At 46.4% G+C, this 144,179-nt stretch overlaps 2 protein-coding genes and 1 non-coding gene across 3 annotated transcripts; 2 read left to right on the top strand and 1 right to left on the bottom strand.

The window, feature by feature from the left end:
• Nucleotides 1-13,674: 13,674 nt before the first annotated feature.
• On the top strand, nucleotides 13,675-13,756 carry TRNAS-GCU (transfer RNA serine (anticodon GCU)). Its single transcript has one exon. It is a non-coding gene; the product is annotated as a tRNA-Ser (tRNA).
• Nucleotides 13,757-42,440: 28,684 nt separating this feature from the next.
• TRAPPC1 (trafficking protein particle complex subunit 1) lies at nucleotides 42,441-64,463 on the bottom strand. Its single transcript, XM_069767408.1, has 5 exons — nucleotides 64,311-64,463; nucleotides 55,623-55,721; nucleotides 55,444-55,514; nucleotides 48,056-48,194; nucleotides 42,441-43,021 (listed from the first exon to the last, which is right to left on the bottom strand). The coding sequence occupies exons 1-5, from the start codon at nucleotides 64,404-64,406 to the stop codon at nucleotides 42,893-42,895; spliced, it is 534 nt and encodes a 177-aa protein (XP_069623509.1). The 5' UTR covers nucleotides 64,407-64,463; the 3' UTR covers nucleotides 42,441-42,892.
• A 1,812-nt stretch (nucleotides 64,464-66,275) lies between these two features.
• On the top strand, nucleotides 66,276-136,841 carry CNTROB (centrobin, centriole duplication and spindle assembly protein). The gene is made up of 18 exons (XM_069767407.1): nucleotides 66,276-66,726; nucleotides 74,232-74,319; nucleotides 74,399-74,456; nucleotides 74,653-74,797; nucleotides 76,022-76,138; nucleotides 76,625-76,741; nucleotides 77,201-77,299; nucleotides 77,385-77,591; nucleotides 78,544-78,690; nucleotides 109,036-109,169; nucleotides 109,569-109,694; nucleotides 110,636-110,777; nucleotides 110,947-112,129; nucleotides 134,066-134,199; nucleotides 134,293-134,359; nucleotides 134,520-134,574; nucleotides 135,590-135,677; nucleotides 136,177-136,841. The coding sequence occupies exons 1-18, from the start codon at nucleotides 66,337-66,339 to the stop codon at nucleotides 136,261-136,263; spliced, it is 3,384 nt and encodes a 1,127-aa protein (XP_069623508.1). The 5' UTR covers nucleotides 66,276-66,336; the 3' UTR covers nucleotides 136,264-136,841.
• The last annotated feature ends 7,338 nt before the right edge of the window (nucleotides 136,842-144,179 follow it).

Below are 144,179 nucleotides of genomic sequence, written 5' to 3'. Positions count from 1 at the left end.
CACCCTCTCCATTTTTTGAATTTGCTTGACAATCTGAGCGTGATTTTCATTATCCAAACGTTTTTCAGTAATTTATGGCTGTTCTAAATGTTGAATTTTTTTTTGTGTAGTGGTACTTACAACATTTGTCTAATTTTTTTTTTTTTTTTGCGCTGTTGAAAACTAACGAGAGAGACATTTTCAAGCTAATTGAAAGGATAGTGCAATAGTTTCCTCTGATTAAGATGCAAAAAAAAAGCACGTTTAAAATTGTCCCCAATTTATCAAGCCTTGTGCAAAGTTCACCAGCGAAAACAGAAAGACGAGACATTAAAAAAGGGTAAAAATGATTAAAAACATGCATATACCAATAGATATGAAGCGCCAACCCTGCATGCTTCTTGGACCCCAAAGTAGGTATTGCTTCAGCTTTTTGGAAGGGGACAGCCGACCCCCTTGTTGGATTTAGGGGAGATATCTGTTTCCTTGGAGGAAGTGCAAGCAGGAGTGCTAGGCTGGTTCTTCATATTTATATGTATACTAGCTGAAGAGCCCGGCGTTGCCTGGGCATAGTAAATATCTGTGGTTAGTTATAGCACCTCACTTCTCTTATTTTCCCATCACGCCTCTCATTTTCCCAATCACATCTCTCATTTTCCCCCTCACATCTCTCATTTTCTCCCTCACACCTCTCATTTTCTCCCTCACACCTCTCATTTTCTCCCTCACTCCTCTCATTCCCCCTAACACTTGTCATTTCGACCTCACATCTGTCATTTTCCGATCACTCCACTATTTTCCCTCACTCCTCATTTTGCACTCACACCTTTTCATTTTCACCTCACACCTCTCATTTTCACCTCAGTATATACATGTTTGTCATCCCCCTTATATATAGTATACACCTGTATGTCATCTCCTGTTTATAGTATATACCTGTATGTCATCTCCCCTGTATATAGTATATACCTGCTGTGTGTAATCTCCCCTGTATATAGTATATACCTGTATGTCATCTCCTCCTATATATAGTATATACCTGTATGTCATCTCCTTCTATATATAGTATATACCTGTATGTCCTCTCCTCCTGTATATAGTATATACCTGTGTGTCATCTCCCCTGTATATAGTATATATCTGTGTCATCTCCTCCTGTATATAGTATATACCTGTATGTCATCTCCTCCTGTATATAGTATGTACCTGTATGTCATCTCCTCCTCTATATAGTAATATACCTGTGTGTCATCTCTCCTGTATATAGTATATATCTGTGTGTCATCTCCCCTGTATATAGTATATACCTGTGTGTCATCTCCTCCTGTATTAGACCTCGTTCGCATGTTATTTGCTCAGTATTTTTACCTCAGTATTTATAAGCTAAATTGGCAGCCTGATAAATCCCCAGCCAACAGGAAGCCCTTCCCCTGGCAGTATATATTAGCTCACACATACACATAATAAACAGGTCATGTGACTGACAGCTGCCGTATTTCCTATATGGTACATTTGTTGCTCTTGTAGTTTGTCTGCTTATTAATCAGATTTTTCTTTTTGAAGGATAATACCAGACTTGTGTGTGTTTTAGGGCGAGTTTCGTTTGTCAAGTTGTGTGTGTTGAGTTGCGTGTGGCGACATGCATGTAGCGATTTTTGTGAGATGAGTTTTGTGTGGCAACATGCGTGTAGCAACTTTTTGTGTGTCGAGTTGCATGTGACAGGTTAGTGTAGCAAGTTGTGTGCAGCAAGTTTTGCGCATGGCGAGTTTTATGTGTGGTGCGTTTTGAATATGTGTAAGTTTTGTGTGAGGCAACTTTTGCATGTGTTGCAACTTTTGTGCATGTGGCAATTTTTCCGCGTGTGCAAGTTTTGCGTGTGGCGAGTTTTCCATGAGGTGAGTTTTGCACTTGTGGCGAGTTTTGCGTGAGCCTAGTTTTTGCATGTGGCAAGTTTTGCGCGTGGCGAGTTTTGAGCGGCGACTTTTGAGCGGCGACTTTTGTGTTTCGACTTTTATGTGGCGAGGTTGGTGTATGTGTGGTGAAATGTGTGCTGAGGGTAATATGTGTTCAAGCACGTGGTAGTGTGTGGCGCATTTTGTGTGTGTGTTCATATCCCCGTGTGTGGTGAGTATCCCATGTCGGGGCCCCACCTTATCAACTGTATGGTATATACTCTTTGGCGCCATTGCTCTCATTCTTTAAGTCCCCCTTGTTCACATCTGGCAGCTGTCAATTTGCCTCCAACACTTTTCCTTTCACTTTTCCCCCATTTTGTTTGGTGAATTGGAAAGCGCGGGGTTAAAATTTCACCTCACAACATAGCCTATGACGCTCTCGGGGTCCAGACGTGTGACTGTGCAAAATTTTGTGGCTGTAGCTGCGACGCCTCCAACATTTTTCCTTTCACTTTTTCCCCATTATGTAGATAGGGGCAAAATTGTTTGGTGAATTGGAAAGTGCGGGGTTATAATTTCACCTCACAACATAGCCTATGATGCTCTCAGGGTCCAGACGTGTGACTGTGCAACATTTTGTGGCTGTAGCTGCGACACCTCCAACACTTTTCCTTTCACTTTTTTCCCCATTATGTAGATAGGGGCAAAATTGTTTGGTGAATTGGAACGCGCGGGGTTAAAATTTCGCCTCACAACATAGCCTATAACGCTCTCGGGGTCCAGACGTGTGACTGTGCAAAATTTTGTGGCTGTAGCTGCGACGGTGTAGATGCCAATCCCGGACATACACACACACATAGACACACACATTCAGCTTTATATATTAGACTAGATGGTGGCCCGATTCTAACATATCGGGTATTCTAGAATATGTAGGTAGTATATAGCACAGGCTACGTACTATATTGCACAGTGACGTAGTATATAACACAACCGACGTAGTATATAACATAGCTACGTAGTATATAAGAGAGCTACATAGTATGTAACACGGCGTACGTAGTATATAGCAGAGCTACATAGTATATAAGACAGCCACGTAGTATATAACATAGCCATGTAGTGCATTGCACAGGTATGTAGTATATTGGTCAACCACGTAGTATATAGCAGAGCCACGTAGTACATAACATAGCCACGTTGTATATTGTAGAGCCACGTAGTATATTGCACAGGCACATAGTATACTTACTGCACAGCCACGTAGTATATAACACAGTCACATAGTGTATTGCACAGCTACATAGTGTATTGCACAGCTATGCAGTATATTGGTCAGCGACGTAGTATATAGCAGAGCCACGTAGTATATAGCATATCCACGCAGCATATTGTAGAGGCATATAGTATATAGCATAGCTACGTAGTATATTGCACAGCCATGTAGTATATAACAGAGCCACGTAGTATATTGCACAGTCGACGTAGTATATTGCAAAGCCACGTAGTATATTGGACAGTCACGTTGTATATTGCACAGTCACGTTGTATATTGCCCAGCTACATAGTCTATAGCACAGAGATGTAGTATATAACAGAGCCCACACAGTATCTAACACAGCCCATGTAGTATATAGCAATGTGGGCACTATATAAAAAATAAACATATACTCACCTTCCGAAGGCCCCTTGAAGTCCTGGCGCATGTGTGCGGTGCACGCGGCAGCTTCCGGTGCCAGGATTGGTATGAGCGCAGGACCTGTGATGACGTTGCGGTCACATGACCGTGACATCATGGCAGGTCCTTCTCGCATAGCATCCTTGGCACCGGAACCTGACGCTTGCACTGCCGAGGACAGCGCGCCACGTCGGAGGGTGAGAATAACCTTTTTTTTTAAATTATTATTATTATTTGTAATATTAGATCTTTTTACTATTGATGCTGCATACTGCGTTAATGGAGTGCGTTACACCGCGGTCTGTTAACACTGGCATAAACCCTGTGTGAGCGCTCAGTGCTGACTGCAGGGCAGTAAAGCAGCAGCCATTTAGCTGCCAGACTATGGCCTTCGCTGATTGGTCGTGGCAATGATCATGGGCGTTTTGCCAAGACCAATCAGCGACTTGCTTTTCCATGACAGACAGAGGCAGCGACCAATGAATATCCGTGACAGACAGACGAAAGTGACACTTAGACAATTATATATATAGACTAGATGGTGGCCTGATTCTAACGCATAGGGTATTCTAGAATATGTATTTATGTATGTATATAGCAGCCACATAGTATATAGCACAGGCCACGTAGTATATAGGAGCCATGCAGTATATAGCAGACAAATACTACGTGGCCTGTGCTAAATACTATGTGGCTGCTATATACATACATACATATTGTAGAATACTCGATGCGTAAATACAGGCCACGCAATATATAACAGTGGCCATGGAGTATATAACACAGCCCACGTACTATATAACACAGCCCACGCAGTATATAACACAGGCGATGTAGTATATAACACTGGCCACGCAGTATATAACACTGGCCACGTAAAATATAGCACAGCCTACGCAGTACATAACACAGCCCACGCAGTATATAACACTGCCCACGTAGTATATAGCAGCCACGTAGTATATAACACAGGCGATGTAGTATATAACACTGGCCACGCAGTATATAACACTGGCCACGTAAAATATAGCACAGCCTACGCAGTACATAACACAGCCCACGCAGTATATAACATGGCCCACATAGTATTTAGCAGCCATGTAGTATAGAACACAGCCCACATAGTATATAACACTGGTCATGTAGTATATAGCAGCCACGCGGTATCACAGCCCATGTAGTATACAGCAGTGTGTGCACCATATCCCTGTTAAAAAAAATAATTAAAACAAAAAATAGTTATATACACACCCCCTGGGATCCAGCGAAGCTCCGGCGATACGCGAGCGGCTGCCGCCATCTTCCGTTCCCATGATGCATTGCGAAATTACCCAGATGACTTAGCGGTCTTGCAAGACCGCTAAATCTTCTGGGGAATTTCGCAATGCATCTATGGGAACGGAAGCTGGCGGCAGGCGCGAGCGCATCGTTGGACTACGGAGGGTGAGAATAGCAGGCTTTTTGTTTTTTTATTATTTTTAACATTAGATCTTTTTACTATTGATGCCGCATAGGCAGCATCAATAGTAAAAAGTTGGGGACACACAGGGTTAATAGCAGCGGTAACGGAGTGCATTACCCGCGGCATAACGCGGTCCATTACCGCCGCCATTAACCCTGTGTGAGCGGTGACTGGAGGGGAGTATGTGGGCGCTGGGCACTGACTGCAGGGAGGAAGGAGCGGCCATTTTTCCGCTGGACTGTGCTCGTGGCTGATTGGTCGTGGCTGTTTTGCCGCGACCAATCAGCGACTTGGATTTCCATGACAGACAGAGGCCGCGACCAATGAATATCTGTGACAGAAAGACAGACAGAAAGACAGACAGAAAGACAGACAGACGGAAGTGACCCTTAGATAATTATATAGTAGATGGTGCACATACCTATCATATTTTTTCTGATATATTGTCAGTCTTCTGCACTATATACTTTACATTTTGCCGATGTGCAATTCATCATATGTAAAAAAGTAAACTCCTACAGCCACAATTCATGCAACAAGGCCTATAATAATACGGGCAGGAAACCCACGTTTCGCTTACACATGCTTCACCAGAGGGGAGACGTGAGTCGGTAGATCCAGGTCCCTGCATGGTATTAACCAGTTCCCTGCTATTTATTAAGCGGTCTTTTGATACTATCTAGATCTTTTTAATATTACTACACTAGGTGCACCCTGGTGTAGGCACATTATCATGCAATTTATATATACTGTACATATAGGCTTTATGTAAGCAGCGCAATATTAATATGTTTTTAGACTTTTAGGTCTCAATAAAGTGATCCTTCTTTTCATTTGGCTTGCATTATTTTGATTATTGGTGTTGATTCCTTATACTGTATATAACCAATATATTGTGACCTAGACCTATACAGTGGGAAGGCTACAACCTGATCCCCGGCTCCCAGATTCCAGTCTGTGAGTCTTTCCACACTTACATGCGTTCGTTTTTAAACAATTATTTTATGATGCTATATCTAATAAAGTTCCCATTTCATCCTAATATACAGTAAATTTTGAGATACTTTGAGTAATGTATAAAGTTATGCAAAAAGATTCATAGGACCGTGGTCCAGTGTCCTCTGGGCCAGAGTTCTGTGAGCTTCCTTGTCCATGCAGGCACCTCGCTATCCTCTTCCGATTTGTTGGCACAGCACAACGTCATGGTTGGTGTGCAACGCAAGCACGAGACTGTGCTGGGCAGACTCATCTAAAAAGGGTCCAGACAGGACAGTTGGCACAAGGAAGTTTGCAGGGCTCATATCCGGTGGCCATGGACAACCGACAAGGCTGCTGGACCAGGGTCCCGTGAATCATTTTGCTCAACTCAAATACTGCGCCACTTACTAGGAGTAGGCCTTTTCTCTTCTCTGTAGGACTATAAAAAAGTCAAAACAAGGGAATAACTTTCTTTTTTTTGGCGTCTTGAAAATTATTTTAGAGCTTGTTTCGGGATGAACCGACTTTTTCACTGGCACCATTTAAGGCAATTGTTTCAAGAACTAGTTTTATTCTCTTTACTATAAAAGCAATGCAAATTTGAATAGTTTTTTTTAATGTTTTAGTACTAAAATAAAGACATATTTGAATTTAATTAAATAGTGTTTGTGTCATCACAAATTTTTTATTTTTTTTCTTAATCTACGAGATGCTGTTTTCACTATTGACTGCAGCATCTAAGGGGGTTAAATAGCCGTAATCTGTAACTAGCAGCATATTGGTTTTTTTTCCCATCTATGTGCTCATGCTATTTTATTTTTTAACTTATCTGTTTTTGGGAATCTCTGCTTACACAATGTTGGTTCTACGAAAGCCAAAGAGAACCTGCTATCAAACTACCAGCTTCCAGCAAATCAGTCAATATGTCATTGGTGCAAACAAGCCAAGCCCTTCAGTGGAGAGACGTTGGCTTCTACTACATTTATTTGCCTTGATAATCAATAGGAAAAGGGTTCCAACATGCAGAAAACAACATATCATAGCCTTATGCAGATGATGCCACCGAACGTATCGTCAGCGTGGTTCCTTCATGCTCACATGCCTCATATGAGAACTATGGGTTGCTCTTGCTGAAGCCTTTTTTTGTTTCCTCCTTGGACTTGCCACAGTGCCTCACCTTGGACATCACAGATCAAGGAAACTTGCAACCATATAGAAAATAACCAAGGCATACAAAGGGTAAATGGCAAGGATTGGAGACTTTTCGGACCCCAGCTGTTACAGCTAAAGCCCAGCTGTTAATCACAGCCAAGCTCTAGTGGAGATCACGCGGCCACAGCGTCTTATCGCGCACGACAAAAAGGACATCCTATTAAAAGACTGCAATAAGGACACAATTGAGCGTCCACTTTTGGTAAGGGGTTAAATAAAAATAAAACGTTTGTCAAATGATGGGTTGAATAAAGTAGAAGATTGGAACCTGAGAGAGACGTGAGGCAATGACGAGAGATATGATAATCCCAGAAGCCCAAACTAGGCCAGATGGGAGGAAGAAGCTGAAAGATACAAGAAATAGGCAGAGAGCAGGTGGTTAACTGAAAAAAATAAGAATGATGGGACATGATTTGACAAAAAACATGAGCTGATTGAGAAAATAGTGAAGACATTGGGATAGAAGCTACATCTGGCAAGAACCTGTGAATTGTCTGCCTAATGTCTTATGACCTCCGATTCGGTTCTCCAGAACAAGCCAAGAAGAATTGTGAGAAGATGGAAAAACTGCTTAGGGCACACACTGATCTGACGCTAACTGCCCCTGACACCTCTTAAGACAAGTCCTCCCTCCTTGTGTGAATAACATGCATGTTCATAATAACCCCCAGCTTGTTTCCAGTTTGCGTATACCCCCCCCTCAAAAACCTTGGTCAGTAAATGCGAGGATGGAGAACATTCTGCTCTCTTCATCTGTGTTCACAAATATATTCAAAGCATTATAGGAGAACTAGGGCTCCTTTCCTTCCTCCATTATCATCACGCACCCTTTCCAGACCATAGCAAGTTGACTTTTCTGACCACTGATCTGTGTGTGGATTCTGGCAACTCTTAAGAGGACTTCCACAGACAGTCCATAAGCTAGTCACTCTTCTTAGCAGGTACCAAGGAACATTTTTGTGAACAAGGATCGTCCCTTCAATGCAAAAGTTGATATGTTGAGAAGGCCGAACTTTTAAATTTCTATTTTGCATCTGTGTTCTCTAAGAAAGCAAGTGTAACATCAACTGATCTTCACGGTCCTAGAGAAGGAATACAAGAATCCACACTATCTGGAAAACTTAGCTAGTTTACATGAATTTAAATCTCCTGTTGCAGATGAATTACATCCTAGGGTACTGGAAGAGAGGAAATTTCAGAACCACTAGACAAAATCTTTGAAAATTTCTGGAGAACAGAAGTCCCAAAGAGATGGTAAAGGGCAAATGTTGTCCCTATCTCCAAAAAAGGAAAGAAGATGCAGCCAGGAAATTACTGGCCAGTGAGCCTTACTTCCATACTAGGAAAGATCTTTGAACAAATTATTAAACAACATGTATGTAAGTACTTGGATAAGAATACAGTAATTATCCAGAGCAAGAATGGGTTTCTAGCAAACAAGTCATGCCAGACTAATCTACAGTATATACTCGAGTATAAGCCGACCAGAGTATAAGCTGACCCCCCTAATTTTGCCACAAAAAACTGGGAAAACTTAATGACTCGAGTATAAGCCTAGGGTGGAAAATGCAGCAGCTACTGGTAAATGTCAAAAATAAAAATAGATACCAATAAAAGTAAGATTGAGATATCAGTAGGTTAAGTGTTTTTGAATATCCATATTGAATCAGGAGCCCCATATAATGCTCCATACAGTTCATGATGGGCCCCATAAGATGCTCCATATTAAAATATGCCCCATATAATGCTGCACAAATGCTGATTATGGCCCCATAAGATGCTCCATAGACACATTTGCCCCGTATAATGCTCCACAAATGTGGATTATGGCCCCAAAAGATGCTCCATAGAGATACTTGCCACATATAATGCTGCACATGGCCCCATAAGATGCTCCATACAGATATTTGACCCATATAATGCTGCACATGGCCCCATAAGATGCTCCATACTGATAATAGCCCCATATAATGCTGCACATGGCCCCCTCAGGCAGAGGGCGGCACACACTAATCGCGTCATCGCGCCCTCTGACCTGAGCATCAGTGCAGAGGACGCGGAAGACGCAGCGGTGCCGATGGTGGAACGGGGAGCAGGTGAATATCGTGCACTGCCCGTCATACTCACCTGCTCCTGGCGCGGTCCCTGCAAGTCTGTTCCCTGGCGCCGGCAGCTTCTTCCTGTAGTGAGTGGTCACATGGTACCTCTCATTACAGTAATGAATATGCGGCTCCACCCCTATGGGAGTTGAGTGGGGTCCATATTAATTACTGTAATGAGCGGTACCATGTGACCGCTCACTGCAGGAAGAAGCTGCCGGCGCTGGTGAAAAGATGTGCAGGGACAGCGCCAGGAGCAGGTGAGTATTATTATACAGCTCTACTCCCCTTCCCCTGCCAACCCTTGGGTATGAATCGAGTATAAGCCGAGAGGGGCAATTTAAGCCTAAAAAACGGGCTGAAAATCTTGGCTTATACTTAAGTATACATATATTGTAATTTCCTTCTATGATGGAATCACTGACTGGATGGATCAGGGAAATACGGTAGATATAGTATATCTCAACTTAAGCAAAGCATTTGATAAAGTGTCAAATACTATCCTTATGGAAAAAATGACCAGGTGTGGTATTGACAAGGCTACGGTTAGGTGGATTCATAATTGGATCTGTGATCTTACTCAGAGTGGTAATAAATGCTTGCACAGTGTTTCAAATGGGGTACCACAAGGCTCTGTCCTGGCCCCAGTGTTGTCTGGAGAAACTGTAAATAGGTCGCCATACTCTTGCACTGGCCAACAAACATCGCTACATCAGTCATTGGCCGTTCAGCAATTATATGAATTAAAAGACTGAGCTGCAGGACAGACTTTTCATTTAGGAGAATGACAAGCTGGGGCCAGAGAGCGCGCCTTCCAGCAATGACATCAACACCCTTGCCTCTGCCATCAGGACCACTCATTAAGTCAGACTGGCAGCACCTGATAGGTAAGCCAGAAGACAGTAATGTGAAAATCTACTATATCACATACTTGCCAAATTTGTTCTTACTTATTTCCAAGAGGAATGGTTTGTAGAAAATATTTAGCCATAGCCAAAGTCCCTTTTAAGGCCATAAATGCCACGACTATTGCTTGCCCCTCACGCTCAGCTCCCACTGCTCAAAGTCCTGTTCTCTGCATTCCGTGTCTAGTTTACTCAAAGAAAAAAAAATTTCTGGAATTGCTATTTTCTTGTTTTGGGCTATTTCATTTAGGAAGAGGAGTTTTGTAGACTCTTGTGTAAATATGGGACTCACAATTTTCTAGAAGCCGCAGAGATCTTCAGGGAGATTTGGGCATATATGCTTCATCCTGGGTTCTAACAGTATGAAATGGACAATATGTCAGACCAGGCAGATTACAAGGGGTGTTAGATGCTAATATCTCATGATCATGATGCAGTATGGTGCTATGGTATCCCAAAGAAAAATGCACCAAATAAATGTTTAGGTGGTTGGCCACTTTTTTAAGTGGTCCCACTGCTGAGACCTACTGATATCAGCATGGTCCTTTGATAGAAGCCACCAATGTAACAACTCCATTTATGACCACCTCTGATACTACAGAACGCCACTGACTGTCTGTCCGCAGTCTCCAACATCATGTCCGCTCTCTATCTGAAACTCAACCTCTCCAAAACTGAACTTCTTCTGCTCCCGCCATCTACTAACCTCCCTAAATCTGACATTTCCCTCTCCGTGGGTGGCACCATAATAACACCCCGGCAGCAGGCGCGCTGTCTGGGTGTTATGTTTGACTCCGATCTCTCCTTCACCTCCCATATACAATCTCTTGCCCGCTCGTGCCGCTTACACCTAAAGAACATCTCTAGAATCCGCCCTTTTCTCACCATGGAGACAGCTAAAACCCTCACTGTCGCCCTGATCCACTCCTGCCTGGACTACTGTAATGCTCTATTAATTGGCCTCCCCTTCACTCGACTTTCCCCTCTCCAGTCCATCCTTAATGCAGCAGCCAGGGTCGTCCCTCTGGCTAATCGTTACTCGGACGCGTCCGCTCTTCGCCAGTCGTTACACTGGCTGCCCATTCATTACAGGATACAATTCAAAGTACTTGTTCTCACCCACAAAGCTCTCCACAGTGCGGCACCCCCTTACATCTCCTCCCTCATTTCTGTCTATCAGCCTAACAGACCACTGCGCTCTGCAAATGACTTTCGATTAACCTCTGCACTAATCCGTACCTCCCACTCCCGACTCCAAGACTTCTCCCGTGCTGCGCCAATCCTCTGGAATGCTCTACCCCAAGATATTAGGACCATCCATAATTTGCATAGTTTTAGGCGCTCGCTCAAAACACATTTGTTCAGAGCGGCCTATCACGTTCACTAATCAAAGTTATGTTTGTGTGTGTGTAGCCCATTCACTACTTCCATCTATCCCCCACCCCCTGAAGATGGCTGGACCATGATTGTAAATACATCATTGTAAATACACACCTGTGCTTTGTATCTCCCCCACCTCATTGTAGATTGTAAGCTCTCACGAGCAGGGTCGTCTTATTTTGCTTTAATTATTGTATTGTTAACGTTGTTACTTATGACTTTTGTGTTTGAAACTGTTAAACTGTAAAGCGCTGCTGAATATGTTGGCGCTATATAAATAAAGATTATTATTATTATTATATTAACATCAGCACAAACACTGCCCTCGTAATACCCTGCCACTGCCCTCGGAGCTTCATGACTGAGCAGGTGTATGCAGCCGTAAATCTTCAAGTGCAATGCTGAGCATTGGATGGAGTGGTGTAAAGCCACCACCACTGGACTCTGGAGGAAACATGTGCTGGGCAGTGATGGATCACATTTCTTTATCTGGCGTCTGATGGAGGAGTCTTGGTTTCATGAATGGCAGGATAATGTTACCCCTTTATTGCATTGTGCCTACTGTACAGATGGTGGAGGAGGATAATGCTATCGGCTACTATCAGGGCTCAACTTCGGCCCCTGAGGTCCAGTGGTGGGAAATCTTAATGTTTCAGCACAAGTCATTGTAGAAAATTGTTGTTTTCAGCTTTGTCAAAATAATTTAGGGAAGGTCCTTTTCTGTTCCCCATGCCTGTACCCAGAGCACAAGGTCCAGACAGACATGGTTGGGAAAGAACAAGACCGGCCATAGAGAAACTGGACCTGTCCTCCAACATCAGGGTCTGACCTCACAAATGTTCTTCTGGATGAATGGGAAAATTTCCCATAGACCACTCCAAAATCTTGTATACATCCTTCCCAGAAGAGTGGGAGCCATTACATCTGTAAAGGGACCAACTCCACATGAAGATCTATGGATGTAGAATGGGAGATCGGTAAAGCTTCAATAGGAAGGATGTGGAGGTGGGCACATATTCTTATCCATACATTGTATTTTTGGAAATGGGCCTCTTAAACCAATTATTAACCTTTAAAGTGTACTTCCATGCACATTCTTCTGTTCTTTTTATATATTAGGGTGGAAAGATGTCATTGAGAGACAATTATACGACGCTGATCGAGTTTGAAGCACTGGTCCTAATAATTAGAAAAATGACCCAAACATGATAGTTACTGAGCCTCAAAGCTTTGCCTGGAGAACTATACTACTTAGCGCGTAGTTGCTTACCTCTATGCCCAATATCAGAGCAGGTGGGACAATATACTTGGAGTTCCATAACTTATGATAATTTATTGATCGGTGGAGGTCTGACCGGCACCGATCAGCAGAACAAGGCACTTTTATCCCAGCACGTATAACCGCTTTTTTTTTTTCTTTGTCGAAAGCGGAATTCTTGTCTAAACCTGAGTGCTCTTAAAAAAGTGACTAATTGCCACAAAATAAGTGCACTAGGATGCTGGTCATCTTGAAACCCTCTGCAAAAGGAGAAGGGTCCCCCAACCATTCCCAGATCCTTCGAGTCAGAAGGTCACAGTAAGGGACAGGGACAAATAGCCTCCTCCAGCCGAAGCCAGAGGAGACCCAATCTTACCCCCCGCATCTGCCCGAGTTTTCTCCCAAGCAAGAAACTAAAAGCCTAAGCCACACGTGACCGCTGCTCCTTTCATTCCATTTTGGGCTTCCGAGTGTGCCCTTGATGTCTTTTTTTTCTAGCAGCTCCATAGAGAAAGTCATCACCCTGAATACCTGAGGGAGAGCGGTGGCATACATAATTAATATGCGTAATATGTTAATTATGTGCGTTCATTAAGCCGACCCCAAACACACTGATTACAGTAAACCATATTTTGTTATAATTTATCAGTTACTGGTCTCTGTCCCAAAATGCAATGCACTCATTAGCATAGACGCTACCATAGGCTGACTATGACTATAGAATACAAGTGATTGGATAGCAAAATGCTCATTTAAACAAGCACGCCCCCAAATATCATCATCCTCTCTGAAACACGCCCCCTAAAATGTAGTCATCAACAACAGGAGACGAGGTGGCCGAGTGGTTAAGGCGATGGACTGCTAATCCATTGTGCTCTGCACGCGTGGGTTCGAATCCCATCCTCGTCGTTGGATTTTTTTTTTACCATTAGTAAAATCTCGTTTTTATAAGTCATTAATAAGCTACAGGTATAATCTATAATGACAAAAAAAAATAACGTCCAGGTATGTCAGGACACTGTAACTCAACTGGTATTCCCAAAGTAGAGGCTCCCAGCTGAAGGCAAATCAATGCCTCTCCGCACAATAGGCGATCACTTGTTGATTGGTGGAAGCCTGACTGCTGAGACCTGCACCGATCGATAAAACGGGCACTTTGATCCCCATTACATTGGTGTAGTAATAGCTATGCTTGACCACAACTCCATTCATTCCCTCCAGGGCTGCAGAGTGAGGCTTTTTCTGACAGCACCACAGAGAAGGAATAGAGTGACTTTCTTGGCCATCTGTTCTGTCGCCCAATTTTGTAACAGAGATAAAAACTCCCTCTTCTGCTGATCTGCGCGTGACCTGTAGACAGGTGATTACCCCTTTAAGTATTTTTGGTGGTCCGATTACACCTTGTGGCTGCTCAGGTGGTCAGAAAACCAAAGTTTTCAGCATGTCCTGATTCTGTAGGACATTTTCATTAGGAATCTAATAGTGATGGGCAAATGTTCTCGGATAAGGTGTTATCTCAGCATGATCGTGTGCTAACCGAGTGTCTTAGGTGTGCTCGAATAACATTTTCAACAGCTGTAACACATGCAGAGATTGCCTAACAAACATTCTGTCGAACAGCAGCGAGACATACAGCCGCGGGGACTCGAACATGTTATTCGAGCACGCCGAAGACACTCAGCACCCGAGCATGGCAGACAACACCTTATCGGAGCACGTTCACTCATCACTAGAATCTAACACAAAAAGGGCAAAAGAGTGAACTACTAGGCTGGTGGTGGTGGAGACGTGTAAAAAGCCAAACGGTGCAAAAAATGTTACGAGACCAATTTGCAAAAACGATTTTCAGCCCTAAGCACATGCATTTAGGTAAAAAAAAAGAAAGAAATGATCTCCTTTAAAGGGAACCTATCACCCCCAAAATCGAAGATGAGCTAAGCCCGCCAGCATCAGGGGCTTATCTACTGCATTCTGTAATGCATTCTGTAATGCACCTCACCTTCCTCACCGAGCACAACGTCCTCAGCAAGAGCCAAGCAGGGTTCATGCCGAACCACCGCACAACTGACCACATCTATACTCTGCACGGCCTCATTCAGAGACACGTCTACAATACAAAGAATGGGAAGATATACGCCTGCTTTGTGGACTTTAAAAAGGCCTTTAATTCAGTGTGGCACCAGGGCTTATTCCTGAAACTGCTGGAGAGTGGAATAGGAGGAAAGACCTACGATGTCATCAAAAGCTCCTACACCGAGAACCGCTGCAGCGTGAGTGTGAACGGCAAAAGAACGGCTTATTTCCAGCAGAGCCGCGGAGTCAGACAAGGCTGCAGCCTAAGTCCAACGCTCTTCAACATCTACATCAACGAGCTGGCTACCGCCCTGGAATCCTCCTCAGCACCAGGTCTCACCCTCCACGACGCTCAGGTGAAATTCCTGCTGTATGCAGATGACCTGCTGCTGCTGTCACCAACCGAGAAAGGCCTCCAGGACAACCTGAAAATCCTAGAGAAATTCAGCTCCACCTGGGCTCTACCGGTCAACCTAAAGAAAACCAACACCATGGTGTTCCAGAGGAGAAAGAGAAGATCAGACCAACACCCATCATTCGTCCTCAACAACTGCGACCTCACAGGAACGGACAAATATACCTACCTGGGCATAGAGATTCACCGGTCAGGGAGCTTCAAACAAGCCATAGAGACCCTGAAAGACAAGGCCTGCAAAACCTTCTATGCCATCCGAAGGAAACTCTACCATCTGAAGCCACCAGTGAGGGTCTGGCTAAAAATCTTCGACTCCATCATCGCCCCAATCCTCCTGTATGGCAGCGAAGTCTAGGGTCCTCACACCTACCCAGACTGGTCAAAGTGGGATTCCAGTCCAACAGAAATATTCCACCTGGAATTCTGCAAGCACCTTCTCCAGGTCCATCGGAGCACCTCCAACAGTGCTTGTCGGGCCGAGCTGGGCAGATTCCCTCTACACCTAACAGTTCTAAAGAGGGCGCTGTCATTCCGGGCTCACCTGCATAGGAGCAATCCAAGCACCCATCATCAGAAAGCCCTGATACATGTAGGTGAAACAGAAAAACCAGAACCCTCGGAACAGCCCAGCCAAACCCAACCGGACCAGATCACCAATCACAACAACCTGACAAAAGTCAGAATCAGGAAGATGGTAGACGAACGCCAGGAGAGGTATGTCAGTGACTGGAAGAATGATATCAACAGCTCACAGAAACTGATCATGTACCGGAGCCTGCAGAGAGACTACAGACTGGCCCCATATCTGGAGAAACTCCTGGACCCCAGAGACCGCAAGATCCTGAGCCAATATAGACTCAGTGCCCACAGTCTGGCCATCGAATGTGGCCGACACAGGCAGAGCTACAAGCCCAGGGAGGAAAGACTGTGCCAACACTGTGACCAGGAGGCCATAGAGGACGAAACCCACTTCCTGCTACACTGCTCCAAATACTCAGCAGTGAGGGACACTCACTTCAGGAGACTCTCACATCTCTTCCCGGACTTCATCACCATGAAGGAGGAAGAGAAAACATATATCCTGCTGGGAGAAGAAGAGAGAGCGGTGGAGATAGCAGCGCGGTATGTGAGCGAATGCCATAGACTGCGAGAAAGAGAACTATGATGCCATGGACTATAGCCCCCACCCTGGATCTGCCCCCATCCACCTCCCCTATGCCATGGACTATAGCCCCCACAATGGATCTGCCCCATCCACCTCCCCTATGCCATGGACTATAGCCTCCACCCTGGATCTGCCTCCATCCACCTCCCCTATGCCATGGACTATAGCCCCCACAATGGATCTGCCCCCATCCACCTCCCCTATGCCATGGACTATAGCCCCCACAATGGATCTGCCCCATCCACCTCCCCTATGCCATGGACTATAGCCTCCACCCTGGATCTGCCCCATCCACCTCCCCTATGCCATGGACTATAGCCCCCACAATGGATCTGCCCCCATCCACCTTCCCTACAGCTCCTACCCAACATCCCCACAGTCCCTATCCCTATTGCCTTTATACACTTGCTTTGGCAAAACTGATGCGTATTTGGTCCTGCCAATAAAGCTTCTTTGAATCTTGAATCTTGAATGCTGTAAAAAAGCCCCCAGTGTAGCCTGAAAGATGAGAAAAAGAGGTTATATTATATTCACCCAGGAGCGGTCCTGCTGCAGTGGGCGTCGTGGTCCGGTCTGGGGCCTCCCATCTTCTTACGATGATGTCCTCTTCTTGTCTTCACATTGCGGCTCCGGCGTACTTTGTCTGTCCTGTTGAGGGCAGAGCACAGTACAGCAGTCAGGAGGTGCTGGGCCTCTCTGAACCTTTCCCAGCCCCTGTGCACTGCAGTACTTTGCTCTGCCCTCAACAGGACAGATAAATTACGCCGGAGCCGGAGCCGCAGTGTGAATACAAGAAGAGGACGTCATCGTAAGAAGATGGGAGGCCCCTGACCGGAGCGCGACGCCCATCGTACCGGGACCGCCCCTGGGTGAGTATAATCTAACCTCTTTTTCTCATCTTTCAGGATACATCGGGGGCTTATCTACAGCATTCCAGAATGCTGTAGATAAGCCCCTGATGCCGGTGGGCTTAGCTCATCGTCGATTTTGGGGTGACAGGTTCCCTTTAAGCAGTTATGAGGGGTTAAAAGCTATCAGATAGGGGATAACTTCTCGATCACTGGGGGTACCACTGCTAGGGCCCCCATAAGTCCTGAGAACTGGTGCTCTGAAGGGTACCAGCTGAATGAAGTGGAGGGCGATTATGTGCAACCACCTGAAAAAGATGTTATGGACATATGCCCTTACTTGAGGTGTCTATATAAAAAAACAATAAATGGGCTGTATTAGATTTAAAAAAAAAAGGCTGATTATTTTTCTCTAAAACAGCAGCACACCTACCCCCCAAGCTGTTTGTAGTATTGCCTCTCAGCTTCATTCACTAAGGGTGGTTTCACACTTGCGTTTTTGTCTGCAGCGTTTTTTTTCAAAAAAACGCATGCGTTTTTTTCCCTATATTTAACATTGAAAACGCATGCGTTTTTGTTTGTACGCGTTTGGTCGCGTTTTGCAACGCATGCGTTTTTTTACTGCATGCGTTCATTTTCAGAAATGCAACTTGTAGTATTTTTGAGAGGCGTTTTTTGGACCAAAAAAAACGCATGCGTTTTCATGCGTTTTTTTGGGGTCAAAAAATACATTGGAGTCAATGGGGACGCATGCGTTTTTTTGTGCATGCGTTTTTTTGCGTTAAAAACACATGCGTTTTTATATTAAAAAACCAGAAAACACACTGATATGCCACCCCCCAACATAAAGGTGATAAAGGGATCCTAACCCTACCCCTACCCCTAAGGGATCCTAACCCTAACCCTACCCCTAACCCTAAGGGATCCTAACCATAACCCTACCCCTACGGGATCCTAACCCTACCCCTACCCCTAATCCATTTAGGGTTAGGGGTAGGGTTAGGATCCCTTAGGGTTAGAGGTAGGGTTAGGATCCCTTTAGGGTTAGGGTTAGCGGTAGGGTTAGGGTTAGGATCCCTTTAGGGTTAGGGTTATGATCCCTACCCCTAACCCTACCCCTAACCCTAACTATTTCTGTTTATAGTGGGTTTTTTACTTTATTTTGATGATTGGCAGCTGTCACACATTTCTCAGCATGCGTTTAAAAAACGCAAACGCATGAAAAAATGCATGTAAACGCGTCAAAACGGCGCATTTTTTTCACCACATGCAAAAACGCATGCGTCAAAAAAACGCAGCGTTTGCACACGTTTACATGCGTTTTTTCACCATGCATTTTTGCGTTTTTTACCGCAAAAACGCACCCAAAAAAACGCACATGTGAAACCAGCCTAAGACATGACTTCTTCATGATTTCTAATCCCGTCCAACTCCTTGAATGAATGACACCATGTATAGTCAAGATTAGCTCCGATCTACCCGACTACAGAAATCGATCCAACAAGTATAAAAATCATTACTCTTTTGTGTTTGTTTTTTTTTTATTAAGAAAACTACAACCCCCCAAAGCGCAGTTTTGGAGCATAGACTGTCAAAATAAAACAAACCTCTAAAAATCAAAACCTGTAATAAATTTTATAATACAATTTCTGCGTCTCTCGAACAGCAGGATCTTTTCGGAAGGATTTTCAGATTTTCATCTCCTGTAGGAATTATTTCTTAGCATTTTCTATCCTTCTTGGTATTTTTTTTTTGTATGGGATAATCTAAAAAATGTACTGATTCATTTTCTGAGTGTTTTTATTGGACGCGGGATTATTGCAGAAAGTAGGATTCCAAAATATCGCTATCTACTGACCAGGACATCAGGAGAACATAGAGCATGACTCATGGTGCCGTCATAAGCCCTGGACATCATAATAATAATAATAATTTTTATTTATATAGCGCCAACATATTCCGCAGCGCTTTACAAATTATAGAGGGGACTTGTACAGACAATAGACATTACAGCATAACAGAAATACAGTTCAAAACAGATACCAGGAGGAGTGAGGGCCCTGCTGCTCGCAAGCTTACAAACTATGAGGAAAAGGGGAGACACGAGAGGTGGATGGTAACAATTGCTTTAGTTATTCGGACCGGCCATAGTGTAAGGCTCGGGTGTTCATGTAAGGCTGCATGAACCAGTTAACTGCCTAAGTATGTAGCAGTACAGACACAGAGGGCTATTAACTGCATAAAGTGAATGAGAACATGATGCGAGGAACCTGTTTTTTTTTTTTTTTGTATAAATAGGCCACACAGGGATCGTTAGGTTAATGCATTGAGGCGGTAGGCCAGTCTGAACAAGTGAGTTTTTAGGGTACGCTTAAAACTGTGGGGATTGGGGATTAATCGTATTAACCTAGGTAGTGCATTCCAAAGAATCGGCACAGCATGTGTAAAGTCTTGGAGACGGGAGTGGGAGGTTCTGATTATTGAGGATGCTAACCTGAGGTCATTAGCAGAGCGGAGGGCACGGGAAGGGTGGTAGACTGAGACCAGAGAGGAGATGTAGGGTGGTGCAGAGCCATGGAGTGCTTTGTGGTTAGTCCTGGTGAAGAAGTAGGATTACCTCGAAACGCGATGACAAATAAAACCTCATCCATACCGCATCTGGTCTCCTATCGTATATTGGATTCTCGGGAGCGCAGTTTTAGGCCGGTTTCACACGTCAGTGGCTCCGGTACGTGAGGTGACAGTTTCCTCATGTACCGGAGACACTGACTCACGTAGACACATTGAAATCAATGTGTCTCTGCACGTGTGAGCGTGTTTTCACGGACCGTGTGCAAAACACGGACACATGTCAGTGTTCGTGGGAGCGCATGGATTACACAGACCCATTAAAGTCAATGGGTACGTGTACCGCACACGGACGCTGTCCATGTGCAGTCCGTGTGCCGTGCAGGAGACAGCGCTACTGTAAGCGCTCTCCCTCCCTGCGTGGTGCTGAAGCCGCCATTCATATCTTCTCTCCAGCAGCGTTCGCTGGAAAGAAGATATGAAAAATACTTTTTTTTTTTTCATGTTTTAAATAAAGATCCCTGTCCCCACCCCCCTCCCACCCCCTGTGCGCCCGCCTGCTGTTAATAAAATACTCACCCGACTCCCTCGCAGCGTCCTGTCCTCGCCGCAGCTTCTCCTCATCTCCTGTATGAGCGGTCACGTGGTGCCGCCCATTACAGTCATGAATATGCGGCTCCACCTCCCATAGGGGTGGAGCCGCATATTCATGACTGTAATGAACGGCACCACGTGACCGCTCATACAGGAGAAGCTGCGGCGAGGACAGGACGCTGCAAGGGAGCCGGGTGAGTATTTTATTAACAGTGGGCGGGCGCACAGGGGGTGGGGACAGGGATCTTTATTTAAAACACGAAAAAACAACAAAAAAAAAGGATTTTTCATATCTTCTTTCCAGCGAACGCTGCTGGAGAGAAGATATAAATGGCGGCTTCAGCACCAGATGCAGGGGACGGCGCTTATCTCTAGCGCTGTCTCCTGCATGCTCTGTGTGTTACCCAGTCGGCACACGGGCGGCACACGTGTGCCACACGGATGGCCTACATGAGCACACGGACACGGATAACTCCGGTACTGATTTTTTCAGTACCGGAATTATCTGGACGTGTGAGACTGGCCTTACATCCACTTACTATCTGTTTGGTGGACCTGCAGCAGCCATCTTTGCTTACGAGCTATCAAAGGTTTTGTCACTTTCACAACGCCTCCAGGTCAGCAAATCTGTTTTACCATTTCTTTTGTTATCCTGATAAGACCCTATTGCCCTTATTGTCATTCCAGTTTTTATCCACACGTAAGCCCTGGTGTTGTGAATTCTGTGGTCAAGCTTCCTCCTGTGGTCATGAGTGGTACTTCGGCTGGTTCCGTCCATGAGCTTCATCTGGTGGATGTGAGTGGGGCTGCGGCTTCTGAGTTTCCTTCCTCAGGTGACGAGGTTAGGTCATTAGGTGCTGCTCTATTTAACTCCACCTAGTTCTTTGTTCCTTGCCTCCAGTCAATGTTCCTGTATTGGTCTTGCTCTCTCCTGGATCGTCTTGTGGCCTGTCTGCCCTGCATAAGCTAAGTTCTGCTTGTGTTACTTTTGTTTGCTATTTTTTCTGTCCAGCTTGCTATATTGGTTTTTCTTGCTTGCTGGAAGCTCTGGGATGCAGAGGGAGCACCTCCGTACCGTTAGTCGGTGCGGAGGGTCTTTTTGCGCCCTCTGCGTGGTTGTTTGTAGGTTTTTGTGCTGACCGCAAAGCTATCTTTACTATCCTCGGTCTATTCAGTAAGTCGGGCCTCACTTTGCTAATACCTATTTCATCTCTGTGTTTGTATTTTCATCTTTACTCACAGTCATTATATGTGGGGGGCTGCCTTTTCCTTTGGGGAACTTCTCTGAGGCAAGGTAGGCTTATTTTTCTATCTTCAGGGCTAGCTAGTTTCTCAGGCTGTGCCCGAGGCGCCTAGGTCTGGTCAGGAGCGCTCCACGGCTACCTCTAGTGTGGTGTGATAGGATTAGGGATTGCGGTCAGCAGAGTTCCCACGTCTCAGAGCTCGTCCTATGTTGTTAGTAACTATCAGGTCACTTTGTGTGCTCTTAACCACCAGGTCCATTGTGTTTCTGAATCACCAGTTCATAACAGTACTGGAGGCCCAAAGTACTAATGCTTCTCAATAGAGGGAAAAGAGAAGTTCTAAGACCATTTTTTTTTCTCTGCACTGTGTTTTGCCTTTCTTTTCCCCTAGACATTTGGGTGGTTCAGGACACAGGTGTAGTGATGGACATTAAAGGTCTGTCTTCTTGTGTGGATCATCTCACTGCAAGAGTACAAAATATTCAAGACTTTGTGGTTCAGAATTCTATGTTAGAACCTAGTATTCCTATTCCTGATTTGTTTTCTGGAGATAGAGCTAAGTTTCTGAGTTTTAAAAATAATTGTAAACTATTTCTGGCTTTGAAACCCCGCTCCTCTGGTGACCCAGTTCAACAAGTTAAGATCATTATTTCTTTATTACGTGGCGACCCGCAAGACTGGGCATTTTCCCTTGCGCCAGAACATCCTGCATTATGTAATATTGATGCGTTCTTTCTGGCGCTCAGATTGCTTTATGATGAACCTAATTCAGTGGATCAGGCAGAGAAAAATTTGCTGGCTCTGTGTCAGGGTCAGGATGAGGTAGAGATATATTGTCAGAAGTTTAGGAAGTGGTCTGTGCTCACTCAATGGAATGAATGTGCGCTGGCAGCAATTTTCAGAAAGGGTCTCTCTGAAGCCCTTAAGGATGTTATGGTGGGATTTCCTATGCCTGCTGGTCTGAATGAGTCTATGTCTTTGGCCATTCAGATCGATCGACGCTTACGTGAGCGTAAAACTGTGCACCATTTGGCGGTATTATCTGAACATAAACCTGAGCCTATGCAATGTGATAGGACTTTGACCAGAGCTGAACGGCAAGAACACAGACGTCGGAATGGGCTGTGTTTTTACTGTGGTGATTCCACTCATGCTATTTCCGATTGTCCTAAGCGCACTAAGCGGTTCGCTAGGTCTGCCACCATTGGTACGGTACAGTCGAAATTTCTTTTGTCCGTTACTTTGATCTGCTCTTTGTTGTCCTATTCTGTCATGGCATTTGTGGATTCAGGCGCTGCCCTGAATTTGATGGACTTGGAGTTTGCTAGGCGCTGTGGGTTTTTCTTGGAGCCCTTGCAGTATCCTATTCCGCTGAGAGGAATTGATGCTACGCCTTTGGCCAAGAATAAGCCTCAGTACTGGACCCATCTGACCATGTGCATGGCTCCTGCGCACCAGGAGGATATTCGCTTTTTGGTGTTGCATAATCTGCATGATGTGGTCGTGTTGGGGTTGCCATGGCTACAAGTTCATAACCCAGTATTGGATTGGAAATCTATGTCTGTGTCCAGCTGGGGTTGTCAGGGGGTGCATGGTGATGTTCCATTTCTGTCTATTTCGTCATCCACCCCTTCTGAGGTCCCAGAGTTCTTGTCGGATTACCGGGATGTATTTGATGAGCCCAAGTCCAGTGCCCTACCTCCGCATAGGGATTGCGATTGTGCTATCAATTTGATTCCTGGTAGTAAGTTTCCTAAAGGTCGACTGTTTAATTTGTCTGTGCCTGAGCACGCCGCTATGCGGAGTTACGTAAAGGAATCCTTGGAGAAGGGTCATATTCGCCCGTCGTCGTCACCATTGGGAGCAGGGTTCTTTTTTGTGGCCAAGAAAGATGGTTCGCTGAGACCTTGTATTGATTACCGCCTTCTAAATAAAATCACAGTCAAATTTCAGTACCCCTTGCCGCTGCTGTCTGATTTGTTTGCTCGGATTAAGGGGGCTAGTTGGTTTACCAAGATAGATCTTCGTGGTGCGTATAATCTTGTGCGTATTAAACAGGGCGATGAATGGAAAACAGCATTTAATACGCCCGAGGGCCATTTTGAGTACCTGGTTTTGCCATTCGGGCTTTCCAATGCTCCATCAGTATTTCAGTCCTTTATGCATGACATCTTCCGAGAGTACCTGGATAAATTCCTGATTGTATACTTGGATGATATTTTGGTCTTCTCGGATGATTGGGAGTCTCACGTGAAGCAGGTTAGAATGGTGTTCCAGGTCCTGCATGCTAATTCTTTGTTTGTGAAGGGGTCAAAGTGTCTCTTTGGTGGTCAGAAGGTTTCATTTTTGGGTTTCATTTTTTCCCCTTCTACTATCGAGATGGACCCTGTTAAAGTTCAGGCCATTTATGAGTGGACTCAGCCAACATCTCTGAAGAGTCTGCAAAAGTTCCTGGGCTTTGCTAATTTTTATCGTCGCTTCATCAATAATTTTTCTAGTATTGCTAGACCGTTGACTGATTTGACCAAGAAGGGTGCTGATGTGGTCAATTGGTCTTATGCTGCTGTGGAAGCTTTTCAGGAGTTGAAGCGCTGTTTTTCTTCTGCCCCTGTGTTGTGCCAGCCAGATGTTTCGCTCCCGTTCCAGGTCGAGGTTGATGCTTCTGAGATTGGAGCAGGGGCTGTTTTGTCGCAAAGAAGTTCTGATGGCTCGGTGATGAAACCATGTGCCTTCTTTTCCAGGAAGTTTTCGCCTGCTGAGCGTAATTATGATGTTGGCAATCGAGAGTTGCTGGCCATGAAGTGGGCATTCGAGGAGTGGCGTCATTGGCTTAAAGGAGCTAAGCATCGCGTGGTGGTCTTGACTGATCACAAGAACTTGACTTATCTCGAGTCTGCCAAACGGTTGAATCCTAGACAGGCTCGTTGGTCGCTGTTTTTCTCCCGTTTTGACTTTGTGGTTTCGTACCTTCCGGGCTCTAAGAATGTGAAGGCGGATGCCCTTTCTAGGAGTTTTGTGCCCGACTCTCCAGGTTCGCCTGAGGCGGCGGGTATTCTCAAAGAGGGGGTAATTTTGTCTGCCATCTCCCCTGATTTGCGGCGGGTGCTGCAAAAATTTCAGGCGAATAGACCTGACCGTTGCCCAGCGGAGAAACTGTTTGTCCCTGATAAATGGATGAGTAGAGTTATCTCTGAGGTTCATTGTTCGGTGTTGACTGGTCATCCTGGAATCTTTGGTACCAGAGATTTGGTGGCTAGATCCTTTTGGTGGCCGTCTCTGTCGCGGGATGTGCGTTCGTTTGTGCAGTCCTGTGGGATTTGTGCTCGGGCTAAGCCCTGCTGTTCTCGTGCCAGTGGGTTGCTTTTGCCCTTGCCGGTCCCGAAGAGGCCTTGGACACATATCTCTATGGATTTTATTTCGGATCTCCCCGTCTCTCAAAAGATGTCGGTCATTTGGGTGGTTTGTGATCGCTTCTCTAAGATGGTCCATTTGGTACCCTTGTATAAATTGCCTTCCTCCTCTGATTTGGTGCCATTGTTTTTCCAACATGTGGTTCGTTTACATGGCATTCCGGAGAACATCGTTTCTGACAGAGGTTCCCAGTTTGTTTCGAGGTTTTGGCGAGCCTTTTGTGCTAGGATGGGCATTGATTTGTCTTTTTCCTCGGCTTTCCATCCTCAGACAAATGATCAAACTGAACGAACCAATCAGACCTTAGAAACATATCTGAGATGTTTTGTTTCTGCTGATCAGGATGATTGGGTGCAATTCTGGTTTCCATCCTCGTTTCTCTTCAGGGCAGGTTGAGTCTTCAAACTGTCCTAGTGTGGATACTGTGGTGGATAGGTTGCAGCAGATTTGGACTCATGTAGTTGACAATTTGACATTGTCCCAGGAGAAGGCTCAACGTTTCGCTAACCGCAGGCGCTGTGTGGGTCCCCGACTTCGTGTTGGGGATTTGGTTTGGTTGTCGTCTCGTTATATTCCTATGAAAGTTTCCTCTCCTAAGTTTAAGCCTCGTTTCATTGGTCCGTATAGGATTTCTGAGGTTCTTAATCCTGTGTCTTTTCGTTTGACCCTTCCAGCTTCTTTTTCCATCCATAATGTATTCCATAGGTCATTGTTGCAGAGATACGTGGCACCTGTGGTTCCATCCATTGATCCTCCTGCTCCGGTTTTGGTTGAGGGGGAGTTGGAGTATATAGTGGAGAAGATTTTGGATTCTTGTATTTCGAGACGGAAACTCCAGTACCTGGTTAAGTGGAAGGGTTATGGTCAGGAAGATAATTCCTGGGTCTTTGCTTCTGATGTTCATGCTGCTGATCTGGTTCGTGCCTTTCATTTGGCTCATCCTGGTCGGCCTGGGGGCTCTGGTGAGGGTTCGGTGACCCCTCCTCAAGGGGGGGGGGTACTGTTGTGAATTCTGTGGTCAAGCTCCCTCCTGTGGTCATGAGTGGTACTTCGGCTGGTTCCGTCCATGAGCTTCATCTGGTGGATGTGAGTGGGGCTGCGGCTTCTGAGTTTCCTTCCTCAGGTGACGAGGTTAGGTCGTTAGGTGCTGCTCTATTTAACTCCACCTAGTTCTTTGTTCCTTGCCTCCAGTCAATGTTCCTGTATTGGTCTTGCTCTCTCCTGGATCGTCTTGTGGCCTGTCTGCCCTGCATAAGCTAAGTTCTGCTTGTGTTACTTTTGTTTGCTATTTTTTCTGTCCAGCTTGCTATATTGGTTTTTCTTGCTTGCTGGAAGCTCTGGGATGCAGAGGAAGCACCTCCGTACCGTTAGTCGGTACGGAGGGTCTTTTTGCGCCCTCTGCGTGGTTGTTTGTAGGTTTTTGTGCTGACCGCAAAGCTATCTTTACTATCCTCGGTCTATTCAGTAAGTCGGGCCTCACTTTGCTAATACCTATTTCATCTCTGTGTTTGTATTTTCATCTTTACTCACAGTCATTATATGTGGGGGGTTGCCTTTTCCTTTGGGGAATTTCTCTGAGGCAAGGTAGGCTTATTTTTCTATCTTCAGGGCTAGCTAGTTTCTCAGGCTGTGCCCGAGGCGCCTAGGTCTGGTCAGGAGCGCTCCACGGCTACCTCTAGTGTGGTGTGATAGGATTAGGGATTGCGGTGAGCAGAGTTCCCACGTCTCAGAGCTCGTCCTATGTTGTTAGTAACTATCAGGTCACTTTGTGTGCTCTTAACCACCAGGTCCATTGTGTTTCTGAATCACCAGTTCATAACACCCTGGACAGCAAAATCTTTATGAAGAAATTGGTATGTGCAAGACAATGTGAACGATAGCCAAAAATTGATGCCAGTGTTTTGACACTCAATGCCTCTGCTTTGCCCCTTCACCCAACAGAATATCACATACATCATTATTTTACAAGATATTTATAACCTTATGAGGACCTGTCACCAGATTAAAAAGTGGCCAGTTTTTTTCTCTTATTTTTTCTCCCTGTTTTTATAGTTTTTCGTATTTTTAAAATCCGCCATATGGTTCTAGAGGTATGGGTCTTTTTATATAGTGCTATTTTTTATGGTCTTCACAAAGGGGCGTGTCTCACAGAGTAATTATGCAGAAGAGCCTAGAGACACTCCCTAGAGGATCCTGAGAGCCACGCCTCCTTAGTAAAGGCCATAAAAAGAGGATTAAAAAGCCCATATCTCTGCAACAGCGTGGCGGGTTTGAAAAACACAAAAAAGAAAATAATCAGAGGAACAGCGGGAATAAAAAGAGAACAAAAACTAACCACTTTTGAGCTGGTGACAGATCTTAAACAAGTGTAAAGAGTGGGGGATAATCTGTGAGCCAAGCAACATGCCACGTTGGAATGACTTGAAGGTTATCAGTAGTGGGTCATTTTAATCCAATGTGAGACTTAAAAGTTTCCTCACGGAAGTTACACTTACATAGGTTTGAAAAACGACAAATCCATCAAGTTCAACCTTTGTCAACCACTTATGTGTTCATTTATACACGTCGTCAAGTAAAGCCGAGTGGGTTCATAATAAGGGTTTTTTGCAGAGTTTTTAGAGCAGAAACTTTCCAAAAACCATGAGAAGTTCAAAAACCACAAGCTTTGATTGGAGACAAAAAAATCAGAAAGAAAAAAATGAAAACATCCCAAGACTATCTGCATGCCGAGTTATTTTGACAAATTCAAATTCAGGAAAGGCTCCATTTTAGGCAATGTGCATACATCTCCTTGAGGCAGAGTACACAAGGAATCTGCCTAAAAAAGGGCAGCAAAGAATGAACATAACGCTCAGCAATGTGAAAACAAGATTAATGTGCACATGTTCCGGCTTATGTCACTTCTTTTAACAGACTCGGGGTTCGGAAACCCTGAAATGGTTATAAAAAGGTGACATGCTCATTCTTCGGGAGACTTCGTTGGGAAGCTGCCCGTTCTCTATAATTGAAGACATGGTAATATTAGTAATAGACACCAGCGACGAAGCCACTGGGAAAACGAGTGTAAAAGTGTTGGCGAAGTCACTTCAAGAGAAAAACCACTGACTTTTTTCCTGAAGCAGTTTTGTAAGGCTAGGTTCACACTTGCGTTGTGCAGTCCGTTCAACAAATCCGTTAAACGGACTGCACAAACGCAAGTGCCGACTTTGGCACTGCGCTAGCGCAGATGGAGCATCTGCTAGCTCCATCTGTGCTAGCAGTGCGCTAGCAGTGACGGACCCGGAAACGCTGCAGCCCGCGTCTCGGGTCCATCACTCAATGACGTCACATCGCTAGCGCACGCCCATTGTGGGCGTGCTCTAGCGATGCGTTCGCCATTGCAAGTAATGGCGGCGTTAACGGACTACATTACACTGCGTTATGCCGCGGTGTAACGTAGTCCGTTACACGGGTTCACACAACGCAGTGTGAACCCAGCCTAAAGAAAATTTTGGAAAGAATTTTTTTTTCTGAAGTGATTTTGAAAAGTTTTAGAAGATTTTTTTATCCCCAGAAACCTTTTTTGCAGCCCTTTGATTGGCCAGTACCAGGTTTAGAGCAGATTCTATCGGGATCCTTTGAAAAGAAGTGACATCTGCTTTCTTATTATTCCATGAATTTTTCAAAACCTGAAAATGAGAAAAAAAAAGGCCAAAAAACTGTATCAGTTAACGGCAAAACTCCTGATAAAGCTTGGTCTCCACACAATTCAGCTTAAGGCTAATTTCACACTAGCGTCGGTATGGGGCCGTCGCCATGCGTCGGCCCGACGCAAACTGCGAAAAAAAAGAACAACGTGGGCAGCGGATGCAGTTTTACAACGCATCCGCTGCACCATTGTAAGGTCCGGGGAGGAAGGGGCGGAGTTCCGACTCGACGCACCAAAAAACGTTACATGGAACGTTTTTTTGTGCCGACGGTCCGCCAAAACACGACGCATCCATCGCATGACGGATGCGACGTTTGGGGATACGTTGCAATGCGTCGCTAATGAAAGTCTATGGAGAAAAAACGCATCCTGCAGGCAACTTTGCAGGATGCGTTTCTACTCCAAAATGACGCATTGCGACGTACGTCAAAAAACGCTAGTGTGAAAGTAGACGTAGACACCTGACTTATTTATTGGGCTCCCACTTATAAATATTGGGGCTGACCTTTTTGTGGTAGTTTGTAAGGTTAAAGAGGTTGCCCACTAATTTAACGATGATGGCTCATCCTTAGGATAGGTCATCAATGTCTGATCGGTGAGGGAGCGACATCCAACACCCCAGCCGATCAGCTGTTCCCGGTGTCGGCCGGAACTGATCAGTTACGGAGATACAAAGTGCAGCTCCGTCAACAGAATAGTGGCTGCGGCCTGGTACTGCACATATGCTTCCTATTGATTTGAATAGAGGGGGGGATGTGCAGTACCCAGTCGTCGCCGCTATAGAGTTGACAGAGCTGCAATGTGCAGCCAATTCCAGCTGACACAAAGAACAGCTGATAAGAGGGGGTGCCGGGCGTTACACTGCCACCGATCAGACATTGACGACTTATCCTAAGGATAGGCCTTCATCGTTAAAGTGAAAAGCAAAAACTGAATCCGATTAGAAAAATAACAAATAGTAAGGTACACTGAAACCTTTCTGAAGACCACCTCTGAGAAAACCATCCGCTATGCAGATTACTGGTCAGTTTTGTGATATATTAGACGTACAGACCTTCTTCAGGAACATAGTTTGGAAAAAAGTCTCAATAGAATTTTAGGTGGTCATCTCGAAGAGACTCCAGAGTTCCTGTACATGTCAACTTAATTGTCTCCTCATTTTGAATGATAAAGTTACTTGCCTATATCTCATTCCGCTTGCCATTCCTTGGCTCTGGTGGCCTTGAGTTTGGGAGTCCCGAGAGAGCAGCTGAGATCCAGCAGTGCCATTTTCTCCTCTCTTCTTCAAATCAATTCGGGGCTTCAACTTCTTGGAGACATTAAAGCCATACAGGTCATCGACGTTGAACCTTCCAGCCCGCCTCTGACTGCCACGACGATGGGAGAACATCCCAGACAATAGAAAGACCAGGGAAATAGAGGAAACAAAGGAGATCCAAGGACAGAGACGAAGACAGAGAAGAGATAGAACCATATAGTATCACAGGTAGCAATGGATGGAGACTAAGGATATTTATACAAGTAGGGAGTGTAAAGATGAACAACAGGGAGGATTATGCAGGCAAATAGGACTGAGAACAAGGATGCTAATATAGGCAGGTAGTGGACTACAGAGATAAAAAGAGAATAATATAGGACGTAGTATAGGACAAAGAAAAAAGATAATACAGGCAGGATGGAAAAAAGAAAATATCACAAGCAGTTGGGGATGGAGAATAAGAAAATAAAATAGATAGTGGAAGAAGGAGGACGAAAATACAGGTAGGTAGTGGAGGATTGAGACAATTGAGGCCCTCCAGAGCTCACAAGTACATTGTGGAGCAGAGATGATAATACTTGTAGTAGTGAAGGATAATGCAAGTGTATAGTGGAGGGAAATACTACTGAAAAGTAGAGGATATCGTGGCTAATAGAGGATGGGTACTATAGAGAAAAAAAACATTAATGGGTATTGAAGGATAGTGCAGGTGGGGATGGAAAACCAAAATGTTTGAGTTAATTATAATGAGTAGTAGACAATGTAGAGGATCATACTGACCAGTGAAGCGTAGTAGAGAAAGATAAAAATTAGTACACTTGGTAATGGAGGAAATGAAGGATAACGGTAGTGGAGAAAATGTAGGATAATACAGGTGGTAGTGGAGGATATGGAAGATAATATTAGGTGATGGTGGAGGATATTGAGGATATACAATATATTACGGGTGGTAGTGGATAATATGAAGGATACTAGAGATGGAAGTTGAGGATAAAAAGGATAATATAGGTGGTAGTGCAGGATACGGAAGATTTTACCGGTGGTAGTGTAGGATATGGAGGATAATACGGGTGGTAGTGGAAAACAATACGGGTGGTAGATAGTGATGGATATGGAGGATAGCACAGGTGGTATCTGAGGATATGGAGGATAATACGGATGGTAATAGAGGAAATGGAGGATAATATGGGGTGACAGTGAAGGATATACAGGATAACACGTGGTATCTGAGGATATGGAGGATAATACGGGTGGCAGTGGAGGATAATACGGGTGGCAGTGGAGGATAACACCGGTAGTATTTGAGGATATGGAGGATAATACGGGTGGCAGTGGAGGATAATACGGGTGGCAGTGGAGGATAACACTGGTAGTATTTGAGGATATAATGGATAATACGGGTGGCAGTGGAGGATAATACGGGTGGCAGTGGAGGATAACACTGGTAGTATTTGAGGATATGATGGATAATACGGGTGGCAGTGGAGGATAATACGGGTGGCAGTGGAGGATAACACTGGTAGTATTTGAGGATATGGAGGATAATACGGGTGGCAGTGGAGGATAATACGGGTGGCAGTGGAGGATAATACGGGTGGCAGTGGAGGATAATACAGGTGGCAGTGGAGGATAATACGGGTGGCAGTGGAGGATAACACCGGTAGTATTTGAGGATATGGAGGATAATACGGGTGGCAGTGGAGGATAACACCGGTAGTATTTGAGGATATGGAGGATAATACGGGTGGCAGTGGAGGATAATACGGGTGGCAGTGGAGGATAACACTGGTAGTATTTGAGGATATGATGGATAATACGGGTGGCAGTGGAGGATAATACGGGTGGCAGTGGAGGATAACACTGGTAGTATTTGAGGATATGATGGATAATACGGGTGGCAGTGGAGGATAATACGGGTGGCAGTGGAGGATAACACTGGTAGTATTTGAGGATATGGAGGATAATACGGGTGGCAGTGGAGGATAACACTGGTAGAATTTGAGGATTTGGAGGATAATACGGGTGGCAGTGGAGGATAACACTGGTAGAATTTGAGGATTTGGAGGATAATACGGGTGGCAGTGGAGGATAATACGGGTGGCAGTGGAGGATAATACGGGTGGCAGTGGAGGATAACACCGGTAGTATTTGAGGATATGGAGGATAATACGGGTGGCAGTGGAGGATAACACCGGTAGTATTTGAGGATATGGAGGATAATACGGGTGGCAGTGGAGGATAACACCGGTAGTATTTGAGGATATGGAGGATAGTACGGGTGGCAGTGGAGGATAACACCGGTAGTATTTGAGGATATGGAGGATAATACGGGTGGCAGTGGAGGATAACACCGGTAGTATTTGAGGATATGGAGGATAATACGGGTGGCAGTGAAGGATAATACTGGTGGCAGTGGAGGATAACACCGGTAGTATTTGAGGATATGGAGGATAATACGGGTGGCAGTGAAGGATAATACGGGTGGCAGTGGAGGATAACACTGGTAGTATTTGAGGATATGGAGGATAATACGGGTGGCAGTGGAGGATAATACAGGTGGCAGTGGAGGATAATACGGGTGGCAGTGGAGGATAACACTGGTAGTATTTGAGGATATGGAGGATAATATGGGTGGCAGTGAAGGATAATACGGGTGGCAGTGGAGGATAATACGGGTGGCAGTGGAGGATAACACCGGTAGTATTTGAGGATATGGAGGATAATACAGGTGGTAGTTGAGGATCTGGGCTAGAATACAGGTGCAGTTAAGGATCTGGAGAATATACGTAGGTAGGAAAGGACTATACAGCTGGGTTTCTGTAGGATAATATTGGTGGGTAATTACATTACAGAAGAGCTGGAGGAGCGGTAATTGACAAGAGAAATAGCACAGCAGCAAAGTGATAAACGAAGTGTGAGCTCTATGGACGTGATGATCCTTAGATTCTTCATCTCCTTCTATATGATTTCCATGGTATTACTTCTCCCATTTCCTCTGCCTGTCTCCGCTCTGGCACGCCAATGGAGCGTCGTCTCCTCTAGATGTACACAGCATCGTCACCGCCACCTCGGAGTCCCTATGTCACACCTGTAGCTCTGCTCGCTCTCTTGTCCCTGTAAGTCACGGTTTTTGCTCCCCCTCCACTTCCTACTCCAGATTAGAGCGATTAGCAGCTCACATCCAGCCAGACAGATGGTATGCAGGGCATCGCCTTGCCTCCATCCTACCAAAGCCCTGCAGAGCATCGCTCTCTTCATCCTCTGCCAGGAACATATAGGGCATCATCTCATCCAATCCTAGCCTCTGGCAGACCACCTCTCCCAATAACAGAGCGTCTCATATCCCTCTGCGTAGCGCACATCTGTCGTTTTAAAATGCCCTCACATAGAACACTATTTAAGTAATTTAAAAAAAAACTTCTCCAAAAATTAAAAGGTTGAAGTCCCGTTCAGATAAAGATGGGCAGAGAAGACAACGTGAAACAATCCTGGTTGCCATCTTACGCAGTCTTCTGAAATTATTTACCTTTATGTCTCAGAAGAGAGCTCATCTTATGGTGTCATCTAATTCGGCTTTGTGACACATTTTTCACCAGCGAGGAGTCTAATGGTGGGTCCAGTAACATGGTTATTTTTAGGTAACATAAACCCGACGTTGTTAGGTTTCATAAAAAAAGCTGAAGTTACTCTTTACCTCTACGTACCCTGACACTGGATCTTTGGTCTAACTCAATGTGCCAAGCGAATCTTAATAAATATAGAGTCAATGTTCTAATACCTGGTAGTGTTATTTTTTTTATTAATATATTTTTGAATCTTTAAAAACATAAGAATGTGTGCTATTCATTCACTAGAGAGCGGTGACATCACGAAAATTCAAGTTATCCACTCACTAGAAAGAAGCAGTGACATAACTGAGAATGCCACCTATCATAGCGGTGACATCACGGAGAATGCAAGATTATCCACTCACTAGAGAGTAGTAGTGACAACACAGACTACAAGATATCCACTCACTAAAGAGTAGTAGTGACAACACAGACTACAAGCTATCCACTCACTAGAGAGTAGTAGTGACAACACAGACTACAAGCTATCCACTCACTAGAGAGGAGCGGTGACCTCACTGAGAATACAAGCTATCCATTCACTAGAGAGGAGTGGTGACCTCACTGAGAATACAAGCTATCCATTCACTAGAGAGGAGCGGTGACCTCACTGAGAATACAAGCTATCCATTCACTAGAGAGGAGCTGTGACATCATTGAGAATGCAAGCTATTCACTCACTAGACAGGAGCTGAGATATCACTGAGAATACAAGCTATCCACTCACTAGAGAGGAGCAGTGACCTCACTGAGAATACAAGCTATCCATTCACTAGAGAGGAGCAGTGACCTCACTGAGAATACAAGCTATCCATTCACTAGAGAGGAGAGGTGACCTCACACAGACTACAAGCTATTGACTCACTAGAGAGGAGCTGTGACCTCACTGAGAATACAAGCTATTCACTCACTAGAGAGGAGCTGTGACATCATTGAGAATGCAAGCTATTCACTCACTAGACAGGAGCGAAGATATCACTGAGAATACAAGCTATCCACTCACTAGAGAGGAGCAGTGACCTCACTGAGAATACAAGCTATCCATTCACTAGAGAGCGGTGACATCACTGAGAATGCAGCCTATCCATTCACTAGAGAGCAGTGACATCACTGAGAATGCAGCCTATCCATCACTGGCCAGCAGTGACATCACTGAGTATGCAGCCTATCCATTCACTAGAGAGCGGTGACATCACTGAGAATGCAGCCTATCCATTCACTAGAGAGCAGTGACATCACTGAGAATGCAGCCTATCCATTCACTAGAGAGCGGTGACATCACTGAGAATGCAGCCTATCCATTCACTAGAGAGCAGTGACATCACTGAGAATGCAGCCTATCCATCACTGGCCAGCAGTGACATCACTGAGTATGCAGCCTATCCATTCACTAGAGAGCGGTGACATCACTGAGAATGCAGCCTATCCATTCACTAGAGAGCAGTGACATCACTGAGAATGCAGCCTATCCATTCACTAGAGAGCGGTGACATCACTGAGAATGCAGCCTATCCATTCACTAGAGAGCGGTGACATCACTGAGAATGCAGCCTATCCATTCACTAGAGAGTGGTGACATCACTGAGAATGCAGCCTATCCATTCACTAGAGAGCAGTGACATCACTGAGAATGCAGCCTATCCATTCACTAGAGAGCAGCTACATCACTGAGAATGCAGCCTATCCATTCACTAGAGAGCAGTGACATCACTGAGAATGCAGCCTATCCCATCACTAGAGACCGGTGACATCACTGAGAATGCAGCCTATCCATTTCACTAGAGAGCAGTGACATCACTGAGAATGCAGCCTATCCATTCACAAGAGAGCAGTGACATCACTGAGAATGCAGCCTATCCATTCACCAAAAGGGCCGTGACATCACTGAGAATGCAGCCTATCCATTCACTAGAGACCGGTGACATCACTGAGAATGCAGCCTATCCATTCACTAGAGAGAGGTGACATCACTGAGAATGCAGCCTATCCATTCACTAGAGAGCAGTGACATCACTGAGAATGCAGCCTATCCATTCACTAGAGAGCAGTGACATCACTGAGAATGCAGCCTGGCCAGGGCAGTAAATCCACAATAATATGTGTGTGGAGGGGAAATGATCGATGAAGGAATAATCATTGCAACAATGTAGCTACACAATGCCCCTACTTGTTAAATGACTGAGCAAAAGACAAATAATATTTTTAGAAAAAAACAGAAACGTCACAATGGACAAGCACATGAAAATCAATGAGCGAACGGAACCAAATGTAAGATGAGCAGAAGCCCAGCTCCCCCTAGTGGCCTTATGTGAGGTGCGGTGTATGAGGAGTCCGATCATAACTCCCACCTCTGCACATGAAATGGGGTCTCACGAAGCCGCACGTTAAGCTTTGCCAACTGAAGGAGACGGTTTCAAGTACCTGATATTGGCCGGAGTGCTTGATGGTCCACAGATTCGGCAGCTCATCAAAGATGAACGTTTCATCAGGACAATGTCAGAACTCCAAATGACTGCTTGGCTATCACTCAGAGAACTTGTCAAGGACTTTCGCGAGCAAAGAATTAAACTGAAATTGTCTAGAAACTCTTGGAGAGCTACAAAATGCTTGGTTGCAGCCGGAACATCAAGGAGCATTTTGTGCATAGCCATCTCGCTTAATTCCCTGAAAACCGTGGTGCAGTCAGTGATGAGCATTTTGAACGATTCCACCAAGATGTGAAGGTCATGGCGGGACGGCGTCAGGGTAGACGGGACGTACATATGATGGCTGACTATTGTTGGAGCATCAGGCGAGACTGTCCACAGAATGGACACTCTAGGAAAAGCTGTGTGTACATTTTTACCTTAACTTCTCCCTGACTTTACTACTCGCACACATAACCATATATCCTTTGTATGAACAATACAGCTTTAACCCTTCACCCTTTTCAATCCTGCCCAGTGTCACTTTATGAGGTCATACTTCTGGAACGCTTCAGTGGATCCTACTGACTATGAGATTGTTTTTGTGAAATGGTCCATGTCATATTTGTGGTAAATTTAGGTCGACATGATTTGCGTTTATGAAAATATTGAAAATTTGCCAAAAATTTTTTGAAAATTTTGCAATTCTCAAACTTTAAAGTGTTATGTTCCTAACCCCTTCATGACCTTGGGATTTTCCGTTTTTCTGTGTTCGTTTTTCGCTCCCCTCCTTCCCTGAGCCATAACTTTTTTATTTTTCCGTCAATTTGGCCATTTGAGGCCTTATTTTTTGCGGGACGAGTTGTTCTTTTGAACGACATCATTGGTTTTACCATATCATGTACTAGAAAATGGGAAAAAAATTCCAAGAGCGGTGAAATTGCAAATAAAAAAGGGCAATCCCTTGCGTGTTTTTTGTTTGGCTTTTTTGATAGGTTCACTAAATGCTAAAACTGACCTGCCATTAGGATTCTCCAGGTCATTGTGAGTTCATAGACACCAAACATGTCTGGGTTACTTTTTATCTAAGTGGTGAAAAAAAATTCCAGACTTTGCTAAAAAAAAACAAAACATTATGCCATTTTCCAGTACCCGTAGCGTCTCCATTTTTCATGATCTGGGGTCAGGTGAAGGCTTATTTTTTGCGTGCCGAGCTGGCATTTTTAATGATACCATTTTGGTGCAGATACATTCTTTTGATCGCCCGTTATGTTGCGGCGACCAAAAAAACGTAATTCTGGCGTTTCAATTTTTTTTCTCGCTACACCATTAAGCGATCAGGTTAATGCTTTTTTTTATTGATAGATCGGGCGATTCTGAATGCGGCGATACCAAATATATGTATATTTGATTTTATTTTTGTTTTAATTTGAATGCGGCGATTTAAACTTTTATATTTTTTTTGTATTTATTTCATATTTTTTTAAACATTTTTTTTTACTTTTGCCATGCTTCAATAGCCTCCATGGGAGGCTAGAAGTTGTCATAGCCTGATCGGCTCTGCTACAGAGGCGAAGCATAGATCGCCTCTATGTAGTAGAATTACAGGCTTGCTATGAGCGCCGACCACAGGGTGGCGCTCACAGCAAGCCAGGATCAGCAACCATAGAGGTCTCAAGGAGACCTCTGGTTACTATGCCGATGCATCACTGACCCCCGATCATGTGACGGGGGTCGGCGATGTGCTCATTTCCTGCTGCGCGGCCGGAAGCGGTAGTTAAATGCGGCTGTCAGCGTTTGACAGCGGCATTTAACTAGTTAATAGCAGCGGGTGGATCGCGATTCCACTCGCCGCTATTGCGCACACATGTCAGCTGTTCAAAACAACTGACATGTCCCGGCTTTGATGTGGGCTCACCGCCGGAGCCCACATCAAAGCAGGGGATCTGACCTCAGACGTACTATTCCGTCCGAGGTCAGAAAAGGGTTAACGACCAATGATGGACATAGCACGCCATGAGCGGGTGTCAGTTCCAGCACCATGATGCGCTATGTCCGTCATGCTTTTAAACTGTCACTGGAATATAAACACGCCGTCGGTCCCCAAACTCAGGGCGGTGTGATTGGTCAGTCAATTGGACTGACCAATAATAATATAATAAAACAAAATATTAACACTAAAATACACTTTTGCTAAAAAATTAAACAAAAAAAGTACACATATTAGGTGTCGCCATGACCGGAATCAAACTACCAAACTAGTTAACCCCTTCAGTGAATGCCGTAAAAAATACTACATGGCAAACTATGCCTTTTTATAATATCACTAAAAAAAAAGGAAAGAAAATGCAATCAAAATAAAGAAAGTAAATAAAAATGATATAGCTGAAAACAACGCTTTATCATCACACCGCCAAACAAAAAGTGGAATAAAGCGCAATCAAAAAGACAACTATAAATAAACATGGTACCGCTGAAAACGCTGCCATAGAGCTCAATCAGCGAAAAAATGAAAGATATAGCTCTCAGAATAAAGTGCTGCAAAAATAATTATTTCTAGAAAAGTTTTTACATTAAAAAATTATCTAAATGAGGTATCGCTGTAATCATGCTGACCCGAAAAATAAAGCTGCCTTATCAATTTTACTACATGTGGAGCGGTATAAAAAAAACACACAAAAAAAAACAATTCCTAAATTGCTGTTTTTTGTTTATTCTGCCTCCCAAAATCAGAACAGTACCAATAAAAACATCAACTTGTCCTGCAAAAAACAAGTCCTCACATAACTCTCCAAATATGGCGATGCAAAAACTAGTCTTTTAGTGTGTGACAGCAGCCAAACATAAAAACCCGATATAAATCTGGTATTGCTGTTATCGCACCGACCCGAAGAATAAAGTCACCTAAATGCATGAAGAACGGCATCAAAATTAAATAAAACCAATCCTTCACCTGCTGTTGATTTTTTTCATTCTGCCTCCCAAAGATCGCAGTAAGGCTCGGTGCACATTTATCCTGCACTCTGCGCTGAGCGCTTACACCGGGGTTTCCATGTAAATCTCTGAAATACGTGATTCAGATGGAACCCCAGGCGGAAGATTCCCAATAATGAGGCAGATTGAGGCACTGTGGATGCCATAGGACCTGTGTCCATCTTTTCAGGTGTTCGTAAAAGTTTTTGCATCCCCATAATTTGAGAGCTGTAAGTTTTCCATATTTCGGCAGACAAGAGTCATGTGAGGGCTTGTTTTTTGGGGAAGACTTGACATTTATTGGTAGCTCTTTCGAGCACATGACTTTTTTTCACTGTTTTTTACTTTGATTTTTGGGAGGCAGAATAAACAAAAAACAGCATTTCGGGAACTGTCATTTTTTATGTCGTTCACTATGTGGTAAAAATGATACAGCAGCTTTATTCTTGGGTCAGTACGATTACAGCGATACCCCATTTATATATTTTTGTGTTTTGGCGCTTTTACACAATAAAAACTATTTTAGAGAAAAAAATAATTATTTTTGCATCACTTTATTCTGAGAGCGATAACGTTTTTATTTTTCCCGGACAGAGCTTGTTTTTCTTTTTTGCGGGACAAAATTTACTTTTCAGCTGTACCATTTTTATTTACTTTCCACATTTTTGTTTGGCGGTTTAATGAAAAAAATAATCTTTTGCAATGTTTTTAATTTAATTTTTTACGGTGTTTACTGAAGGGGTTTACTAGTAGGACAGATTTATAGTCGGGTCGTTTTGTTTTTTTAAAATAAACGTGTCTCTTTATTGGTATTTTTTTTGTTATTTAGTGATTTTGTAAAATATTTTCATTTATTTTTTTACTTTACTTTTACCTTTTATGTAACTTTTTTATTACTCTGATCGCTGGTATCGCACGACAGAAGCCTCTTAGACCATGCTCTGGGCAGGGTTAACAAGCTTGTAGTAGTTGGCTGACCCGGAGGTCGTCGTGTCTACCTCGGGTTGCCCTGACAACAATCGGCCCTTTGTTATGACGTTTCAGGGGGCGCCGATCAGAAGGAAGACTAAACCCCTTCCCTCTCACCGCCTTTAAAAAGCTGCGATTAATTTCGATCGCAGCATTTAGGGGGTTAAATGGCCCGGGTCGGTGCAGCGATCGCTCCTGGCAGTGACATCCAGGTCTTAGCTTTAATTTAAGCAGAGCGCTTAAACGCGATCACGTGGGCAAAGCTCCTGTGCCCCATACGATTGTCAAGACGTACCCATGTCAAAGGTCAGGAACCCCGATCCGACCAAGACATATGGATACGTCAAAGGTCAACAAGGGGTTGAATTAACATTACATTCAGGTTTTTTTTGCATTACTTTCCATCCATTGTATGTACATTTTGTATTGTTTTGGAGACAAATGGAGGGTATCCTGCAGCTTAAAAAGTTCTTTTGATAACAGATAAACAGGGGTCACCTTTGGATTCAGAAGCCAAAAGTTAATTAATAAAAAAAAAGTGTTGGATTTAAGTAAATGAAAATTGTGTTCTCCAGAGTTATCTGGAACGTACACTGCTCTTTATAGAAGAGGTAAGAGACAGACCCCCTAATGCAGAACAGCAGGAGCTGCGGAGCCGAGGGCACACTGGGAGCACGAGTCAGAAGAAATTGAATTCTAATAGAATTTTAGAAGAATTCGCATACATCAAAACGTGGATTTTTTTTTGTAATTCACTTCCACACATTATCTGTCAATTACATTTCCAGGGAAAACCTGCCAGAAATGGCAAATTCACATTCTGACCAACTCACTAATCTCTGCTTCTGGTGTACAGTGTAACAACGCCATACACCCAGTTTCCTGACAGAGGCCACTGCATCCCACTGCGGGGGGAGGAGACTCGTAGCTCCTCCCACCTGTATCCCCCTGCAGGAGGAGACTCGTAGCTCCTCCCACCTGTATCCCCCTGCAGGAGGAGACTCGTAGCGCCTCCTATCTTTATTCCTCCTGCAGCAGGAGACTCGTAGCGCCTCCTATCTTTATTCCTCCTGCAGGAGGAGACTCTAAGCACCTCTTGCCTGTATCCCCCTGCAGGGGGAAGAGACTCGTAGCTCCTCCCATCTGTAGGCCCCTGTGGCAGGATACCAGTAGCTCCTCCTATCATTATTGCCTTGCAGGGGGAGGAAACACGTAGCGCCTCCTATCTGAATCCCCCCAGCAGGGGGAGGAGACCCACAGCTCCTCCTATTGCCAGAATCCATCCCTTCCTCAGCCCAAAATCTACCAAAATCTTGTGCATGCCCTCATCATCTCCTGCCTCCATTACTGCAACACCCTCCTCTGTGGCCTCCCCGCTAACTCTCTTGCACCACTCCAGTCTGTCCTCAACTCTGCTGCTCGCCTAATCCACCTCTCTCCTTGCTATACCCCTCTGCAAATCCCTCCGCTGGCTCCCAATTCCCCAACAAATCCAGTTCAAACTACTAACACTGATCTACAAAGCCATCCACAACCTGTCCCCTCCCTATATCTCTGAACTTATCTCCCACTATCTTCCCTCAAGTAATCGTCAATCCTCCCAAGACCTCCTACTCTCCTCCACACTTATTCGTTCCTCACACAACCGCCTCCAAGATTTCTCCCGAATATCCCCCATCCTCTGGAATTCCATGCCTCAACACGTCCGATTATCCACCACCCTCAGATCCTTCACACGGAACCTGAAAACCCATCTCTTCAGGAAAGCTTACAGCCTGCAATAACCATTCTGCCGCCTCACCACCACCCGAGCTGCCGCCTCATCAACCACCAGAGCTGCCGCCTCACCAACCATCCGTGCTGCCGCCTCACCACCACCAGAGCTGCTGCACCCCCGACCTTCTGTATCTTTCCCATCATCCCATAGAATGTAAGTCCGCAAGAACAGGGTCCTCTCTCCTCTGTAGCAGTCTGTCACCGCAAATTTGTGTACTGTAAACGATATCTATAAACCCTGTATGTAGCCCCTTTCTCATGTACAGCACCATGGAACTAATGGTGCTATATAAATAAATAATAAGAATCTGTGAACACCCTGAAGGGGGAGGAGACTCGTAGCTCCTCACATCTGTAGCCCCCTGTGGGAGGAGACCCATAGCTCCTCCTATCTGTAAACCCCCTGCAGGGGGAGGAGACTCGTAGCTCCTCCCATCAGTAGGCCCCTGCGGGAGGAGGAGACCCGTAGCTCCTCCTATTAGTATCACCTTGCAGAGGGAGGAGACTCTCAGCTAGTGGCTTTGTCTGCAGCTTCCTAGCATGAGGGGCAGGTGAATCAGTTCTCTACTCCACACATTGCTCTTTATTCCACCTGCACTTTCACATATTATAGTACTTTAATAAACATGTAACATTACACCCGATTTTCCTCTTTTTCCCTCTCCCCATTACACAGCTGCTATAGATCACAGGTAGACATCACACATCAGAGTTCATATTGCAGGAAAGAAAACAAACCGCTGCTTCTAGGTGTTGTTTCTGAATCATTGGAGCCTCTTCTTTCTATACCTGGGCCATATCTGAAAACACTTCATCGCTCTACAAACATGAGGACCGACTGTTATCCCAAATCCTCGTGTAACGTGCGTATAATCATTCGTACGTGTAAGCGGGAAACAACAGTAATGATGGTGGGACGGTAGATTCTCAGTTATTGACGGAAAGTCTTCTGCCGTTGAGGTTGGATGCATAGGCGCTTCCAAGACAACTCGTCTACTGCGAGGCTTGGTGGCTGCTCAGGGTTGGCGCAGTATATCCGGCCGATTGGGCCTAACCTGCTCGTGCAGAGAAGTAGGGGAGGCTGCGGATAAAGCTGTCCAGTTTGCTTTTAAAAAGTTCACTTTGAATGGGTTCATTGAGGGAACAGAGGGAATTCTTCACCACATATTCCACGTAGATCTGAAGGAAAGAAAACAGTAAATATCCATCGTACATCACCAAAAGATCGCCTACAGGTTCAGTCAATATTACAGTATTAACAAGAAGGTCAACTAGAGCCCGGCCTCCTATAAAGAGGGCTCAATCTACAACCTGGACTATGAATCACATTGTGAGGTCCTCGGCTTTGGCCCACCAACAATGTCCTCTTAAATCAATGGCTACTATATATTCCGTATTGACCTACAGGAGACAGTAGACCAGCCCAAACCCACCTTGACAAATTACTGATTATCTGAGTAGACACCAAAAGGACCACCAGTATCTTAACCCCTTAGTGACAGAGCCAATTTGGTACTTAATGACCAGGCCAATTTTTGCAATTCTGACCACTGTCACTTTATGAGGTTATAACTCTGGAACGCTTCAACGGATCCCGCTGATTCTGAGATTGTTTTTTCGTGACATATTGTACTTCATGTTAGTGGTAACATTTCTTCGATATTACTTGCGATTATTTATGAAAAAAACGGAAATATGGCGAAAATTTTTAAAATTTTGCAATTTTCAAACTTTGTATTTTTATGCCCTTAAATCAGAGAGATATGTCATGAAAAATAGTTAATAAATAACATTTCCCACATGTCTACTTTACATCAGCACAATTTTGGAAACAAAATTTTTTTTTGTTAGGGAGTTATAAGGGTTAAAAGTTGACCAGCAATTTCTCATTTTTACAACACCATTTTTTTTTAGGGACCACATCTCATTTGAAGTCATTTTGAGGGGTCTATATGATAGAAAATAATGAAGTGTGACACCATTCTAAAAACTACACCCCTCAAGGTTCTCAAAACCACATTCAAGAAGTTTATTAACCCTTTACGTGCTTCACAGGAACTGAAACAATGTGGAAGGAAAAAATGAACATTTAACTTTTTTTTGCAAACATCTTAATTCAGAACCATTTTTTTTATTTTCACAAGTGTAAAAACAGAAATGTAACCATACATTTTGTTATGCAATTTCTCCTGAATACGCCAATACCCCATATGTGGGGGTAAACCACTTTTTGGGCACACAGCAGAACTTAGAAGTGAAGGAGCGCCGTTTGACTTTTTCAATGCAGAATTGGCTGGAATTGAGATCGGACGCCATGTCACGTTTAGAGAGCCCCTGATGTGCCTAAACAGTGGAAACTCCCCACAAGTGACACCATTTTGGAAACTAGACCCCTTAAGGAACTTATCTAGATGTGTGGTGAGCACTTTGAACCCCCAAGTGCTTCACAGAAGTTTATAACGTAGAGCCGTGAAAATAAAAAATCGCTTTTGTTTACACAAAAATGATCTTTTCGCCCACAAATTCTTATTTTCACAAGGGTAACAGGAGAAATTAGACCACAAAAGTTGTTGTGCGATTTCTTCTGAATACGCCAATACCCCATATGTGGGGGTAAACCACTGTTAGGGCGCACCGCAGAGCTTGGAAGAGAAGGAGTGCCGTTTTACTTTTTCAATGTAGAATTGGCTGGAATTGAGATTGGACGCCATGTCGCGTTTGGAGAGCCCCTGATGTGCCTAAACAGTGGAAACCCCCCACAAGTGACACCATTTTGGAAACTAGACCCCTTAAGGAACTTATCTAGATGTGTGGCGAGCACTTTGAACCCCCATGTGCTTCACAGAAGTTTATAACGTAGAGCCGTGAAAAAAAAAATTGCATTTTTTCTACAAAAATGATCTTTTTGCCCACAAATTTTTATTTTCACAAGGGTAACAGGAGAAATTAGACCACTAAAGTTGTTGTGCAATTTCTCCTGAGTACGTCGATACCCAATATGTGGGGGTAAACCACTGTTTGGGCGCACCGCAGAGCTTGGAAGAGAAAGAGTGCCGTTTTACTTTTTCAATGTAGAATTGGCTGGAATTGAGATCGGACGCCATGTCGCGTTTGGAGAGCCCCTGATGTGCCTAAACAGTAGAAATCCCCCACAAGTGACACCATTTTGGAAACTAGACCCCCCATGGAACTTATCTAGATGTGTGGTGAGAACCTTGAATGCCCAAGTGCTTCACAGAAGTTTATAATGCAGAGCCGTGAAAATAAAAAATATTTTTTTTTTCCACAAAAAAGATTTTTTAGCCACCAAATTTTTATTTTCACAAGGGTAACAAGAGAAATTGGACCCCAAAAGTTGTTGTCCAATTTGTCCTGAGTATGCTGGTACCCCATATGTGGGGGTAAACCACTGTTTGGGCGCACGGCAGAGCTCGGAAGGAAGGAGCGCCGTTTTGGAATGCAGACTTTGATAGAATGGTCTGCGGGCATTATGTTGCGTTTGCAGAGCCCCTGATTGTACCTAACCAGTAGAAACCCTCCACAAGTGACCCCATTTTGGAAACTAGACCCCCCAAGGAACTTATCTAGATGTGTGGTGAGAACTTTGAATGCCCAAGTGCTTCACAGAAGTTTAGAATGCAGAGTCGTGAAAATAAAAAATATTTTTTTTTCCACAAAAAAGATATTGTAGCCCCCAAGTTTTTATTTTCACAAGGGTAACAGGAGAAATTGGACTGCAATAGTTGTTGTGCAATTTATCCCGAGTACGCTGATGCGCCATATGTGGGGGTAAACCACTGTTTGGGCGCACGGCAGAGCTCGGAAGGGAAGGAGCGCCTTTTTGGAATGCAGACTTTGATAGAATGGTCTGTGGGCATTATGTTGCGATTGCAGAGCCCCTGATGTACCTAAACTGTAGTAACCCCCCACAAGTGACCCCATTTTGGAAACTAGACCCCCCAAGGAACTTATCTAGATGTGTGGTGAGAACTTTGAATGCCCAAGTGCTTCACAGAAGTTTAGAATGCAGAGTCGTGAAAATAAAAAATATTATTTTTTTCACAAAAAAGATTTTGTAGCCCCCAAGTTTTTATTTTCACAAGGGTAACAAGAGAAATTGGACCCCAGAAGTTGTTGTCCAATTTATCCCGAGTACGCTGATGCCCCATATGTGGGGGTAACCCACTGTTTGGGCGCACGGCAGAGCTCAGAAGGGAGGGAGCACCATTTGACTTTTTGAGCGCAAAATTGGCTGTCGTATTTGGAGACCCCCCTGATGTACCTAAACAGTGGAAACCCCCCAATTCTAGCTCCAACCCTAACCCCAACACACCCCTAACCCTAATCCCAACCTCATCCATAATCCTAATCACTAACCCTAACCATAATCACAACCCTTACCCCAAAACAACCCTAATGTCAACCCTAACCATAACCCTAATCAAAACCCTAAATCCAACACACCCCTAATCCTAATCTCAACCCTAATCCCAAACCTAACCCTAATCCCAAGCGTAACCCTAATGCCAACCCTAACCCTAATACGAACCCTAATCCAAACCCTAACCCTAATCCCAGCTCTAACCCTAACTTTAGCCCCAACCCTAGCCCTAACTTTAGCCCCAACCCTAACCCTAGGGCTACTTTCACACTTGCGTCGTTTGGCATTCCGTCGCAATCCGTCGTTTTGGACATGAAACGGATCCTGCAAATGTGCCCGCAGGATGCGTTTTTTGCCCATAGACTTGTATTGCCGACGGATCGTGACGGATGGCCACACGTCGCGTCCGTCGTGCACTGGATCAGTTGTGTTTTGGCGGAGCGTCGGCACAAAAAAAGTTCAATGAAACGTTTTTTTGTACGTCGCATCCGCCATTTCTGACCACGCATGCGTGGCCGTAACTCCGCCCCCTCCTCCCCAGGACATAGATTGGGCAGCGGATGTGTTGAAAAACTACAGCTGCTGCCCACGTTGTGCACAATTTTCACAACGTGCGTCGGTATGTCGGGCCGACGCATTGCGACGGCCCCGTACCGACGTAAGTGTGAAAGAAGCCTAACCCTAAGTTTAGCCCCAACCCTAAATTTAGCCCCAACCCTAACCCTAAATTTAGACCCAACCCTAGCCCTAACCCTACCCCTAACCTAACCCTACCCCTAACCTAACCCTAACCTAACCCTAACCCTACCCCTAACCTAACCCTAACCCTACCCCTAACCTAACCCTAACCTAACCCTACCCCTAACCTAACCCTACCCCTAACCCTACCCCTAACCTAACCCTACCCCTAACCTAACCCTACCCCTAACCCTAATTTTAGCCCCAACTGCTGTTCTCCTGCCGGCCGGCAGATGGAGACAGATGGCGGGCGCACTGGGCATGCGTCCGCCATGTTCTGCTGCCGGCGGCCAGGAGGAGCAGCAAGAGGGACCTAGGTGAGTATGCAAGGGTCCCCGAATCCCCCTATTTCTCTGTCCTCTGATGTGCGATCACATCAGAGGACAGAGAATTACACTTTACTTTTTTTTTTTTTTTTTTGCGGTCACCGGTAAACAGTTAATTACCGGCGATCGCAAAACAGGGGTCGGTAATACCGACCCCGATCGTGCTCTTTGGGGTCTCGGCTACCCCCGGCAGCCGAGACCCCAAAGATTCTCCCGGTGCCGGCCGGCGGGCGCACTGCGCATGCGCCCGCCATTTTGAAGATGGCGGCGCCCACCGGGAGACACGAGGAGCATCGGGGGAGCTAGGTGAGTATTGGGGGGCCACCTGGGACCCCTTCTCTCTGTCCTCCGATGTGCGATCACATCGGAGGACAGAGAAATTAAAAAGAGATCGCTTTTTTTTTTTTTTTTTTTTTTGCGATCGCCGGTAAACGGTTAATTACCGGCGATCGCAAATGCGGGGTGGGTTAAAAACCCCCCGAATCATGTTCTCTGGGGTCTCGGCTACCCTCGGCAGCCGAGACCCCGGAGAAAATCGGCCTCTGGGGGGCGCTATGGACTTTTTCCACAGCGCCGTTAATTAACGGCGCTGTGGTTTAAGTACCCTTAGCGGCCGCCGTTAAAAGGCGTATCGGCGGTCGCTAAGGGGTTAAACATCTAACCAAAAACATATGCAAAGATATTCACTTTTCATCTACAGTCACCTTATCCTAAACTGAACCTTGTGAACCGAGATTTATTTCCACTACATAGTCCATGTTTTCTCACCGTGCTGTAGATCTGATGTAAGACGTCCCGTGTGCCGCCTACACTCAGATCGGTATTCATCACCATCTTCAGACCACTCGGAGTTTCATAGTAGTGAAGCTTATACTTGCTCGTTTGGAAGCACAGGAAGCCATCTTTCCTAATGGAAGCTGGTTAAAGACCATAATACCTCAAGTCGCACAGATTCTTCTACATAGGAGCAGTATTATAGTAGTAATATTCTTGTACATAGGGGCAGTATTATAGTAATAATAATAATAATAATTTTTTATTTATATAGCGCCAACATATTCCGCAGCACTTTACAATTAAGCGGAGACATGTACAGACAAATTCAATACAAGGTAGGACAGTTAAACAGTGACATTAGGGGTGAGGTCCCTGCTCGCAAACTTACAATCTACAAGAAAATGGGGGGACACAATAGGTGAAAAGTGCTTGTTATTTCAGGTGTGGCAATTATAATGAATAGGGATTTTCATATGAAGCTGCATGATCCGGTCATCAGCCCGTGTGTTTAAGTGCAATAGTCAAGTATCAAGTGTAGTTATCGTGTGCATGGAGGGTGTGGAGACAGATGAATAGTACATAGAAGAAAAAATTGGAGCGCACTTACCCAGGTAAAATGGTCACCACTTTATTAGGACTTGATACAAAAAACAGAAAGCAGGGAGGGAGGTGGACAAAAAACGGACGACGGCCGTTTCGTGCGGCAAGGCACTTCAACTGGTCCTAAAGCCGAATGATCACAGGGAGGATTTTGTAGACTAAATGAGCCACAAGCCCCTCCCCTCAGGCAGCAAATGGGTGGGAGTAACCACCGTTAATAGAAACATGAACATCAGTGCATTAAAAACAACATACACAATTAAAAACAATCTCTGTGAACAATATCTGAAACGGAATCAAACATTACCTACTAGGAGATTATCTGACTATAAGAAAACTGACATGTCGATCTTTTCATTCAGACCGAGCGGTCCTGCTGCGTCTGTACGAAGAATCCACCTGGCCTCTCTGCGCAAAAGGAGGCGGCGCAGGTCTCCACCTCCCTCCGGCAGAGAAACCTGTTCCAATCCAGCGAACCGTAACACTTGGACATTACCTGTATGGTGGGTTCTAACATGATCTATTAGCCTGGGAGCCCCCTTGCCTGTCCTTACAGAATTGAAATGCTCTCTAACGCGTACAAACATCGGCCGGATTGTTTTGCCAATGTAGAAAAAGCCGCAAGGGCAGAAAATAACATAAACCACGTACGTAGTTCTGCAAGATATAAAATCACGCACTACGTGCTGTATATGCCCTACTTTGATTATACTGCCGATATGATGATAGGAACAGAAATTGCACCGCCCGCACTTAAAATTGCCTTTAGGGATATTCTGAATCAGCCAATTACCCCGATCGGACACAAAATGATTGCGGACCAAACAGTCCCTAATGTTTTTACTGCGGCGGCTAGCAAACAAAGGTCCCCTATCCACTATTTCTTGCAGATCACTATCCTGTCTCAAAATCTGCCAGTTTTTACGAATAGCCATTCTAATTTGATTGTCAAGTGGTCCAAATTTAAAGCTAAACACAAATCTTTTCTCCTGTTTCCTCTGCCTAGGAGATTGTAGATCCGCCGTGACTGCTCTATCATGGGCACTATTGAGGATCGAATGGGGATACCCCCGTTTTTTTGAACCTATCAAAGAGCTCGACCGATTGTTGTGCAAAGCCCCCAGGGTCACTGTTGATTCTTTTGACCCTCAGAAACTGACTATATGGTAAAGAACATTTAGTATAAAAGGGGTGGGCACTATCGTAGTGTAGTAAGGAATTTGATGCCGACGGTTTTCGGTACACCTCCGTATTAATCCTACCATCCCTCACTTGTAGTTTTACATCCAAGAATACCAGACTAGCACCTCCAAATTGCGAGGTAAACCCCAAATCTATGGTGTTGGACGTCCCCAGGTATCTTACGAATTCCGCAAAGGTATCCTGGTGCCCGTCCTACACCATGAATAGGTCATCAACATATCTAACATAAAGCTTGATATGTTTGAGGAATGGGTTATTTGAGGAATAAATATATTCCTCCTCAAACCTAGCAAGAAAGAGGTTAGCCAGGGTACATGTGACGGGGGTACCCATAGCTGTACCCACCGTCATCAAACTGGAAAGCATGAATAATAGGGTGCAGATTCAGGGCAAAGTTAGTTTACTGTAGTAGTTGATGTGGTAGGCTTGTTTGAAGAGATGGGTTTTTAAAGCGTGCTTGAATAGGTCGGGACAAGGTATCAGTCTGATCGTCTGGGGAAGTGCATTCCAGATAGCTGGTGCAGCACGAGAGAAGTCTTGGAGACGGAGGTGCGAGGTTCGGATTACGGGGGATGTTAGTCTTAGGTCATTTGTAGAACGAAGGGCACGTGTAGGGCGATAGACGGAGATGAGAGAGGAGATATAAGGCGGTGCAGAACTGTGGAGAGCTTTGTGGGTGAGAGAGATGAGTTTATACTGGACCCTGTAGCGAATGGGTAGCCAGTGTAATGACTGGCACAAGATGGAGGCATCGGTGAAGCGACTGGACAGAAATATGACTCTGGCTGCCGCATTCAAGATGGATTGGAGAAGAGAAAGTTTGGAAAGAGGGAGACCGATCAGAAGAGAGTTGCAGTAGTCCAGACAAGAATGAATAAGAGCGACAGTAAGAGTCTTAGCAGTTTCAAAGGTGAGAAAAGGTCGGATTCTGGAGATGTTTTTAAGATGCAGGTGACAAGAGCGAGTGAGTGATCGGATATAGGGAGTAAAGGAAAGTTCGGTGTCGAATATGACCCCAAGACAGCGGGCATGCTGCTTGGGAGTTATGGTTGAACCCTCCAGGGTAATTTCGATGTTGGGTAGAGTGAGGTTAGTAGAAGGGAGAAACACAAGTAGTTCAGTTTTGGAGAGATTTAGTTTCAGATAGAGGGAGGACATGATGTTAGAGACAGCAGACAGACAATCCTTGGTATTTTGTATTAGGGTAGGGGTGATGTCGGGGGAAGAAGTGTATAATTGGGTGTCGTCAGCATAGAGATGATACTGGAACCCAAATCTGCTGATTATTTGTCCAATAGGGGCAGTGTATTGAGAGAAGAGGAGGGGGCCCAGGACTGAACCCTGCAGAACCCCGATAGTAAGGGGACGAGGAGAGGAAGAGGAGCCGGCAAAAGATACAGTGAAGGATCGGTCAGAGAGGTAGGAGGAGAACCAGGAGAGGGCAGTGTCCTTGAGGCCTATGGAGCGGAGCATAGTGAGAAGGAGCTGGTGATCCACAGTATCAAATGCGGCAGATAGATCCAGGAGAATCAGCAGAGAGCAATGACCTTTGGATTTAGCTGTTATTAGATCATTAGAGAATTTAGTGAGGGCAGTTTCAGTGGAGTGTAAAGAGCGGAAACCAGATTGTAAAGGGTCGAGAAGAGAGTTATCCGAGAGATAGCGGATTAGACGGGAGTGAACCAAGCGTTCCAGTTTACAGATGAAGGAAAGGTTAGAGACAGGTCTGTAGTTAGCAGTGCAGTTCTGGTCCAGGGATGGCTTTTTAAGTAAAAGGGTTATGATGGCATGTTTAAATGAGGAGGGAAAGATACCTGAAGAAAGAGAGAGGTTAAATATTTTAGTCAGGTGAGTGGTGACCACTGGTGAGAGAGACTGCAGGAAATGTGAAGGAATGAGGTCACTGATGCAGGTTGTAGGCCAAGCAGAAGTGAGGAGCTTGGAAACTTCTTCTGAAACAGGCTCAAAGATGACTAGTGAGCCTGAGGTGCGGCAGGGAAGGGGATCCAGGCACTGAGGAGATTGGGCTGAGATATCCTGATGGATATGGTTGATTTTTTCTAGGAAATAAGTGGCCAGATCCTCACCATTGAGATTGGTGATGGGGGCCTGTACTTTAGGTTTCAGGAGGGAGTTAAAGGTTTCAAAAAGTCGTTTGGGGTTGTTGGATAGAGAGGTGATGAGGGTGGTGAAGTAGGATTGTTTGGCCATAGAAAGGGCAGAGTTATAGGTTTTGAGCATGAACATATAGTGGATGAAGTCTTCTGGTAAGAGAGATTTTCTCCACCGCTCTACACACCTTGAGCAACGCTGACAAAAGCGTGTTTGCATAGTGTGCCAGGGCTGCCGTTGTCTGTGTCGGGTCTTTCTGTGTGTAGAAGGTGCTGCTTCATCCAGGGCATTCTTCAGTGTATTATTGAAGTGTGACAATGCTAAGTCTGGACAGGAGGGGGAGGAGATGGGGGCTAAAGATGTGTGGAGATTGTCCATAAGCTGCTGGGTATTAATGGTACGTGTATTCCGATAAGTGTGGTAAGTGGGGGTGTCCTGGGTGAGGAGACAATTCTTGACAGAAGGAAAGAAGGTTGTGGTCCGAGAGCAGGAGAGGGGAGTTAGTAAAGTCGTGCAGCGAGCCGGGAAAGGAGGAAACCAGGTCCAGAGTATTCCCGTCCTCAAGCGTAGGAGAATTAGTAAACTGTGAGAGGTTGAATGAAGAAGTTAGAGAAAGAAGATGAGAGGCAGATTGGGAGAGGGGATCATTGATGGGGATGTTAAAGGCTCCCATGATGAGGGTGGTGATGTCACAGGATAGAAAGTGAGTAAGCCAGGTGGCAAATTGGTCTAGAAACAGGTGGGAGGACCTTGGAGGGCGATAAACAACCGCCAATTGCAAGGAGAAGGGCTTAAAGAGTCTGACGGCGTGGACTTCAAAGCAGGGCTGTGGAGTAGGCAAGCCACAGTTGCGACTCCTACTCCTGGATTTTATCAGGTTCTGACTCCGACTCCTTCATAAATGGCCAATACGTAACAATAAATTTACTGTTGTAAGATATTAACATCGTGCTTATTCATAATGCATAACACAGTGCGGGGCGGGGATTCAGTAACTGGGTGGCCGCACTGCCCACACAGGCGCAGTCAGGAACCCGGCATCTGAGCTGACTGCCAATTCTCAATGCGCCTGCCCCAGGCAGGCACGCACAGCGCAGGTGCCGGATTTAAGAAGAACAGCGCGCAGGGGGCGGCGACCATCGCCCCAGAAGAGATGAGTGACGGCAGTTGGGCGCTTCACAGAGGAGGCTTCAGACCCGCCTCCGTGGACAAAGATAGGTATTTTTTGAAAAGTTTCAAAGCGCTTTATTTTAGTAATACATGAACACAAAACTAAAAGAGCCACCTTGTTAGAATGCAGCATTACTGCAAGGTGGCTCTTTTAGTTTATAACGGCTGGAGGGGGGTGACAGTGGCCCTTTAACATCTAGTCTAGAGGAGGGGCTCTACTACTAAGGGTGCCGTCATACAGTGGCACTTTGGTCGCTACGACGGCACGATCCGTGACGCTCCAGCATCGCACCATTATCGCTCCAGCGTCGTAGACTGCGGTCACACTTCGCAATGCACGACACTGGAGCGATAATTTCATGACGTGTTTGCGATGTAGAAGCTGTTGGTTACTATGCGCATATCGTATACAATATTGTGCACACCCTTGTTACACCATGCGATCATGCCGCCACAGCGGGACACTTGACGACGAAAGAAAGTTTCAAACGATCTGCTACGACGTACGATTCTCAGCGGGGTCCCTGATCGCAGTAGCGTGTCAGACACAGCGAGATCGTAAGTATATCGCTGGAACGTCACGAATCGTGCCGTCGTAGCGATCAAAATGCCACTATGTGACGGTACCCTAAGAATTTGCAGCATGAGGTTAATCAAGTATAAGATTAGATAAGGGCAGTGGAGAACAGTGACACACAAGAAGTAAGAAATGTCCATCTCCAGCAGAACTGCTTATCACTGTTGTTCATAGTTTGATAGAACATATATATTTGAGTAACATTTATAAAATTCATATGAAAGTTCAATTATGAAATATTAATACATTTTTTTTTAAAGCTGGAGTCGGAGTCGGTACATTTCTACCGACTCCAACCAAAACTAACTCCGACTCGACAGCCCTGCTTCAAAGGAAGGAAATGTAAGTGAGGGAACCGGGAGGATGACCTGGAAAGCACATTGTGATGAAAGGAGCAAACCAACACCTCCACCCTGACTGTTCTCAGGTCTGGTGGTATGTGAAAATTTCAGCCCACCAAACGAGAGAGCGGCAGTGGTGTCTGAGTGCTGGATCAAGGTTTCTGTAATAGCCAGAAGGTTAAGGGAATTAGAGAGGAAAAGATCGTGAATGTAAGTTAGTTTGTTACACACAGACCGTGCATTCCAGAGCAGAGGTGTCACATTGCATTCCTCGAGGGATGCAACCAGGTCATGTTTTCTGGATTTCCTTGTGTTGCACAGGTGAAAATTTAATTACCTGCACAGCATGATTCCAGCACCTTGTGCAATGCAAGGAAATCTTGAAAACACGCATGTACAGCACGGTGGCGCAGTGGTTAGCACTGCAGCCTTGCAGCGCTGGGGTCCTGGGTTCTAATCCCACCCAGGACAACATCTGCAAAGAGTTTGTATGTTCTTTCCGTGTTTGCGTGGGTTTCCTCCGGGCACTCCGGTTTCCTCCCACATTCCAAAGACATACTGATAGGGATTCTAGATTGTGAGCCCCATCGGGGACAGTGATGATAATGTGTGCAAAACTGTAAAGCGCTGCGGAATATGTTAGCGCTATATAAAAATAAATATTATTATTATGGTTTGAGGCCCTCAAGGAATGCAGTTTGACACCCTGTTCCAGAGCACACAGTGGAAAGCGATAGGAGAAGGCATGCACTGAATGTTAATAAGATTAGCAGGGTTTCTATATGAAGCTGGAGGAGAGTAATGTATGCTGGTGGAGGGAGGCCCAGGGTTGGGGGATATGTCTTCTGCAACTAGTAGAAGGAGAAAAAACAGAAAGAGCAGGTGGTGGGATGATTTGTATGAACGTTTTGGGTGCTGCATGGCGGTAGTGGCTGGTTTGGAGTGGGTAAGAAATGTCAGTAGAGCCTCAGATTTATACATGGGAGAGGGGAGTGGTGGATATGGAGAGAGTGCCAGTTATATTCTTGTACATAGGAACAGTATTGTAGTAGTTATATTCTTGTACATAGAAGCAGTATTATAGTAGTTATATTCTTGTACATAGGAGCAGTATTATATTAGTTATATTCTTGTACATAGGGGACAGTATTATAGTAGTTATATTCTTGTTCATAGGGGACAGTATTATAGTAGTTATATTCTTGTATATAAGAGCAGTATTATAGTAGTTATATTATTGTACATAGGGGCAGTATTATAGCAGTTATTTTCTTGTACATAGGGGCAGTATTATAGTAGTTATATTCTTGTATATGAGAGCAGTATTATAGTAGTTGGCATAGGCAGCTATGCACAAGGGTAACAGGTCAGGATACATGTCCACGGGGCTCATTTTGCTGACGAAGGAGCGGATGGAGAAGAGCATTCCGTACATCAGCTTGAATTCCTGGAGAGAGAAGGAACATTGCTAGAAAGACAATGTAGACCATTGCACAATGTGAAAGGTACTGGGAGCAATAAAAGTAATGTGGGTGTCATAGTTATAGTATGTTACCTCATCTTTCGAGATTCCGGCTTGTTTCCTGCGGTTCCACTCGCTGTAGTGAAGACAGGTCCCATTGCGGTCGAATATGTACAGGTTGTGGATAGTCATCTGGAAAATGGAAATTGAAATGCCTAAATGTGATGAGGCAAGGTGCATGGGAAAAAAAAGTGTGCAAGAATGAACCGTATTTTTCGGACTATAAGACACACTTTTCCCCCAAAAAAATTGTGAGGAAAATGGGGGGTGCGTCTTATAGTTCGAACGCAGGCTTAGCGATTGGTTGCGGCAGTGGTGTGGCGGCGGCAGAGGTGAGGTAATGCTGAGGCGCGGTGGGCAGTGCAACGTGCAGCTGAGCAGGGCCCCTTCCTCAGGTGTGGCGAAGCCGCGGCCTGGTATCCAATGCGAGCAGCAGAGCTGAGTGAATCACGGGTTTCTCAGTGGCGGCGGCCATCTTCCTGAGGCCGCGCATGCGCAGATTGAGATCTCTGCTTCCCGGAGATCATGGCGGCCATTTTCCTGAAGCCGAGTTCGCATATTGAGATCTCAGCTTCAGGAAAATGGCCACCGCAATCTCCATCTGCGCACGCGCTGCTTCCCGTGGCAATTTTCCTGAAGCCTCGGGAAGCAGAGTACTCAATCTACGCACGCGTGGCCTCAAGAAGATAGCAGCCGCCACCGAGAAACCCATGATTAACCCGGCTCGGCTGCTCGCCTTGGATACCGCGACTCACCGTCACACCTGAGGAAGGGACCCTGCTCAGGTGCACGTCACACCACCCACAGAACCTCAGCCGCCACACCACTTCCGCACCCCCTCCCCCCACCGTGGACACCAGGCAGCGGCGTCACCCACTTTAGCAGGAACGGACCCTGCTCAGGTACACGCCGTACCGCCCCTCTGCCACCACCCAGTCTCCTGTGACCCCGCTGTACCACCGCCGGCCCTCAGGTAAGATACCTTAAATTCGGACAATAAGACGGAACCCCATCTTATAACAATATTTTTTTCTGCTATAGGTCACCAAAATTTGGGGTGCGTCTTATAGTCCAATGCGTCTTGTAGTCCGAAAAATAAAGTGCGAGGAACAAATGCAGCGAGTCTGGGAGCAGTAGGGAGGAAGAAGTGACTGATAAGTCTGGGATTAGCGTATGGTCAACCAGGAATCTAAGCAGGACCTACAGGTCGTAACCTTAGGCAACAAGCAATCAGTATTACTAAGGGTGGTTTCACACTTGCGTTTTTGTCTGCAGCGCTTTTTTTCAAAAAAACGCATGCGTTTTTTTCCCTATCTTTAGCAATGAAAACGCATGCGTTTTTTTGTGTACGCGTTTGGTCGCGTTTTTTGACGCATGCGTTTTTTTACTGCATGCGTTCATTTTCTGAAATGCTACTTGTAGTATTTTTAGAAGCGTTTTTTGGACCAAAAAAAACGCATGCGTTTTCATTGGGTCAAAAAATACATTGGAGTCAATGGGGACGCATGCGTTTTTTGGTGCATGCGTTTTTTGCGGTAAAAAACGCATGCGTTTTTTTATTAAAAAACCAGAAAACACACTGATATGCCACCCCCCAACATAAAGGTGATAAAGGGAACCTAACCCTACCCCTAACCCTACCCCTAAGGGATCCTAACCCTAACCCTACCCCTAACCCTACCCCTAAGCCTAAGGGATCCTAACCCTAACCCTACCCCTAAGGGATCCTAACCCTAACCCTAATCTCTTTATGGTTAGGGGTAGGGTTAGGGGTAGGGTTAGGATCCCTTAGGGTTAGGGGTAGGGTTAGGATCCCTTAGGGTTAGGTGTAGGGTTAGGGTTAGGATCCCTTAGGGTTAGGGGTAGGGTTAGGATCCCTACCCCTACCCCTAACCCTAACTGTTTCTGTTTATAGTGGGTTTTTTACTTTATTTTGATGATTGGCAGCTGTCACACATTTCTCAGCATGCATTTAAAAAACGCAAACGCATGTAAAAACGCATGTAAACGCGTCAAAACGCCGCGTTTTTTTCACCACATGCAAAAACGCATGCGTCAAAAAAACGCAGCGTTTACATGCGTTTTTTCACCATGCGTTTTTTACCGCAAAAACGCACCCCAAAAAACGCCAATGTGAAACCAGCCTAAAATAATTTACAAAAAGGAATAAACTCATTAATTTTAACCTACCAACACCCACCTGGAATTGGTGCAGACCACTCCACAGTCTGCATAGGCACAGGAAGTGGAGACTTCACTGTTCAACCAACTGCTGGACCGCTGCGGCTTGTCATTTGCAGCAGCGGTCAAGTGACTTTGAGCAGTGTGTCATCAGAAAAACATCCAATGATGCCTTACTAAAGTCACTTGACCATTGCAGCTGTCCTGAGGCTGCCAGATGTCTTAAGTCCTTCACTGTCCATGCCGACACAGATTACAGTGCCGACTGTGTTGGATCAAGATAGCTGCCGGTAGGTGAGGATTAATGGAGGGATTTTTGTTGTTGTTTTAATACAACTTGCTCTGTACAGTGAGCTCTTCCACTGTTTTGTCACCTGTCTTTCGCCTTCACAACCTTTGACTTACAGTTACATCACAGGTTGAGTCATTTACTTAGATGTGCGCTTGAACGTTGAGGCTGCTTCTTTCCCAGCAGATGATGACTGACTTAATCAGCCATCATCTGCCTCTAACAGCCACAGGTGGAGCTCCTCCCACAGCCATTAACCCCTTCACCCCCAGCCTGCTTTCACCTTCCCGACCAGGCCAATTATTTCAATTCTGACCATCACTTTAAGAAGCTATAACTCAAAACGCTTCAACAGATCCCAGTAATTTTAAGATTGTTTTTTTTTTTTCATGACACATTGTACTTTATGTTATTGGTAAATTGTGGTCGATATGATGTGTATATGTAGAAAAATATCAAATAATTACCAAAAACGTCAATGTTTTTCAATTTTCAAACTGAATTTTTAAACCGGAGAGTCATACCACACAAAATATTTAAGAACAACTTGCACGTGTCTACTTTACAGCAACAAAATTGTTGAAATCATTTTTAAGTAAGGACGTCAGAAGGGATAAAAAGTTTATCGGCAATTTCTCATTTTCCTTTTTCCCACTAAAATGTTCATCTAGCCCAAAATTTTGCATTTTCAAAAAGGGTAACTGTTAGGAATATCTGCCATGGATACAATTGTCCTCCTCCGGTTTCCCGACTGCTCCGCCGGTCTGTCCGCGCTGGCGGCGGTGCTGTCCTGCAGTTGGGTGGTGCCTCATGTATGGAAGTGGTGAGCTATGTGCGAACACAGGACGCCGTGCACCCCACTGGTTTCTAGGCCCGCGAGATATGGGACGCTGCGTCTCCCTGTTGCCAAACAACGCAGGATTCTGCTTTGCCTGGTGTTGGCCAATTCTGGGAAAGTGTGCACCATGCTGTTCCGGTGAGCAGGGAAGGGCTCCATGGACATGACTGGGAAGAATACATCTCCCCATTGTTGTCCTTAGATTTGGGCTGGCGGTATAAGGCCAGCTTCTAATCCAGTTCAGTGCAGTTTATTCAGTTCCCTTGCGTAGTGGTATGGTGTCGGTATGGTGTCGGCTTCCTAGTTGGGTTCTGGTTGCTTCTCAGGAGATGATAATACTCATTAATGGTTATTTTTTTATTAGCTATTGCCCCAGCGTTTCCCATTGTTTGTTTTTTCTAGATTTGGATTTACCCTCAGGGCTGTGGAGTCGGTGAGCCAAACCTCCTGTCACAGCTCCCAGGTATTTATGCTGTGAGGAGAGCTGCATCCAGCAGCAACGGAGCTGAGGTAAACGCCGGGTACAAACGTGATCACAAACAGGACCTTAGACATGTGACAGAGTGGGAGGTCAGGGGGCGGAGCCAGACGCCAGGGAACAGAGAAGGGATAACACTAGAGAGTTTCCAAACAAGCAAAGATCATAACCAGGAGATCACAAGGTACCAAAAAGGGGAGAGACAGGGGACAGTCAGAAGCAAAGCTACAGGTCAGGAATCCATAATAGCAAACAGAGAATCGCACGGAAAAGCAAAGTAAACACAGCGAAGACCGATCATACACTCCAGGAGTCAGACACACAAACCAAAACAGAACGTATAGCTGACAAGGAACGCTAGCTGGGAGCAAGTATAAATACCCCTCCCATCTGAAAAAGAGGCCAACCATATTAACTCTGCGAGAACAGGACATTAACCATATCCTAACCATGACATCTCCGACTCCTCAATTTCCATGACATCAACTCCACAGCCCTGTTTACCCTTGCACCTGACTCCTCATCATCCCTGCGACACTGGGTGAAGAATATCCTGGCCCTGGCAGTGGTGGCCTGAGCAAAGTGCGTCTGTGACTGTACATGTGCTGTTCAGGTGTGAATCGCTACAGAGTAGTTATTCCCGCACATAACAGTAACAGGAGAAAATGGGCCGTACAGTTTGTTGTGCGATTTCTCCTAAGTACACTGGTGCCTCACATGGGGTGGAAAACTATCGATTGGGTAGCGCTGTGACTTTTGGAGAATCTGCAGAGCCCCTGATGTGCCAAAACAGTGTGCCGAAAACTCCCACAAGTGACCCCATTTTTAAACTTTGGGCCCCACAAGGAAATTACCTAGATGTGTGGGGAGCACCTTGAACCCCCAGGTGCTTCACAAAAGTTTATACTGCTGAGCCGTGAAAATGAAAAAAAAAAAGAAAATTCCTGCAAAAATGTTGCTTCATCTGCAAATTTTTTGTTTCCACGAGGGTAGTAGGAGGAAATGGACCCTACAATGTGTTGTGCAATTTCTCCTGAGTACACAGATACCCCATATGTGAAGGAATACTACAGTTTGGGCGTACGGCAGGGCTCAGAAGGGAAGGAGTGCCATTTGTCTTTTGGTGGCTGGAAGACCCCTTTGCACTCCAGCGATAAAAAAAAAAAAAATTAAAAATACCCTTCCATTCTCAAATAATGTATAAACGTTTTAGGCAGGTGTGGAAAAAATCTAGCAAAGCTGGAACGCTTTAAAAAAAAATGTAAGGGTTAGTTTATTTTTATTAATTAAATTGCCTGTCGCCTCCATCCTCAGTATCTGGTGACCGCACGTCACCTCCATCCTCAGTATCTGGTGACCGCACGTCACCTCCATCGTCAGTATCTGGTGACTGCATGTCGCCTCCATCATCAGTATCTGGTGACTGCATGTCGCCTCCATCATCAGTATCTGGTGACCGCACGTCACCTCCATCATCAGTATCTGGTGACCACATGTCGCCTCCATCATCAGTATCTGGTGACCACATGTCGCCTCCATCATCAGTATCTGGTGACTGCATGTCGCCTCCATCATCAGTATCTGGTGACCGCACGTCGCCTCCATCATCAGTATCTGGTGACCACATGTCGCCTCCATCATCAGTATCTGGTGACCACATGTCGCCTCCATCATCAGTATCTGGTGACCGCCTGTCTCCTTCATCATCAGTATCTGGTGACCACATGTCGCCTCCATCATCAGTATCTGGTGACCGCCTGTCTCCTTCATCATCAGTATCTGGTGACCACATGTCGCCTCCATCATCAGTATCTGGTGACCGCCTGTCTCCTTCATCATCAGTATCTGGTGACCACATGTCGCCTCCATCATCAGTATCTGGTGACCACCTGTCTCCTTCATCATCAGTATCTGGTGACCACCTGTCTCCTTCATCATCAGTATCTGGTGACCACATGTCGCCTCCATTATCAGTATCTGGTGACCACATGTCGCCTCCATCATCAGTATCTGGTGACCGCCTGTCTCCATCATCAGTATCTGGTGACCACATGTCGCCTCCATCATCAGTATCTGGTGACCGCCTGTCTCCTTCATCATCAGTATCTGGTGACCACATGTCGCCTCCATCATCAGTATCTGGTGACCGCCTGTCTCCTTCATCATCAGTATCTGGTGACCACATGTCGCCTCCATCATCAGTATCTGGTGACTGCATGTCGCCTCCATCATCAGTATCTGGTGACCGCACGTCGCCTCCATCATCAGTATCTGGTGACCACATGTCGCCTCCATCATCAGTATCTGGTGACCACATGTCGCCTCCATCATCAGTATCTGGTGACCGCCTGTCTCCTTCATCATCAGTATCTGGTGACCACATGTCGCCTCCATCATCAGTATCTGGTGACCGCCTGTCTCCTTCATCATCAGTATCTGGTGACCACATGTCGCCTCCATCATCAGTATCTGGTGACCGCCTGTCTCCTTCATCATCAGTATCTGGTGACCACATGTCGCCTCCATTATCAGTATCTGGTGACCACATGTCTCCTCCATCATCAGTATCTGGTGACCACATGTCTCCTCCATCATCAGTATCTGGTGACCACCTGTCGCCTCCATCATCAGTATCTGGTGACCACATGTCTCCTCCATCATCAGTATCTGGTGACCACATGTCTCCTCCATCATCAGTATCTGGTGACTGCATGTCGCCTCCATCATCAGTATCTGGTGACCGCATGTCGCCTCCATCATCAGTACCTGGTGACCACCTGTCGCCTCCATCCTCAGTATCTGGTGACCGCACGTCGCCTCCATCATCAGTATCTGGTGACCGCACGTCTCCTCCATCATCAGTATCTGGTGACCACATGTCGCCTCCATCATCAGTATCTGGTGACCACATGTCGCCTCCATCATCAGTATCTGGTGACCACATGTCACCTCCATCATCAGTATTTGGTGACCACATGTCTCCTCCATCGTCAGTATCTGGTGACCACATGTCTCCTCCATCATCAGTATCTGGTGACCGCCTGTCTCCTTCATCATCAGTATCTGGTGACCGCACGTCGCCTCCATCATCAGTATCTGGTGACCGCACGTCTCCTCCATCATCAGTATCTGGTGACCACATGTCGCCTCCATCATCAGTATCTGGTGACCACATGTCGCCTCCATCATCAGTATCTGGTGACCACATGTCACCTCCATCATCAGTATTTGGTGACCACATGTCTCCTCCATCGTCAGTATCTGGTGACCACATGTCGCCTCCATCATCAGTATCTGGTGACCACATGTCTCCTCCATCATCAGTATCTGGTGACCGCCTGTCTCCTTCATCATCAGTATCTGGTGACCACATGTCTCCTCCATCATCAGTATTTGGTGACCACATGTCGCCTCCATCATCAGTATTTGGTGACCACATGTCTCCTCCATCATCAGTATCTGGTGACCACATGTCGCCTCCATCATCAGTATCTGGTGACCACATGTCACCTCCATCATCAGTATCTGGTGACCGCATGTCACCTCCATCATCAGTATTTGGTGACCACATGTCTCCTCCATTGTCAGTATTTGGTGACCACATGTCGCCTCCATAGTCAGTATTTGGTGACCACATGTCTCCTCCATAGTCAGTATCTGGTGACCGCATGTCTCCTCCATCATCAGTATTTGGTGACCGCCTGTCTCCTCCATCATCAGTATTTGGTGACCACATGTCTCCTCCATTGTCAGTATTTGGTGACCACATGTCTCCTCCATTGTCAGTATTTGGTGACCACATGTCTCCTCCATCATCAGTATCTGGTGACCGCATGTCTCCTCCATCATCAGTATCTGGTGACCACATGTCTCCTCCATCATCAGTATCTGGTGACCACATGTCGCCTCCATCATCAGTACCTGGTGACCGCATGTCTCCTCCATCATCAGTACCTGGTGACCACATGTCGCCTCCATCATCAGTATCTGGTGACCGCATGTCTCCTCCATCATCAGTATTTGGTGACCACATGTCTCCTCCATAGTCAGTACCTGGTGACCACATGTCTCCTCCATCGTCACTACCTGGTGACCGCCCGTCGCCTCCAGATACTGATGGGATTGACATTTCTCTTCAGTCTCTTTGCACTTTGTTCTGTGATAGCACCATTAACCCTTCTGGGTCTGGCAGTTTCTCCCTCCGCAGCATTTTCCTGCTGTTATGACTATCCGCCATCTGTAGGAGCCTGATGTGAGCGGTGACCGCTCTGTGGAGGAGAGGGTGCAGTGACTGGGTTGGTACTGACACCTCCCATGATGGGGTCTCTAGAACCTGTGCACAGAGCAGGAGACGGCAGGGGCGCCATGCACGGGGCCGATGTAACGATGGGGCTGGGCCCTACCAGGACGTCTGACAACGGCCCCCACTGACACCCGGACACGTGCCTGCGTCCCTCCCATAGTGACCGTATAAGAGTAAGTTCCCACGGTCAGGATTACGCAGCACACGCCATCTGCTGCCTTCTGAGCGCAGGCGACTCCTCTGTGATCACTGAACCCTGTGGAATCACCGCGTCCCACACAAGATAAATCGACCTGCTGCGGTCTGGAAAGACGCGCCTCATGTCCGTCTCTGCGGGGAGCACACATAGACACGAGGATTCTTGACATCCCGTCCACTATGCTGTAACGTCTGGACACTGCGGATGTACACAGCCTCCACCTCACAGCCATTACCGCCATTGGGCAGATACCCTCGCGGGCGCTGCTACGGCTGTCGTCAAGAGAAACGCCAAGTCGTGGACAAACCTCCACGTAATAATGACAATGTATGAGGACTATACATGGCCAACGTGAGAAAGGACCACAAGTACCAGCCTGGCAGAGGGTCACATGACAGCCCTGCCTACCAGCGCCAGCAGCAGGGACACCTACCTCCTCCAGACAAGGCTGCAGCCTCACTTCCGTCTCTCCAGTTACGTCACGTCTGCGCATGCGCGTACACGCCCCGCCTTCTTCGCTATACGTCATTATGTCATGCCAGCGACTATCGCGGCGCCTGCTGCGCGTTTCCCCTCAGTGTTTGGCGCTCGCAGGTAAGTGAGGCGGAGGAGACACCGGAGCCCGCCCCGAGCAGCGTTATGTGTTGTCCTCACGCTCGTCACTATCCGGGGAGTACAAAGATGGCGACTGAGGAGCGGCGGTTGCCATGGTGAGTCGGTTAGCTGGTGCGGCGCGGGAGAGTGACGTCACTCGGCGGCTCTGGGAGCGGGGTTCAAACAAACAAGACACAAGACGTTTGGAGAGTGAGGAGGCGCCGGCACTGTGCTGTGAGTGCGTCTTCTGTGCGTCATTACATTGCGGTATTATGAGGTATTCTAGGTGTTGTTATTTACTGGACCTCCCCTTGAAGAGCCGCTCACCCCAGGGGATCTCGTCATGTGCCCTCCTTAGTAGCCATGACTTGGGTTTTGGGGCCCCCTGTGACCGCTCTCCTGGTCTGTGGACCCCCTGAGGTCACCCCTATAGGGATGTGGCATCGGGGTCTTCTGCATATAGGGGGTCCCCAGGAGTGACGTATCCATGGGACGGGTCATCAGTAGGAGATCCGTGGGGGTCCGCTGGAGAACTGCACGGGGGCCACATACGGCCCCCCATGGCCAGTCACGGCCCCCCATGGCCAGTCACGGCCCCCCATGGCCAGTCACGGCCCCCCATGGCCAGTCACGGCCCCCCATGGCCAGTCACGGCCCCCCATGGCCAGTCACGGCCCCCCATGGCCAGTCACGGCCCCCCATGGCCAGTCACGGCCCCCCATGGCCAGTCACGGCCCCCCATGGCCAGTCACGGCCCCCCATGGCCAGTCACGGCCCCCCATGGCCAGTCACGGCCCCCCATGGCCAGTCACGGCCCCCCATGGCCAGTCACGGCCCCCCATGGCCAGTCACGGCCCCCCATGGCCAGTCACGGCCCCCCATGGCCAGTCACGGCCCCCCATGGCCAGTCACGGCCCCCCATGGCCAGTCACGGCCCTCCACCGCCAGTCACGGCCCCCCATCACCAGTCACGTATATCAGGCCCCTGCAGATTACAGCTGGTCGGACCCCCATAGATCTAATACTGATGGCCTATCCATAGGTGTCCACGATACACAATGGAGTGCTTTAAAGGGGTTGTCCATGACTTGGATATTTATCCCCCAGCCTTAAGTTAGCTTATTAAAGGAGTTTTCCACTTTCACAAGGAATCGCAGACGTGTAAAACAATAAACTATGATATTAATTCCCCCCTCCCCCTTGGCCATCGTCGTCCCCAGCCACTGACATTACCGCTGCAGACAATCAGTGAGCTTGGTGACATGTCGTCTACTTCTACAGAGGCAGTGATTGGCTGCAGCGGTGACATGTGCTGTAGTCATGACATCACCGATCCGGCCAGAAGAGCAGCGGGGGCCAGGGCTGGTCCCAGGACACAGAGACCACTGTCTGTTGTCTTACAAGTATCCAATCCTTTGGAATCACTCTTCTTGTAACACCCCTCTAATATGGGATGTGTGTGACATCCGAGACCCCACTGATCGACTGTAGGAACAGCGCCATGTAGTGGCCGATCTCGGAATTGCAGCTCTTATCTCATTCACTTCAATAGGCTGTGACCTGCAGTACCTGAGAACGTCCACTAGAGGCAGCACTGAGTTGTGCGCTCCACTTGTAGGAGCTGAGGACAGCGGCTCAGTGCGGGGGCAGGTGTCAGACCCCCATCAATCTGATGACCTCTCCTAACTACTTGGTCCTGGACAACCCCTGTAAATCTCCAGTCTGCATACTTTGCAGCTGCCATCATGTCCCTTGCACCCACATGACCGCTGCAGCCAATCACTGGCCCTGTTTTCAGCATCTGTGACGTGTAATGTTGTCGGGGGGGCAGATACTTAACCCTTCTGTTATAATATTAGTAATCCATGTCCTTTCTTCTGCAGCTTCTCTCTCCATTGCTGTCTCTGTCCATGGCGCTCCCTCACGCCTTCTCTCTCCAGGACGCCTCCCTCCTCAGCGGCATTGAGCCCCTTCCTCTGTCCTCTCCTCCCTCACCGCGTCACGCCATCACCGATCTGTGCTCGCCTCCTCTCCTCCCGTCTCCGTCCCTCCGACGCGCCGTCTCCTCCCAGGTCACCGCTCAGCTCTACGCTTCCCTGAGACGCAGCCAAGAAGTGGATGAAGACGAGGAGATCCACCAAGTCTCAGGAAGGGCAGAGCCGGCCCAGGGTCCGGCCATGACCTCCGAGGTGGAGGAGCTAGCCGATGAGTTGTCCAGGAGGCTCCAGGAGGGCGTGGAGACTTCCGGGAGAAGGGTATGTTGTGATGAGACCCCCGCTGCCCAATATGCACGTTATCGCCATCACCATATGAAATGTGGGGGATGGGGAGCGTCTTCCAAACACCTCTGGCTGTCATTATCCCTGTTCCAAGGGGTTGTCCAGCTCTGTGGCAAATGTGCTGTATTTTACCGATGATAAGACTCACCAGCCCGCAAGACGCATCCCAGATTTTGGGGTGCAATATAGTATTTTTTTAATATTTTTGTTAAATAAATTGGCGGTTCGTCTTATATTCTCTGTTAACAATATCTTAGCTTGGGTCATCGGCGGTAGATCAGGGTCACAGGAGGCCGGCGACAGCAGGGGCGGTGCCTGGGGTCCCAGATGGTGTCGGGGCCGAGATCTCCATCTGCGCATGCGCCCATTTTCCCAAAGCCCAACCGCAGGGATATCATAGGGAAAATGGACTCGGTGCCGACACCTGTGATCTCCGTCACCACAGCATCACCCGCTCCTGCCGCTGCCCGCCTCATGAAGCAGCAACCCTGTGACCTCGCTCCGCTGGCCCCCGATGAGCTGAAATTTGGAGGCAAAAAGTGCGTTTTATATTTTTAAAAAATACGATATTAATTTTTACCTAACCCCTTCACGACATGCGCCGTACATGTATGGCGCATGTCGTGTCTCCCCTCCGGCGCTGAGCCCACATCTTTCCCGGCACATGTCGGCTGTTTTGAACAATGGACATGTGCCTGGAATGGCGATGGACCCACGCTTGTTAACCCGTTAAATGCGGCATTTAATGCACGCGCTTCTGGCAATCTCGCCGGAAATCCACCCATCGGTGACCCCCGTCATGTGATCGCGGGTCACTGATGAGTTGGCATGTCAACCAGAGGTCTCCTGCAGACCTCTATGGTTGTCACTGCCGGATTGCTATGAGCGCCACCCGGTGGTCGGAGTTCATAGCAAGTCAGCAATTCTGCTACATACAGGCGATCTGATCGTCGCCTCTATGTAGCGGAGCCGATCGGGTTATGGCAGCTTCTAGTCTCCCATGGAGACTATTGAGGCATGCCAAAAATTAAAAAAAATGTTTTTAAAAATAAAAAATATATAAAAGTTCAAATCACCCCCATTTCACTCCATTCAAAATAAAACAATAAAAAAAAATCAAACCTACACATATTTGGTATCGCCGTGTTCAGAATCGCCCGATCTATCAATAAATAAAAGAATTAACCTGATAGCTAAGCGATGTAACAAGAAAAAGATTCAAAACACCAGAATTAGGTTCTTTTTGGTTGCTGCGACATTGCATTAAAATGCAGTAATGGGCGAACTGAAGATCCTATCTGTACCAAAATGGTATCATTAAAAACGTCAGTGATATATTTAAAAAAGGAGCGCACTCAGCTATCTTAAGTTGGTGCTGGCTGTACTTGGGGAAAACCCAACAACTATATTAAAGACGCCAGCTCGGCACGCAAAAAATAAGCCCTCACCCAACCCCAGATCATGAAAAATGGAGACGCTACAGGTATCGGAAAATGGCGCAATTTTTTTTTTCTTAATTTTAACAAACTTTGGATTTTTTTTTCACTTCAATTAAAACAACCTAGACATGTTTGGTGTCTATGAACTCGTAATGACCTAGAGAATCAGAATATCAGGTCAGTTTTAGCATTTAGTGAACCTAGCAAAAAGCCAAACAAAAAACAAGTGTGGGATTGCACTTTTTTTTGCAATTTCACCGCACTTGAAATTTTTTTTCCCATTTTCTAGTACAAGACATGGTAAAATCATTGGTGTTGTTCAAAAGTGCAACTCGTCCCACAAAAAATAAGCCCTCACATGGCCATAGTGACGGAAAAATAAAAAAAAGTTATGGCTCTGCGAAGAGAGGGAGCGAAAAACAGAAACGCAAAAATGAAAAAGGGCTCCATCGTGAAGGGGTTAAAGGCATTTATTTTGGCTGAAAAAATCATTTTTGCAATTGGGTTTTATTAAAATGTTTGCAGTGTTTGGCTCTTACATGCTCTTTATTATTTGCACCTTCTACTTTGATGTGGTCATAAATCAGGAGAGAAACTAAACAAACCCCCCCAAAAAAGGTACAAACTCTCCAATCAGACCTTTAGAATGAACTCACGGCACATACAGTCTGTCTCTATGACGGGGAACAGGTTTGTGCTTCGTGGAGGGTCTGTGGGGGGAGGGTCTGCGGGGAGGGTCTGCGGGACAGGTCTTTCCTCAGTTTTTGTGGCTTAGAGCAGGAGGATAACTCTGCCTACAGTCCCGCCCCGCAGCACAGGTACATCATTAACTGAAAACTTGTAATACTCCTACCACAAGACGGATTTCATCACCAAGTATCATTACAATCAGTATAACGGAGGCAACCTGACAATGCCTGTAGTTTAAAAAAACAATTGTGCAATTGCCCTTTTTTTACTATTTCACCTCACTTGGACTTTTTTTTCCCATTTTCCAGTACATTTTATGGCAAAACCAATGGTGTCGTTCAAAAGCACAATTCGTTTAGCAAAAAAAACAAAACATCACAAGGCCGTATTGATAGCAGAATTAAAAAGTTATGGCTCGGGGAAGAAGGGGAGCGAATAACAGAAAATCATCCTGGATGAAGGGGTTAAAGGCGCAGCCAACTTTCGTTAGTACAATATCATTATCAAACCAAAATGCGAGGACAATAGATGGTTTTGGAGGGATACATATATTACCAGTTTCATTATCTGCTCCCCTTCTACCTTCAAGATCAGCGGTGGGCAATTCATTTTCCTAAGAGGCCACATGAGAGGCCGAGACTGGTGCGGACGACGAACTCATAGGCTGAAATTAATTCTGCTTAATATTAATTATATCACTTAAAATTGAGCAGAATTTTAGAATGATGACAGCTCCCTATATACAGCATGAGCCTCCTCATAGCCTCCCATGTACAGCACGCGCCCCCTCCCCACGTAGCCTCCCATGTACAGCACAGGCTCCTCCACGTAGCCTGCATGCAGCACGCGCACCCTCCCCCACGTAGCCTCCTGCGTGTAGCACGTGCACCCTCCCCCATGTAGCCTCCTATGTACAGCACGCGCCCCCTCCCCACGTAGCCTCCCATGTACAGCACGCGCCCCCTCCCCACGTAGCCTCCCATGTACAGCACGCGTAGCCTCCCATGTACAGCACGCGCCCCCTCCCCACGTAGCCTCCCATGTACAGCACGCGCCCCCTCCCCAGGTAGCCTCCCATGTACAGCACGCGCCCCCTCCCCAGGTAGCCTCCCATGTACAGCACGCGCCCCCTCCCCAGGTAGCCTCCCATGTACAGCACGCGCCCCCTCCCCACGTAGCCTCCCATGTACAGCACGCGCCCCCTCCCCACGTAGCCTCCCATGTACAGCACGCGCCCCCTCCCCACGTAGCCTCCCATGTACAGCACGCGCCCCCTCCCCAGGTAGCCTCCCATGTACAGCACGCGCCCCCTCCCCACGTAGCCTCCCATGTACAGCACAGGCTCCCCCCTCCCCCATGTAGCCTGCATGCAGCACGCGCCCCCTCCCCACGTAGCCTCTCATGTACAGCACAGGCTCCCCCCCACGTAGCCTCCTGTGTGCAGCACTCGCCCCCTCCCCCACGTAGCCTCCCGCATGTAGCATGGGCTCCCCCCACATTAGCCTCCCATGTACAGCACAGGCTCCCCCCCCCCACGTAGCTTCCTGCATGCAGTACGATCACCCTCCCCCACGTAGCCTCCTGCGTGCAGCATGCGCACCCTCCCCCACATAGCCTCCTATGTACAGCACACGCACCCTCCCCCACGTAGCCTCCTATGTACAGCACGGACACCCTCCCCCACGTAGCCTCCTATGTACAGCACACGCACCCTCCCCCACGTAGCCTCCTATGTACAGCACGCGCACCCTCCCCCCACGTAGCCTCCCATGTACAGCACGCGCACCCTCCCCCCACGTAGCCTCCCATGTACAGCACGCGCACCCTCCCCCCACGTAGCCTCCTATGTACAGCACGCGCACCCTCCCCCCACGTAGCCTCCTATGTACAGCACGCGCACCCTCCCCCCACGTAGCCTCCTATGTACAGCACGCGCACCCTCCCCAACGTAGCCTCCTATGTACAGCACGTGCACCCTCCTCCCACGTAGCCTCCTATGTACAGCACGTGCACCCTCCTCCCACGTAGCCTCCTATGTACAGCACGTGCACCCTCCCCCACGTAGCCTCCTGCGTGCAGCATGCGCACCCTCCCCCACATAGCCTCCTATGTACAGCACACGCACCCTCCCCCACGTAGCCTCCTATGTACAGCACGGACACCCTCCCCCACGTAGCCTCCTATGTACAGCACGTGCACCCTCCCCCACGTAGCCTCCTATGTACAGCACGCGCACCCTCCCCCACGTAGCCTCCTATGTACAGCACGTGCACCCTCCCCCACGTAGCCTCCCATGTACAGCACGTGCACCCTCCCCCACGTAGCCTCCTATGTACAGCACGCGCACCCTCCCCCACGTAGCCTCCTATGTACAGCACGTGCACCCTCCCCCACGTAGCCTCCCATGTACAGCACGTGCACCCTCCCCCACGTAGCCTCCTATGTACAGCACGCGCACCCTCCCCCACGCAGCCTCCTATGTACAGCACGCGCACCCTCCCCCACGTAGCCTCCTATGTACAGCACGCGCACCCTCCCCCACGTAGCCTCCTATGTACAGCACGCGCACCCTCCCCTACGTAGCCTCCTATGTACAGCACGCGCACCCTCCCCAACGTAGCCTCCTTTGTACAGCACGCGCACCCTCCCCCACGTAGCCTCCTATGTACAGGACGCGCACCCTCCCCCACGTAGCCTCCTATGTAAAGTACGCGCACCCTCCCCCACGTAGCCTCCTATATACAGCACGTGCACCCTCCCCAACGTAGCCTCCAGCGTGCGGCATGAGCCCCCCATACAGCCTCTCCATATACTTGCAGACATCCTATGAACATGAAAGAACCAACGCCACACACCTCGCTCCCGTCATCCCGGCGCTCTGCTCCTGTCTCCGGGGCTCTGACTCTCCCCAGTGCACAGCTGACGTGATGAAATGGCCACCTCGCGTCTGCTGGCTCACACTGATTGGTGGAAGATGGAGCCGGCGGCCCTGTCCTCCACCAATATCTTCACCGGTGTCTGCATCCTGAGGATGCAGAATGATGGCGGGTGGGCCGGGGAGGACACTGCAGCCCGTGGGCCTCTGTTTCAGCCCTTCGGCTGCCTTGGTCTGCGGGCCAGACTGGAAGAGCTAGGGGGCCGGATGTGGCTCGCGGGCCGCAGTTTGGCTTGTCAGAGAGCCATAACTTCTTATTTTTCTGCCATTATTCCATTATGACGGCTTGGTTTTTGCGGGGCGAGGTGTAGTTCCTGATGACACCGTCCATTTTACCACATAATGAACTGAAAACCGGGGACAAATCCCAATTGCGGTGAAATAAAGGTGATTTTTTTTTCCTCATTGCTTTTTGGGGTTTTGTCCGTACCGCGTTCATTGTGCAGTAACTGAGGCGGTGACGTGATCCTGCAGCACAGTGTGATCACCGCAGTTCCACAGAAATCTGATGGGCTTGTTTGTGTTTTCACAATTTGGTTTGTATCTCCGACTTCTGCAGCTTGTGTCTCTGATGTTTCGGCTGAGGGTCCGGTCTGAGGACTCGTCCTTCCCGCAGGGGGGGGGCTGATGTTTTTATTGATACCACTCTGTGGTGCAGATGATAATTTGGTCTCTCTTCAATGTCAGATTTCCAGCAGATTGAGCAGATGAAATAATGTAATATAGCCTCAGGACCACCTGCCCCCACACAAGTGTAATACATCCTCTAGAGGGCGCTCCTGCTGTTCTGTGCTGCAAATAACACATTGCCCCTGGTATTGTAATGTCTTCATAATTGTCATTCCTGGGGACATCCACACCCCGACCTCACCTCATGTTTGCCAGAACACCCCCGACCAACTTGTCAGGGACAGGTGTAATGTATGGGCCTGCACAACTGGGTGATCAGGGCGCCTCTTAGCGTTGCATCCCTTTAAGTGTTCCCTAAGTTAGCCCCTCTTGCTCAGAATCGGGGGGTACCCCAGTGTTCAGACTACCACCAATCGTATCCTAGGGATGTGCCAGCAATTTTATATGAAGAGAAAACTTATAGGTTATTCCCACCTCTGCATGGGATGTGTGATAAAGTACTGATTGCTGGGGGACCCCATAATCCAGAGGATGGGACTTTGAACTTCCCCTTTTGAAGGGACTGATGGCCACTCATGCGCTCCACCACTCTGCTCGTGAACTGACGGCCACTCATGCACTCCACTGCTCCGCTCATGGACTGATGGCCACTCATGCGCTCCATAACTCTGCTCGAGGACTGACGGCCACTCATGCTCTCCACTGCTCCGCTCATAGACTGATGGCCACTCATGCTCTCCACTGCTTCGCTCATGGATTGATGGCCACTCATGCTCTCCACTGCTCCACTCATGGACGGATGGCCACTCATGCTCTCCACTGCTCCGCTCATGGACTGATGGTCACTCATGCTCTCCACTGCTCCGCTCATGGACTGATGGCCACTCATGCTCTCCACTGCTCCGCTCATGGACTGATGGCTACTCATGCGCTCCACTGCTCCGCTCATGGACTGATGGCCACTTATGCTCTCCACTGCTCCGCTCATGGACTGATGGTCACTCATGCTCTCCACTGCTCCGCTCATGGACTGATGGCCACTTATGCTCTCCACTGCTCCGCTCATGGACTGATGGCCACTTATGCTCTCCACTGCTCCGCTCATGGACTGATGGCCACTTATGCTCTCCACTGCTCCGCTCATGGACTGATGGCCACTCATGCTCTCCACTGCTCCGCTCATGGACTGATGGTCACTCATGCTCTCCACTGCTCCACTCATAGACTGATGGCCACTCATGCGCTCCACCACTCTGCTCGTGAACTGACAGCCACTCATGTGCTCCGCTCATAGACCGATGGCCACTCAGGCGCTCCGCTCATGGACTAATAGCCGCTCATGGACTGGTGGCCGCTCGTGTGCTCCCCTCATGGCCTGTGCGACTGGCTGAGGAATCTGCAGGAATAAACAATGGATACCTCGGTGGTGCTCATGCTGGCCGTGGGGTATCAAAGTCCATTCTCTCAGAGGATCACGGGTGTCTGAAGGACCGGACCCCCAGCACATAACAACTCACTAACATGGGAATAACTATTTGAAGCTAAATTTATTTAAACTGGAAAATCCCTTTAAAATGGGAAATCCACCCATCAGTGACGTGACTAGTCTTGTTGTGACATCTCTGGGGCTCCTGAGGCGAGTAGTCCACTGTGCTGACTGTTCAGTAACTGGTCTGCACCGGCCAACTCCACCCATGTGATCTTATGCTTGAAGCTGAGTGTCCACTGAATTTCCGCCTTGCTTTTGGTCCCCTCCGTCACTGTAACCGCAGTGCGTTCCTCCACAGGAGCCCTCTCCGTACATCACTCAGATGGAGTCTCTACGGTGCCACCTGAAGACGATGCTCAGCCTGGGAAGCACTGGGATGTCACACGGTGGGTGAGACCGGACGGAGGGAAACCACAGGGGGGGATGGGAAGCTTCATCTCAGTTGTCATTACTTTCTTCTTGTAGGTGAGGCCGCTGAAAAGATACTGGAGCAGCAGAGCGACACCACGAGCACCTTGCTCAGGTAAAAGTCATCCATATGTGCGCTGTATATAATCACGTTACAACAGGCTTGGACACTGCAGGGCACCACTGCTTCACTATCCCGTCATGGTTGGGCATAGTGCTATCCCCATATGAGCAGGAGGCCTCTTTGTGTACAGCAGAATGGTGCTGTGCATCTGGTACTGACCTGCGGATAATATGCCTCTGTTTCTCAGTGCCCATCCTGGCCAGGACCTCTCGCCTCCCCTGTCTCTCGCTGGCTTGGAAGGTCTCTTCCCTCGATACTCTACCCTGTACAATGCCCCCTTACCTGACCTCCAACTGAGAGACGCCCTGGAGAAAGAGACGGCACGTCGCAAGGTAAAGCCGCCCATGGACTGCTCTGTGCGCTCACTAATTTTCTCTTGCTTTTTTTTTTCTCTTTCATTCCTCGCCTCTTTTTCATTAGTGGTTTCTTATTTTTTTTCTCCTGTCCCTCTTTTTTTTTTTGCAATGCTCTCACTCCGTTCCTCTCTTTCTCTTTTTTCCTACATCACTCTTTTTTTATTGTCTTTCTCCCCTTTCTTTATTCTTTACTTTTTTTTTCCATTAGCCATTTCTATCTCTTCAATCACTCATCATCAGTTACTGTGACTCACCATCTCTTCCCCTGCCTCGCTCTCCGTGATTCCACTGTCTCTTCTCCCGTCTCGCTCTGTGATTCCTCCGTCTCTTCCCCTGCCTCGCTCTCTGTGATTCCCTCATCTCTTCCCCTGCTTCTCTCTCTGTGATTCCCTCATCTCTTCCCCTGCTTCTCTCTCTGTGATTCCCCCATCTCTTCTCCTGCCTATCTCTCTGTGATTCCCCCGTCTTTTCCCCTGCCTTTCTCTCTGTGATTTCCCCGTCTCTTCCCCTGCCTCACTCTCTGTGATTTCCCCGTCTCTTCCCCTGCCTTTCTCTCTGTGATTTCCCCATCTCTTCTCCTGCCTCGCTCTCTGTGATTCCCCTGTCTCTTCCCCTGCCTTTCTCTCTGTGATTTCCCCGTCTCTTCCCCTGCCTCACTCTCTGTGATTTCCCCGTCTTTTCCCCTGCCTATCTCTCTGTGATTTCCCCATCTCTTCTCCTGCCTCGCTCTCTGTGATTCCCCCGTCTCTTCCCCTGCCTCGCTCTCTGTGATTCCCCCGTCTTTTCCCCTGCCTTTCTCTCTGTGATTTCCCCGTCTCTTCCCCTGCCTCACTCTCTGTGATTTCCCCGTCTTTTCCCCTGCCTATCTCTCTGTGATTTCCCCGTCTCTTCTCCTGCCTATCTCTCTGTGATTTCCCCGTCTCTTCCCCTGCCTCGCTCTCTGTGATTCCCCCATCTCTTCCCCTGCCTCGCTCTCTGTGATTCCCCCGTCTTTTCCCCTGCCTCGCTCTCTGTAATTCTGCCATCTCTACTTGTCTCTCCCCCCGATCTCTTCGGTGACTCCGTCATCTGTCATGACTGTGGATCAGCGGCTAAGCCTCAGTGTGATGTAATCCTGTTAGTCAGTCATGTGGTGACTGGCTCATCTACCTCCTTGTTCCCCGACGTCCCATCCCCCAATGTCAGTGTCTCTCTCCGCAGCACCTCGAGCGTCACATCCAGAACCTGCAGAGTGAGATGCTGGAGCTCCAGCAGGGGGCGTCCGTGATGCTGGCGGCCGACCGCAGGAAGGACTGTATGATCCAGCAGCTGGACCAGGTGACCTCTGTCATACCACTGCCTACCACAGCGGGGCGTCCTCCACCCACTAACACCTGCTGGTGTGCTCTGCTCCCACATGGCGGAGAGGTGTGGCAGGTATCACGCACTTGTCCTACCTGTTGGCTGTCCGGAGGTCACTACGTTTGCGGCTTCTCTCTGCTCCTGAAGTGAAACGCACTGGACAATCCCTTTAAGATAATGAGAGGAGCTTCCCCTCTTGTCAGTCCGCTTCATTAGGAAATCTGTGCTGGCGCAACAGTGAAAGAAAATTTCTTATATGATGACACCCTCCATATTACCTCTGCAGCATGGAGGCATGTACCCCGGCACCCCATATGATCCCTGAAAGTGTTAAGCTTCAGATCTGTTAACCTTTTTGCTGTCCCGGGTTTATTTTTTGGACATGGTTCTGTCCAGTCCGACAAGTGGGGCGATGCATCCTGGCTCAGGTTTCTGAACGTGTACAAATTTTGGTGCCCTCAGACTCTGGCGCTGGTGGTTGGAGGTTGGAAGCAGCAGGAACGTCAGAGAGAAGAGACCATGCACAGACTCCGGCAGCAGAAGGAGGAGGCGGAACAGGCCCGTACCAGGGACCAGGAGGTGAGAAATCACATGACCACCGAAGCTACCAAAACGTGAGCTTCAGTCACCCAGCAGAGAAACGAGGGTTAACACAAAACCTGACTTAAAAGGCCATTTTTTTCCCCAATGTTTGGAAGCGAGTCCCCTTTTCTCCTGATCCCTAAATCACTACAAAGACAAGTGAATTTCAAATTCTGTGGCACAGAAGAAGATGGCCCAATGCCGACCTAATTGGAGCTAATTCTCCGGGTCCACACTCTTCTTTCCAGTGAAAAATTGAGGACATAAGTACCCCTTCTTATGATTAGCGGGACCCCTCACTGACCTAATGGTTTACCCCCATACAATGGATACAATTAGACTGGAATGTCCGTTTAAGGAATGGTTAAAAGAATTCTTAGCTACCCCCTTATCTGAGAGTAGTGATCAAGGTGTCTTTTTTTTCTGTTCAGTGCCACTTCTGATGTCTCCTCACAGATCCTGGCCCAAGTGGAGCAACGTCTGGCCGAGGCCATGGAGTCGTTGGGTCGGGAGCAGGTTGTCGCCAAGGAGCAGGAGACAGAACTGCAGAGACAGGTGAGCGTTGCACTGCCGTTGTGCAAGATCGATACCAGCGCTGGGCCTCTGCGCCTTTCTGATCTGATGACGTCTTCTCCTACAGGTCGAGGAGCAGACGGCTCATGTTTCGCAGCTCCAGAAAGAGCGGAAAGCGGAGGAGGAAGCGAGAGAGCAGGAAAGGCGAGAGCTGGAGACATTGCAGCAGCGAGCACAGGAGCAGCAGAGATTCTGGGAGCAGCGGGAGCTGGAGCTGCAGGAGGAGTGCAGACAAGCGCAGGACAGAGGAACGAGGGAGCTGGAGAAGGAGAAGGTAATGGCACCACAGAAAGGGCACAAATCCAGTCACCCCTCCTCTATGTCCTACAATCATTCTGTCAATATGCCCTGATCTAGGCTTTCCATCTCACAGAGGTGCTGCGCTCTGTCCCCGGCTGTTGCTTCCCCACCACAACTTGATCAAAGACTACCATTGGGTTACTGTGGGGCTACTGAATGCCTTTGTGTCTGCCACGTTTATAACGGCCCGTGGGCTTCATAAGAGAAAGCCATTTTGACTATAAAGTACAACAGAAAACTACTGCAGAGAATAGAACAAGATATTAATTGATCCATCACAGTTCTGGTGCCTCTCTGACATCTAATAAATAGAAATCAAATGTAAAAAAAAATAAATTTGTTGCTAAACTAAATTTTGTATTCCCCCCCACCCCCCGTTACTAAATTAGGAAAAGTGCAATCGATCAAAAAAAAACAAAAAACGTATTAAATGCCTTAAAGAGAAAAGGAAAAAACCTCTCAACTCCAGAAGTGCAGTTTATTTACTCGTCACATCTTTCAAAAAAATAAAATTTGACACTGAAAAGCGATCACACTCTGAATGTCCTGCATAAAACGAGCCCCCGTACGGCGGTGACGACAGAACATTTCACAAGTTTTGGCCTCCGGAAGAAAAGGAAGAAAATAAACGAATGCGGAAAAATGAGAATTGGACACATTGCAACTTGTCCCTGCGATCTCTGTAGTGGACATCAATGCCCTGCGGCCCTCACTACTCACCAGAATGAAGGGGTAAGCGAGCTGCACTGCGCCCCCTATTCTGACCAGAAGAGCTTTGAGATTCCTTGCCCTGCAGGCTTCCGGTTGTATACACATAAGAAAATGGCAAGGAATCGTGTAACTTTTCTGATTGTCGCTGGTGGAACCGAGGTTGGTTCCTCCTCGCCATATTTCCATCCATGATTCTCTCCCCTTTCTTCCTACAGGCTTTCTCTCAACATGAGACCCAAAAGTCTCAGCAGCTACAGCTGGCACTCGCCGCCCAACATGGAGACGTCTTGCGTTTGGAGCGCGAGCTGCAAACATCTCACCGAGAGAGAGATACTCTGCAGATGGAGCTCAACTTGGAGAAGGTAACGACTATCTGCAGTCTCTATCATTCTTCCCATTGGCTACGTGACGAAAGCTTAAAGGGGTTTTTTCCCATTTTCATAAATGAGTATTACTGGTAGTGCTCGTAAATACTAGCAAGTTTGTAATTGTCTGGCACGGCTAATTTTGAACACTTCTTGAGATATTGACACTTTTGTTTATCTCTCATTGCCTTGGAGACCGACCACTGCTGCTAGACAGCCGAACAGGCACAGTGCCTACAGGCTCTTTTGCATTGAGTTTGGAAGCACTGTTTGGAAGCCAGCTAGGATCGCCAGAGCATGTTTCTCTGATCGCCCATGACGGCACCACGGAGAGAGGGGATCCGCCCACCAAGGACAGGAAACCTACGGATAAAAAGGCGGTACCACTCTCCTGCATCAGTTGGTTTCCTGTCCTTGATGGGAGACCTACGGACTTACCAGTTCGTCGTTGGATCCGGGGCCAACCAGTCCGATTCAGGCAGCTGGGGTCCCTCTGCCTCGGCTAGGGTGGTGACCCGAAGCGCCACCGCTGGGAGCCAGTGGGCCGACAGGGTGTGCGGGGGAGGTGACAAGGAGTTCGCGGTCACCTCCCCAGGTAAGATGCAGCAGCGGCAACATCCAGGGGGGTCCCTCTGTGGTTGCGGGAGGTGCAGCGCGACCCTCCCTAAATCAAGCGTCAGTCTGCACACTGCATCGCCATCAGGCGTGCAGGTATTGCGCTACTGGGGCTGCATAGGACCGGGGGTGCCGGTCAGCAGCGCCATATCTGCTTCCGGGCGCTGCTTTGCGCAGGCCCGGTATCCAGCTGGTCTCGCGAGGTCTGCAGAGCGCCGGTATGCGCAGGCGCCGGCGGTGCTTCCGGCCGGGCGCTTGGTGCGCTCTGCGCAGGCGCCGGCGTGGCTCCAGCCGGGCGCTTGGTGTACACTGCGTGGGCGCCGGCGGGGCTTCTGGCCGGGGCGCGCTCTGCGCAGGCGCCGGCGTGGCTCCAGCCGGGCGCTTGGTGTGCATTGCGCAGGCGCCGGGGGTGCTTCTGAAGCCGCCGGTATGTTTCGGCGGGGCGCTTGATGCGCACTGCGCAGGCGCCGGCGGGTCTTCCGGTCGGACGGCGCGGATTACCGCTAGAGCGTGTTTTTGAGTCGGATTACTGCGCAGGCGCCGACCGCTCCTCCTATGATCAGTCGCTACTGCGCAGGTGCAGGGAAGCGGCGGGAGGGTTCAAATAGTAGAACCCTCATCCTCTTGGTGGCTCTGCAGTAATAGGCAGGAGCTTCAAGGGGAATAGGAGCGACAACTCAGCCGAGTTCAAGGCACGCAGACCAGCAGCAGTATGAGTGACCCAGCATCACCTCCGCCCGAATCACCTCCACCTGCAGTATCGCCACAGCAGCAGCAGCAGCAGCAAAAAAGGCGGCAGCAGAAAGGGCACCAGGACACCAGCAAAGAACGCCAAAGGTCTCAACACAGTAAGGAGTCCAGTACGGCGTCGGGGAAAAAGCCAGAGGCAGAGAACCCCCAATCGGTATTTATGGGTCCTGGAGGTGGTAAGTGGATCTACGTGAATGTCAGAGACAGTAAGATTGTTATTTGTCTCTTTTTAGGGGAGGAAAAGCGTAGCTAAAACTAAACACAAAAGTTGCGCCATCTGTAGAGAGGACCTTCCACCTACATGTGATAAAAGACTATGCAATACTTGCATTCAACAAACTGTGTCTGAAAACCTTCCAGGGTTTGCTTCAGATCTTAAGAGCCTAATTAAAGAACAAGTAGAGGACACTTTTAGGTCACTAAAAAGTGGAAAAAAAAGGAGAAAGACCAGGCATAGGTCTGCATCTCCAGCCTCAAAATCCGAAAGTGGTAGTGAGAGTTCAGCGTCCTCCGTCTCCTCCGACTCATCCTCATCATCTACTTCTTCCTCGGGGGGACATAACTGTTTCCCACTAGAGGATACTGATGGCCTCATAAAGGCAGTAAGAAGCACCATGGGGTTGGTAGACTCCCATCCTAAAAAAACAGTACAAGACATTATGTTTGGAGGCCTAGAACAGAAAAAGAGGAGAGCTTTTCCGCTTAACGAAGCAATTGCAGCCCTAATTAAGAAGGAATGGAAAAAGCCCATGAGGAAGACTCTCTTAACTCCAAAAAGGAAATACCCCTTCGAGGAAGAATCGTGCTCCTTTTGGGAGAAGGCCCCGAAATTAGACGTGGCAATTGCTAAAGCCTCAAAGAAATTCGCCCTCCCGTTTGAGGACATGGGGGTTCTGAAGGACCCAATGGACAAAAAGGCAGATGCATTTCTCAAGGGCTCTTGGGAGGCAGCGGGAGGAGGCCTGAAGCCGGCAGTTGCAGCTGCATGCACTTCGCGCTCCCTGATGATCTGGCTGAACCAACTAGAGGGTCAGTTAAAGGGGAAAACTTCCCGGGACTCAATTCTGGATACATTACCCGTAATGAGGGGGGCTGCGGCCTTCCTAGCTGATGCCTCGGCCGACTCCATCAGGCTATCCGCCAGAGCAGCAGTGTTTGCTAATGCGGCCAGGCGCACCCTCTGGCTTAAGAATTGGCCAGGCAACCTACAAACGAAAACGAAACTCTGTACCATCCCCTGTGAAGGGGAGTTTCTGTTTGGGTCGACTCTAGATGACATCTTAGAGAAAGCCGGGGACAAGAAAAAGTCATTCCCCTCTCTGGGTCTCCCCTCTTATCGGAAGCCATTTCGGAACAAGAGGTTTTTCCGTAAGAACCCAGGGAAAGGCCAGGGGAAGTGGGACGATAAGAAAAATAAAAATAAAGGATTTATCTTCAATAAAAACCTCAATGACAGCAAGAAACCTCCACAATGAAGGTTCACCCCAGGTGGGAGGGAGATTATCTCTCTTTCTCCCAGCCTGGAAAAGATCACCTCCAGTCATTGGATCCTAAACATCATAGAATCAGGACTGAGGTTAACATTCAAGAGGTACCCTCGTCCCTCCTTCAAGGTAACATCTACCAGATCCTCAGCAGAAGAACAGTTAACTCTAGAAAACGAGATTGTGGGGTTAGTAAAAAAAGGAGTACTCCTAGAAGTTCCCCCTCAAGAAAGAGGGCAAGGGTACTATTCCCCTCTATTCCTGAGGAAAAAAACAGATGGTTCCTTCAGGACCATTATCAATCTGAAGAATCTAAACAATTACTTAGAGGTTCAAGCATTCAAAATGGAAACGATAAAGTCATCAATCAAAATGCTGTTTCCTCAGTGTTTCATGGTGGTCCTGGACTTGAAGGACGCATATTATCACGTCCCAATACACAAGGATCACCAGAGATTCCTCAGAATGGCAATCCACATCAAGGGAGTCCTAAGACACTTCCAGTTTACAGCTCTTCAATTCGGCCTAGCAATAGCCCCGAGGGTTTTTACAAAGCTGGTCGCGGAGGTAATGGCTCACCTCAGGGAAGAAAACACCCTGATCGTTCCATATCTGGACGATTTCCTGGTGATAGGCTCCTCCCAGCAACATTGCAAGAATCAGCTAGATTTAGTGATTCAATCTCTAAAAAACCTGGGCTGGCTAATAAACCTAGAGAAATCCAAACTGGTGCCTTCTCAGGTTCAGGAGTACCTAGGTCTCACTCTAGACTCCAGAAAAATGGAATGCCGGCTCCCAGAGGGCAAATTACAAAAGATAAAAAGCTTAGCATCAAGAGTACAATCTCTCCCCTCTATAACTCTCAGACAGGGCATGTCACTGTTAGGCTCTATGACCTCTTGCATCCCGGCAGTCCAGTGGGCCCAACTACATTCGAGGGATCTCCAATGGCAGCTACTGTCCGAGCAAATCCGCCTAGGAGAGCATTTAGACGGGCGGTTAACATTGTCTCCTCGCACCAATCTCTCTCTAACTTGGTGGACATTGCAGGAAAATCTTTCCCAGGGAGTTCCATGGGTAATCCCGATATCAAAGGTCCTAACAACGGACGCAAGCCCCTCAGGGTGGGGGGCTCATCTGGGCGACCTTGTAGCTCAGGGCATTTGGTCCCCGTCCCTTGCAAACAATTCCTCCAATATGAAGGAACTCCTGGCAGTGAAATTTGCCCTTCAGGAATTCCTGGGGGTCCTTCAATCTCACCATGTAAGGGTGATGTCGGACAATCAGGTGGTAGTATCGTATATAAACCATCAGGGGGGTACCCGTTCCAAAAGTCTAATGGAAGTGGCCAACTCGATCCTTCAGATAGCCGAAAACAACCTTCTATCCCTGACAAGTCTACACATAAAAGGGATAGACAATTACAAGGCAGACTTCCTCAGTCGTTCCAGCCTAAAACAGGGAGAATGGGAACTAAATCCAGGCATATTTACCCAGATCACTCAGAAATGGGGGGTTCCCAAAATTAGATCTCTTCGCGAGCCATTTAAACAAAAAAGTAGCCGCCTTTTGCTCTCTATCTCCCATGGGGAACCCAGTAGCCCTGGATGCTTTCCTGATTTCTTGGGGTCACCATCTGGTCTATGCCTTTCCTCCTCTCATTTTGATTCTAGCAGTGCTGAGGAAGATTCGGGAGGACGGGGCGTTGGTCATCTTAATTGCCCCGTTCTGGCCGAAGAGACCTTGGTTCTCATGGATGAGAAAGATGTCGATATCCGACCCTTGGGTATTGCCAGACCTACAGGATCTGTTGTCACAGGGCCCAATCTATCATCCGCGGGTCAAGAACTTACACTTGACAGCCTGGCTCTTGAGAGGAAAATATTAGAAAGCAGAGGGTTCTCTTCAGGGTTAATTTCAACTCTGTTGAAAAGTAGGAAGCCGGTTACAACAAAACAGTACGGCAAAATATGGAAAAAGTTCCTGTCCGTTTCAGGCGCTAAAATAGGGAAAGAAATTCCTATTAATGCCATTTTAGAGTTCTTGCAAAACGGGTTGGAAATGGGGTTAGCCACCAGTACCCTAAAAGTCCATGTGGCAGCATTAGGTGCTCTATTTAATTTTGACTTGGCTTCAAATAGGTGGGTCTCTAGATTCATTAGGGCGGCAGGAAGATCTAGGCCTCTGCCAGTAAAAGTGGTTCCTCAGTGGGACTTAAATTTGGTCCTTAAAGCCCTGACTAGTCCTCCATTTGAACCATTACATGAATCTACAATAAAAACGCTATCCCTCAAGACAGCTCTTTTAGTCGCCCCTACTTCTGCCCGTAGGGTCAGCGACTTACAGGCCCTTTCAGCCAACCCTCCTCACACACAATTTCTAGAGGATAGGGTTGTTTTAAAAACAGACCCAGCATATCTCCCGAAAGTGGCTTCAAAATTTCACAGGTCTCAAGAGATATCTCTTCCCTCCTTCTGTCCCAATCCTAAAAATAAGGAGGAACAAAATCTACATACACTAGATGTAAGGAGATGTCTTTTACATTACCTAGAAGTCACTAGAGAGAGTAGGGAGGATTCCTCTCTGTTTGTGTGTTTCCAGGGTCCCCGGAAGGGGAAAAAAGCATCTAAAGCCACCATAGCAAGATGGATCACGGACGCCATCAGCCTAGCATACTCAGCAAGTGGGATGCCCGTTCCCGGGGAGGTTAAAGCTCACTCAACAAGGGCAGTAGCAACTTCCTGGGCGGAGAAGGCCGGAGCTTCCATAGACCAGATATGTAGAGCTGCTACCTGGTCCTCACCATCCACATTCTATAGGCACTATAGATTGGACCTAATCTCCTCTTCAGACCTTACTTTTGGTAAAAGGGTTCTGGAGGCAGTGGTCCCTCCCTGAATGTACTATCTATGTAATTCTCTCCGTGGTGCCGTCATGGGCGATCAGAGAAAAATATAGTTCTTACCGATAATGGTATTTCTCTGAGCCCATGACGGCACCCGTACATTCCCTCCCTTCACTTATGGGTGCACACATGGAAATAGTGCCATAGTCTATTATAATTTAAAGTCACGCGGTATCTTGTTATGCTAAACAGTTAAAATTTTTACAAATGTCTTAGTAGTCTCCCATCATTATCTATGTAAACAACTGATGCAGGAGAGTGGTACCGCCTTTTTATCCGTAGGTTTCCTGTCCTTGGTGGGCGGATCCCCTCTCTCCGTGGTGCCGTCATGGGCTCAGAGAAATACCGTTATCGGTAAGAACTATATTTTTCTTTCGTATCCCACTCAGTGCTTATAAGCTAGACAGCAGAGTTGGTCGGTCTCCTAACAAATGTGAAGTGTTTAGTATCTCAAAAACTGCTGCAAATCATAATAAACATTAAATTGTAAATGTATTTGTATTTACCAGCACGAACCAAAAATGCCCAAATGTGAAGATGGAGGGGGGGACACTTTAACCCCTTTCTGACATTAGACATTAGATCCCGTCGAGGTGGGGTGGGCCCGTATGACCACCGACAGGATAGTACGTCATATGTGATCGGCCACGCTCACGGGGGGAGCGCGGCCGATCGCGGCTGGGTGTCAGCTGACTATCGCAGCTGACATCCGGCACTGTGTGCCAGGAGCGGTCACTGACCGCCCCCGGCACATTAACCCCCGGCACACTGCGATCAAACATGATCGCAGTGTTCCGGCGGTATAGGGAAGCATCGCGCAGGGAGGGGGCTCCCTGCGGGCTTCCCGGAGACACCCGGAGCAACGCAATGTGATCGCGTTGCTGCGAGGGTCTCTTACCTCCTCCTGCCTGCAGCAGGCCCGGATCCAAAATGGCCGCGGGGCTGCATCGAGGTCCTGCAGGGAGGTGGCTTACCAGCACCTGCAGGAGGGCACGTCAGATCGCTGATCTGACACAGTGCACAGCAAAGTGTCAGATCAGCAATCTTACACTATAACATGATGCCCCCCCCGGGGCAATGTTATAGTGTAAAAAAAAAAAATATTCACATGTGTAAAAAAAAAAAAGTTAAAAAAATTCCTAAAAAAAAAATTTTTTTTATATATATATATATATATATATATATATATATATATATATATATATATATATATATATATATATATATATATATATATATATATATATATATATATATATATATATAAATTGTCTAAGGGTTTTTCCGTCTGTCTGTCTGTCTGTCCTGGAAATCCCGCCTCTCTGATTGGTCGAGGCCGCCAGGCCTCGACCAATGAGAGACCGGCACAGCATCGACGTAGAAATCCCGCGTCTCTGATTGGTCGAGGCCTAGCGGCCTCGACCAATCAGCAACGGGCACATCGACGATGATGTCATAAAGGACGTAGACATCCCGCGTCTGATTCAGCGACGGGCACAGTATCGACGTAGATGTCATAATGGTTGCCATGGCGACGATGATGTTATAAAGGTTGCCTCGACCAATCAGCGACGGGCACAGTGTGCCGCGAATTCTGGAATCATCATTGTCCATATACTACGGGGACATGCATATTCTAGAATACCCGATGCGTTAGAATCGGGCCACAATCTAGTATATATATATATAAATTGTCTAAGGGTTTTTCCGTCTGTCTGTCTGTCTGTCTGTCTGTCCTGGAAATCCCGGCTCTCTGATTGGTCGAGGCCGCCAGGCCTCGACCAATCAGCGACGAGCACAGCGACGATGATGTCATAAAGGACGTAGATATCCCGCGTCTGATTGGTCGAGGCCGCCAGGCCTCGACCAATCAGCAACGGGCACAGCGACGATGATGTCATAATGGTTGCCATGGCGATGATGATGTCATAAAGGTCGCCTCGACCAATCAGCGACGGGCACAATCTGCCGCGAATTCTGGAATCATCATTGTCCATATACTACTGGGACATGCATATTCTAGAATACCCGATGCGTTAGAATCGGGCCACAATCTAGTATATATATATATATCTATATATATAATTGTCTAAGGGTTTTTCCGTCTGTCTGTCCGTCTGTCCTGGAAATCCCGGCTCTCTGATTGGTTGAGGCCGCCAGTCTGATTGACACTTCTATATTGATCAGTCCTCCTGACACTTCTGTATTGATCAGTCCTCCTGACACTTCAATATTGATCAGTCCTCCTGACACTTCTATATTGATCAGTCCTCCTGTCACGATTCCCCTGACCGCTGTCACCAATGGGTCAGGATTCACACCGTGACCGTCACCCCTACGTCACGGATTGAGGTGACTTTAGGCCAACAGACGGCTATCACATGTGCAGGGGGCTTATCTTAGTTATCCCTCCACTCCACGATGTGATGAAAAACCACACACAGGGCTATTGCCCTCTTAGTTTACAGCAGGGGCTTATTCTAGGTATCCCACTGCTTTCTATATACCACGAACTGCAGGGATTTATGTATATCCCGCTTACAGTTCCACTTAACACTTGCAGCTCTCCGGCGCCCCCTTACTCTCAGGTCAGATTAGGTACTGCACCCTGGGTAATTAGTCGCCAGAAAGGCTGCCTGCTATGTACTGGCTATTGGGCACGCTGCAGCGACGCGATAACTACTCCCACACAGGCAGGAACAATAATTATCAAACCCGCAGTTGCTTCAGCATCATCCAACAGTCAGCACACAATCGCTGCCACCAGCTTCGATTAAATGGGTCCGAAGCTAACCCAACACAGTAGCGTAATTCTCTTCAAGAGACAGGGTACGGCTTTTAGAGCATGGAGAAGAACTAATATATAATAGTATATCCCATTAAAATTAATTAGGCAGTGCTTTATCAAAAATAGTTTATAAAGATGTTATACATGAGACAATTGCAAATATGTGAAAGGGTAATTATAACATAAAGGGAATAAATGAGAAAAGATAACACTCACATATTAAAAGCATTGCAGGCATCCAGGCTAGTGCAGTTTCCATACATCCCAGTCCATGGGAGGTACTCAGCTCTTCCAGGACAATAGGACAAAACAGTCCAGAAAGAGAAATCAGCAGAAGACCGTGCCCTGGGCAGCCTGCTACAACTTAATACCTGGAGGCTGTGACATCACAGAAGGGCTGGCTTATCCAGACCCTCCTCTCTCTACATTCTGCCTAAACTTTAAACTATTCTCTCTAATTTCTATAACTTCACTACAAAACATGACAGAGTCATACCAAACCCATAATTCATCTCGGGTTAACGTGAGCATTCTAATGAGATCAAATATGTCCTATCTGGGATACATATTTACAGAGAAATCCCTACTTCTTTACCAGATGGAGTTAGAAGCCCGAGTTTAAAGGGATGGGTACCTACACCGAGTGGGAATACGAATAAATATTTTCATGTTCCTAGCTTAAATCGTTTGCCTAATATCTAACAAAAACTAAACAAAGAATCTTTCATGGATTCTTGAAGTTTCTACTTCCCTTATAGCTGAACAAGAGCTTACACAGGAAATGCTAGTCGTAAATTCCGTTCGGCAATAAAACCTCTCTTCCCCCATACTCTCAGAGAAGGAAAGCCAGGAATTTGCAGCTCAAACTGTGCTCCAAGAAGGGGGGCTTAGCCCACTCAGGCTAGCAAGAGAACTACTTATGATATTTCATACCATATCGTGACACCTCCCCCTTTTGGTGTGCGCTAGGGAGGCAGGACCTGATGGTTCTCCTCCATGCGCACCTCAGCAGGTTCACCCTGGTGGGCCAACCCATCACCATTGCCATGATCTGGCTCCATGGTGCCTTCGCCTACCCGGTTTCCCAGGTAGTGAACCTCCCTCATGCCCATCTGACACTTTCCCGGCTTGATAGTCAGTCCTGCTTGGTGAATTCGCCTGAGCACCTCCTCGAGATGCTGCAGGTGTTCCTTCCAGGAGGGACTGAAGATGGCAATGTCATCCAAGTACGCCACGGCGTACGTCTCCAGTCCCTGAAGCAGGAGGTTGACCATCCGCTGGAAAGTGGCAGGGGCATTCTTCATGCCGAAGGGCATGACCGTGGACTCGTACAGTCCGAAGGGCGTGATAAAGGCGGACTTCTCCTGCGCCTCGGGGCTCAGGGGAATCTGCCAGTATCCTCGACTCAGATCCATTATTGTTAGGTAATCTGCGCCAGCTAACTTCTCAAGCAGCTCCTCCATGCGCGGCATTGGGTGCGCATCCGAGGCTGTGATGGCGTTGAGCCCCCTGTAGTCCACGCAGAACCGGGTGGTCCGGTCCTTCTTTGGCACGAGAACTACAGGTGATGCCCACGCGCTCTTTGACCGTCGAATCACCCCCAGCTGTAACATCTCATCGATCTCTTGGCGCATAGTCTGCTGCACCTGGTCAGAGATTCGATAGGGTGTTCGCCGTAGTGGGGCGTGATTCCCGGTGTCCACCTCGTGGACTGCTAACTCAGTCCTCCCAGGTCGGTTGGAGAACACGACCCGGAAAGGTTCCAGTGTGGTTTGCAACTGCACCCGCTGGGGTTCAGTTAACGAGGCGCTTACCTCCACATCCTCGATGGACCCATTGGCCTTGGCTTGGGCCAGCATGTCCAGGAGGGTGTCTTCCTCACCGTCTTCGGGCAAGCTGCAGACCGGTAGGACGAAAGGTTCACGTTCGTGATGAGCCTTCATCATGTTGACGTGAAAGGCCTTTCGCCTACCCCGAGCGTGGTCAAGCGTGACCACGTAAGTGACCGGGTTGAGCTGTTGGTGGACGACGTACGGGCCCTCCCAGGCGGCCTGAAGCTTATCTGTTGGTACAGGGACCAGCACCCACACCTTTTGACCCACGTGGTAGGTCCGCTCCCGGGCGTTCTGGTCGTACCAGTGCTTCTGATCAGCCTGAGCCTGCGTCATGTTGTCATGCACCAACTGCGTCAAGGTCTGCATCTTGTCACGGAAGCGCATGACATACTCCACTATGGACACTTCAGAAGGGTTCGGCTCCTCTTCCCAGGATTCTCTTACCAACCCAAGGGGTCCCCGGACTCGCCTGCCGTACAGGAGCTCGAAGGGTGAGAACCCCGTCGAGGCCTGCGGAACCTCTCGGTAAGCGAACAGCAGGTGTGGGAGGTACCGCTCCCAGTCGCGCCCTTGAGTCTCAACCAGCATGCGTAGCATCTGTTTGAGGGTACCATTGAAGCGTTCACACAAGCCATTGGTCTGTGGGTGATACGCACTCGATACCAGGTGCTTCACCTGCATTCTCTTACAGAGAGCCTCCATTAGGCGAGACATAAATTGGGTCCCTTGATCAGTAAGCATTTCCCTGGGAAATCCTACACGTGAAAAGATGGCCAACAGGGCATCCGCCACCTTATCTGCCCTAGTTGACGACAGAGCTACTGCCTCTGGGTACCGGGTAGCATAGTCTACCACAGTAAGGATGTATTGCTTTCCAGAGCTGCTGGGGACGGCCAGCGGGCCCACAATGTCCACCGCGATCCTCTGGAAAGGCTCCTCTATCACTGGCAAAGGGATCAGGGGAGCCTTAATAGCAGGCCCCGCTTTCCCCACCCTTTGACAGGTGACACAGGAGCGGCAGTAGTTTGACACATCTGTCCCCATCTTAGGCCAATAGAAGTGTTGAGACAGCCGGGCCTTAGTTTTGCTGATCCCCAAGTGTCCAGCTAGCGGGATCTCATGGGCAATCCGCAACAACTCACCCCGGAATTGCTGTGGGACGACCAGCTGTCTTTCCCTCAACCACTCCTTTTGTGATTCTCCGGGTACTGTCTCCCGGTACAACCTTCCTTGTTCCCAGAACACCTTCTCCTTATCAGCCTCGGAGAAGTGCGTCCTGGCAAGTTGTCTCAAACTCTCTAGGCTCGCATCTGTGTGCAGAGCGGCCTGAAACTCCTGGCTAGGGGAAGCCAGAAGCGATGTCAGGGTCCCTTCCCCACGGGAGCCCTCTTGGACCTGCTCTGGGTCCACCTCTGGTTCAGTCACAGTGATGACTGAGGAGGGTCCGGAAGGCTGACAGTTATCTGCGTTCCGGGCACTCTGACTGCGGGTGACAGCAGCTACGTAGGCTGTCTCCCCGGGGATTTCTACAGTCCCATCAGCCGGCGCTGCTATGGGCTCTACCTCCCCATCCACCCCCAACACTTCAGGGGCAGTGCTACTTATGGGCCAGTTACCTTCCTCGGTGGCACTGGTCACTTTCATGGCATCACCTTCCTCACGGTTCCCATGCATCTCCCCATTTCCTGTAGCACCGACACTTGCCCCTGTTAGGGGTTCCTCAGCCGTCTCACTCCGCAGAGCGACGTGGCTGGGCACGCCTGTACCTATGGACACATTAACCTTCACAGAAAAATCATTATCAGGTTCAGCTGGCACAGGTACAACATTTTCACCATCAATCCTAGGGAAAAAATGGTTAATAAATGCATCATTACAAGATAAAGCATGATCAGGTAACACATGCGATCTCCCATCATCATCATCATCATCATCATCAGGGTTAACTTTACCCTCATTAGTAGATTGGGGAGGGGTATCAGTGACGTAGTGGGCAACCAACCTCCCCAAATCAGTCCCCAACAAAACATCAGTGGGCAAATTATCAGACAGCCCCACTTCCTTCACCCCGCTCCCAGCACCCCAATCAATAAAAACCCGGGCCATCGGTAAGGGACAGCTGATGCCCCCAATCCCAGTGACAGTTAGGGTTTTCCCCGGAATGATTTCTTCAGGGGCCGCCAGTTCGGGTCGGATGAGGGTTCGTTCAGCCCCGGTGTCTTTGAGGCCTGTAGCAACATGGCCTCCCACAGTGACGGGCTGTACGTTGTCACACACCCTCCCAACCACACCACCCACTAAAAGAACTGCTGCATTAGGCCCTGGGGCCTTGGCTTGGGTGTTCTTCTGCTTGGTTGGGCAGGAGAGACTGATATGACCAGTCTGACGGCAGGTGTAACACGTGCGAGGTTCGGTGGTCGGTCTGGTGCTGTTGGCCACGGGGCCAGGACCTCTGGTGTGTTGGCTGGCAGGGGTACTGGCGTTGGTTGCAGGCTTACCCCCTCTCCAGCTGGTGGTGACTGGCTTCCGCCCTTCCGATCTACGGTTGGCCTCATAGGCATCGGCAATCTGTGCTGCTTTCGTCACGTCTTTGGGTTCTCTGTCCATCACGAACTGTCGCACCTCAGCTGGGCAAAGATGAAAGAACTGGTCTTTGATCATCAGGTCTCGCAGCTGTGCAAAGGTGGTCACTGACAGTCCTTGGGTCCACTGGTCAAAGTGGGTCCCCAGTCCATGCACCACATCACTGTAACTGTCGTGTGGGCCACGTTGGAGGGTCCGGAACTTTCTACGGTACACCTCGGGTGTAAGCTGGTACTTGGCTATCAGAGCCTTTTTGATGGCCTCATAGTCACCATCTTGTTCTTGAGGGAGGGCAGCAAACGCCTCCAGAGCTTTACCTCTCAGCCCTGGTGTCAGGTATCGGGCCCATTCATCTGTAGGCAGCTGGTACTGCCTGCAGGCTTTCTCAAAGGCCCGCAGAAAAGTGTCCAAGTCCCCGTCCTTCTCCATAACAGGAAAGTGATCGGGCCGGGGCTTAGGTATCTGAGCGCTGCTGGGCTCACGTCTCTGGGCGGTGGAGGGCATCCCCCCCTGCCGGAGCATCTCCAGTTCATGTGCTCGCTGGGCTTGGCGCTCGGCTCTCTCAGCCTCCCGCTCGGCTCGCTCCTGGTATTGCTGGATCAGCTGCAGACGCCTCTCTAGGTCATCTGCGGAGCATTGTTGCAGAGCCAGCTGCAGGAGGAGGTCTGCACCCCCCTGGTTGCCAGTAGGGCCCGTATTCAGTGGTTGGACCTCTGCTGCAGCACCATGTTCGCTCGTGCTGGCTTCTGCGGCCTCTGGGCTCTGTGGCCTGGCTTGGTCTGCTTCAAATTGCACCAGTTCAGCGACCATTTGAGCCTTGGTCTTGCCCTGGGGGTTCAGGCCATGGCACGTGCATATCCCAGCAAGAAAGTCCTTCTTCTGCTGGTTGTACCAGGCTTCCCCTTTCGCAGCCATGGTTGCCAAATAAAAGATAGGATAGAAAAACAAAGAGAAAGGGAAGGGATAATTACCAGTACGCAATTGTCTCACAACTAAAAAGCACTGAGTTCGTTCTCCAAACTTATTTGCGCAGAGTCCTCGCAAGAACTTTCTGCAAGTTTTTAGTGAGAGGAATGATTACTCAAACCAAATCACTAATGCTCTAAGATATCCCACCGCCTTGCCACCAATTGTCACGATTCCCCTGACCGCTGTCACCAATGGGTCAGGATTCACACCGTGACCGTCACCCCTACGTCACGGATTGAGGTGACTTTAGGCCAACAGACGGCTATCACATGTGCAGGGGGCTTATCTTAGTTATCCCTCCACTCCACGATGTGATGAAAAACCACACACAGGGCTATTGCCCTCTTAGTTTACAGCAGGGGCTTATTCTAGGTATCCCACTGCTTTCTATATACCACGAACTGCAGGGATTTATGTATATCCCGCTTACAGTTCCACTTAACACTTGCAGCTCTCCGGCGCCCCCCTTACTCTCAGGTCAGATTAGGTACTGCACCCTGGGTAATTAGTCGCCAGAAAGGCTGCCTGCTATGTACTGGCTATTGGGCACGCTGCAGCGACGCGATAACTACTCCCACACAGGCAGGAACAATAATTATCAAACCCGCAGTTGCTTCAGCATCATCCAACAGTCAGCACACTATCGCTGCCACCAGCTTCGATTAAACGGGTCCGAAGCTAACCCAACACAGTAGCGTAATTCTCTTCAAGAGACAGGGTACGGCTTTTAGAGCATGGAGAAGAACTAATATATAATAGTATATCCCATTAAAATTAATTAGGCAGTGCTTTATCAAAAATAGTTTATAAAGATGTTATACATGAGACAATTGCAAATATGTACAAGGGTAATTATAACATAAAGGGAATAAATGAGAAAAGATAACACTCACATATTAAAAGCATTGCAGGCATCCAGGCTAGTGCAGTTTCCATACATCCCAGTCCATGGGAGGTACTCAGCTCTTCCAGGACAATAGGACAAAACAGTCCAGAAAGAGAAATCAGCAGAAGACCGTGCCCTGGGCAGCCTGCTACAACTTAATACCTGGAGGCTGTGACATCACAGAAGGGCTGGCTTATCCAGACCCTCCTCCCTCTACATTCTGCCTAAACTTTAAACTATTCTCTCTAATTTCTATAACTTCACTACAAAACATGACAGAGTCATACCAAACCCATAATTCATCTCGGGTTAACGTGAGCATTCTAATGAGATCAAATATGTCCTATCTGGGATACATATTTACAGAGAAATCCCTACTTCTTTACCAGATGGAGTTAGAAGCCCGAGTTTAAAGGGATGGGTACCTACACCGAGTGGGAATACGAATATATATTTTCATGTTCCTAGCTTAAATCGTTTGCCTAATATCTAACAAAAACTAAACAAAGAATCTTTCATGGATTCTTGAAGTTTCTACTTCACTGATAGCTGAACATAGTGGATGCTTTCCTGAAACGGAAAGTACTTGCAAGCAGCATAATACAAAGAATAGCAGGTTTACCCAGAATCCTTTGCAGTAGGCGGAGCTATGCAAATCATCTCTTTCCACCCCTGTCTAATCCACAGCGCTTGGAACCGCCAAGCGTGCAATGCTGCGGATTAGTTTCTAAATTTACACAGCCAACCAATTCCTACCTGTGGACACGTGTTTCGGGCTTTAGGCCCTCATCAGCACAGGGCTGGAATTGGTTGGCTGTGTAAATTTAGAAACTAATCCGCAGCATTGCACGCTTGGCGGTTCCAAGCGCTGTGGATTAGACAGGGGTGGAAAGAGATGATTTGCATAGCTCCGCCTACTGCAAAGGATTCTGGGTAAACCTGCTATTCTTTGTATTATGCTGCTTGCAAGTACTTTCCGTTTCAGGAAAGCATCCACTATGTATTTCCTTTGAGTAGAGGGCTTTTCGGTCTCTTTCGTCCCGCTACATTTAGCCCAACTTGGGTCTCTCCCTAAGGTGGCTAGCATGTATGATAGCTGAACAAGAGCTTACACAGGAAATGCTAGTCGTAAATTCCGTTCGGCAGTAAAACCTCTCTTCCCCCATACTCTCAGAGAAGGAAAGCCAGGAATTTGCAACTCAAACTGTGCTCCAAGAAGGGGGGCTTAGCCCACTCAGGCTAGCAAGAAAACTACTTATGATATTTCATACCATATCGTGACACCTCCTGATACCTCTATATTGATCAGTCCTCCTGACACTTCTATATTGATCAGTCCTCCTGACACTTCTATATTGATCAGTCCTCCTGACACTTCTATATTGATCAGTCCTCCTGACACTTCTATATTGATCAGTCCTCCTGACACTTCTATATTGATCAGTCCTCCTGATACCTCTATATTGATCAGTCCTCCTGACACCTCTATATTGATCAGTCCTCCTGACACCTCTATATTGATCAGTCCTCCTGACATTCTATATTGATCAGTCCTCCTGATACCTCTATGGCGGCCTCGATCAATCAGAGACCGGCACAGCATCGACGTAGAAATCCCACGTCTCTGATTGGTCGAGGCCGCCAGTCTGATTGACACTTCTATATTGATCAGTCCTCCTGACACTTCTATATTGATCAGTCCTCCTGACACTTCTATATTGATCAGTCCTCCTGACACTTCTATATTGATCAGTCCTCCTGACACTTCTATATTGATCAGTCCTCCTGACACTTCTATATTGATCAGTCCTCCTGACACTTCAATATTGATCAGTCCTCCTGACACTTCTATATTGATCAGTCCTCCTGACACTTCTATATTGATCAGTCCTCCTGACACTTCTATATTGATCAGTCCTCCTGACATTCTATATTGATCAGTCCTCCTGACATTCTATATTGATCAGTCCTCCTGATACCTCTATATTGATCAGTCCTCCTGACACTTCTATATTGATCAGTCCTCCTGACACTTCTATATTGATCAGTCCTCCTGATACCTCTATATTGATCAGTCCTCCTGACACTTCTATATTGATCAGTCCTCCTGACACTTTTATATTGATCAGTCCTCCTGACACTTCTATATTGATCAGTCCTCCTGACACTTCAATATTGATCAGTCCTCCTGACACTTCAATATTGATCAGTCCTCCTGACACTTCTATATTGATCAGTCCTCCTGATACCTCTATATTGATCAGTCCTCCTGACACTTCTATATTGATCAGTCCTCCTGACACTTCTATATTGATCAGTCCTCCTGACACTTCTATATTGATCAGTCCTCCTGACACTTCTATATTGATCAGTCCTCCTGACACTTCAATATTGATCAGTCCTCCTGACACTTCAATATTGATCAGTCCTCCTGACACTTCTATATTGATCAGTCCTCCTGACACTTCAATATTGATCAGTCCTCCTGACACTTCAATATTGATCAGTCCTCCTGACACTTCAATATTGATCAGTCCTCCTGATACCTCTATATTGATCAGTCCTCCTGACACTTCAATATTGATCAGTCCTCCTGACACTTCTGTATTGATCAGTCCTCCTGATACCTCTATATTGATAAATCCTCCTGACACTTCTATATTGATCAGTCCTCCTGACACTTCTATATTGATCAGTCCTCCTGACACTTCAATATTGATCAGTCCTCCTGACACTTCTATATTGATCAGTCCTCCTGACACTTCTATATTGATCAGTCCTCCTGACACTTCTATATTGATCAGTCCTCCTGACACCTCTATATTGATCAGTCCTCCTGACACTTCTATATTGATCAGTCCTCCTGACACTTCTATATTGATCAGTCCTCCTGACACTTCTATATTGATCAGTCCTCCTGACACTTCTATATTGATCAGTCCTCCTGACACTTCTATATTGATCAGTCCTCCTGACACTTCTATATTGATCAGTCCTCCTGACACTTCTATATTGATCAGTCCTCCTGACACTTCTATATTGATCAGTCCTCCTGACACTTCTATATTGATCAGTCCTCCTGACACTTCTATATTGATCAGTCCTCCTGACATTCTATATTGATCAGTCCTCCTGATACTTGACGATGATGTCATAAAGGTTGCCTCGACCAATCAGCGACGGGCACAGTCTGCCGCGAATTCTGGAATCATCATTGTCCATATACTACGGGGACATGCATATTCTAGAATACCCGATGCGTTAGAATCGGGCCACAATCTAGTGTGTGTGTATATATATATATATATATATATATATGTATATATATATATATATATATATATATATATATATATATATATATGTATATATATATATATATATCTAGCTATTGAACCCGTTCTACGCCCGGGTGGCGAGCATTTATATTGGTATATTGTCTCCATCATGGTATGTGCTGCTCCATCCTGCGTCCCCATCCTGTCATGCGCTGCTCCATCCTGCGTCCCCATCCTGTCATGCGCTGCTCCATCCTGCGTTCCCTTTCCTGTCATGCGCTGCTCCCATCCTGCGTCCCCATCCTGTCATGCGCTGCTCCCATCCTGCGTCCCCATCCTGTGATGCGCTGCTCCCATCCTGTGATGCGCTGCTCCCATCCTGCGTCCCCATCCTGTCATGCGCTGCTCCATCCTGCGTCCCCATCCTGTCATGCGCTGCTCCATCCTGCGTCCCCATCCTGTCATGCGCTGCTCCATCCTGCGTCCCCATCCTGTCATGCGCTGCTCCATCCTGCGTCCCCATCCTGTCATGCGCTGCTGCATCCTGCGTCCCCATCCTGTCATGCGCTGCTGCATCCTGCGTCCCCATCCTGTCATGCGCTGCTGCATCCTGCGTCCCCATCCTTATGTGCTGCTGCATCCTGCGTCCCCATCCTTATGTGCTGCTGCATCCTGCGTCCCCATCCTTATGTGCTGCTGCATCCTGCGTCCCCATCCTTATGTGCTGCTCCATCCTGCGTCCCCATCCTTATGTGCTGCTCCATCCTGCGTCCCCATCCTTATGTGCTGCTCCATCCTGCGTCCCCATCCTTATGTCCTGCTCCATCCTGCGTCCCCATACTGTTATGTGCTGCTCCATCCTGCGTCCCCATCCTGTCATGTGCTGCTCCATCATGCGTCCCCATCCTTATGTGCTGCTCCATCCTGCGTCCCCATCCTTATGTCCTGCTCCATCCTGCGTCCCCATACTGTTATGTGCTGCTCCATCCTGCGTCCCCATCCTTATGTGCTGCTCCATCCTGCGTCCCCATCCTTATGTGCTACTCCATCCTGCGTCCCCATCCTTATGTCCTGCTCCATCCTGCGTCCCCATACTGTTATGTGCTGCTCCATCCTGCGTCCCCATCCTTATGTGCTGCTGCATCCTGCGTCCCCATCCTTATGTGCTGCTCCATCCTGCGTCCCCATCCTTGTGCTGCTCCATCCTGCGTCCCCATACTGTTATGTGCTGCTCCATCCTGCGTCCCCATCCTTATGTGCTGCTCCATCCTGCGTCCCCATCCTTATGTGCTGCTCCATTCTGCGTCCCCATCCTTATGTCCTGCTCCATCCTGCGTCCCCATCCTTATGTCCTGCTCCATCCTGCGTCCCCATACTGTTATGTGCTGCTCCATCCTATGTCCCCATCCTTATGTCCTGCTCCATCCTGCGTCCCCATCCTTATGTCCTGCTCCATCCTGCGTCCCCATCCTTATGTCCTGCTCCATCCTGCGTCCCCATCCTTATGTCCTGCTCCATCCTGCGTCCCCATACTGTTGTGCTGCTCCATCCTGCGTCCCCATCCTTATGTCCTGCTCCATCCTGCGTCCCCATCCTTATGTGCTGCTCCATCCTGCGTCCCCATACTGTTATGTGCTGCTCCATCCTGCGTCCCCATCCTTATGTGCTGCTCCATCCTGCGTCCCCATCCTTCTGTCCTGCTCCATCCTGCGTCCCCATCCTTATGTGCTGCTCCATCCTGCGTCCCCATCCTTATGTGCTGCTGCATCCTGCGTCCCCATCCTTATGTGCTGCTGCATCCTGCGTCCCCATCCTTATGTGCTGCTCCATCCTGCGTCCCCATCCTTATCTGCTGCTCCATCCTGCGTCCCCATACTGCCTCTGACCCGCTCGGCGCCGAGTGCTGGGGGGCCTGAGCAGGCGGGGACACCGGCGCGCTGTGGGGGTCAGGTGCCGGTATCGCCGCCAGCTCAGGCCCCCCAGCACTTACTCTACTCACCTGTCCGGCGTTCCATCGCTGAGCGCCGCCATCTTCCCGGTCTCCTGGCTGTGACTGTTCAGTCAGAGGGCGGCGCCGGCGCGCATTAAGCGCGTCATCGCGCCCTCTGAACTGAAGGCCACAGACCGAAGACCGGGAAGATGGCGCCGCTCAGCGATGGAACGGGGACAGGTGAATATAGGCCGATACTCACCCTCCTGGCGGTCCCTTCTTCTGCGGTGGAGATCGCAGTGTGTGTTCAGTGTGAACGCACACCGCGATCTCCCGGGAGCGTCGCTCTGTGAGGCCCAGACTGCGCCGGCGCTTGCGCAGTCTATAGAGGCTTCGGACAGAGTGACGCTCCCAGCGTTATATTATAGATTATATAGCACTAACATATTCCGCAGCGCTTTAAATTTCGCACACATTATCATCACTGTCCCCGATGGGGCTTACAATCTAAATTCCCTATCAGTATGTCTTTGGAATGTGGGAGGAAACCGGAGTGCCCGGAGGAAACCCACGCAAACACGGAGAGAACATACAAACTCTTTGCAGATGTTGTCCTTGGTGGGGTTTGAACCCAGGACTCCAGCCACTGCGCCACCGTATATATATATATATATATATATATATATATATATTCGGGCCACCATCTAATATATATAACTAGATGGTGGCCCGATTCATACGCATTGGGTATTCTAGAATATGCATGTACACGTAGTATATTGCCCATTTACGTAGTATATTGCCCAGCGATGTAGTATACTGCACAGAGCCACGTAGTATATTGGCCAGCGACGTAGTATATTGCCCATTTACGTAATATATTGCCCAGCCACGTAGTATATTGCGCAGCCACGTAGTATACAGCACAGAGCCACGTAGTATATTGCAGAGCGAGGTAGTATATTGTCGAGTCACGTAGTATATTGCACAGCGACGTAGTATATTGCACAGCCTTGTAGTATACAGCACAGAGGCACGTAGGATATTGCCCAGCGACGTACTATATTACCGAGCCACGTATGTCACAGGTTAAAAAAGTAAAAAATAAACATACTCACCTAGCAAAGCATCGCTGGGAAAGGAAGATGGCAGCAGGCACAAGTGGTTCAGCGGACAATGGAGGGTGAGTATAGCAGGTTTTTTTTTATTATTATTTTAACATTACTTTCTTTTACTATTGATGCCGCATAGGCAGCATCAATAGTAAAAGGTTGGGGACACACAGGGTTAATAGCGGCGGTAACGGAATGCGTTACCGCCGGCATTAACCCTGTGTTAGTGGTGACCGGAGGGGAGTATGGAGCTTGCGGGGAGCGGAGCACCGGGGACAGTGACTGCGGGGAGCGGACGCCGGCCACTGACTGCGGGGAGTATGGAGCGGCCATTTTCTTCCGGACTGTGCCCGTCGCTGATTGGTCGTGGCTGTTTTGCAGCGACCAATCAGCGACTTGGATTTCCATGATAGACAGAGGCCAGGACCAATGAATATCCGTGACAGAAGGACAGACAGACAGACGGAAGTACCCCTTAGACAATTATGTCTAATACATATATTGTTCCTATAAATACATTTCTTAATCTAAATAAAAAAAAGCAAAACAATAAAAGTACACATATTTAGTATCGCCGCGTCCGTAACGACCCGACCTATAAAACTGTCCAACTAGTTAACCCCTTCAGTGAACACCGTGTAAAAAAAAAAAGGCAAAAAAACAGCGCTTTATTATCATACCGCCAAACAAAAAGTGGAATGACGCGCGATCAAAAAGACAGACATAAATAACCATGGTACCGCTGAAAACGTCATCTTGTCCCGCAAAAAACGAGCCGCCATACAGCATCATCAGGGAAAAAATAAAGTTATAGTCCTCAGAATAAAGCGATGCAAAACTAATTATTTTTTCTATAAAGTAGATTTTATCGTATAAAAGCGCCAAAACATAAAAAAATGATATAAATGAGGTGTCGCTGTAATCGTACTGACCCGAAGAATAAAACTGCTTTATCAATTTTACCAAACGCGGAACGGTATAAACGCCTCCCCCAAAAGAAATTCATGAATAGCTGGTTTTTGATCATTTTGCCTCACAAAAATCGGAATAAAAAGCGATCAAAAAATGTCACGTGCCCGAAAATGTTACCAATAAAAACGTCAACTCGTCCCGCAAAAAACAAGACCTCACATGACTCTGTGGACCAAAATGTGGAAAAATTATAGCTCTCAAAATGTGGTAACGCAAAAAATATTTTTTGCACTAAAAAGCGTCTTTCAGTGTGTGACGGCTGCCAATCATAAAAATCAGCTAAAAAACCCGCTATAAAAGTAAATCAAACCCCCCTTCATCACCCCCTTAGTTAGGAAAAAATAAAAAAATAAAAAAAAATGTATTTATTTCCATTTTCCTATTAGGGTTGGGTCTAGGGTTAGGGCTAGGGTTAGGGTTAGGGCTAGGGCTAGGGTTAGGGTTAGGGTTGGGGTTAGGGTTTCAGTTATAATTGAGGGGTTTCCACTGTTTAGGCACATCAGGGGCTCTCCAAACGCGACATGGCGTCCGATCTCAATTCCAGCTAATTCTGCGTTGAAAAAGTAAAACAGTGCTCCTTCCCTTCCGAGCTCTCCCGTGCGCCCAAACAGGGGTTTACCCCAACATATGGGGTATCAGCATACTCAGGACAAGTTGGACAACAACTTCTGGGGTCCAATTTCTCTTGCTACCCTTGGGAAAATAAAAAATTTTGGGGGCTAAAAAAACATTTTTGTAGGAAAAAAATATTTTTTATTTTCACTGCTCTGCGTTCTAAACTGTAGTGAAACACTTGGGGGTTCAAAGTTCTCAAAACACATCTAGATAAGTTCCATGGGGGGTCTAGTTTCCAGTATGGGGTCACTTGGGGGGGGGGTTTCTACTGTTTAGGTACATTGGGGCTCTGCAAACGCAATGTGATGCCTGCAGACCATTCCATCTAAGTCTGCATCCCAAATGGCACTCCTTCCCTTCCGAGCTCTCCCATGCGCCCAAACGGTGGTTCTCCCCCACATATGGGGTATCAGCGTACTCAGGACAAATTGGACAACAACTTTTGGGTCCAATTTCTCCTGTTACCCTTGGGAAAAATACAAAACTGGGGGCTAAAAAATAATTTTTGTGGGAAAAAAAAAAGAATTTTTATTTTCACGGCTCTGCATTCTAAACTGTAGTGAAACACTTGGGGGTTCAAAGCTCTCAGAACACATCTAGATGAGTTCCTTAGGGGGTCTAGTTTCCAAAATGGTGTCACTTGTAGGGGGTTTCAATGTTTAGGTCCATCAGTGCCTCTCCAAACGCAACATGGTGTCCCATCTCAATTTTAGTCAATTTTGCATTGAAAAGTCAAATGGTGCTCCTTTCTTTCCGAGCTCTGCCATGCGCCCAAACAGTGGTTTACCCCCCCATATGGGGTATCAGCGTACTCAGGACAAATTGTACAACAACTTTTGGGGTCCAATTTCTTCTCTTACCCTTGGGAAAATAAAAAATTGGGGGCGAACAGATCATTTTTGTGGAAAAATATGATGTTTTTATTTTTTACGGCTCTGCATTATAAACTTCTGTGAATCAGTTAATGGGTTAAAGTGCTTACCACACATCTAGATAATTTCATTAGGGGGTCTACTTTCCAAAATGGTGTCACTTATGGGTGGTTTCAATGTTTAGGCACATCAGGGGCTTTCCAAACGCAACATGGCGTTCCATCTCAATTCCAGTCAATTTTGCATTGAAAAGTCAAATGGCGCTCCTTCCCTTCCGAGCTCTGCCATGCGCCCAAACAGTGGTTTACCCACACATATGGGCTATCATCGTACTGAGGGCAAATTGTAGAACAACTTTTGGGGTCCATTTTCTCCTGTTACCCTTGTGAAAATAAAACAAATTGGAGCTGAAGTAAATTTTTTGTGAAAAAAAGTTAAATGTTCATTTTTATTTAACCCTTATCCGGCTGAATAGGTACAATTGTAACTATTCCGTTTTAAAATTGCAATAACTTTTTTTTGAAAAGACGTAGAGGGCTGAAATTTCGTGACATCTCTACATTTTTGGTCCAGAATATATTGGCCAAATTTCAATAAAATATCTCCACCCGCTTCCGAGATAAGGGGTCGAGATCTTTTTGCATCCATAACAAGCTGCATAGGTACAAATGTACCTCATATATTTTGAATGAAGATAATGCAAGGGAAAAAGCATAAATTTTTTTTTAATGATAATGCTATTTAACTATTATAAACAAGTAAAAAACTGTTCATTTACATTATAAAAGAAAATGTAAGAAACTTTTTTTTATTGATTTTCTTTGCAAGTAATGCATGTTGGCTTTGCTACAGAGTGTTCATCGCAAATGGGTTTCACACAAACCACACAAGACTTTCTAGTCTTGCGTTGTTTTCGCCTCAGGTCTCTGCAGACATAGCAACTACCAACAACAGGGGAGGGTCCACGACTACCATGAGGTATTTTGGGGCCAGCTGCTGGCTGCGATGCTACCACAATGCATCGTCCAAGCACCATTTCTACTGCACCTCGAAGAAAATGGTTTCTCATTATCATTTTGTTTGTACTACGATCTTCAATTGCAATCATACACAGCTGATTTGCGAGATCTTTCAGGAACTTTCTTCGTTGATCCTTTGCCCTGAAGCTTGGATTGTGTTCTCTGTAGATGATGTAGGATGCTAACCCACTGACATCAATCATATTGTAGAAAAATGCCAAAGTCCAACGTGATGTTCGTCGTTTCACAGTGTACTCTCCCAACATTTTATCCATAACATCAACGCCACCTTTTGTTATGTTGTAGTATTTTATTATCTCTGGCTTGGCTGCTAGTGTCTCTTCAACTTCTCCCGTCATGTGCATAGATGATAGAAGCACGACTGATTTGTTCTTCTTTGGTACATATGAACAGACTGTTGCATCATGATTGTAGGCAAAATTTGTCGAGTATACAGGCCTTTCTTTGGCAGGCTGCATGTTGTTAGGTAGGAACCTTTTGTTTTTTCTCACTGTACCAACTAGTGTCATGTTCCAGGAGTTCAATACCTTAGCTAGTTCCATGGTTGTAAAGAAGTTATCGGTGGTGACATTTCTTCCAGAGCCTTTATACGAGCTCACTAGGTCCAATACTGTTCGTTCTCCAATGTTTACTTGTCGAGGACCATCAGTTGGTTTTCCAGTGTAGAGCTGACCTTGTAAAGGGTAGGCATTTGATGAGTCACAAGCCCAGAAAATCTTTATGCCATATTTAGCTGGTTTTGAAGGTATATACTGGGTAAATTTAGTATGACCTCTAAATGGAAATAATTGCTCGTCGACGGTGATACAATGATATGGCTTGTAGGCTCTCTCCAGATTACTGTTCAGCATTGTCCAGATGTCCCGTATTGGTGCAGCTTTATCTGTTTGCACACGTTCTGCACGTGTATTTTCGTTGTCAAACCTGATAAATCTGAGTATCATCTTGAAGCGGTCACGAGACATGGCTGCACGTATAAGAGGCAGAGCAGCAACATTCCACATTTCCTCCAGATTCTCTTTGTTGGCTCTGTGCACACCAGCAGCAATCAGTATGCCCAAAAATGCATGAAGTTCAGTTTCAGTAAATTGCTTGAATGTTTTTTGTGGTGGCCGTTTGGAAGAATCAGGAAAACGTTGTACCAGTTCGTTGTTGTAAGCATCACAAACTCTCTTGGCCTTTCGATTCGTTTCCCGTAATATGATGTCACACATCTCGGGAGTCATGATGGACTTGAATAGCTCTTTTGCTGTATATAGGTTGCTGATTGCTGCAGGGCCACCTCTTTGTCGTAGGACATTACGAGATTTTGTTTGTGCATTTGGCAGTGGATTACTGCACCATTGAGTTTCATCCTTAGCAGTCCAAATGTCGCCTGCACTTTGAGGCACAGAATCATCCTCAACACTTTCGTCTGATTCGTATTCATTTTCATGCTCTATGACCATTTCTTGTTCAATGTCTGAATCTTCTTCAGTAACATCCACTTGTGGTACATAGTTTTCATCATCAGATGGAACATATGGTTCATCCTCATGCTCAGAATCAGATTCTTCTAGCATTCGCATTATTTCGTCAGACGTAAATCTGTAAATATGAATAAATGTAAAATAAATAATTTTCCGAAATACTACATTATTGGCTTTTCACAAAATTATACTAACCTGCAAACACGTTTTCTTGGATTATGGCGGAAACTAGATCCAGCATTACTATCACTCATGATGACTTGCTAGATGAATTTTGGCTTCGTATTTTGTGCTGAATATAAATAAAACATCGTAAAACAATATGTAGATACTAATTATTATCCATTTTTCGTATAAAAATTATACCTATAGTGATAAGTTTCATACAAAATATATGTAAGCCAAGTCCAGGCTGAAAGACAATTTGACTGTTCTGTCCCCACATAATGAGAATAAAGGTATAACTGGCTGTTAGATGCTGTGAGACTTTCCTACCTTCGTTTCCAAGAAATTGAAGACTTCACAAGCCTAGAAATGTGTGCTCACAGCACACGGACTATTGTAACTCTCTACTAATCGGCCTCCCTCTTACCAAACTCTCCCCGCTCCAATCTGTCCTGAATGCTGCTGCCAGGATCATATTCCTCACCAACCGTTACACCGATGCCTCTACCCTGTGCCAGTCATTACACTGGTTACCCATCCACTCAAGAATCCAGTACAAAACTACTACCCTCATCCACAAAGCACTCCATGGCTCAGCACCACCCTACATCTCCTCTCTGGTCTCAGTCTACCACCCTACCCGTGCCCTCCGCTCCGCTGATGACCTCAGGTTAGCATCCTCAATAATCAGAACCTCCCACTCCCGTCTCCAAGACTTTACACGTGCTGCGCCGATTCTTTGGAATGCACTACCTAGGATAATACGATTAATCCCCAATCCCCACAGTTTTAAGCGTGCCCTAAAAACTCATTTGTTCAGACTGGCCTACCGCCTCAATGCATTAACCTAACGATCCCTGTGTGGCCTATATTAAAAAAAAAAAAAAAAATTAATTAACTGGTTCATGCAGCTTTACATGAACACCCAAGCCTTACACTATGGCTGGTCCGAATAACTATAGCAATTGTTACCATCCACCTCTCGTGTCTCCCCTTTTCCTCATAGTCTGTAAGCTTACGAGCAGGGCCCTCACTCCTCTTGATATCTGTTTTGAACTGTATTTCTGTTATGCTGTAATGTCTATTGTATGTACAAGTCCCCTCTATAATTTGTAAAGCGCTGCGGAATGTTGGCGCTATATAAATAAAAATTATTATTATTATTATTAATGAGATGAACAGCAAAATGGCTAATGAGAGGAGGGAGGCAGGAAGACAAGTAGAAGCCACTCCCAGTTTGAATTAACTTAATTGACAGCAACATAAGTGACCAGTAACAACACTGAACAATAGATATCAGCATAACATTTGTAGCTGAATGAACTTTAGTTTCTGAAACCAAGTAAAGTCTTCCCACAGTGGAGGTATATGTGAAGGTACAATTGTACCTATGCAGCCTGTTAAGGTTGTAAAATTATGCAGCCTGACAAGGGTTAAACATTCCAAAAATTCCTGTGAAACACCTGAAGGGTTAATAAACTTCTTGAATGTGGTTTTGAGCACCTTGAGGGGTGCAGTTTTTAGAATGGTGTCACACTTGGGTATTTTATATCATATAGACCCCTCAAAATGACTTCAAATGAGATGTGGTCCCTAAAAAAAAATGGTGTTGTAAAAATGAGAAATTGCTGGTCAACTTCTAACCCTTATAACTCCCTAACAAAAAAATTTTGGTTCCAAAATTGTGCTGATGTAAAGTAGACATGTAGGAAATGTTACTTATTAAGTATTTTGTGTGACATATCTCTGTGATTTAATTGCATACAAATTCAAAGTTGGAAAATTGCGAAATTTTCCAAATTTTCGCCAAATTTCCGTTTTTTTCACAAATAAACGCAGGTAATATCAAAGAAATTTTACCGCTATGGGGAAGTACAATATGTCACGGAAAAACAATGTCAGAATCACCAGGATCCATGAAAGCGTTCCAGAGTTATAACCTCATAAAGGGACAGTGGTCAGAATTGTAAAAATTGGCTTGGTTATTAACGTGCAAACCACCCTTTGGGGTAAAGGGGTTAACCCCTCTGATGTGCCTAACCAGTGAGAACCCCCCCACAAGTGACAACATTTTGGAAACTACACCCCTCAGAGAACTAATTTAGATGTGTGGTGAGCACATTGAACCCTTAGGTGCTTCACAGATGTTTATGACGTTGAGCCAAAAAAAGTCTAATTTTCCCCACATATATTTTTAGCACAAAATATTACATTTTCATAAGAGTAACAGGAGAAAATGCACCATACAATTTGTAGTGTAATTTATTCTGAGCATGCCGATACCAAATATGAGGGAGAAAACTACTGTTTGGGCGCACGGCAGGGCTCGGAAGGGAAGCAGCATTATTTGACTTTTTGAATGTAAAATCTCCTGAAATCATTAGCAGACGCCATGTCCCATTTGGAGAGCCCCTGTTATGCCTAAACAGTGGAAAACCCCACAAGAGACACCATTTTGGAAACTAAGCCCCTCAAGGAATGTATTTTGATGCGTGGTGAGCACTTTGAACCCCAGGTGCTTCACAGACATTTATAATATTGAGCCGTGAAAATAATAAAATCACATTTTCCTCACAAAAACTTTAATTTTAGCCCCAAATTTTGCATTTTCATAAGGGTAACAGGAGAAATTGCACTATAAATTTTGTTGTGCAATTTCTCCTGAGTACGCCTATACTCCATATGTGGGGGAAAACTACACTTGAGACGCAGTGCAAAGCTCAAAAGGGAAGAGGTGAGATATTGGAGTTCAGATTTTGCTGGAATGGTTTGAGGGTGCCATCTCACATTGGCAGAGCCCCTAAGGTGCCAGAACAACAGAAATCCCCCTATATTTGAATTCATTTGACAAACTACACTCCCCAATGAAATCATCTAGTGGTTCAGTGATCATTTTGACACCACATGTGCCTCACAGAATTTTATACCACTGAGCGGTGAAGAAAGAAAGAAAAAATTAAATTTTTACCACTAAAATGTTGTTTTAGCCCCAAGTTTTTAATTTTTCAAATGGCTAATAGGATTTTTTTTTCTTTACAAAAAACAGAAGTCCATTTTTTCTTCAGTGTGGTAATATCCTACATGTAATCAAGAAATATTTTTCAGGCACAGTGGAAAGCTCCGAAGGGAAGGAGCCCCAGATTATACTGTTACGGTTTGCTGATGCCTTGACCCACTGGGAGAGCCCATGATGGGCCAGAACAGCAGAAACCCCCATAAGTGACCTCATTTTACAAACTACACCTGTCAGTGAATTTGTCTAGGGGTGCAGTGATTATATTGACACCATGGGTGTGTCATAGAATTTTATACCATTGGGCAGTGAAGACAAAAATATGTTTTTACCAACAAAATTTTGTTTTAGCCAAAGATTTTCATTTTCACACAAGAAGTGGGTAAAAATGGCACCAAAATTTGTCCCACAATTTTTACTGAATGTGGTAATACCCCATATGTGGCTGCACAGTACTACTTGGCCATACAGAGAGATTCGGGTGGAACTGAACACTATTTGCCTCCTGGAGGGCACATTTTCCTAGAACAGTTTGCGGACTCCATATACAGCGCCCCTAATTGATAGAAGAGCAGAATCCCCCTCAAGTGACCCCATTTTGGAAATTATAACCCTTTGGGAATTTATCTACCGATGTGATGATTTTGACTCCATTGGTATTTACCAGAAACAAGCAGCAGTGGATGTTGCCGAGTGAAAAATTGCAAACTACCGTTGTTGTGACCAGTATGATGTAGTGACCAGTACGCTATGCCCAGCCCGAGCTTCTGGAGGCATGTACCTGTAATTTAGGAGTGCTTTCATCGCTTCAGAAATGTCAGCCCTCTGCTGGCTCCCGGAATGCTACGATTGCATTTAGATCGCAGCATTTCGGGGGGTTAGAGTTCCGGAAGCGGTGCATGACCGTATCAGCGACACCCGGCGGCAATTGCCCGTACACCACCCATGTGCGCAGGCGATCAAAATGAGGTAATAATCAAATTGGCGCAGGGCCAGGTTATTACGTCTGATGTCAGTAGGGCTTAAGACCGACTGACTACTTTTGCCATTTCTCATTTTAGGCACGAAACGAGTCAGAGAAAGTGCGGATTGAAAGCGAGCACAAAATGAGGCTGGAAGAGATGATGACGGAGAGACTGGGTGCGATTCAGGAAGAAAGCGCCCAACACTTGTGCACAGTTCGGGACCATCACAGGTAGGGAGCTGAGGGGCTATGAGTGTACGGATGGCTACGTACACACTGGAAATGCTGCGGAGCTTCCATCCAGATTAATGGGCACAAAACCTGAGTCGTAGCGGCAGTAAATGAGGCTGTGTTCTCACTATGAGTATTGTCATGGACCAAAATTGGACCTTATTAGATAAAAATTGCTGTTTTTTTTTTTTAATGCTTGTACGTGACTTTATCAATAAAGTTTTATCAAAGCAAAGTTAAAACCTGATATGAAAAAGATAAGTGGGGGGAATAAACACTCTAAAAAAAACACAACCTAAAATGACTAGTAGGTACAGTAAAGCAGCATGAAAAACGCACCAAATATTCATAGTGGGAACTTAGCCGTAGACTTACCGAATCCTGAATGTTGTGTCCCAGGAAACAGCTGCTGGATCTGACCTCCCAGCACGAGGCAGAACTGTGCCGCCAGATGTCCCAGTTCAAGGGCGAATTACAGGAGCGAGAGCGACGCCATCGAGACATCGTCGTGGACTTGGAGCTGAAGTGAGTCCATCACCGGGCCATGTGCTGGCGTGGCTGACATGTCCTTGTGTCAGGAATCGGGGTCATCTGATCCGTCTGTGTCCCTCTCCGTTCTCCTAAACTCTTTCTCCTTAACCCTTCATGACTAGGCTACTTTTCTGCGTTTGTGGTTTTTTTTTTTGTTTGTTCTTTCTCTCCCTTCTTTCGCGCTTTTTTTTGTTTTTGTTCCCTCAATGAGTTTTGGGGTTTTATTCTTCTTCGGATTTTATTTTTACTGTGTTCACTGTGCAGTAAAAGTGACCCAGTAACGTGGTTGTCCAGGTCAGTACAATTACGCTGACACCAATCTTGTAAAGTTCTTTTTATTATTGTTATTATTTTATTTTTAAAAGTAAAAAAAATCCATTTTTTGTAAAAAAAAAAAAAAAAAAAATCAAATGTAGCTTATTTGTATGCCTTTCTTAAATGTTTCCATCAGACACCATGTGATGGCTTTTTTTTCTTTTGCGATCTAAGGTGATTTTTTTTATCGAGACCATTTTTGGGAAAGTACAACGCTGCATCAATTAATGAGATCCAAAAAAAACACTTTTCTGTCGATTATGTTTATTTTTTTAACAAGAGAAAAAGGAGGCTTTAGGATTTTTTTAAATTAGATTTATTTTTTTTTAGTCTATTGCTGGCCGCAGAATAAGTTAGCGGAGAATCCACCAGCGAGCTCGTTCTAACTGGAGAGTTTGTAGCTCCTTTTATTTGTCTTTTTTATGAGCTCCTCTCAGCTGATTTCATACCACAGAACACAGTGCAGCAAAACAACAGAGCCTGTAAAAAATGAAAGGAGCCAAAAGTATAAATGAAATCCAACTGAAAAAATAACTTTTAGCCTAAAATGGATGCAGTTAACTAAAAAAAAAATAAATATATTGTCCCCTTTTTAAGTCCTCTCCCCTTTCTCTTTGCAGACTTTCTCGCTCAGAGGAACATTGCCAAGAACTGTCTCGGTCCCTTCGGCGGTTGGAGAGCGAGAGAGCAGACATGTTGTCGCAGCTTCAGGACGTCATGAAGAGTCACTGGAGTCAGACCTTACGAGTCCTTGCTGCCAAGGTCTGAGCCAGACATGTGAACGTTTTACAATAGAACTGCTTATTATTCTGACACCTTATCTGAAGTACTCTGTGCTGCTGTTCCCTCCACTGTGATGTGGAAATATTTTATGTCCCTAACACAACACAATATTTGAAGCCATATCCTTCTATTTTCATCACCCACGTAGGTTCCTTCTGAGAGCTCCACCATTGCCGGATTCCACCAGCAGACTGAGACCTCTGACCAGAGGACCTCCCAACTACTGAGAGAAGGCGTCTACGGGGATGAAACCAGCGTCCCTGCAAGACCAGGAATAGTCACGGCTGACAACCTTACGGGGATCGCCAGTCTGCGTCTGAAAGACAGTACTGACTCAACAAAAGAGATTGATGGAGACTTTCAGAGGGGCGGAAGCCAACCTTTAGAGGATAGTCATGGAGGCAGTCGAGTTTGCGGCAGATTTCTTACAGACAGCAGCGGCACCGACTTAATCCACTTCAATCGAATTATGGATGACAAAAGCTTCATCAAGCCAAGTTCTGTACATGGATCAAGTCAGAGATTTCTGGGAGACGGAGCACATGTGGGCAACAATACCGGACTGAGCTTTACCCAGTCAGATGGCCATATTGGGCATTTAGGCAATGCTCCAGGAACACCAGGTACAACCAGTCTGTTTGGGACCAAGGACCTTCACACACTTCAGGACATTCTGGCCAGTGACACGATAGGTATATATATTGCTGGCCAGTCGGTGGAGGATAAGAGCCAACGTTTCGCCTACCCAGAGATGACCAGCTTCAGTGAGCAAAGCAAGAATACCAGTGATAATGCGGTCACAGGGAGCGTGATTCTTACACAGAGAGATAGCAGTAGCCGTCTATTAGATAACATCCAACAGTCATTGACACGAGGGAACCAACATATCCAATCTTCAGAAAAAAACATATTCAGCCAGTATAAAAGCTCTGGAGCTCATTCTTTTACTACTAATCATAACCAGCCTCAAAGTACTATACCGATCCATCACCACATGAAAGAAGGCTCTGCTTCCACCACCCCTGGGGTCAGTAACCATTTGAGGGAAGCTAGTAACCCCGGTGTTCACCCCAGCCTGGATCAGGCTCCGATAACTGTTCCTAACTTCAGTCCTATATCCAAGATGACTATGCAAGGAAACGGCCGCGAGATTAGAATCCCTTCTACGTATCGAGAACGCCAAGATAGTAGTCACCAGCCAAGTCACAGAGTCTGTGACCCAGAAGAAAGATTCTACCCAATGCAGATGGAAGACCTGAGCCACAGCTTCAGTAGCTATCATGGATTTTATCCTCTGGAGCCTCACCCGGATGGCACAATGACTACAACTGGTGAGTATGATCTCTAGGGATTGCGCCAGGCTTGTGGAGGCGGGAGGTTAGTGATGTCATTGCCCTGGCTATGGATAGGCTACATTCTTTGTGATGTCAATAGTCTTACGGGAGTGAATAGGCTACTTTGTCTGTGATATCCTCTGTCCCCCATGAAGGATTTCAAGTGACATTCAGTGGTTCTTGGAGACCTCTTGGTATGAGAAGATTTTTGTTTAGATTGTACATTGGGCTTCCCTTTTTCTCGCTATACAAGACCGAGTATTGCGTACGCTTGTCCAGTAGACTTTACATACATCCCCAGGTATCCTGCAAACAAGTTATTACATAACTTTAGATATTTTTTTCTAACTGTAATTATTTATCAAATGTAATCATATAATCGTGTTAACCACTTAATGCCACAGCGATTTGTTTTTTTTTTCCTGATCAGCTGATGTTCTTAATTGATACAATTCTGGGTTACATACAATGTTTTTATAGCTCTTTTTATTTCTGTATTGCATGTATGTGTATATACAGTACAGACCAAAAGTTTGGACACACCTTCTCATTTAAAGATTTTTCTGTATTTTCATAGTAACATAGTTATTAAGGTTGAAGGAAGACTTTAAGTCCATCTAGTTCAACCCATAGCCTAACCTAACATGCCCTAACATGCCGATCCAGAGGAAGGCAAAAAACCCATGTGGCAAATAGTAAGCTCCACTTTGGGGAAAAAAATTCCTTCCAGACTCCACATACGGCAATCAGACTAGTTCCCTGGATCAACACCCTATCAAGGAATCTAGTACATATACCCTGCAACATTATACTTTTCAAGAAAGGCATCCAATCCCCTCTTAAATTTAAGTAATGAATCACTCATTACAACATCATACGGCAGAGAGTTCCATAGTCTCACTGCTCTTACTGTAAAGAACCCGCGTCTGTTATTATGATTAAACCTTCTTTCCTCCAGACGTAGAGGATGCCCCCTTGTCCCTGTCTCAGGTCTACGAGCAAAAAGATCATCAGAAAGGTCTTTGTACTGTCTCCTCATATATTTATACATTAAAATAAGATCACCCCTTAGTCTTCGTTATCCAAACTAAATAGCCCCAAGTGTAATAACCTATCTTGGTATTGCAGACCCTGTTGTGAATTTGCTTTTTGGCTCCCTCTAGTGGTTACTAGTTTTTTGACTCTGGTTTTTCTGTCTTTCCTTTTATCCGCACCTGGGTCGTTAGTTAGGGGCGTTGCTTTATAAGCTCCCTGGACACTCAGTTCTATGCCTGGCAACGTAGTTATCAGAGCTAATCTGCTGTGCTCTTGTCTACTGATCCTGGTCCGGTTTTTCAGCTAAGTCATTTACTTTGCTTTTTGCTATTTGTTTTTGGTTTTGTATTTTTGTCCAGCTTGTTCCTAATCTGTATCCTGACTTTTGCTGGAAGCTCTAGGGCGCTGGTGTTCTCCCCCCGGACCGTTAGACGGTTCGGGGGTTCTTGAATTTTCCAGTGTGGATTTTTGATAGGGTTTTTTGTTGACCATATAAGTTACCTTTCTATATTCTGCTATTAGTTAGCGGGCCTCTCTGTGCTAAACCTGGTTCATTTCTGTGTTTGTCATTTCCTCTTACCTCACCGTTATTATTTGTGGGGGGCTTCTATCCTGCTTTGGGGTCCCTTTCTCTGGAGGCAAGAGAGGTCTTTGTTTTCCTCTACTAGGGGTATTTAGATTCTCCGGCTGGCGCGAGTCATCTAGGATCAACGTAGGTATGACCCCCGGCTACTTCTAGTGTTGGCGTTAGGAGTAGATATATGGTCAACCCAGTTACCACTGCCCTATGAGCTGGATTTTTGTATCTTGCAGACTTCCACGTTCCTCTGAGACCCTCGCCATTGGGGTCATAACAGTTTGCCAGGCCTATATTAAATGTTTAATGCATTGCAAAAGAGGGATTATAAGAAAGAAGATTCTGAGTTTTTTTTTTTCTCCTCTCTCATTTTTTTTTTTTTTTTTCTTCATCCCCTTTACCTCAGAGTGGCTTATGCTTGCTGCAGACATGAATGTCCAGACCTTGATTACAAGTGTGGACCAGCTGGCTACTCGTGTGCAGGGCTTACAAGATTATGTTATCAGAAGTCCTGGGTCAGAACCTAAGATACCGATTCCTGAACTGTTTTCCGGAGACAGGTTTAAGTTTAGGAATTTCAAGAATAATTGTAAATTGTTTTTGTCCCTGAGACCCTGTTCATCTGGAGACTCCGCTCAGCAAGTAAAAATTGTTATTTCGTTCTTACGGGGTGACCCTCAAGATTGGGCTTTTTCGCTGGCGCCAGGAGATCCGGCATTGGCTGATATTGATGCGTTTTTTCTGGCGCTCGGTTTACTTTATGAGGAACCCAATCTTGAGATTCAGGCAGAAAAGGCCCTGCTGGCTATGTCTCAGGGGCAGGACGAGGCTGAAGTGTATTGCCAAAAATTTCGGAAATGGTCCGTGCTGACACATTGGAACGACTGTGCACTGGCCGCTAATTTTAGAAATGGTCTTTCTGATGCCATTAAAGATGTTATGGTGGGTTTTCCCATTCCCACAGGTCTGAATGATGCTATGGCACTGGCTATTCAAATTGACCGGCGATTGCGGGAGCGCAAGACCGCAAATTCCCTCATGGTGTTGTCTGAACAGACACCTAATTCGGTGCAATGTGATAGAAAAACCGCAAATTCCCTCATGGTGTTGTCTGAACAGACACCTGATTTAATGCAATGTGATAGAATCCTGACCAGAAATGAGCGGAAAATTCATAGACGCCGGAATGGCTTGTGCTACTACTGTGGTGATTCTACACATGTTATCTCAGCATGCTCTAAACGTATAGCTAAGGTTGTTGGTCCGGTCACCGCTGGAAATTTGCAACCTAAATTTATTCTGTCTGTAACTTTGATTTGCTCACTGTCGTCTTATCCTGTCATGGCGTTTGTAGATTCAGGTGCTGCCCTGAGTCTTATGGATCTGTCATTTGCTAAGCGCTGTGGTTTTACTCTTGAACCATTAGAAAATCCTATTCCTCTTAGGGGTATTGATGCTACGCCATTGGCAGCAAATAAACCGCAGTATTGGACACAGGTTACCATGTGCATGACTCCTGAACACCGCGAGGTGATACGTTTTCTTGTTTTACATAAAATGCATGATTTGGTTGTTTTAGGGCTGCCATGGTTACAGACCCATAATCCCGTCCTGGACTGGAAGGCTATGTCAGTTTCTAGTTGGGGCTGTCGTGGTATTCATGGGGATATCCTGCCTGTGTCTATTGCTTCTTCTACGCCTTCGGAAGTTCCGGAGTATTTGTCTGATTATCAGGATGTCTTTAGCGAGTCCAGGTCCAGTGCATTGCCTCCTCATAGGGACTGTGACTGTGCTATAGATTTGATTCCAGGCAGTAAATTTCCTAAGGGAAGACTCTTTAATCTGTCGGTACCTGAACATACCGCTATGCGTTCGTATATCAAGGAGTCTTTGGAGAAAGGACATATTCGTCCGTCTTCTTCCCCTCTTGGTGCAGGATTCTTTTTTGTGGCTAAAAAGGACGGATCTTTGAGGCCTTGTATTGATTATCGGCTTTTAAATAAGATCACTGTCAAATTTCAGTATCCTCTGCCGCTGTTGTCTGACTTGTTTGCCCGAATTAAAGGTGCCAAGTGGTTCACCAAGATAGACCTTCGTGGTGCGTACAACCTTGTGCGCATTAAGCAAGGTGATGAATGGAAAACCGCATTCAATACGCCCGAAGGTCATTTTGAGTACTTGGTGATGCCTTTTGGGCTCTCCAATGCGCCTTCAGTTTTTCAGTCCTTTATGCATGACATTTTCCGGAAGTATCTGGATAAATTTTTGATCGTTTATCTGGATGATATTTTGGTTTTTTCTGATGATTGGGACTCGCATGTGGAGCAGGTCAGGTTGGTCTTTAAAATTTTGCGTGAAAATTCTTTGTTTGTCAAAGGCTCAAAGTGTCTCTTTGGTGTACAGAAGGTTCCCTTTTTGGGGTTTATTTTTTCCCCTTCTGCTGTGGAGATGGACCCGGTCAAGGTCCGAGCTATTCTTGATTGGACTCAGCCCTCGTCAGTTAAGAGTCTTCAGAAGTTCTTGGGTTTCGCTAACTTCTACCGTCGTTTTATCGCTAATTTTTCTAGCGTTGTGAAACCTTTGACGGATATGACCAAGAAGGGCTCCGATGTAGCTAACTGGGCTCCTGCTGCCGTGGAGGCTTTCCAGGAGTTGAAACGCCGGTTTACTTCGGCGCCTGTTTTGTGCCAGCCCGATGTCTCACTTCCCTTTCAGGTTGAGGTGGATGCTTCGGAGATTGGAGCAGGGGCCGTTTTGTCGCAGAGAGGCCCTGGTTGCTCTGTTATGAAACCTTGTGCCTTTTTCTCTAGGAAGTTTTCGCCTGCCGAGCGAAATTATGATGTGGGCAATCGGGAGTTGTTGGCCATGAAGTGGGCATTTGAGGAGTGGCGTCATTGGCTCGAGGGTGCTAAGCATCGTGTGGTGGTCTTGACTGATCACAAAAATCTGATGTATCTCGAGTCTGCTAAACGCCTTAATCCGAGACAGGCCCGCTGGTCATTGTTTTTCTCCCGCTTTGATTTTGTTGTCTCGTATTTACCAGGTTCAAAGAATGTGAAGGCCGATGCTCTTTCTAGGAGCTTTGTGCCTGATGCTCCTGGAGTCGCTGATCCTGTTGGTATTCTTAAGGATGGAGTTATCTTATCAGCTATTTCTCCGGATCTGCGACGTGTGTTGCAGAGATTTCAAGCTGATAGGCCTGAGTCTTGTCCACCTGACAGACTGTTTGTTCCGGATAAGTGGACCAGCAGAGTCATTTCCGAGGTTCATTCCTCGGTGTTGGCAGGTCACCCGGGAATTTTTGGCACCAGAGATCTGGTGGCCAGGTCCTTTTGGTGGCCTTCTTTGTCAAGGGATGTGCGGTCATTTGTGCAGTCCTGTGGGACTTGTGCTAGAGCTAAGCCTTGCTGTTCTCGTGCCAGCGGGTTGCTCTTGCCCTTGCCTGTCCCGAAGAGACCTTGGACACATATCTCCATGGATTTCATTTCTGATCTTCCGCTATCTCAGGGCATGTCTGTTATCTGGGTGATATGTGATCGCTTCTCCAAGATGGTCCATTTGGTTCCTTTGCCTAAGCTGCCTTCCTCTTCCGATCTGGTTCCTGTGTTTTTCCAGAACGTGGTTCGTTTGCACGGCATCCCTGAGAATATTGTGTCAGATAGAGGATCCCAGTTCGTTTCCAGGTTCTGGCGATCCTTTTGTAGTAGGATGGGCATTGATTTGTCGTTTTCCTCTGCTTTCCATCCTCAGACTAATGGACAGACGGAGCGAACCAATCAGACTTTGGAGGCTTATTTGAGGTGTTTTGTCTCTGCTGATCAGGACGATTGGGTGACATTCTTGCCGTTGGCTGAGTTTGCCCTTAATAATCGGGCTAGTTCCGCCACCTTGGTTTCGCCTTTTTTCTGCAACACTGGTTTCCATCCTCGCTTTTCTTCAGGTCATGTGGAGTCTTCTGACTGTCCTGGGGTGGATTCTGTGGTGGATAGGTTGCAGCGGATCTGGAATCATGTGGTGGACAACTTGAAGTTGTCACAGGAGAGGGCTCAGCGCTTTGCCAACCGCCGCCGCGGTGTGGGTCCCCGACTACGCGTTGGGGATTTGGTATGGCTTTCTTCCCGCTTTGTTCCTATGAAGGTCTCCTCTCCCAAATTTAAACCTCGTTTTATTGGTCCTTACAAGATATTGGAAATCCTTAATCCTGTATCTTTTCGTCTGGATCTTCCTGTGTCGTTTGCTATTCACAATGTATTTCATAGGTCCTTGTTGCGGCGGTACGTTGTGCCTGTAGTTCCTTCTGCTGAGCCTCCTGCTCCGGTGTTGGTTGAGGGCGAGTTGGAGTACGTGGTGGAGAAGATCTTGGATTCTCGCCTCTCCAGGCGAAGACTTCAGTACCTGGTCAAGTGGAAGGGCTATGGTCAGGAGGATAATTCCTGGGTGGTCGCCTCTGATGTTCATGCGGCCGATTTAGTTCGTGCCTTTCATGCCGCTCATCCTGATCGCCCTGGTGGTCGTGGTGAGGGTTCGGTGACCCCTCACTAAGGGGGGGGTACTGTTGTGAATTTGCTTTTTGGCTCCCTCTAGTGGTTACTAGTTTTTTGACTCTGGTTTTTCTGTCTTTCCTTTTATCCGCACCTGGGTCGTTAGTTAGGGGCGTTGCTTTATAAGCTCCCTGGACACTCAGTTCTATGCCTGGCAACGTAGTTATCAGAGCTAATCTGCTGTGCTCTTGTCTACTGATCCTGGTCCGGTTTTTCAGCTAAGTCATTTACTTTGCTTTTTGCTATTTGTTTTTGGTTTTGTATTTTTGTCCAGCTTGTTCCTAATCTGTATCCTGACTTTTGCTGGAAGCTCTAGGGCGCTGGTGTTCTCCCCCCGGACCGTTAGACGGTTCGGGGGTTCTTGAATTTCCAGTGTGGATTTTTGATAGGGTTTTTTGTTGACCATATAAGTTACCTTTCTATATTCTGCTATTAGTTAGCGGGCCTCTCTGTGCTAAACCTGGTTCATTTCTGTGTTTGTCATTTCCTCTTACCTCACCGTTATTATTTGTGGGGGGCTTCTATCCTGCTTTGGGGTCCCTTTCTCTGGAGGCAAGAGAGGTCTTTGTTTTCCTCTACTAGGGGTATTTAGATTCTCCGGCTGGCGCGAGTCATCTAGGATCAACGTAGGTATGACCCCCGGCTACTTCTAGTGTTGGCGTTAGGAGTAGATATATGGTCAACCCAGTTACCACTGCCCTATGAGCTGGATTTTTGTATCTTGCAGACTTCCACGTTCCTCTGAGACCCTCGCCATTGGGGTCATAACAAGACCCCCAGTCCTCTAATAACCTTGGTCGCTCTTCTCTGCACCCGCTCTAGTTCAGCTATGTCTTTCTTATACACTGGAGACCAGAACTGTGCACAGTATTCTAAGTGTGGTCGAACTAGTGACTTGTATAGAGGTAAAATTATGTTCTCCTCATGAGCATCTATGCCTCTTTTAATGCATCCCATTATTTTATTTGCCTTTGTAGCAGCTGCCTGACACTGGCCGCTGAATATGAGTTTGTCATCCACCCATACACCCAGGTCTTTTTCATTGACGGTTTTGCCCAGAGTTTTAGAATTAAGCACATACTGTAGTTAGAAGAAATGTTACAAGCGACTATAATCCCCCTCCCCAAGCCAGGAAAAATGCCTGACCATCCAAGTAATTTCAGGACGATATCCCTTCTAAATACTGACCTCAAGCTGTACTCCAAAATCCTAGCAAATAGACTCTCCGATGTGATCCCTTCCCTGGTGCACAGAGACCAGGTTGGATTTATCAAATCTAGACAGACATTGGACGGCACCAGATGAATGATTGACCTCATCCATGTGGCGGGGAGGGATCGGGCGCCTTCTCTGCTCCTATCCTTGGACGGCACCAGACGAGTGATTGACCTCATCCATGTGGCGGGGGATCGGGCACCGTCTTTGCTCCTATCCCTGGACGTGGAGAAGGCGTTCGATCGGGTGCATTGGGGATACCTGTTTGAAGTTCTAACCAGATTCGGATTTGCGGGTAATATTGGTAAAGCAATCACTCTGCTGTATTTTACCTCTGGTCACTGGTGTCAGCTGATGGGACTACTGTTCACATCAGCCAACGCCTGCTGCTGCTAATAACAGTGAGAGCAGGAGCGGCTGATGGAAGTATTCATCAGTTGGTGCCTGCGCTGTAAAAAAATAATTAAAATAAAAAAAAAAAAAAAAACACATGGGTTCCCCTGTATTTTTGATATCCAGACAGGCAAAACTCACAGCTGGGGGCTTCAAAGCTCAGCTGTCAGCTTCAGCAAGGCTGGTTATCAAGAATAGACAGTGTCACAGGTTCCTTCTCCGGTATCACCCAATCAACAGAGCCAGCGAAGTGTGAACAATCCCAAGACCTTTATTTAAGGCCCCTTCACATTAAGCGACGCTGCAGCGATACCGACAACGATCCGGATCGCTGCAGCGTCGCTGTTTGGTCGCTGGAGAGCTGTCACACAGACAGCGAAAACAGATAGCGAAAACAAAAGAGAACCACGGTCTTTGTGGGGCTCTTGAAACCGAGACAAACAGGACAGAGAAAGAAATGAAAAGGTGCAAACTTTTATTCAAGAAGTGTTAATCCACAACGCGTTTCAACTGCTGACTGTCATCTTCATCAGGTGGCACCTAATAAAGATGGCAGTCCGCCGTTGAAACGTGTCGTAGTTCTCTTTTGTTTCCACTATACATGAGAACTTGACATAGGGCGTTCCATTGCATCTTTAGTTCGGAACATATGATGCCATTCTGTGATTACCCTTTTAATTTTATGTTGGTGGCGCTGCAAAGGGAACTGAACATTGTTGCCTATTTAGAGCACAAATTACAGCCCATCATGTGGGTTTGCAGGAGTGACACCGTGTGAGGAGATGAACACTCTCAGCATTGCTGTCCCAGAGATACAACGCCACAATAACCTTCATACAAGGGTTTTCGTGTTGTGCTAAAGATTATAGAAGTATGTATTTACAGGGTTGCTCTTTATTTTTCTCAGGTATTGCTCATTTATTTTGTGTAGGTAAAGTTGTGATTTGTGCCTACAGGGAGTCTGAGGTTGTCTGAGACACGCCTCCTGCCTCAGGATTCGTTAAGGCTTCTGCTGTCTCCCTCCCTCCTGCAATTCTGCCTCTTTAGATTGGCTCCTGGGTATAAACATGAATCACATTTTTTTGTTTTCTATTTAACCTTTTTAAAATGGTAGGGGTAAAAAGGGTCCTCAGGAAAGCTCCTTCCACATGGACCACCCTATACATGCATCTGCTCTGCTAATTCCGTATTCTATGACATCACAGTCCTCGCCAGGAGACATGCTTCCAGGTTTCAGGACATAGAAAATCCAGGCTAAGCAGAGAAAGGATTTACTGGGGGGGGATGGAAATGCAGCCAAGAAGCCACACTTTACTTGTCCTGGAGGACTGACATTTAGGCTATCACCTTTTTGCCTTCTGGATTCTGTAGTGAAATTTTTTGTATCATTAACCACTTAAGGACTGTCTATAATTTCATCAGCGAGAAGCCTGATCAAAAGGTCACATCTCCCTTTTTTTTTCTCCCCAAGTCATACATTATATATATATATATATATATATATATATATATATATATATATATATATATATATATATATATATATATATATATATATATATATATATATATATTAGCTATTGAACCCGTTCTACGCCCGGGTGGCGAGCATTTATATTGGTATATGGTCTCCATCCCGGTATGTGCTGCTCCATCCTGCGTCCCCATCCTGTCATGTGCTGCACCCATCCTGCGCCCCCATCCTGTCATGTGCTGCACCCATCCTGCGCCCCCATCCTGTCATGTGCTGCACCCATCCTGCGTCCCCATCCTGCATCCCCATCCTGTCATGTGCTGCACCCATCCTGCGTCCCCATCCTGTCATGTGCTGCACCCATCCTGCGCCCCCATCCTGTCATGTGCTGCACCCATCCTGCGTCCCCATCCTGTCATGTGCTACACCCATCCTGCGTCCCCATCCTGGTATGTGCTGCACCCATCCTGCGTCCCCATCCTGGTATGTGCTGCACCCATCCTGCGTCCCCATCCTGTCATGTACTGCACCCATCCTGCGTCCCCATCCTGTCATGTGCTGCACCCATCCTGCGTCCCCATCCTGTCATGTGCTGCTCCATCCTGCGTCCCCATCCTGTCATGTGCTGCACCCATCCTGCGTCCCCATCCTGTCATGTGCTGCACCCATCCTGCGCCCCCATCCTGTCATGTGCTGCACCCATCCTGCGTCCCCATCCTGGTATGTGCTGCACCCATCCTGCGTCCCCATCCTGTCATGTGCTGCACCCATCCTGCGCCCCCATCCTGTCATGTGCTGCACCCATCCTGCGCCCCCATCCTGTCATGTGCTGCACCCATCCTGCATCCCCATCCTGTCATGTGCTGCACCCATCCTGCGTCCCCATCCTGTCATGTGCTGCACCCATCCTGCGTCCCCATCCTGTCATGTGCTGCACCCATCCTGCGTCCCCATCCTGTCATGTGCTGCACCCATCCTGCGTCCCCATCCTGGTATGTGCTGCACCCATCCTTCGTCCCCATCCTGTCAACCCATCCTGCGTCCCCATCCTGCGTCCCCATCCTGGTATGTGCTGCAATCATCCTGCGTCCCCATCCTGGTATGTGCTGCAACCATCCTGCGTCCCCATCCTGGTATGTGCTGCAACCATCCTGCGTCCCCATCCTGGTATGTGCTGCACCCATCCTGCGTCCCCATCCTGGTATGTGCTGCACCCATCCTGCGTCACCATCCTGGTATGTACTGCAATCATCCTGCGTCCCCATCCTGGTATGTGCTGCAACCATCCTGCGTCCCCATCCTGGTATGTGCTGCAACCATCCTGCGTCCCCATCCTGGTATGTGCTGCAACCATCCTGCGTCCCCATCCTGGTATGTGCTGCAACCATCCTGCATCCCCATCCTGGTATGTGCTGCAACCATCCTGCGTCCCCATCCTGGTATGTGCTGCAACCATCCTGCGTCCCCATCCTGGTATGTGCTGCACCCATCCTGCGTCCCCATCCTGCGTCCCCATCCTGGTATGTGCTGCAATCATCCTGCGTCCCCATCCTGCGTCCCCATCCTGGTATGTGCTGCAATCATCCTGCGTCCCCATCCTGCGTCCCCATCCTGGTATGTGCTGCAATCATCCTGCGTCCCCATCCTGTCATGTGCTGCACCCATCCGGGGGCCTGAGCAGGCGGGGACACCGGCGCGCTGTGGGGGTCAGGTGCCGGTATCGCCGCCAGCTCAGACCCCCCAGCACTTCCTATACTCACCTGTCTGTCCCGTTCCAGAGCTGCGCGCCGCCATCTTCCCGGTCTCCTGGCTGTGACTGTTCAGTCAGAGAGCGGCGCCGGCGCGCATTAAGCGCGTCATCGCGCCCTCTGAACTGAAGGTCACAGGCCGAAGACCGGGAAGATGGCGGCGCTCAGCGGTGGAACGCAGGACAGGTGAATATGGCCGATACTCACCCTCCTGGCGGTCCCTGCTTCTCTGTTGGAGATCGCGGTGTGCGTTCAGTGTGAACGCATACCGCGATCTCCCGGGAGCGTCACTCTGTGAGGCCCAGACTGCGCCGGCGCTTACGCCTGCGCAGTCTATAAAAGCTTCGGACAGAGTGACGCTCCCAGCGTTATATTATAGATATATATCAATGAGTTGTAGATTTGTATGACACCAATCATTTTACCATATGAGTAGAAATTCTAAATAAGGTGAAATATAGTGCAGAAAAAAAACAGAATACCTTTTATTTATTTTGGGGGGGGGGGAGAGGGTGGCGAGGGCGTTTATTGTGAAGTACAAATGACCTGCTTAAATGATTCTCCAGCAGGTTACTATGATTAAAGCGATAACAAACTTATAACATTTTTATTCATTTCTCAGTGGTTAAAGAAAATTCTGAAAAATTTGTGTCGTCATTTCCTAATACCCGTATTTTTTTTCTTTTTTCAAATGATACAAATTTCCATATATTAATAGTTTGCTCAATTACATATGTAGCAATACCAAATATATATTTTTTATTTCTTTCTATTTACATTTGTGGTAATAGAAGAGATAACCGTTTAAAATCTCTCCTTCTATCTTGAAATCTCCTAGATTTTAAACTTTCTTCCTGCTCTGGTCTCCGATCGGCGCCGCCGCGACGTCATCGCGAGGGGCCGATCGTTTTCATGGTGACCCGATGTGATCCGGGTAACCACAGCTAGCAAACTTGCTAGATCACCTTCATAGCATGATGTAGCAAGTTTGTCTGTCAATACCACGCTGATAGTTTGTAAAGCATAGGAATGCTCCTGCTTCTGCATTTCTATGCTTTACAAGCGATCAGACTGCAAAAAGTGAAAGTCCCATAGTGGTACAAAGTAAAAAAAAAAGTGAAAATCTAAAAAAAAAAATAATATATATATATATATATATATATATATATTCTACACATATTTGGTATTGCCTTGTGCAGAACGACCCGACCTATAAATATGCACTAGTTAACCACTTTAGTGAACATCGCAAAGCAAATAAATAAAAAACAAGGCATAAAACAAAGCTTTATCATACCGCCTAATGAAAAGTGGAATAAAACACGATCAAAAAGATAAATGTAAATAAACATGGCATAGCAGAAAACGTCATCTTGTCTCGCAAAAAAACATGCTGCCGTACAGCTCCATAAGAGGAAAAATAAAGTTATAGCTTTCAGAATAAAGCAATGCAAAAATAACAATTTTTTCTGTAAAATAGTTTTTATTGTGAAATAGCACCAAAACAAAAAAATTAACTGTGGTATCGTAGTAGTCATACTGACCTGAAGAATAAAGCTGCCTTATTAATTTTACCACACGTGGAATGACGTAAAAAAAATGCCTGAATTGCTGTTTTTTGTTCATCCTGCCTCCCAAAGATCAGAATAGGAAGTGATCAAAAAATGTCATGTGTCCGAAAATGGTACCAATAAAAAACGTCAACTTGTTCCGCAAAAAACAAGCCCACACATGACTGTCAGATGAAATATGGAAAGATTATAGCTCTCAAAATATGGCAATGCACAAGCTAGTTTTTGCAAAAAATAAAGCGTCTTTTAGTGTGTGACAGCAACCAAACATAAAAACACAATATAAATCTGGTATCGCTGTAATCGCACAGATATGAAGAATAAAGTCGCCTAATCACTTATACCACACGAGAAACGTTGTAAAAAATATATAAAACCAGTTCTTCACCTGCTGTTATTTTGTTCATTCTGCCGCCCAACGATCGCATTAAGGCTTGGCGCACATTTACACTACCGTTCAAAAGTTTAGGGTCACGCACACAATTTTGTGTTTTTCTTGAAAACTCATACTTTTATTAATCCAATGAGTTGCCAAATGAATGTAAAATCTAGTCCAGACATTGACAAGGTTTGGAAAAAAAGATCTTTATTTGAAATTTTTGCACCATACGGTCAAGCTGCTCCCATAACAGCTCAATGTGGCTGAGATCTGGTGACTGCGCTGGCCACTCCATTACAGATAGATACCAGCTGCTGCTTCTTCCCTAAATTGTTGCATAATTTGGAGTTTGCTTTAGGGTCATTGTCCTGTTGTAGGATGAAATTGGCTACAATCAAGCGCTGTCCACAGGGTATGGCATGACGTTGCAAAATGGAGTGATAGCCTTCCTTATTCAATATCCCTTTTACCTTGTACAAATCTTCCACTTTACCAGCACCAAAGCAATCCCAGACCATCACATTACCTCCACCATGCTTGACAGATGGCGTCAGATACTCTTCCCGCATCTTTTCATTTTTTATGCATCTCACAAATGTTCTTCTGTTTGACCCAAACACCTCAAACTTGGATTCATCTGTCCATAACCCTTTTTTCCAATTTTCCTCTGTCCAATGTCTGTGTTCTTTTGCCCATATTAATCTTTTCCTTTTATCAGCCAGTCTCAGATATGGCTTTTTTCCTATCGCCACGACAGCACCCACAACAAGAGAGAGGGGATCCGCCCACCTTCCGGACAGGAACCTACAGGTTAAAAAGGGGCGGTCCCCCTCGCCCTCCAGTTTGGGTTCCTGTCCGGACGGCGGGAGCCTGCAGGTCGTTTCACCTATCCGGGTCCGCCAAGCCTCTGTGCGGTGTCCAGGTGAGAACGGCAGAGTCGGGGGCCCGGAAGCAGCGTCGGGGGAAGTCCTGTGTCCAGCTTCCCCCCTCGTCTGGCAAGGAGCGGCTGAATGCCGAAGTGGCGTTCCCAGGGGAAGGCACGCCGCCCTGGGTCGTCCACACGCGCGCGACGCTGCGGGAGCAGGTCGGCGCTTATGACCCGGAAGTGATCGATCGACTTCCGGAGGAGACCGGGAGGAGGAGCGCGGGACTTTTGAAAAGGAGCAGCGCTCAGGTGAGATGTGTGTGCGGCAATATGTCTTCGGCAGGAGACGCTGAACACCGACAGGCAGGAGAGCACAGGTCTCATAGCGGCGAACGTGGGCAGCAGGATCCTGGCAAACCAGCGTCACGTCGCGCCTCACCCACTCAAAAACCGGTACTCTACATTTTTTCAGCAGTGGTGAGTGTAATATGTAAACCATTGCCTGATACAGCCGTTTTCTACACTATGCTTTATTATAGGGGAAAAAGGTCTCCAAATCCAAGCATAAGCAGTGTGCTGTATGCACAGAGCCTCTACCTGACACCTATGTTAAAAAGTTATGCCAATTATGCATATGTCGTATGTTAGAAGAAGAGGCCCCTCTCTGGGTATCGGATCTGAGGGAAGTAATTAGGGAAGAAATAAAATCATCCCTTAAAACCAGACGGCATGAAAAAAGCAGTGTGGAGTTGGTGTCCGATTCCAGTCCTTCGGTACAAGAAGGCGAGTGTTCGGAAAGTTCTTCGGCATCCTCTTCAGATGAGGAGGGAAGACCTTGCTTTTCCACGGATGGTATGGAAACCTTAATTAAGGCAGTCCGTGCAACTATGGGGGTTGCAGAGAGTAAAGAACCAAAAACAACCCAGGAGATCATGTTCGCAGGGCTGAGCCAGAGAAGTCGGAAAGCTTTCCCAGTGGTGGATTCTGTTAAAGATCTGGTCAAACGGGAGTGGGACAAGCTGGATAAAGGGTTTTTACCTTCAGCTGCAAAAAGAAGGTACCCCTTTGAAGATGACACTTTGTCACAGTGGATGAAGGTTCCTAAAATAGATGCGGCAGTAGCCTCTACTTCAAAAACAGCCTCACTTCCATTAGAAGATGTAGGGCTCCTCAAGGATCCTTCAGACAGAAAGGCTGACATGCTCCTTAAAAAACTATGGGAGTCATCATCTGGAGCCTTTAAGCCGGCTATCGCAGGCACCTGTACGGCCAGATCAATCATGGTCTGGGTGACTCAGCTGGAGGAGCAGCTTAAAGCGAAGGTACCCAGGGATAAGTTGCTGAATTCCCTGTCTCAGGTCAGAGAAGGAGCAGCTTATCTAGCAGATGCCTCAATTGATTCTCTGAAATTGGCCGCAAGATCGGCAGGTCTTTCGAATGCAGCCAGACGGGCTCTATGGCTAAAGACATGGAAGGGGGATGCCCAGGCTAAGGCCAAACTTTGCTCCATTTCATGTAGGGGTGAGTACCTATTCGGCCCGGTGCTGGATGACATCCTTGCAAAGGCAGAAGATAGGAAGAAGGGATTTCCTAAAACGTTTAATCCCACTTTTAGGAACCCCTTCCGAAGACGCATGCCCTTCAGGAGATTCCAGCCAGACCAGCAGGGATATAATCGCGACTGGGAAACATCAGATCATAAGAAGAAAGGTGGATACTATAAGAACCCTTCATCTTTCTCAAGACGTAGACGTAACTACAGATAGAACAGGTCTACCAGTAGGGGGAAGACTAAAGTTCTTCTCAGATAGATGGAAAAAGATTACTTCTAGTGCCTGGATAATGGGGGTGGTTGAGTCCGGATTAAAATTAGAATTTTTGAGAACTCCCCCAGATCATTTTGTGATAACATCACTGGACACTCCGGCCCAACAACAGGCCTTAGAATTAGAGATTCAACAATTGCTTACAAAGCGAGTTATTGAAGAAGTACCAGAACATCAGGAGAAGTCGGGTTTCTATTCTCCGCTATTCTTAATCTCTAAACCTGATGGGTCCTTTAGGACTATCATAAATTTACGTAAATTAAATAAATATCTTCAGTACCACGCTTTTAAGATGGAATCCATTAAGTCAACAACTAAGCTTTTGGTTCCTAGGTGCTACATGTCGGTCTTGGATCTAAAAGATGCGTACTACCATCTTCCAGTTCACAGAAATCACCAGCAATTCCTCAGGATGGCAGTATGGGTAAACCATCAGATTAAACATTTTCAATTTTTGGCAATGCCCTTTGGCCTGTCCATGGCACCTAGAGTTTTTACTAAGGTTGTTTCTGAAGTAATGGCCCATATTGGGGAAAGAGAAACCCTTGTGGTGCCCTATCTAGACGATTTTTTGATAGTAGGAAATTCAATTGACCAGTGTACGTCTAGGGTAAATGCCATAATATCATCCCTACAGGAACTCGGATGGATAATCAACTGGGAAAAGTCAAAACTGGAACCCGCAAGACGTCAAATGTTCCTAGGAGTTCTTCTAGACTCAGAAGATCAGTCATCCTTCCTACCAGAAGAGAAGAAGCGGAAGATCGTTCAAAGGATCACGGCTAAAGGACAGTTACAAGCTTAAGTCTGAGAGACGCAATGTCTCTACTAGGATCTTTGACTGCGTGTATATCGGCGGTAAGATGGGCTCAGGCTCATACCCGAATGCTTCAGTACGAAGTTCTTCGAGCAGAAAAAGATCTTCACGGTGCTCTGAGCAGAAAGTTCAAATTATCACCCGCCACTCTTCACGATCTGAGATGGTGGCTCAATCCAGCACATTTGTCAAAAGGAGTTCTCTGGACCATCACTCCGAACAATATAGTTACAACAGATGCCAGCCCGTTCGGTTGGGGAGCCCATATGGGAGACATTCTAACCCAAGGGCGATGGTCGATTCAGGAGTCCCAGAATTCCTCGAATCTAAGAGAGCTTACTGCAGTCTATCAGGCTCTTCTTTCCTTACTACCATCCCTGAGGAATACGCATGTACAGATACAAACAGACAATATGACTGTGGTAGCCTACATCAATCATCAGGGGGGGACAAGGTCTCGATCCCTGATGACCACTACAGCACAGATATTGTCCCTGGCCGAGAAACACTTACAATCCCTGTCGGCAGTACATATAAGAGGGGAACTCAATATAGAGGCGGACTACCTCAGTCGCCATTCCCTTCGTCAGGGAGAGTGGTCCCTAAACCAACAGATATTCGATCAGATAGTCAATCTGTGGGGGTTGCCGACAATAGATCTGTTTGCTACGAGGAAGAACAGGAAGGTCAGGAAGTTCACATCCTTACACATAACAGACCAACCATTTATAGTGGATTCCCTTCGTGTCCGTTGGGACTTCCAGCTGGCATATGCCTTTCCCCCAATGTGTCTGATTCCGATAGTTCTCAGGAAGATCCGGGAGGAAAGAGCCAGAGTGATCTTAATCGCCCCCTTCTGGCCCAGGAGGCCTTGGTTCTCTCTCCTCAGGACAATGTCTGTGACCGATCCCTGGGTGTTGCCAGTGGTTCCGGAACTCCTCTCTCAGGGTCCATTTCATCATCCAAATTTGGAGACTCTTCACTTAACGGCTTGGAACTTGAGAGGGAGCTTCTGAAGGAGAGAGGGTTCTCTAATGCTTTAATAGCTACTTTATTGAAAAGTAGGAAGGAGGTCACTACAAAGATCTACTCGAAAATTTGGAAAAAAATTCCTGTTTCATCAGCAACCATTAGGAGATAAGGCTCCGATTTCAGCTATTTTAGAATTCCTTCAGAAAGGCTGGGAATTGGGCTTAGCGGTCAACACCCTAAGAGTTCATATTTCAGCCTTGGGAGCTCTATATAACAGCGATATAGCTGGTAATAGATGGGTTGCTAGATTTATTAAGGCATGTCAGCGTTCTAACCCAATCCATATTGTAAGACTACCCCCTTGGGATTTAAATTTGGTACTTGAGGCGTTGACTGAACCTCCGTTCGAGCCATTAGACTCTATTTCAATAAAAAATGTAACCTTAAAAACAGCTTTACTCTTAGCGTTAACATCTGCCAGGAGGGTCAGTGATATACATGCGTTATCAGTAGATCCTCCCTATCTAATAATTCTCCAGGATAAGATTGTCCTAAAACCCGATCCTGCATATTTACCAAAAGTAGCAACTAAATTTCATAGAAGTCAGGAGATTTATTTACCATCTTTCTATGAAAATCCAGGTTCAAAAGAGGAGAAAAAATATCATACTCTAGATGTAAAGAGGGCGATATTAGAATACCTGGATAGGACACAGAGCTGGAGACAGAGTAGGGCTCTGTTTGTTTCTTTCCAGAATCGGAAAAAGGGTTCTGGTGTCACGAAGAACTCTATCGCTAGATGGATTAGAGAAGCGATATGTCTTGCCTATTCTGCCAGGGGAGTAACACCACCAGAAGGCATCAGGGCGCACTCCACTCGGGCCATGGCATCATCCTGGGCGGAGAAGGCAGATGTCCCCATTGAAATGATATGTAAGGCGGCAACTTGGTCATCACCTTCCACCTTTTATAAGCACTATCGCCTTGATCTATCTGCTAATTCCAGCTTACAGTTTGGCCGTTCAGTACTTAGTGCTGTGGTCCCTCCCAGTTAAATAGTCTTTGAAAGTCTCTCGTTGTGGGTGCTGTCGTGGCGATAGGAAAACCGGTTTTTACGTACCGGTAATAGGATTTTACAGAGTCCACGACAGCACCCATACATTCCCCCCCGTATTTAGTTACTTATTCCTGCACTCTGTGGGAAGGTGTGCCTTAGAGATCACTCTATAGAGGTGGTGGTATTTAGTATTGTTTAATATGATATTGTCATGTACTGATTCATTGGCGGTAACCCTTGTACTTTGGAACACAAACTGGAGGGCGAGGGGGACCGCCCCTTTTTAACCTGTAGGTTCCTGTCCGGAAGGTGGGCGGATCCCCTCTCTCTTGTTGTGGGTGCTGTCGTGGACTCTGTAAAATCCTATTACCGGTACGTAAAAACCGGTTTCTCTGCCACTCTGCCCTGAAGGCCAACATCCCGGATTCGCCTCTTCATTATAGACGTTGACACTGGCGTTTTGCGTGTACTATTTAATGAAGCTGCCAGTTGAGGACCTGTGATGCGTCGATTTCTCAAACTACAGACTCTAAAGTACTTGTGTTGTTGCTACGTTGTGCAGCGCGGCCTCCCACTTCTCTTTCTACTCTGGTTAGAGCCTATTTGTGCTCACCTCTGAAGGGAGTAGGACACACCGTTGTAGGAAATCTTCAGTTTCTTGGCAATTTCTCGCATGAAATAGCCTTCATTTCAAAGAACAAGAATAGACTGTCGAGTTTCACATGAAAGTTCTTTTTTTCTGGCCATTTTGAGAGTTTAATGGAACCAACAAATGAAATGCTCCAGATTCTCAACTATCTCAAAGGAAGGTCAGGTTTATAGGTTCTCTAATCAGCCAAACTGTTTTCAGCTGTGCTAACATACTTGCACAAGGGTATTCTAACCATCCATTCGCCTTCTTACACAGCAAACACAAAGTACCATAAGAACGCTGGAGTGATGGTTGTTGGAAATGGGCCTCTATACACCTATGAAGATATTGCATTACAAACCAGACGTTTGCAGCTAGAATAGTCATTTACCACATTAACAATTTATAGAGAGTATTTCTGAATCATTTAATGTTAGATTTATTGGAAAAAAAACTGCTTTTCTAAAATAAGGACATTTCTAAGTGACCCTAAACTTTTGAATGGTAGTGTATTTGGGGCTTCCGTGTAAAACTCTGAAATATGGGATTCAGCTGGAACCCCCAGCGGAAGATTCCCTATAATGAGGCACATGAAGGCACTGTGGACGCCGTCTGGCCTATGATCAGACTGTCTTTTAGGCATGCATGAAAATGCAGTTTGCCACAGTTTTGTGCACTTCTGAAAAAGAGGTTCCATTGGGGGTTTCATCTGAATCACGCCACTCTGAAATTTACACTGAAACCTCAAAAGTAAGTGCTCAGCACAGAATAAATGTGATCCCAAACATATAAAATGTTCCCAATAAAAGCTTACATCTCAATTCACAGTAAAAGTCCCCACCTACAGTAGGTCAGTCATTTGTCAATGGAAATATAGGAGGCTTCTATGTTAATGGTAGCTCAAGGACTCTGGAAAAGCTAAAAATGTCCTCGCCCCCCCCTAAAAAAAAAAATTCAGCAAATTCTGTGCTCCCAAATCCAAATGCCCCTCTCCCTTTGAAGCCCACACAGTGTGCCTAAACCACATTTAACGTCCACATGTTTGGCATTTCTGTAGCAATAAGACCTCACCTAATTTATGGGTTTGTGTCTCCAGAAGCATGAGCTGGGCACATTGTACTGGTCACTACAACTTAGGCATCTTTCACATTTCCGTCGGTACGCGGCCGGTGCTAAGCGTCGGCGCAACGTACCGATGTACGTTGTTAAAATTCGGCACAACGTGGGCAGCGGATGCAGTTTTTCAACGCATCCGCTGCCCATTCTGAAGTCCCGGGGAGGAGGGGGCGGAGTTCTGGCCGCGCGTGCGCAATAGGAAATGTAGGATCCGACGTATGAAAAAACGTTCCCTTGAACGTTTTTTTGTGACGACGGTCCGCCAAAACACGACGCATCCAGTGCATGACGGACGCGATGTATGGCCATACGTCACGATCTGTCGGCAATACAAGTCTATGGGAAAAAAACGCATCCTGCGGGCACATTTGCAGGATGCGTTTTTTTCCCAAAACTACGCATTGCGACGTAGGCCAAAGGATGCAAGTGTGAAAGAAGCCTTACTGGTTACTACAACATCAGTTTGCAATTTTCACTCTGCAACATCAAGTGCTGCTTGTTTCTGGAAAACGCCCATGGAGTCAAAATCGTCACTACCACATACGGGGTATCGGTGTATTGTGGAGAAATTGCTCAACAAATCTTGGGGTCCATTTTCTCCTGATACCCTTTTTTTTCACAAGGGTGAATTACCTGACCGGTTAATAAACTTCTTGAATGTGGTCTTGAGCACCTTGAGGGGTGCAGCTTTTAGAATGGCATTGTACAGGCCCCTCAAAGTCACTTCAAATGTGATGTGGTCACTAAAAAAAATGTTTTTGTAAATTTTGAAAAAATTAGAAATCGACGGTCCCCGTTTTTGAAAAAATTATGCAGCTTCAAAGTAGACATGTGGTAAATGGTATTGAATAACTATTTTGTGTGATATAATTCTAATTTAAGGGCATAAAAATAAGTTTGAAAATTGCAACATTTTCAAAAAATTTTGCCAAACTTCCATTTTTTTTTTCACGCATAAACACAAGTCTTACAGCAGAAATGTTGCCAAGAAATGTTATTACCTCATAAGATGACATTAGTCAGAATTGTAAAAATTGGCCTGGTCATTAATGTGCAAACAACCTTGAGGGTGTCAAGGGATTAAATAAGCTGACACAGGTTCATTGCCAGAAAAATAAAAAGTTACAGGTCTCCTAAAATGGCAACACGAAATAAATATTTCTTTATTTGGTCTTTATGGCCCATTTACAAAAAAAAAAAAAAAAAAATGGCAGAATTGCGTTTTGTTTTTTTTGTTTTTTTTTCTTTTTCTCGTGGCTATTGGCAAAAATATTATTGTTTTTTTGCTGTCCAAGATGGGGAAGAAAGAAACAAAAAAATTCCCAGATGGGATGGGGATCAGTGAATATTTGTACATGTAGAACACATTTGGAGAACTGGCGGGGCAGGTTTTTCTTGGCCTCTCATCTGCAGTCGTTTTCTGCAGCTTATCGGACGAGGTACAGGGCCGTCATACGTGATGTGAAGATGTATACGGTAGTCGCAGAGTCTCATTTTTGTTGCCTCTGGTGCACAATATTGTGCTGAGTATAATCTTTGTCTATGGTAAATAACAAGTTAATTCAAAGGATTGCAAGGAAATTATTTATTTACAAGGCATGGCAGGGAGTTGAGCTAATGAGCAGAGGTGTCTGCGGGGGGTTTAATGCATCAGTGGGGGATCAGATCAAGAAGGTAACTCTGCTCATTCATACCTGTGTCTCTCTTCTCCCTCAGTGTCCACAGCTCAAACTCAAAGTTCCCCGAACCAACCTGGTCACATAGATCCTGCCAACACTAGACAGATGATATCGAACTGGGGAGAAGACGAAGCCACCCCAAATCCAGTTCTGCAGTACTACATACGCATGGTGAGGGCCATTATCATTACTCCTGTGTATTTTGCCATAAGATTACAGTTTATCTGAATATTTCCCATTTTTTGCACTCTCATTTCCTGTCAGTTACTTGATCGAACTCCGGGGGACCCCCTCAATGAACTGAATAAAGGTCTACTACATGTGGACACTGGTAAGATGGAGCGGTTGGGTCTACGGGCGGTTTGAGGAGTAAATATGGTATATACTTGGATGAGGGTGTGATGTACAGAGACAGAGGGGCTCTTTGTACATCTCTGATGTACATGTTTACTGTCCTCATGTTCTCGACTAATTATCCTCTCTTCTGCCAGATACTACTCAGTTGTCCCAGTCTCTGCAGCGCAGAGGAGAGTGGCCCCTTCACAGGTAATATAAGTCTGTAGCATATATTTTATACTTTTCAGACCTTAATGTTGTATATAGTTTTTTTGTGACGTTTCTAGATTTCAACAAAAAGATTTGCTAGACCCTAGTAGTCATTGGCCGCCCGACCAGAGTCCTGCAATACTATTTCTGCCGGCATCCCCGACACCTGTTCATATTAGTAGGCCAGGTGTGGCATCATTCCTCAACAATGGCTTTGCAGCTGGTCTACTAATCAGAAGAGTTGCCTGGAAAGCCAGCAGGTAGGTGGTGGTTCTCAGGGTCACGGCCTGCTAACATGGCCACTGGACTACGCTCCTAAGAATCTTTTCCTCAGCTCTAGTCATTTAATTCTAAGGCTAGGTTCACATTGCGTTAGTGCAACCCGTTTAGCGGATACGCCAATGTCCAAAAATGGATTGCGTTTGGCAATCCCGCTAGCGCAGATGCCTGATCTGCGCTAGCGAAGAACGGACCCTGAACGCCGCAAGCAGCGTTCGAGGTCCGTCCGAAACTAATGGCACATCGCAAAAATGGCATACGTTTGCGATGCGTTAGGGATCCGTTAGCACATTGCAGTCAATGGGTGTGCTAATGGATCTGTTACATAGTGTTAATTGCTACAATTGCGCCATGTAACTGAGTCCGTTAGCAGACACCCATTAACGCAATGTGAACCTAGCCTAAAGCTCCCCCTCCACAACCCCCATAGACAATAGTTATTGGCCAAACCATCTTCCCCCAACTCTCCCATATACAAGAATGCTCGGCTTAGCAAATGCTACCTTGTACTCTGAGAGAGCAGTTACCAAACTCCTCTAATGGCGGCTCATCTTAAGGAGAACTAAAGGATGGGCAGCCGAAAATCTGACAAGCTGGATAAGTATAAATCTCTTGCCCCAACAACATGTGTCCGGGGAAAACAGGAGCCACCTGATCCAACTGAAATCGGCACTTTCAGCCGACATTAGTCTAATGTCTATGCACGCATTAAAAGCCACAATGCCCATTTCTACAGGTCAGATGAGAATGAGGAAGAGGTCTCCAAACTTTTGACTAATCCCAAGAAAAATCCTGCCAGAGTACCAGAAGCCGTAAAGAAAGAGGTATGTCTTCTACAGAATCTTAAAAGGAATGCCTGGGCTTCAGCTAAAAGTCTATAGTCCCGTCACTCTAAATGACTGCAGACGTCTGAATCCTAACAGTGTTCAGTCTGCCAAGATTCACCAGTATTGCGATTTGCATACATGTGGTCACGTGCCGCCTAGATGTGCCTGTTTTCGCTTAATTCAGTGGTATTAAGATAATTCAGGCCGGTCTTTTTGGAATGTGACTACAAGTATGCAAATCCTGTGACCGCCCGCTCTCACCGAAAGTGCTGGATAATCCTGACAGTGTGCGCATCACTCTCTTGGGATTCAGAAGTCTACAAGCACATCGAGAGGCTTCAGATATTATCAGAAGACCAAATAACCCCTATAATAAGGATCTGCTGTCTTCAATTTTATTTTAATAGATATCAGACCACCCCTGTAAATACTAAAATGTGCTTTTTTTTTTCCGTCTCTTAAATACTTTTCGCCACCTGCCCACTATACATCTCAGGTGCTGTCCAGTCAGCGTCGTTCTGGTCCACCCAAATCTCTGAAGAGGGTGGCTGCACGAGGGGGACGCCCTGGTATCTGGAAATAGGATTTGGTCGAGTTCTATGTTGTGTGTGAATGGTCAGTACCGTCCGCTGTGACAGTGTGATGTAATGGTAAGGAACGGACTAAACACTGTAAACCAACGCGTGGAGCAGTGCTGTGGTATGTCAGTGACCAGACCACTAAATGAAGGACTCCCTCTAGCCCACCGAGCAGCTCCCAATATCTCTGCTTCCTCCACCCTGTAAATGTTCTACATGAAAAATTAAATTAACAAGGAAGGTAATTAATGGCTAGAGTCCCTATCAGGAAATCGAAATCTGATCTACAAGGTCTGATCTGCAGTAGATCATAGGAGGTGCGTCATGTGGGTTGTGATGTACAACTGTCTCGTGTATGGTTTGCAGGTAGATGACAGCTGTTTGTCCTGTATGTCATTCTACCACCATAACGGTCATTCTGGGGTCATAACTTATTTCAGTGCCTTTTATGAAACGTTGTTGTGCCATCTTTTATAATGAAATGATATTTCTGATGTTTGATTTCTATATTTATTATTATTTAATGGAAAGTAACATTTTGCATAAAATATAAAAAAATAAAACCTTTTTTTGTGAAGAAAAATTATTGTGACGTGGTATTTAATTTCTATCATCTCTGTATCCCTCCAATGTACATTTTTGAGCTACACAAGGAACCATTACGATATTACATTGGGCAAGGAGTTATTTGTTGTTTTAGGCTATGTGCACATGTTGCAGATTTCCTGTAGAACTGCAACTTTTTTTTCCACGCAGAAACGTTGCAGATCTGCAAGCGATTTACAGTACAATGTAAATCAATGGCAAAAAAAATGCTGTGCAGATGGTGCGGAAAAAATTGCAGGGAAAACGCACCAGATTCAAAAAAGGACCATGTCACTTCTTTGTGCAGATCTGCTGCATTTCTGCACCCATTCCATAATCGAAATCTGCAGGGGTAAAAGAAGAAATCTGCACAAAAAAAATGCAACGTGTGCACATACCAAAAAAAGGCGCAGATTCTGACCTGTGTTTTCTGCCAAGAAACGCAGAATCTGCACAGAAAATTCCACAGTCAAATCTGCAACGTGTGCACATACCCTTACAGAGACCACTAAATCTTGACAAATCATTTGTGAATGTGTACCGTATTTTCCGGCATATAAGACGACTTTTTAACCCCTGAAAATCTTAAAAGTCGGGGGTCGTCTTGTATGCCGGGTGCAGACCAATGTGTATATGGTGGGTGGTGATGAAGAGGGGGTGTCTCACAGGAAAGTGTGAGTGGAGTATCCCCCTATTACCTCAATGTAGCAGCGTGGGGTCTCTGTGCTGGGGAGCGGCGGCGGCTGCTCCTCTTTTTGTGCCGTGTGGGTGCTGTGCTGTGGGGCGGCGGCTCCTCTTTGTGCAGCGTCAGGGCTCTGTGCTGTGGGGTGGCGTATCTTCGTGCAGAGTCGAGGCTCCAGCATTTCCCAATTCCTCAAAGCCCGGAGGCACCGGCAGCACCATTGATGCGATGCGGTGGCCTTCGGGAAAATGGCCGCTGGGGGCGGCGCATGCTCAGATTCAGATCTCGTCCCGGATTACACACGGACCAGCAGTGTGACTTGCGAGAAATACGCAGCGGTGTTCTATAGAAAAGCCGGCAATTCAATGCGGTGTACAGTAAAATCACACTGACAGGTTACAATTGAATAGCTAAGATAAATGTCTACACATAGTATAGGGGTATATATATATATATATATATATATATATATATATATATATATATATATATATGTCAGTGAGACACATATATGTATATATATATATATATATATATATATATATATATATATATATATATATATATATATATATATATATATATATTAATATATCATACAGCGCTAGATAGCTTAAAAAAACAGTAATTCAATTGCCGGCTTTTGCTATCTCCTTCCCAAACCCGACATGATATGAGACATGGTTTACATACAGTAAACCATCTCATATCCCTTTTCTTTGCATATTCCACACTACTAATGTTAGTAGTGTGTATGTGCAAAATTTGGGCGCTCTAGCTATTAATTTAAAGGGTTAAAAAGCGGAAAAAATTGGCGTGGGCTCCCGCGCAATTTTCTCCAACAGAATGGTAAAGTGACTGAGGGCAGATATTAATAGCCTGAAGAGGGTCCATGGTTATTGCCATCCCCTCCCCCGGCTAAAAACATCTGCCCCCAGCCACCCCAGAAAAGGCACATCTGGAAGATGCGTCTATTCTGGCACTTGGCCACTCTCTTCCCATTCCTGTGTAGCTGTGGGATATGGGGTAATGAAGGGTTAATGTCACCTTGCTATTGTAAGGTGACATTAAGCCAGATTAATAATGGAGAGGCGTCAATTATGACACCTATCCATTATTAATCCAATTGTCTGAATTGGTTAAAAAACACACACACACACACACACACACACACATCTGCAGGGGTTAGCTAATTTTACAAGCCGGAGCTCTGCGAATGCAGCTGTGCTCATGCCAGTATAACCCCAGCGAATGAATGGAATGTAGGTCATTGACCTGTAGTTACCTTCAGTTGCGGTGAGGCGCCCTCTGCTGGATGTCCTCATATGAACTCGAGTGTGGGAAAATATTCTGAAAAGTTTAAGCTATATACATATATGTTTTTACGATTTTTTGAGACCATGGATCCATTGTATGTCCGTATGTCGGTTTTGCAAGCCTACGAGAAAATCTCGCAGTACGGATGCCATACGGATTACATACGGACGATGCCATGCGCAAAATATTATGACACACCCTGCCTACGGATGAGATACGGAACACTATTTTGGGGACTTTTCTGCGTATTACGGCCGTAAAATACGGACCGTATTTTTATACGCTGAGTGTGACGCCGGCCTTAATCGTATCAAATGCCACATGCTAGCATTCCGTGTCAGTACATTATACACGAGTTGTAGGGACATCCTAGGCAATGCCAAGGCACTTCTTGATCTCCATGTATGTTTTCCCACACCTTTATGCTATGTTCACTTGTTGAATTTTTGCAAATTAAAAGCTGCTTTTTACCGTACCAGCAAAAGCTATGACATTTCACGAAATCTCATACACAGACTTGCTTTTATTTTTCCTGACTGAATTTGAAAATTGCAACATGTCAATTCTTTCAGCGTTTTTTCACCTATAGAAAGCAATGAGCAAGTGTAAAAAAGCTATCAGTTTTTGCAGCATTTTTGGATATGAAACGGCTTTAGCACAGTACAGTTTAATTAAATCTGTGATGTGTGAAAATGAACAATGCTTAACATCCTGAATCCCTGCCAATGTGTTAAGTAAACCTTTCCCTACCGATTCAATTCCCCCATTTTTTTCTACATTAAAATGATTTATTGTGTCACATAGGTCTTATATTGGTGGCCTAACTCCTTGTATTCTTCATGCTTAGGCTATCTGCACACGATGCGGATTTTGCTGCGGATCCGCAGCAGTTTCCCATGAGTTTACATTACAATGTAAACCTATGGGAAACCAAAAACGCTGTGCACATGCTGCTGAAAAAACCGCGCTGAAACGCAGCAGTTTACATTCCGCAGCATGTCAATTCTTTCTACGGAATCCGCAACGGTTTTATGCCTGCTCCATAATAGAAAACCACAGGTGTAAAACCGCTGTGGAATCCACAGAAAAACCGCGGTAAATCCGCTATAAATCCACATGAAAAACGCTGTTTTTGCCCTGCGGATTTATCAAATCTGCTGCGGAAAAATCCGCAGTGGACCATTCTACGTGTGCACATAGCCTTACAAGGTGGAAAGAAAGTTAAAATTTGTTATTCTAAAAAAGGCAGCAAAACCTACATTTTGGCTGCAGCAAAAAAGCAACATGTGAGCTTAGCCTTACCAAGTTTTACAGAGAACAGGTTTGTGTCCTTAACCCCTTCATGACCCAGCCTATTTTGACCTTAAAGACCTTGCCGTTTTTTGCAATTCTGACCAGTGTCCCTTTATGAGGTAATAACTCGGGAACGCTTCAACGGATCCTAGCGATTCTGAGATTGTTTTCTCGTAACATATTGGGCTTCATGTTAGTGGTAAATTTAGGTCAATAAATTCTGCGTTTATTTGTGATAAAAACGGAAATTTGGCGAAAATTTAGAAAATTTCGCAATTTTCACATTTTGAATTTTTATTCTGTTAAACCAGAGAGTTATGTGACACAAAATAGTTAATAAATAACATTTCCCATATGTATACTTTACATCAGCACAATTTTGGAAACAAAATTTTTTTTTGCTAGGAAGTTATAAGGGTTAAAATTTGACCAGCGATTTCTCATTTTTACAACGAAATTTACAAAACCATTTTTTTTAGGGACCACCTCACATTTGAAGTCAGTTTGAGGGGTCTATATGGCTGAAAATACCCAAAAGTGACACCATTCTAAAAACTGCACCCCTCAAGGTACTCAAAACCACATTCCAGAAGTTTATTAACCCTTCAGGTGCTTCACAGCAGCAGAAGCAACATGGAAGGAAAAAATTAACATTTAACTTTTTAGTCACAAAAATTATTTTTTAGCAACAATTTTTTTATTTTCCCAATGGTAAAAAGAGAAACTGAACCACGAAAGTTGTTGTCCAATTTGTCCTGAGTACACTGATACCTCATATGTGGGGGTAAACCACTGTTTGGACGCACGGCAGGGCTTGGAAGGGAAGGAGCGCCATTTGACTTTTTGAATGAAAAATTGGCTGCACTCTTTAGCGGACACCATGTCACGTTTGGAGAGCCCCCGTGTGCCTAAAAATTGGAGCTCCCCCACAAGTGACCCCATTTTGGAAACTAGACCCCCCAAGGAACTTATCTAGATGCATAGTGAGCACTTTGAACCCCCAGGTGCTTCACAAATTGATCCGTAAAAATGAAAAAGTACTTTTTTTTCACAAAAAAACTCTTTTAGCCTCAATTTTTTCATTTTCACATGGGCAACAGGATAAAATGGATCCTAAAATTTGTTGGGCAATTTCTCCTGAGTACACCGATACCTCACATGTGGGGGTAAACCACTGTTTGGGCACATGGTAAGGCTCGGAAGGGAAGGAGCGCCATTTGACTTTTTGAATGAAAAATTATCTCCATCGTTAGCGGACACCATGTCGCGTTTGGAGAGCCCCTGTGTGCCTAAACATTGGAGCTCCCCCACAAGTGACCCCATTTTGGAAACTAGACCCCCCAAGGAACTTATCTAGATGCATATTGAGCACTTTAAACCCCCAGGTGCTTCACAGAAGTTTATTACGCAGAGCCATGAAAATAATAAAAAAAATTTCTTTCCTCAAAAATGATTTTTTAGCCTGGAATTTCCTATTTTGCCAAGGGTAATAGGAGAAATTGGACCCCAAATGTTCTTGTTCAGTTTGTCCTGAGTACGCTGATACCCCATATGTGGGGGTAAACCACTGTTTGGGCGCACGGCAGGGCTCGGAAGGGAAGGCACGCCATTTGGCTTTTTAAATGGAAAATTAGCTCCAATCATTAGCGGACACCATGTCACGTTTGGAGAGCCCCTGTATGCCTAAACATTGGAGATCCCCCACAAGTGACCCCATTTTGGAAACTAGACCCCCCAAGGAACTTATCTAGATGCATATTGAGCACTTTAAACCCCCAAGTGCTTCACAGAAGTTTATAACGCAGAGCCATGAAAATAAAAAATAAAAATTATTTTCTCAAAAATGATCTTTTAGCCTGCAATTTTTTATTTTCCCAAGGGTAACAGGAGAAATTTGACCCCAAAAGTTGTTGTCCAGTTTCTCCTGAGTACGCTGATACCCCATGTGTGGGGGTAAACCACTGTTTGGGCACACGTCGGGGCTCAGAAGGGAAGTAGTGACTTTTGAAATGCAGACTTTGATGAAATGGTCTGCGGGCGTCACGTTGCGTTTGCAGAGCCCCTGGTGTGCCTAAACAGTAGAAACCCCCCACAAGTGACCCCATTTTAGAAACTAGACCCCCCAATGAACTTATCTAGACATGTGGTGAGCACTTTGAACCCCCAAGTGCTTCACAGACGTTTACAACGCAGAGCCGTGAAAATAAAAAAATCATTTTTCTTTCCTCAAAAATGATGTTTTAGCAAGCAATTTTTTATTTTCTCAAGGGTAACAGGAGAAATTGGACCCCAATAATTGTTGCGCAGTTTGTCCTGAGTATGCTGGTACCCCATATGTGGGGGGTAAACCACTGTTTGGGCACACGTCGGGGCTCGGAAGTGAGGGAGCACCATTTGACCTTTTGAATACAAGATTGGCTGGAATCAATGGTGGCGCCATGTTGCGTTTGAAGACCCCCTGATGTGCCTAAACAGTGGAAACCCCTCAATTCTAACTCCAACACACCCCTAACCCTTATCCCAACTGTAGCCGTAACCCTAATCACAACCCTAACCCCAACACACCCCTAACCACAACCCTAACCCCAACACACCCCTAACCCTAACCACAACCCTAATTCCAACCCTAACCCTAAGGCTATGTGCCCACGTTGCGGATTCGTGTGAGATTTTTCAGCATCATTTTTGAAAAATACGCGGGTAAAAGGCATTTTACCTGCGGATTTTCCACGGATGTCCAGTGTTTTTTGTGCGGATTTCACCTGCGGATTCCTATTGAGGAACAGGTGTAAAACGCTGCGGAATCCGCACAAAGAATTGACATGCTGCGGAAAATACAACGCAGCGTTTCCGTGTGGTATTTTCCGCACCATGGGCACAGCGGATTTGGTTTTCCATAGGTTTACTTGGTACTGTAAACCTGATGGAAAACTGCTACGAATCCGCAGCGGCCAATCCGCTGCGGATCCACAGCCAAATCTGCACCGTGTGCACATAGCCTAATTCTAAAGGTATGTGCACACGCTGCGGATCCGCAACAGTTTCCCATGAGTTTACAGCTCAATGTAAACCTATGGGAAACAAAAATCGCTGTACACATGCTGCGGAAAAACTGCACGGAAACGCAGCGGTTTTCATTCCGCAGCATGTCACTTCTTTGTGCGGATTCCGCAGCGGTTTTACAACTGCTCCAGTAGAAAATTGCAGTTGTAAAACCGCAGTGAAATGCGCAGAAAAAACACGGTAAATCCGCCATAAATCCGCAGCGGTTTAGCACTGCGGATTTATGAAATCCGCAGCGGAAAAATCCGCAGAGGACCAGAATACGTGTGCACATACCGAAACCCTAACCCTAACCCTACCCCTAACCCTAACCCTATTCTAACATTAGTGGAAAAAAAAAATTCTTTTTTTTTTTATTGTCCCTATCTATGGGGGTGACAAAGGGGGGAGGGTCATTTATTTTTTTTATTTTGATCACTGAGATAGATTATATCTCAGTGATCAAAATGCACTTTGAACGAATCTGCCGGCCGCACTGCGCATGCGCCCGCCATTTTGGAAGATGGTGGCGCCCAGGGAGAAGACGGACGGACCCCGGCAGGACCGGTAAGTATGATGGGGGGGTGGATCGGAACGCGGGAGGGGTGGAACGGAGCACTGGGGGGGTGGAACGGAGCACGGGGGGGGTGGAACGGAGCACGGGGGGTGGAACGGAGCACGGGGGGGGGGGGTGGATCGGAGTGCAGGGGGGGTGATTGGAGCACGGGGGGGTGATTGGAGCACGGGGGTGAGCGGACATGAGCACGGGGGGGAGCGGAGCACAGGACAGAGGGGAGCCGGAGCAGTGTACCGGCCAGATCGGTGGGGTGGGGTGGGGGCACATTAGTATTTCCAGCCATGGCCGATGATATTGCAGCATCGGCCATGGCTGGATTGTAATATTTCACCCGTTATAATAGGTGAAATATTACAAATCGCTCTGATTGGCAGTTTCACTTTCAACAGCCAATCAGAGCGATCGTAGCCACGGGGGGGTGAAGC

This window comes from Ranitomeya imitator, chromosome 4, assembly GCF_032444005.1.
Source record: "Ranitomeya imitator isolate aRanImi1 chromosome 4, aRanImi1.pri, whole genome shotgun sequence".
Classification (NCBI taxonomy): domain Eukaryota; kingdom Metazoa; phylum Chordata; class Amphibia; order Anura; family Dendrobatidae; genus Ranitomeya; species Ranitomeya imitator.
Note: the sequence above shows the minus strand (reverse complement) of the source record. Positions and strands in the feature narration are given on the sequence as shown.

Excerpts from the sequence above, each read along its gene's own strand:
- TRAPPC1 (XM_069767408.1), bottom strand. The coding sequence starts at position 64,406 with ATGACGTATAGCGAAGAAGGCGGGGCGTGTACGCGCATGCGCAGACGT. Across the intron at positions 55,722-64,310 it reads TGCAGCCTTGTCTGGAGGAG|ATGACTATCCACAACCTGTA; the intron begins GTAGGTGTCCCT and ends TCCATTTTCCAG. Across the intron at positions 55,515-55,622 it reads CCGGAATCTCGAAAGATGAG|GAATTCAAGCTGATGTACGG; the intron begins GTAACATACTAT and ends TTCTCTCTCCAG.
- CNTROB (XM_069767407.1), top strand. The coding sequence starts at position 66,337 with ATGTCCTTTCTTCTGCAGCTTCTCTCTCCATTGCTGTCTCTGTCCATG. Across the intron at positions 66,727-74,231 it reads TGGAGACTTCCGGGAGAAGG|GAGCCCTCTCCGTACATCAC; the intron begins GTATGTTGTGAT and ends GTTCCTCCACAG. Across the intron at positions 109,170-109,568 it reads ACAGTTCGGGACCATCACAG|GAAACAGCTGCTGGATCTGA; the intron begins GTAGGGAGCTGA and ends GTTGTGTCCCAG.